We start from the raw sequence: 144,179 nt of genomic DNA, 5'->3' as shown, positions 1-144,179 counted from the left end.
GAATCACACAAAACATAGTGACCAATACGAACATTGTGGGAATAGCACGACATATAGTGACCAAAATGAACATTGTGGGAATCACATGACACATAGAGACTAAAACGAACATTTTGGGAATCGCATGACACACATAGTAACCGATACGAACATCGTAGGAATCACATGACATATAATTACCAATACAAACATTGTGGGAATCACTTGACACATAGTGACCAATACGAACATTGTGGGAATCACACGACACATAATGACCAATACAAACATTGTGGGAATCACATGACACATAATGATCAATACGAACATTGTAGGAATCACATGACACATAGTGACCAAAACGAACATTGTAGGAATCAAATGACACATAGTGACCAAAACAAACATTGTGGGAATCACCTGACACATAGTGACCAATACGAACATTGTGGGAATAGCACGACATATAGTGACCAAAATGAACATTGTGGGAATCACATGACACGTAGAGACTAAAACGAACACCTTGGGAATCGCATGATACATAGTGACCAATATGAACATCGTAGGAATCACATAACACATAATGACAAATACGAACATTGTAGGAATCACATGACACATAGTGACCAATACGAACATTGTGGGAATCACACGACACATAGTGATCAATACAATTATTGTGGGAATCACATGACACATAGTGACCAATACGAATATTGTAGGAATCACATGACACATAGTGACTAAAACGAACATTGTGGGAATCACATGACACATAGTGGCCAAAACGAACATTGTTGGAATCACATGACACATAGTGACGATAACAAACACTTTGGAATCAAGGGTATTTATAACTACCTATTAACAATTATATAAGCAATTATATATAAGTTTCAAAAATATCAAAATTATCAAGAACAAATAAATTAATTGTAGAAACAAACGTAACAAACCAGACGTGTTTCTTGCTATTAAATAAAAACTGCCATAGAGACATTCAGAATATTATAGACTATTGAGAAAAAAGTGACGACATCGCTTTGATAGACATTTTTAGACTGCACCAGGAAGTTCAAATATAACCATAAAACAACGGAATGGCATGTGTTATGTACAGGTTAGAGGGTTGTTGGTATTTAATCGAACCCTAACAAGTGGTTATAAGTAGATCAATAAAAAGGTTACTGATCTATGTAAATAATAACACTGATATCAAAGATGCACTTTTCAGTTATGATATGACAATATATTATAATAGATTGTATCGCGTTCAGTTTGTGAGTGGTCTGCTTTTGAAGAAATACTGGTGGAATTGTCTAAATGATTGCTTGACATCCAGCAGCAAATATTTCATGCATATTCAGAAAGAGAAAAGAAATATAGTTAGGTTCTATTCAAGTTCTATTTAGCCCAGAGAGTGCGAAAGTTTTCTAAAACGGGTTTCGTTTAAAGATAGAAAAAGATATGATAAAATTACTAATCCCTTGTATCATGTATATTCATCTCGTACCCTTTCTGTTCAAATTTAAGAAATGGAACAAAGAAAGATCTGACATAAGAAAGGGGAAAACAGAATTGGCTTTAATAGTCGGTGCCTTTTATAGCCGATTATACCGTATGGGGTTTTCTCATTGTTGAAGGCCGTACGGTTGCCTATAATTGCTTACATCCAATCCATTTTAACTTTGGTGGATAGTTGTCTCATTGGCAATCATACCACATCCACCACGTTCAGGGAGAGAAAAAAAAAAAATACAAACAAACAAATAACAGACATTATTTTTCTATCGAATATGCGACGAAAAGCATCACAATTTAAGAAAAGTATGCTATTAATTTCACCATTTGCCATGGTAAACCCAATTTTTAGTATTCAATTTCTTAAACATGCAAAGTTTTTAAATGTATATCAAAATCTCCAGCTGTTCTACCAACCACTGTTTCATTTTTTCATCAATCACATTCGATAATATCATTTATTTACAGAAAAATCTAAATTGTACAAATCTTTTGTATTTACAACGCGTTTAAAATACTATTAGGAATGAATTTCCAATGGTGTTTTTAAATGTGATTTACTTTGTCAATTTATTGATTACAGAGTACTGATAAAAATTTTGCATTCAATTTCCATGGATCCATTTTTGAATTTTTAACATTTTTTCGTTGTAATTTTCATCTACATGAAAGGGTGCAATAAAATTGACAATTTTATTCAAGAAGCTTGTTGACATTTTGAACAACGTCAATATATAATCACGATTTGTTTGTTATATTATGGGGAAGTAGCATGCTTTAATTCTATAATAATTCATTACAGGATATTGTAATGTTTGATGTTTGTCTTGTTTTAGATCTATATCTTGCATTTTTTATTTTACTTCAATAATTTTATGAGTTTATTGAACTGGTTTATCAATATAATGCGCTTTCTTCGCTGTTTAATTACAGACTATGAAAAAAAATTTGGAGATTAGCATTTCTAATTCTAATATCCCAAGATTTAACTCCGAACGGCAGTTCAGAATAGCTGACTACAATGTACTTATAATTGAACTGTTTGTCTTGCTAACGGTGCCTCGGTGGTGGCGTGGTTTCGTGCTTGTCTCCAGTGCGGAAGATCTCTGGTTCGATACCCAGCCGGGTCAAACTAAAGACTTGAAATGAAAATAGCACCTTATTAATTTTGTGCGTCTGGATCGCTTTTCTGGTTTTACCTTTATCAGGAACGATCAAACTCAAACATTTGAAAGCCCCGGATGTATAAGACCTAAACACGTGAAGAGCATTTGACCTTCTCCGCAAAGCATGTGACATAAAGAAGTTAGAACAAAGACTGGTCGGTTTGGAGTCAGATATGCATGTTAATTTCTCCACTGAACGTTATACTGTACACCATTCAATCATCTATTTCGAGTTTTTACCAGAATATTTGATGTGACTAATTGTGACTGGAAATTTACTGATTTGAATAAAACTTGCCGGTTTAACAATATCTATGTGAATTTATACTTCTTTGCATATAAATATAACAACAATCTTACACAACAAAAAGGGCAAACAAAAAAGAAAGAAAAAAAAAACAACCCAGCAGATATATACAGGTCAGCATATCGTTTTGCACAATTGATAAGTTAAAACATACATTAACATGTGTTGCTTAACAGTTATAAACACGTACGTTCCTACGCTCTGTCGATACTTATATTTTGCATTGCGCAGGATCACACTTTTCTCAGACAGATTATGGCGTGTTTACACTAAAATATGTTGGGTGTTTACTGATTGATATTTGGGAAATATGATTCATCTTTTATTTGAAATTGGTTGCATCTTGCTTTTGGTAACTGCGAGGACTTCTACATCGGGACTGTGTATACTGTCTTTTTGTCCTATTGTTAATAGATTTTTTGCTTCGTGGTGATTTGGTTAGGAGATTCATTTCAACTTTTTTACATGTTTATCTTATGCTGTGCTGTTACACCACTGTAGAATGTTAAAGGTGGGTTGAGCGTTTGTGTGAACCTTTCTCAAGTCCTAAGCTTGTAGTTCAGTGGTTATCATTGGTGGCTGTTTTTCATATTTGTTTTTCTTTTGTTGTTTTATCTTTAAGTATGCTTTTGGTTGTTTTAATTTAATTTATTTACATTTGTCATGTCTGGGACTCTAATATCTTGTCGGAGGCCGTATTGTGAGCAATAGATACGTACATTCACGTCGGTTGTCCGCTAGTGGATAGTTTTCTCATTGGTAATCATACCACATCCTTATTTGAATAAATATTTGAAAATCACCAAAAGTCTATACAAATTTTGATTGAATTTAGTAAAGACTTTCAAAAATCTACGGATGTATCAATACAAAATTCTCTAAATGACAAAAAATTAATAGACCTTATTGCTATTTTTGGAATCTGCGACACTTGATCCTAGAATTTGCGACACTTGAACTTTTGACGTCATACAACAATCACTTTTCCTTTATGGCGTCAGACATTTTCTCTTGTGACGTCAAAATTTTACGGGAACCTCTGTGATGTTCAGTAATGGCGGACAAATAGCGATAAGGTGTATACGATTTGTAACAAGCAATTGAACATGCGTCAAGGTTTAACTATTTTTTTTAAATATCAGCCTCCCCCTTATAATAGGGGCCTCGGTAGCCAAGTGGTCTAAGTAGTTCATCTGCAGTATAACTTGCCGGGCAACACTGAGGTTGTGAGTTTGAACCCTGCACGTAGCAGCGCGTTCGAGTCCGATTTATAGTAAACCCACATATGTCTATGATGTTTGTATATTCTGTAGAAAAGTGTCTCTTTTTTCAAGATTTCATACATCTGCAATTGATAGCACACGAGACACGTTCAAAGTACTAAGTTAAACTATACAATGTCAAATGAAAGTGGAAATTGATTTCATTTAGTCCTGTTACCCTGTAAACAGATTGTTATACCTCGCTTGTTGCAAATAACAAAAGTTAATGCAGTATTGCCAAAGCATCTTCACTGTATTATAAACAAGTCTTTATTAGTCTTTGGTTGATAAAACGTAAACTTATAAAAACTAAAAAGTTGAACTTAACATTTTTGTGTTTTCTTTACATGTTTTAATTGATTAATGTTTTTTTTCCAAATACGCATTCAAAAAACTATTATCTATATAACAAATCAGAGAAAATTGTATGAAAAATTCTGACCAATTTCACCATAATAAACCAACCAAGACTAAAAGCTACAGATAATTGCTAAAATACATAAAATTGAGAATGGAAATGGGGAATATGTCAAAGAGACAACAACACGGCCACCAATGGGTCTTCAACGCAGCGAGAAAATCCCGCACCCGGAGGTGGTCTTCAGCTGGTCCCTAAATAAAATTGTGTACTAGTTCAGTGAAAATGGACGTCACACTAAACTCCAAAACATATAAATGAACTAAAACTAAAAAACATACAAGACTAACAAAGGCCAGAGGCTCCTGACTTGGGACAGGCGCAAAAATGCGCCGGGGTTAAACATGTTTTGTGAGATCTCAACCCTCCAATGTATGTCTTAGTAATGTAATACCAAAGTGTGAAACTATTGCACTGATTGTGAATATCAAGAAGGTTTGATCTTGCTGTTTACTGATTGTCGGTGAACAAAACTGTATATTGAGCAAGCCGAAGCAGGTAGGATTGAAAAACAAATATGTCAATCTCTCTATAACACACCACAAACTAGTAGGTGGTTGTCGTTTGTTGCTGTGTATCATATTTGTTTTTCGTTCATTGTTTTGTACATAAATCAGACCGTTACTTTCTCGTTTGAATTGTTTCACATTTGTCATTTCGGTGCCTTATATAGGTTACTATGTGGCATGGGTGGTACGGTGACCTATAGTAGTTAATTTCTATGTCATTTGGTCTCTGGTGGAGAGTTGTCTCATTGGCAATCATACTACATCTTCTTATTTTTATAGGTAAAAATAAAATACTTTGAATTGCGAAGCCAAACAGAAGAACTAATTAAAAGTAATTATTTTACATAGCTGTTGTTACACATGTAAATAAAGATGAGTTAATTACTATATAGAGATATAAGAAGATGTGGTATGAGTGCCAATGAGACAATTCTCCATCCAAGTCACAATTTGTTGTAAAAGTAAACCATTTTAGGTCAAAGTACGGCCTTCAACACGGAGCCTTGGCTCACACCGAACAGCAAGCTATAAAGGCCCCCAAAAATGACTATGGTAATTTATTAAAATCAAAATAGAAGATTGTGTTTAAAATTTTTTTTTGTCGCCTTATTTCTTCGACTTTTGTTGAACCCTAAGGCTTATTATTTCCCTCTTTTAAAGTTGCCACATGCACGTATGCATATGCTAAATCATTCTCTCAAACGTGCTTAATCATGGATTATATAATACATGTCTATATTCGAAAATATAATTTATTATTTCTTTGTAAAACAATGACTTACGAGAATATTTAATCCTTTTGAAAACGTTTTAAGACTTATATAATTCAAGCGCATGAAGTGAATCAATAGAAAGACCTTGAACTAAATATATGCACTAACATTAGTCTTTAACAAGATGACATACATCAAAACTACAAGTAGATGGACGTTGTAATATCATATTTAGACTACGAATTTCTATGATAGGAAACAAGAGGGGAGATGAAAGGTCATAGCAGACTATACATTTACATTTAACTATTAAAAGCATTAATTCTTGATCCGGTCGCTTTCTTATTCGTTTAGTGGCAGTAACGTACAGTTCCATCCTGCAAATGAAAACTGTCTTTACGTGGCTTTAGTATTTCCCCTTTAGGCATCTTTAGTTTATACTTCTTTTCTTATGTTAATCCCTCTTTTGGCTGCCCAATATACGGCGGAGTATTCTTTAAACAGGGATACAGTTGATAAGATAACATCAACTTTACTGCTCCGAGTTTCAAATATTCGCCAAGAGTTGTAATACTGATTTCTTGTATAAAAACTTCATATGATATAGCATGTAGCTGACCTTTATTTATCTAAATTGCAACATTTAAGGCAATCCACATGTTATTAATATTGAGAATATATAACTTACACCATGGCATTCATTTTTTTTTAGTTTAAGCGTTCTTGATGAAGATTACCCCAGAAATGGACTTCAGACATACCAAATTTATAAAGTGTTCTTTTCATTTTAAATTTATGAGTTTACTTGCTTTTGTCCAAACTATTTGTTTACCGTGTTTAGTGTTCATAACTTTACATTTCCAGCCTTTTTATGTATCTTACGTGTAGTCATCATTACACATTTACCTGCTTGAGTGGGGGTATAGCGATCAATGAATTTGTCAAGGTTCGTCTTTAATCTGTAGTTAATCTTAAGCCAGTCAATTAGTTGATTTCAGTCAACTCAAAAAGAATAGGTTAAAAAAAAAAATAGGAAAAGGGTCATGTTTGCATGTTTTCAAGACACATATCTTCCAGAAACCGAAGGACGTGGGGTATAAGTACTTATAGGTCACCGTACGACTTCCAATGATGAGCAAAACCCAAACTGTGTAGTAAGCTATAAAAAAAAAACAACTCGGAAAGACATTGAGCGAAAAGCAAATATGACAGAAAGCAACCAACGAGAACAACTGAGTTACACACATTACACTGAATTATCTGGTGAATCGTCAGTATTCAAAATAGATATAAGAAGATGTGGTATGAGTGCCAATGAGACAACTCTCCATCCAAGTCAAAATTTATAAAAGTAAACCAATATAGGTCAAAGTACGGTCTTCAACACGGAGCCTTGGCTCACACCAAACAGCAAGCTATAACGGATCCAATAAAATTAGTAGTGTAAAACCATTCAAACGGGAAAACCAACAGTCTAATCTATATAAAAAACGAGAAACGAGAAACACTTATGAACTGCATCAACAAACGACAACTACTGAACATCAGATTCCTAATTTAGGACAGGTGCAAACAATTGCAGCGGGTTTAAACGTTTTAATGGTACCAAACCTTCACCCTTATCTGAAACAATAGTGTAACATCACAACATAGAAAGACACACTATAAAATATCAATTGAAATGGCTTAACTCAATCAAAAGACATATTAACACTAGTGAACATACACTGAACAAATAAATTTGATCTATGATACAATGCAAATACAAAATAAATAAACTTAGGGAAGAATAATTAAAGTAACATGTGATACCGCTGTGAAATATTAAACAATTTAAGAAACACAATATGCTTGAACAAAAATATCAGCCATTTGCAATTACTTTAAACACAGGTAAATGTAAATAATAATTTTGTTGTTAGGTATACGTGTGCAGTTCAAATGGAGAAAGGAAATATTTTACAAAATAAATAATTTTGATGTTCATAGTACGAAGAAGTGAAAATTTATGGTAATACCAAACACTTATCTACACACAGAAGAAGAAGTATAGTTTTAACAACAAAATTATTTTCATTTACCTGTGTATAATATGACGCAGGTTTCTTCAAAAGTGATGATTTTCTATAAATTGTTTGAAATTTCACAGTGATATCATACTTTAACTTTGTTTAAACCTGTTTATTTACTTTTGACTTTAATTATTTATCCCTTGTAATTTTTTATTAACTGTGTATTTGCATTCAGGTGTCACAGGTCAAATTTATTCGTTCATTGTGTGTTAATTTATGTTTTTTGATTGAGTTAAGCCTTCCAATTGATATTTTATAGTGTGTTTTTCTATGTTGTGATGTTATACTATTGTTTCAGAAAAGGGAGAAGGTTTGGTACCATTAAAACGTTTAATCCCGCTGCAAATGTTTGCACCTGTCCTAAGTCAGGAATCTGATTACAGTAGTTGTCGTCTGTTTATGTAGTTCATACGTGTTTCTCGTTTCTCGTTTTTATATAAATTAGACCGTTGGTTTTTCCGTTTGAATGGTTTTACACTAAAAAAAATTTGGGGCCTTTTATAGCTTGCTGTTCGGTGTGAGCCAATGCTCCGTGTTGAAGGCCGTACCTTGACTTATAATGGTTTACTTTTATAAATTGTAACTTGGATGGAGAGTTGTCTCATTGGCATTCATACCACATCTTCCTATATCTACTTATCAAAGCTGGTATATAGACCAGATATAAACCTGAATAAGTAAACATTAAATAACAAAAAAGCATTACAATTAGTATCAAAAGGTCAAATAAACAAGAAAGTACGATTTGAGAGTACTCGCATTTACTGACAGCTAGTTAAAAGCCAAAAACAATTAATAATAGAAAATCATGCATCAAAGACTAAAATCAACTAAAACACATCCCAGGGATTTAGTATTTAACGTCATGGACAGTCAAAGAAGACATGACTTGTGCAATGCCAAAAATAAATGTATTGACAGGCAGTAGGATAGTTAGGAGTTAACCTCTTTATAGGTCAAAATGAACGTGGGTGTGTCTTTATACATACAAATTTATACAAAAGCATTTATTGATTATATATGCATAATATGCAACTCGTAGTGTATTATATGTTTCAAAGAAATCGGAATAGTTGTCTGAACTGTAATCTTACCGATGGATCGTATTCCCGATTGTGACATTTTTAAATATTGTGAATTAGCATGGCTGGTGATCCATGCATAGCCGAAGACACTTATCCTGTCGACGTACCCGGACTCGCTCCTTTTGGAGTTCATGCGATTCACCCAGTTTCTGTTTGCTACCCAGATTTGCCTCCCCTTATCAATTAACGAGATTTGAACATCGGTAAACTACTGTCTAAATTTATCATTTGATATTGTACACTTTTTTATAATGATTTTTTCCCAGCCAAATAGTTTTACATTTATTTTATTTGATAATGATACTAGTATGTCAAATTTGAATGATATAAGTAGGTTAATAATAGGATGAGTTCGAGACGACAGTAGTTTACTGATGTTCTGAACCTGTAAATTCATTTTGTAATATACCAACCAACACAAAAACCAGAATGAATTCCATCCCCTCTAAGCAGAGCGAGACTTGGTGCGTTGACAGGATACACACCAGCAGCAGCTATGCATGCACCATCCAAGTTTCGAATCAAGCAAGATTTAAAATCAAAGCTGCAAGAGATAATTGTGATGGAATAATTTATAGATCGATGTGTTGCTTCTTAATATACTAGTATATCGGTAAAAATCCTTTAGATACTATAAATTTCGATTTATAAATTATGCTCTTTATTCATTGAAAACCCGGAGAAAAACATAAGTAGAGGAAAGACAGACAAACTCATAGCATATAGAAACAAAGAAGAAAAGACGAACAACAATTTACAAATTATTAAACTGAAAACTAAATATTGGACTACACGAACTTGGAAATAGGGTCTATATATAAATTGTAATTAATTTATTATCTCAATCTGAATGGAAACCTATTGAAAACGTTTTCACACACACTATATCTTATACTTGCACCAGAATTACCTTCTTACAACGGTCTTAAATCACTCTCGGGCTATCTTACTGTCAATATACACAGCTTTAAATAAGTCAAATTATAGTACTCTTCCTAATATATGGACCGTTTCTCTTTATTGTCAAATCTTACTTATTAAGATAAATGCACACACATGTGCAAAACTGATTTTTATCACTATTTATTTAAACGAAGAAGACAAGTGTCTCTTTTACAATCCTTCAAAGAAGTATAGTGGATTATAGTAAGTCTAAAATAAATAAAATAATCATACACGACAATATGTTGTTTTCCAACAAACGAATAATTGAATTTTGACAAAAATGGGAGATGAAGGCTACAACAAAACTCGTTTTACCACAACAATGGGAGATGAAGGCTACAGCAAAACTAGTTTTATAGTCCAACAATGGGAGATGAAGCCTACAAAAAACTAGTTTTACCGCACAACAATGAGAGATGAAGGCTACAACAAAACTAGTTTTACCTCACAACAATTGGAGATGAAGGCTACAACAAAACTAGTTTTATAGTACAACAATGGGAGATGAAGGCTACAACAAAACTAGTTTTATAGTACAACAATGGGAGATGAAGGCTACAACAAAACTAGTTTTACCGCACAAAAAAAGGAGATGAAGGCTACAACAAAACTAGTTTTACCGCACAACAATGAGAGATGAAGGCTACAACAAAACTAGTTTTACCGCACAACAATGGGAGATGAAGGCTACAACAAAAACTAGTTTTACAGCACAACAATGGGAGATGAAGGCTACAACAAAACTAGTTTTACCGCACAACAAAAGGAGATGAAGGCTACAACAAAACTAGTTTTACCGCACAACAATGAGAGATGAAGGCTACAACAAAACTAGTTTTACCGCACAACAATGGGAGATTAAGGCTACAACAAAACTAGTTTTACAGCACAACAATGGGAGATGAAGGCTACAACAAAACTAGTTTTACCGTAACGGTACAACAATGGGAGATGAAAGCTACAACAAAACTAGTTTTACCGTAACGGTACAACAATGGGAGATGAAGGCTACAACAAAACTAGTTTTACCGCACAACAATGGAAGATGAAGGCTACAACAAAACTAGTTTTACCGTAAAGGTACAACAATGGGAGATGAAGGCTACAACAAAACTAGTTTTACCGCACAACAATGGGAGGTGAAGGCTACAACAAAACTAGTTTTACCGCACAATATGTTTGCGCGACTATCACCTAGCAAATGGACGTTAAACAAAAATCCACCATACTCCTTATCATCATCATTTTCCTTTTATTCACACTACCTTTAATTGATTTTTACGGTTAATAAAACAGTTGTTGGTCAAAAGGATATTGAAATAAGATCTTTTTTTGATTTATGGAAACACTCTGTTCTATTTTGAGAGTCTTCATACCGGCAGAACTCCGTTTGATAAAAAGTTCCCAAGGGCTATCAAAACTGTTAACATCATAACAAAATTTAAAATAAAAGTACGAACACAGAAACAGCTGTAACGGATGACAGATTAAGTAACATGAACCACACCCAAAACCGAATGTGAACTCTGGTACTCAGCGTAAAAAATATGATAAATTACATTATGGTTACTTTACAAATATATCTTCAAAATAATTTAAATCTTGAACAGTTGCAGATTAAACGGGTTCTTAAAAGTGACATAAAAGGCAATACAAAAATTCATTTCCTTAGTACCGACCGTACAAGACCCTCATGGGAAGCAGGGGCGGACCCAGCCGTTTTTAAAAGGGGGGTTCCCAACCCAGGATAAAGGGGGTGTTCCAACAATGTGTCCCCATTCAAATGCATTGATCGTCAAAAAAAAGGGGGGGATCCCCCCCCCCCCCTGGATCCGCCACTGGGAAGTCAAGGTCTTTAAAACCCCCCTCGTCTTCATTTCCTTCCGACACCTTTCTATAATCCAACAGCGACGTTTTGTAAGAGACTGTGTGTTTATTTAGACCATTCCGTAAACGCCTTAACTCAAAGTATAGGTGTATACAGAAAGCTACTTATCACTGTGATGTACCAGCCACTAGAAAATCTTATAAATTAGTGGTTAAATTCTGTCTCTGCATATATATCCATACTATTATACATGTCATTGACCCAGTGCTAACATTTTACGGGAACTTGTTTGACTTGAAGTAATAGCAAACACATACACGTGTAAACATGTCTATCAGTCGTTGGTCTACAGGATATTGAACTAAGATGCCTTTTTACTTCAGGAACACTCTGTTCTATTTTTTTAGAGTCTTAACAGTACTCCGTTTGATAAAAGGGAAAGTTCCAAAAGGGGTATCAAAAACAGGAATATGTAACTGTTACATCACGCCATTAGATATATGTGTTACCCATTTAATCAGTTTCATCATGGAAGTGCGCACAACAATGCTATGGGGAGCGTTGTACACAGTTTTTTGTGCGTAATTATTTGGTTTTTGTTTGTTGTCTGGATGCTGAGTTAATTGCTGTTCCCTTTTATACTGTGATCCTTTTTAATCTGACCATGGACAGGAAAAATGATTAAAAGTTATTCCTCGAAGCCACTTGTGGCATGTGTAGTATACATCTATGTTACCCTTAAAAATATTAAATAAAGGTAAAATTATGTTGATACTATTGTATCTCTACGCTGCTTTTTATGCTGACTTTGAACTGACAAGTAACATCTACTTATTACCAAGAGATAGAATAAGTTAGAGATACAGACCACAACTTCCAATGACTTGCTAGTTATTTTGTGTCATGGTTTCACTTTTGGATAGTCCTAGTTTCGCCATTTCTAGATTAATTGATTGATTGTTTGTGTTTTATGCCAGTTTCAACACTACTGGCCATATCGTGGCGGTCCGTTTTTATTGGCGAAGGAAACAAAAGAGAAACACATACCTTCCATTCAATTGGTTTCCCTCCGAAAATTTCAATTTATTTGTAGATAAGATAAACTTAAGTGAAAGACAGTGAATCTATCCTCATTCATATATCTGCTCCAGTGTTTTAATCGTCTCATAGCTGAAAAAACTTTCATTTAATACGGAACCAACTGATATAACTCGGAGAATACGAAATATTTCGTGAAAATAGAAAGATGTATGGGTATGTAAAAAAATAGTTGTAATCAGCTTATGCTTTTTAGAGCCATCATCTGTCAATTCAGCACAAACTACGCTCAGAAAGTAGAACAATCTTCAACCTATACTATGTAATACACGTGGTACATGTACATATCCTCTCTCTAGCTCTATGTCCCTCTTTTATTTTGGTAAAAAAATCAAGTGAGGCACTTGAAGGCACGCCGCTGGTGTTATATCTATTTCAACCTTTTGTCGTCACAACGTTAGATGAATGTTGGTTTTTAACACAAATCTTGTAGATATCAGTCCAAACACTTAATACTTTATTTAACAAAAATTAAACATATTTATAAATTAAAAAGTTTACTTGCTACTAAATTAAGACTAAATTTTGTATAAATAATAATTTAAATATTATCTGAATTATTTAATCTGTATGTCAATATTTAATTGTAACATTGGGATTATATAAAGTGTTACAAGGTATCAAGTGAAGTTAATTCACACCAAAGTTTGACTGAACAAAAGGGATATCAGATTTATCAAGATTTGGAAACATGTAAAGTGTTATACCGGCCTCCTGCATGTTATTATCTTTTTGTTTGGCATACCTATGTTAATTTGTTCATTTGGTACTACTTTTGTATGGCTTGCGGTATTTACATGTAAATAAAGACTGACCTTGATTTAGGATTATTTCTAATTTTTGCATATCCCCGTTATTTTTTCCGGAGGAAGCCTCATTTATGGGTCTAATAAATTCGTCACATCGAATTCTGCTGACTAAGGAAGAAGAAAAGGTCAAAGAGTAATGCTCTAGTAAAAGGTTACGAATCTGTAACTCTTTTCTCAAAATATTGTATGGAAAATATACATGTAGGTCGTCAGCCCATAAGTCGAACTGGCGATCAATTTTGGTTTTAAGATGACTTGTGAAAACGGCCACTGGTCTGGTTTTTCAATAATATTATTATAACGTTTTCGTTTATTCAAATTCAGGTAATTAAGTTATCATTTGATTAATTTGGGATTTTGTCTCTAACTTTTTTGAAATCATACTTTAATATAATTTTGTTGAGACGAAGACCAAAATGTATTTTATATTTCTTTTTAAATTTGAACTTCAAGCTAAGAGCAATTTGGCGAAATGTAAAAGTGACAATGACAAAAGAGAGGCGAAAGATAACAAAGGGACATTCAAACTCGTAAGTCGAAAATAAACAGACAACGCCATGGCTATAGAAAACTAAAGACTGAACAACACGAACCCCACCAAAAACTGGGGGTGATCTCAGGTGCTCCGGAAGGGTAAGCAGATCCTGCTCCATATCTGTCAACCGGCATTTCATATGATTGCCGTCAACTAAAAAATATATTACTCCACATGTGGCAATGATTTGCTAACCTGAATAATCATGTCTCAAATTAAGTGTTTAATCTACAGTTAGGTTTGAGTTATGTGTTATGGATTAGGGTAAGTGTTATAAGCGGGTAAGGTAAAATAGAAGCGGTAAGAAATATGTATAACATAGAATGAAGATAAGGGATGAGGATTATAATTTATTGATAAGAACAGAGTCTGACTGTACGTGTTAAGGGCTGAAATTTAGTTTTTCGTCCTCCATCTATGACAATTAATGAGAAATCTGAAATAATAAATTTAGGGGTAACGTGCTAGCATTATTGTTGTCCCATGTCAGTTTGCAAGAGGTCTGAAGAAAAAGTCTTACTTATAATACCGAAATTTTTGTTATCTCTTCATCAAGACCATTGATCATTTTTCTATGTTGTCACCTTGTTAATTTTTTTCGCTAATACTTTAAAATACATATTCGACGTAGTAAACATCAAAGTTGCAAAAGTTAGATGCATTCTTATTAACACGTGATCATAGTTATTACTATGATATTTGTTTGATGTTCATGTCTGTTTATAACCCGAATAATCCAGTCGTTACATCCGCTCACTACTATCACTCCATCGAGAACCGGTAGCTGAATTACTCGAGTAAGCTTGTTTGTGAAAAAAAAATCAAACAACATCGTTTCTGCTTTTCATTTAAAAAAACAATGCCGCTGTCACTGTAAAACAGCATCGAGACACCTACAGGAATATTTCAATGAGAAAGTGTACTAGGTGAAAAATTCACACCATAGTATGTCTATATAAAGAACCTATCTCAAGGTAAACACTACAAGTACTTAACGGATCCCCTAGCTATCATTATCGCCTAATGATACATTCTATATATACATATCATGTTTACCTTTGGCAGAAAGTGGACGTTTACGTCACTTATTATATACTTTTTCAACAGATGTTGGCAAGAGTTCTTGACCATAGCGTAGAATTATCAAAACTATTCATACTTAGTGCAATATACCTGTCAATTCTAGTGTTGAATTTCTGTCTTTTATGTCACTGACTTTAAATGATGGTATACGCTTGTGGTAAGGTATTAATCAGATTCAAGGACAACTTCTGCACTTCTGATACACGTATTAAATTGATCTTCATTGCTCTCTTTGGCGTTTTTACTATTTGATTTAGTTTTCTAGGGGGTTTCGATTTTCGATTTTTGATAATATTTGTTGTTTTTGTAATAAGGCAGTCGAAGTTGTCATTTTCATATAAAAGTATGTAGAAATAATGGGAAATCTTTGCTTTCGTGTTTATTATTTATTACTTTTTCAAAATATTGATAGTTGGCTTTTTGTTATTTGCAAACAATTAATATGTATTAGGACTGGAATATGTTGATCAGTGTGACATGAATATGAAACTTCTTTGTACAAGACTAAACACCGTTGACAACGGCATGTGCCAACTCACAAGGTAACAGTTCTAAGAAAGACATGTCACGCAACCCATACACATTCTGAGCCAATTATTCTGCTTTATTCGCCCGGTAAGCCCAATCACGTGCCCTGGTTAAAAGCGACTAAAACAACACGAGTGGAACCGGATAAATCAAAGATGGCAAATGAAGTATACATTTCTACTATTTGCTTTTCAAGCCTTCAAATATAAAAAAAAAATGACCTTTTGATAATCAATGTATGTACAATCTTTTTCACCAAAAACCTTATTAGCCATAAAAACTTTTCTCGGAGATAATTTCATTAATTTGATTATAAAATATGGCGTAGTATTCTATAATAGTCATAGTGCACCATTGCGGTATCACATTACAATACAGTTTGATTGAAAATATTATAATCTGCATCTGTCAATATCGACATTTTACCTTACAATGCGCTTTCCTCCATACCTTTTTGAACGGCTGAAATCATGCCGGTCTGTTAAGACCGACGAGGGCAGTTTATGCCTATATGCACTGGCGACTGATTTCTTAACAGATGAAGCGATTATGCCTATACCGGAAGTACCAACCGGGCTAATTTGGGTTTAGTCGCCTTTGCAAATGAAGTCCTACTTAAGTCAACTAGATATTACTCTACCTTCTTAGGTAATGCCGCGTGTTTAGCGGCGAAGCAGCAAATACTTATTTCAAGGTCTTTGCTTTGACCCGGCCAGAGAAACAGTTCCTGACCCACAATCGATGGGAGCAAGAACACATTTTTAATTATTCGTTATCACTAACTCGAATTGTTCAGTCGTCATATTCCGCTGATCCACGATGTCTGCGTTGTCCTCGCAAGTAGAGGACATAGTTAACGAGGAGGGACTGAATTATTCGGAAAAAACGTTATCACACGCATGTAAGAAATAAAAGATTGAAATAACTACCTCCCCATTCCCCTACAAAAAAACATCCATACAAATACCCCCCCCCCCCCCCCCCCCCAAAAAAAAAAATACATTTGGAATATACAATTATAACACAATCTCAAAATAATCAGTAATAAACATAATAACTTATGTAAGCAACAACATAATCTAGAAGCAATATAAAAGAATGGTTGAAACGAGATGGTGAATTTAGAATATTGTCACCTCGCATTAATTAAGTACCACTGATTGTCTGTATAAATTATCATGCACTAGACAGTACAACAAAAAACATACTATTACTCTAAACAGGGGTATAACATTTTACTTTATCTTGACTGGATTATCGCGACATAATAATTAAAATGAAATTAAGGCAAAGAAAAGCATATACATGAATAAACTATGTAAAGAGCGACAACTCCAAGTGATCTTAATGAACTAGTTTTCAGTAATTGAACACTCTTCGATCGGTACTTTTTTGTCTTTAGTCTATTTGTTGGTTGTTTTTTGTGCTTTGTGTTGATCTAATGAGTCAAGTCATTTTCAAGTGGTATGAATTGCTAAACTTTGTTCTTATGTTTGCTTTTACACCACCGTCCCAGGTCTAGTGTCAAGCTATCCAGCAATTCTCATCCTGCAATTCTCTTTATAAAAATCTATCCTGCAATTCGTCATCCTGCAATTGCGTTTGGAAAACTACTTGAGCGACAATTTTATTTTTCTTTAAAATCATAGTTTTTGACTTTTTTGTTCGAAAACAAGATTAATACAGAAAATTTAAGATTTTTATATCCCATTAACAAAATTCTAAATTTAGTTTGCAAATTTCTAACTCATATTTACGGTTTTGTAATTAGCATTTACAATAATATCATGATGACGATTCAAACAAAGTATTATCTGTTAATAAGTCCAGGGTGTGATTCGTATAAACCCATGTTTAACCCACATTTGCGATTTTTGAAACTCGTATTAACGACTAAAAATATAGAATTTTGATGTAAAATAAATTTTTTCATGGTATACCTACAATACAACTTCTATTTGAAACTGGGTCACCCACTTGTTCAAAACCATTGCCCCGGCAGTTCTGTATGGCTAGGGATTATAAAAACTGCTCTAATAAATAGCTTTTGGGTAGAACTACAACGAGGGGCCAAAGAATTTCTGGGGTAAGCATTCCTAGAGGACGAAAATTGCGTCCGAAACATGGAAATAAAGCCAAATTCGATAAAATACGCATTGGGGGCAACCACTTTCCGACCCATTGTCTCGGTAGTTCATATAGCTAGGCATTATAGACACTGCCCTAAGGAATAGCTATTGGATAGTACTACAACGTGAGGGTAAAGAATTTCTGGGGTAAGCATTCTTAAAGGCCGAAAATTTCGTCCGTAACACGGAAAAAAGTCATATTTGATAAAATATGCACTGGGGTCACCCACTTGTTCAAAACCATTGCCCCCGGGCAGTTCTGTATGGCTAGGGATTATAGAAACTGCACTAATAAATAGCTTTTGGGTAGTACTACAACAAGGAATCAAAGAATTTCTGGGGTAAGCAGTCCTAGAGGACGAAAATTGCGTCCGAAACATGGAAATAAAGCCAAATTCGATAAAATACGCATTGGGGGCACCCACTTTCCGACCCATTGTCTCGGTAGTTCTTTATGGCTAGGCATTATAGACGCTGCCCTAAGGAATAGCTATTGGATAGTACTACAACGTGAGGGTAAAGAAATTCAACAGACGTATAACAGTCTATAAAGTAAAGTGTTAATACGCCATCGGAAGATAAAAAAAGTACAAAGTAATGGGGATTTAATGGTGACATATCGAATACAGCGATGCAAAGTCAATCTTTATAAAGTTACAGGAGGTATCAAAAGTCTATAGCTTTATAAGGTGACCAGAGGTAACCAAAGCCAATATCTGTGTAAGGTGACCACAGATAACCATAACCACTATCTGTGTAAGGTGACCGGAAATAACGAAATTCAATATATGTAAAGGTTGACCAGAGGTAACCATCATCATTAATATCTAAGTAGGGTGACCAGAGGTAACCATCATCATTAATATCTTAGGAGGGTGACCAGAGGTAACCTAAGCAAAAATATATGTAAGGTGACCAGAGGTAACCAAAGTCAATATATTTATAAGGTTACAAGAGGTAACCAAAGTCAATATACTTATAAGGTTACAAGACGTATCAAAAGTCCAAAGCTTTATAAGGTGACCAGAAGTAATCAAAGCCAATATCTGTATAAGGTGACCAGAAGTAACCAAAGCCAATATCTGTATAAGGTGACAGAGGTAACCAGAGTCAATATCTGTATAAGGTGACCAGAGGCAACCAAAGCCAATATATGTATAGGATGACCAGAGTTAACCATGGTTATTTATATCTTAGTAGGGTGTCCAGAGGTAACCAAAGCCAATATCTGTGTAGGGTGTCCAGAGGTAACCAAAGCCAATATCTGTGTAAGGTGACCAGAGGAAACCAAAGTCAATATCTTTATTAGGTTACAAGTGATATCTAAAGTCCATAGTTTATAAGGTGACCAGAGGTAACCAAAGCCAATATCTGTGTAAGGTGACCAGAGGTAACCAAAGCCAATATCTGTGTGAGGTGACCAGAGGTAACCAAAGTAAAATATCTTGATAAGGCTTGATAAGGTGGCCAGAGGTAACCAAAGCCAATATCTGTTTAAAATGAACAGAGGTTATCATCATCATTAATATTTAAGTAGGGTGACCAGAGGTAACCAAAGCTAATATATGTGTAAGGTGACCAGAGTTCACCTAAGTCAATATATTTATAAGGTAACGAGAGGTATCAAAAGTCTATAGCTTTATAAGGTGACCAGCCAGGGATAACCAAAGTCAATGTCTCTATAAAGTGACCAGAGGTTACCAAATCCTATATCTGTATTTCTGACCAGCGGTAACCATCATTATTAATATCTTAGTAGGGTGACCAGAGGTTGCCAAAGTCAATATCTGTGAAAGGTGACCAGAGGTCACCAAAGTCAATATATTTATAAGGTTACAAAAGGTAGCAAATGTCTATAGCTTTATATCTGACCAGAGGTAACAAAGCCTATATCTAAGTGAGGTGACCAGAGGTAACCAAAGTAAAATATCTTTATAAGGTGGCCAGAGGTAACGAAAGCCAATATCTGTATAGGGTGACCAGAGGTAAACATCATCATTAATATCTAAGTAGTGTGACCAGAGGTAACCAAAGCCAATATCTGTGTAAGGTGACCGGAAGTAACCAAATTCAATATCTGTATAGGGTGACCAGAGGTAACCATCATCATTAATATCTAACGGGGGGGGGGGGGGGGGGGGTGACCAGAGGTAACCATCACCATTAATATCTTAGGAGGGTGACCAGAGGTGACCAAAGCAAAAATCTGTGTAAGGTGACCAGAGGTAACTAAAGTCAATATCTGTGTAAGGTGACCACAGATAACCATAACCACTATCTGTGTAAGGTGACCGGAAATAACGAAATTCAATATATGTAAAGGTTGACCAGAGGTAACCATCATCATTAATATCTAAGTAGGGTGACCAGAGGTAACCACCATCATTAATATCTTAGGAGGGTGACCAGAGGTAACCTAAGCAAAAATATATGTAAGGTGACCAGAGGTAACCAAAGTCAATATATTTATAAGGTTACAAGAGGTAACCAAAGTCAATATATTTATAAGGTTACAAGACGTATCAAAAGTCCAAAGCTTTATAAGGTGACCAGAAGTAATCAAAGCCAATATCTGTATAAGGTGACCAGAAGTAACCAAAGCCAATATCTGTATAAGGTGACAGAGGTAACCAGAGTCAATATCTGTATTAGGTGACCAGAGGCAACCAAAGCCAATATATGTATAGGATGACCAGAGTTAACCATGGTTATTTATATCTTAGTAGGGTGTCCAGAGGTAACCAAAGCCAATATCTGTGTAGGGTGTCCAGAGGTAACCAAAGCCAATATCTGTGTAAGGTGACCAGAGGAAACCAAAGTCAATATCTTTATTAGGTTACAAGTGATATCTAAAGTCCATAGTTTATAAGGTGACCAGAGGTAACCAAAGCCAATATCTGTGTAAGGTGACCAGAGGTAACCAAAGCCAATATCTGTGTGAGGTGACCAGAGGTAACCAAAGTAAAATATCTTGATAAGGCTTGATAAGGTGGCCAGAGGTAACCAAAGCCAATATCTGTTTAAAATGAACAGAGGTTATCATCATCATTAATATTTAAGTAGGGTGACCAGAGGTAACCAAAGCTAATATATGTGTAAGGTGACCAGAGTTCACCTAAGTCAATATATTTATAAGGTAACGAGAGGTATCAAAAGTCTATAGCTTTATAAGGTGACCAGCCAGGGATAACCAAAGTCAATGTCTCTATAAAGTGACCAGAGGTTACCAAATCCTATATCTGTATTTCTGACCAGCGGTAACCATCATTATTAATATCTTAGTAGGGTGACCAGAGGTTGCCAAAGTCAATATCTGTGAAAGGTGACCAGAGGTCACCAAAGTCAATATATTTATAAGGTTACAAAAGGTAGCAAATGTCTATAGCTTTATATCTGACCAGAGGTAACAAAGCCTATATCTATGTGAGGTGACCAGAGGTAACCAAAGTAAAATATCTTTATAAGGTGGCCAGAGGTAACGAAAGCCAATATCTGTATAGGGTGACCAGAGGTAAACATCATCATTAATATCTAAGTAGTGTGACCAGAGGTAACCAAAGCCAATATCTGTGTAAGGTGACCGGAAGTAACCAAATTCAATATCTGTATAGGGTGACCAGAGGTAACCATCATCATTAATATCTAACGGGGGGGGGGGGGGGGGGGGGGGGGTGACCAGAGGTAACCATCACCATTAATATCTTAGGAGGGTGACCAGAGGTGACCAAAGCAAAAATCTGTGTAAGGTGACCAGAGGTAACTAAAGTCAATATATTTATAAGGTTACAAGAGGTATCAAAAGTGTATAGCTTTATACGGTGACCAGAGGTAACCAAAGCCAATATCTGTATAGGGTGATCAGAGGTAACCATCATCATTGATATATAAGTAGGGTGACCATAGGTAACCAAAGCCAATAGCTGTGTAAGGTGATCAAAAGTAACCAAAGTCAATCTTTATAAAGTTACAGTAGGAATTAAAAGTCTATAGCTTTATAAGGTGACCAGAGATAACCAAAGCAAATATCTGTGTAAGGTGACCAGAGGTAACCAAAACCACTATCTGTGTAAGATGACCGGAAGTAACCAATTTCAATATCTGTATAGGGTGACCAGAGGTAACCATCATCATTATTATCTAAGTATGGTGACCAGAGATTACCATCATCATTAATACCTTAGGAGGGTGACCAAAGGTAATATATTTATAAGGTTACAAGAGGTATCAAAAGTGTATAGCTTTATAAGGTGACCAGAGGTAACCAAAACCAACATCTGTATAAGGTGATCAGAGGTAACCAGAGTCAATATCTTTATAAGGTGATCAGAGGTAACCAAAGCCAATATCTGTGTGAGGTGACCAGAAGTAACTAAAGTAAAATATCTTTATACGGTGGCCAGAGGTAACGAAATGAAATATCTGTATAGGGTGACCAGAGATCAATATCATCATTAATATCTAAGTAGGGTGACCAGAGGTAATATCTGTGTAAGGTGACCAGAGGTAACCAAAGTCAATGTATGTGTAAGTTGACTAGAGGTAACCAAACTCAACATCTTTTAAGGGTTACTACAAGATGTATGACAAGTATATAGCTTTATCTCTAATCCCTAGCCATTAAGAACTACAGAAACAATGGGTCGAAAAGTGGGTACCCAAATGTTTATTTTATAAAATTTGGCTTTTTTTCCCTGTTTCAAACGAAATTTTGGGGCTTTAAGATAGCTTACCCTAAAAATTCTCTACTATCCCGATGTAGTACTATATAATTCCTACATGTAGCCATGAAGAACTACCCAGACAATTCGTTGGAAAGTGGATGACCCTAGAGCGTATTTTATCGACTTTGGCTTTATTTCCGTGTTTCGAACGATATTTTGGCCCTTTATAAAAGCTTACCACAGAAATTCTTTACCCTCCCGATTTAGTAATATCCAATAGCTATTCCTTAGGGCACGTCTATAATGCATGGCCATAAAGAACTACCGAGACATTGGGTCGGAAAGTGGGTGCTCCCAATACGTATTTTATCGACTTTGGCTTTATTTCCATGTTTCGTACGAAATTTTCGGCCTTTAAGAAAGCTTATACCAGAAATTCTTTACCTTCCCGTTGTAGTACTATATAGAAGCTAATTATTGAAGCAGAGTCTACAATTCCTAGCCATAAAGAACTACAGAATTAATGGGTCGGAAAGTGCGTACCCCAATGCGTATTTTATAGAATTTGGCTTTCTCCGTATTTCGAACGAAATTTTCGGCCTTTAAGAATGCTTACCCCAGAAATTCTCTACTATCCCAATGTAGTACTGTATAATAGCTGTTCATTGAAGCAGAGTCTCTAATCCCTAGCCATAAATAACTACCCAGACAATTGGTTGGAAAGTGGGTGACCCTAGAGCGTATTTTATCGAATTTGGCTTTATTTCCGTGTTTCGAACGAAATTTTGGGCCTTTAAGAAAGCTTATACCAGAAATTCTTTACCTTACCGTTGTAGTAATGTCCAATAGCTATTTATTAGAGCAGAGTCTATAATCCTTAGCCATAAAGAACTACAGAATTAATGGGTCGGAAAGTGGGTACCCCAATGCGTATTTCATCGAATTTGGCTTTTTTCCATGTTTCGAACGAAATTTTCGGCCTTTAAGAATGCTTACTCCAGAAATTCTCTACCATCCCAATGTAGTACTATATAATAGCTATTCATTTAAGCAGAGTCTATAATCCCTAGCCATTAAAAAATACCCAGAAAATTGGTTGGAAAGTGGGTGACCCTAGAGCGTATTTTATCGAATTTGGCTTTATTTTCATGTTTCGGACGACATTTTCGGCCTTTAAGAATGCTTACCTTTGAAATTCTTTACCCTCCTGTTGTAGTAATATCCATTAGCTATTTATTAGAGCAAAGTTTATAATTCCTAGCCATAAAGAACTACCCAGACAATTGGTTGGAAAGTGGGGGACCCTAGAGCGTATTTCATCGAATTTGGCTTTATTTCCGTGTTTCGAACGAAATTTTGGGCCTTTAAGAAAGCTTACCCCAGAAACTCTTTACCTTACCGTTGTAGTAATATCCAATAGCTATTTATTAGAGCAGAGTCTTTAATCCTTAGCCATAAAGAACTACAGAATTAATGGGTCGGAAAGTGGGTACCCCAATGCGTATTTTATAGAATTAGACTTTTTTCCGTGTTTTGAACGAAATTTTGACCCTTTAAGAATGCTTACCCCAGAAATTCTCTATTATCCCAATGTAGTACTATATAATAACTATTCATTGAAGCAGATTCTATAATCCCTAGCCATTAAGAACTACCAAGACATTTGGTTGGAAAGTGGGTGACCCTACAGCGTATTTTATCGAATTTGGCTTATTTCCATGTTTCGGACGACATTTTCGGCCTTTAAGAATGCTTACCCCAGAAATTCTTTACCCTCCCGTTCCAGTAATATCCAATAGCTATTCATTAGAGCAGAGTCTCTAATCCCTAGCTATAAAGAACTACCAAAACAATGGGTCGGAAAGTGGGTACCAAAATGCGTATTATATCGAATTTGGCTTTATTTCCATATTTTGGACACAGTTTTCGGCCTTTAAGAATGCTTACCCCAGAAATTCTTGACCTTCCTGATGTAGTACTATATAATAGCTAATCATTGAAGAAAAGTCTATAATCCCTAGCCATAAAGATCTACAGAAACAATGGGTCGGAATGTGGGTACCCTAATGCGAATTTTATAAAATTTGGCTTTTTTCCTTGTTTCGAACGAAATTTTGGGCCTTCAAAATAGCTTACCCTTGAAATTATCTACTATCCCGATGAAGTACTATAAAATATCTATTCATTGAAGCAGAGTTTCTAATCCCTAGCCATAAAGAACTACCCAGACAATTTGTTGGAAAGTGGGTGACCACTGAGCGTAATTGGCTTTATTTCCGTATTTCGAACAATATTTTGACTCTTAAAAAAGCTTACACCAGAAATTCTTTACTTACCCGATGTATAACTAAATAATAGCTATTCATTGAAGCAGAGTCTTTAATCCCTAGCCATTAAAAATTACTAAGATAATTGGTTGGAATGTGGGTGACACTATCGAATTTGGCTTTATTTCCGTGTTTCGAACGAAATTTTGGGCCCTTAAGAAAGCTTTCCCCCAAAAATTCTTTACCTTCCCGTTGAAGTACTATCCAATAGCTAATTATTGAAGCAGAGTCTATAATCCCTAGCCATAAAGAACTACAGAATTAATGGGTCGGAAAGTGCGTACCCAAATGCGTATTTTATAGAATTTGGCTTTTTTCCGTGGTTCGAACGAAATTTTGGACCTTTAAGAATGCTTACCCCAGAAATTATCTACTATCCCGATGACGTACTATAAAATATCTATTCATTGAAGCACAGTCTCTGATCCCTAGCCATAAAGAACTACCCAGACAATTTGTTGGAAAGTGGGTGACCATTGAGCGTATTTTATTGAATTTGGCTTTATTTCCATATATCGAACGATATTTTGACCCTTTAAAAAAGCTTACCCCAGAAATTCTTTACTCACCCGATGTATAACTATATAAAAGCTATTCATTGAAGCAGAGTCTATAATCCCTAGCCATTAAGAACTACCCAGGTAATTGGTTGGAAAGTGGGTGACCCTAGAGCGTATTTTATCGAATTTGGCTTATTTCCATGTTTCAGACGACATTTTCGGCCTTTAAGAATGCTTACCCTAGAAATTCATTACCCTCCCGTTGTAGTAGTATCCAATAGCTATTCCTAAGGGCACGTCTATAATGCCTAGCCATAAAGAACTACCGAGACAATGGGTCGGAAAGTGGGTGCTCCCAATACGTATTTTATCGACTTTGGCTTGATTTCCATGTTTCGTACGAAATTTTCGGCCTTTATGAAAGCTTATACCAGAAATTCTTTACCTTCCCGTTGTAGTACTATATAGTAGCTAATTATTGAAGCAGAGTCTATAATTCCTAGCCATAAAGAACTACAGAATTAATGGGTCGGAAAGTGCGTACCTCAATGCGTATTTTATAGAATTTGGCTTTTTCCGTGTTTCGAACGAAATTTTCGGCCTTTAAGAATGCTTACCCCAGAAATTCTCTACTATCCCAATGTAGTACTGTATAATAGCTGTTCATTGAAGCAGAGTCTATAATCCCTAGCCATTAAAAAATACCCAGACATTTGGTTGGAAAGTGGGTGACCCTACAGCGTATTTTATCGAATTTGGCTTATTTCCATGTTTCGGACGACATTTTCGGCCTTTAAGAATGCTTACCCCAGAAATTCTTTACCCTCCCGTTGTAGTGATATCAAATAGCTATTCATTAGAGCAGAGTTTATAATCCCTAGCCATAAAAAACTACCAAAACAATTGGTCGGAAAGTGGGTACCCAAATGCGTATTATATTGGATTTGGCTTTATTTCCATATTTTGGACGAAATTTTCGGCTTTTAAGAATGCTTACCCCAGAAATTCTTTACCCTCCCGATGAAGTACTATATAATACCTGATCATTGAGGCAGAGTCTATAATCCCTAGCCATAAAGATCTACAGAAACAATGGGTCGGAATGTGGGTACCCGAATGCGAATTTTATAAAATTTGGCTTTTTTCCGTGTTTCGAACGATATTTTGGGCCTTTAAAATAGCTTACCCTAGAAATTCTCTACTATCCCGATGTAGTACTATAAAATAGCTATTCATTAAAGCAGAGTCTCAAATCCCTAACCATAAAGAACTACCCAGACAATTTGTTGGAAAGTGGGTGACCATTGAGCGTACTAGTATTTTATCGAATTTGGCTTTATTCCGTGTTTCGAACGATATGTTGGCCCTTTTAAAAAGCTTACACCAGAAATTCTTTACTCTCCCGATGTAGTACTATATAATAGCTATTCACTGAAGCAGAGTCTATAATCCCTAGCCATTCAGAACTACCCAGATAATTGGTTGGAAAGTGGGTGACACTAGAGCGTATTTTATCAAATTTGGCTTTATTTCCGTGTTTCGAACGAAATTTTGGGCCTTTAAGAATGCTTATCCCCGAAATTCTTTACTATCCCAATGTAAAACAATATAATAGCTATTCATTAAAGCAGAGTCCATAATCCCTAGCCATTAAGAACTACCCAGACAATTGGTTGGAAAGTGGGTGACGCTAGAGCGTATTTTATCGAATTTGGCTTTATTTCCATGTTTCGGACGAAATTTACGGCCTTTAGGAATGCTTACCCCAGAAATTCTCTACTATCCTAATGTAGAACAAAGCAATAGCTATTCATTGAAGAGTGTCATTAATCCCTAGCCATTAAGAACTAACCAGACAATTGGTAGTAAAGTGGGTGACCCTAGAGCGTATTTTATCGAATTTGGCTTTATTTCCGTGTTTCGAACGCAATTTTGAGCCTTTAAGAATGCTTACCTCAGAAATTCTTTACCTTCCCGTTGTAGTAATATCCAATAGCTATTTATTAGAGCAGAGTTTATAATCCCTAGCCATAAAGAACTACAGAATTAATGGGTCGGATAGTGGGTACCCGAATGCGTATTTTATAGAATTTAGCTTTATTTCCATATTTTGGACGAAATTTTGGCCTTTAAGAATGCTTACCCCAGAAATTCTTTACCCTCCAGATGTAGTACTATATTATAGCTATTCTTTGAAGCAGATTCTATAATCCCTAGCCATAAAGAACTACCGAAACAATGGGTCGGAAAGTGGGTACCCCAATGTGTATTTTTTAGGATTTGGCTTTTATTCCGTGTTTCGAACGAAATTTTGGGCCTTTAAGATAGCTTACCCAAGAAATTATTAAATATGCACATGATGCATAAAAACGAACCATATCCGGGACTTCACAGATATATAACTCTTTGTGAATCGTCATGATTTTTCTAATTGTAAATTCTAGTTATAGATCGTAAAGATGAGTTAGAAATTTGTAAACTAAAGTTTGAAATTTTTGAATGGGATATAAAAAACTTGATATTTATCCTTTTTTTCAAACAAAACAAGTCAAAAACCGTGATTTTGAAAAAAAAAGAAAATTGTCACTCAAGTTGTTTTCCGAACGCAATTGCAGGATGACGAATTGCAGGATAGCTTTATCGCAAGAGAATTGCAGGATGAGAATTGCTGGATAGCTTGACACTAGTCCCAGGGAATGGCTAGATTTGAGCGCTCGCTTACATGTTCTTTATGTGCCTGTTTCAAGCCAGGAACCCGTAATTCGTTGGTTGTCATTGATTGCCATCTATTATGTATGTTTTTCGTTTATTGCTTTATATTCTTAACATAAATGAGACCTCTGGTTATTTCGTATGAATTGTTTCACATTTTGTCATATCTGGGCGCTTTATAGTTGACTATATGGTAAGTGTTTTGCTCATTGTTGAAAACCGTACAGTGAACAATAGATGTTTGCAGCTATATATACGTCATTTGGTCCCTAGTGGAAAGTTTGTCTCATTTACTATCCTACAATATCTTATTATTTTTATATTAACATATAAACACAGGCGCTGGGGTATGGACCCACTTTTAAATATTTTTCGGTGTTTAATTTGTTTAAAAGTATATATTTCTTGACATTATTGCTTATTTTCATTTTTTTAATATGTTCTTTCTCTTTTCCATACAATTGTACAATAACTGTAGTTGGTTTTTGATGTTCCCTATTCTCTTCAAAATACTTTTCATTAAAGGTGAAACAAAATCTGGGGGTGATTCTTTAAAGCATAGTTAAAAGTTTCAACTTAAATATTTATTTCTTGTCCTACTGTCTTTTAGTTTTGTATTTTCAAGGTACATCGCGTATGAAAATAGTATTGAAATTGTACGTTTGACCACTCGTTCATACGTTCATACGATGAAGTCGAATGGTTTGTATCGTCTTAAATTTGATTTATCAAGCCAGGAAAAACGTACATGGGTAGTCAAGGTCGTTAACCCCCCCCCCCCCCTTTTTTTCGTTCGTTCGTACGTACAACAGAAACTAAGTGTATATTGTCAAAAGGGCGAATGTAAAACTAGTTCAACCTCACCACATTTTGTGCAAGAACCAAAATCATATATTCTTAACAATGTGTCGTACAACTAAACTTGCTGATATGTAATGAATTAACTTTCAACGTTTTTTTTTAAAATTATGTACATGTATAAATGATATTGGATTTATTAATGTCTGAAATCTTATGAATTCATGAAATTTTAATGAACATAATCATTTTTCAAAAATTATAACCCACCATATCCATCCATATATGGATTATAAATATAAACTAGAGGCTCTCAAGAGCCTGTGTCGCTCACCTGACTCTACTTTGGTTTTAGAAATCATGTAATGAAAGATAAAAATCATAACAGTAATGATTGAGGCCAAATATTGATTAATATTGGTCCCGTTATTTAATAAAATATCCTGGTGGCCATCTTGAACAGTAAATCGGCAACAAAGTAGCAACACTTGGTCAGCACTTCATAAGGAACATTCATGCCATGTTTGGTTTCATTCAATTCAGTGGTACTCTAAAAGAAGACATTTGTATGTATTTCCCATAGGGTCCTATGTTAAACTAAGTTCCCCAATGGCGGCCATCTTGGATGATGGATCGGCTACAAAGTAACAACACATGGTCAGCACCTCATAAGGAACATTCATGCCATGTTTGGTTTTATTCCATTCAGTGGTTCTCTAAAAGAAGTCATTTGTATGCATTTCCCATAGGGTCCTATGTTAAACTAAGTCCCCCGCTGGCGGCCATCTTGGATGATGGATCGGCTACAAAGTACCAACACTTGGTGAGCACCTCATAAGGAACATTCATGCCATGTTTGGTTTGATTCCATTCAGTGGTTCTCTAAAAGAAGTCATTTGTATGCATTTCCCATAGGGTCCTATGTTAAACTAAGTCCCCCGCTGGCGGCCATCTTGGATGATGGATCGGCTACAAAGTAACAACACTTGGTGAGCACCTCATAAGGAACATTCATGCCATGTTTGGTTTCATTCCATTCAGTGGTTCTCTAAAAGAAGTCATTTGTATGCATTTCCCATAGGGTCCTATGTTAAACTAAGTCCCCCGCTGGCGGCCATCTTGGATGATGGATCGGCTACAAAGTAACAACACTTGGTCAGCACCTCATAAGGAACATTCATGCCATGTTTGGTTTCATTCCATTCAGTGGTTCTCTAGAAGAAGTTCAAAATGTAAAAAGTTAACGCCGACGACGGACGACGCCGGACGACGACGGACGACGGACGCCAAGTGATGAGAAAAGCTCACTTGGCCCTTCGGGCCAGGTGAGCTAAAAAGGTATTAACAATAAAAAATCAAAAGTACTTTGGCCAAAAAAATAAATCAATATAAATATTATAGCGTATCTACTGCCTTAGGTTAGGGGAGGGTTGAGCGCCTACAAACATGTTTAAACCCGCCCCATTCTTTATGTGCCTGTCTGACGTCAGTAGCTATAGTTGTTACTGGTTCATGTCTGTCATATTTGTTTTTCGTTAATTGTTTTATTTTAAATAAGGCTGTTAGTTTTCTCAATTGAATTGTTTCACATTTTTCATGTCGGGACACTAGTTGTCTCATAGGCAATCATACCACATCTTCTTATTTTTATATTGACACCACAGCAATAGTTAAGACAACTATATTCGTCATCTTGTCTCGAAAGAAAAGTGAAAACAAAATAAGACACACTATGTATAAGTTAAAAAAAATATGTGCAACTTCATATGCACTAGTTTAGAAAGTTTAATTGCAAGATTGCGTGCACCTTATTAAGCTGGCATACTTTCAATTCAAACTAATTATCATGAAAATAACATGCAATAATTTTTCTTACACTTGTTTATGTGCACGCATTGAACATACATGTACACTGACAACCAAAGTGATCTAAAGGACAAAACAGGTATGAAGACGTATCAAATTTATAAACAAAATTTTAAATGATACAACGGAAATTTACCCTTGCTGTTAGTATTAAGATGATCTTGACTTTTTAACTTTATAATTTTCCGTTTGTTATTAAAGTTAGGAAATTATCTTGTTGACAGAATTATAATATTCATATGAGTACTTTTTAGATTTTTTTTCTTTTTCAGATCAAAACACATTTTTAATTAAAAATGTTTTTCTGTAATCTTTGCATTTTCCTGTTTGTATGTGATACTGTATTCAGCTTTACTCAGTTACCCTGTCTGACAAATGAGTCACGAGATTTCAGTTACGCCAAACAAGTTCTAAAAGAGCTGGACACCTACACGAAGAGTCAAATTCAGCAGTCCAGAAGTATACTTTATAATCTAAAATACAATGCTGGAAAGAAAATAAAAAAGGCAGAAAAACAGAATAGATAGTAAGTACAATGAAGAAAATATACTTAATAACTGTTTACATTGTGTATTTTTAAATCAGTTCTCATTTCATATATTAACGAAAGAAGAACTGATCTAATACAATGATACAATGAACGTATAAGCAGTATCTTCTCATCATTTTGAAGGTAAATAATCTTATGTTATTGAGATAAGTGTATTTGTTCCCTCTAAAAGTTAAAACTAGCTTAATATGTGAACTTAATAAGTTTGTTAAAACCTATAAAACTGTCAGGCCCTGAAGATAGCCAGCGCTTTAGATTTGATATGAATTAAATGAAACAGGAAAATATGCCTGTCACAAATTTTCAAATTCTAAGGTTGCATTTTCTCAAGCAATCTTGTCGTGATACTGTTTCTACTGATATGTTTCGGCCCATCTTGACTTCATGCTACATAGTTTCATCTACTAGAGTTTTTCTACAAAAATGAGAATTGCATATACACATTGTTTCAGCTCATGAACAAATTTACTGTGAGAAACCGCAATGATTAAGAAAAAAGAAATACAACAAAGATGACTTGGAATACCGGATTTTTTTATCAACATATTTTTGATGCTTGGAGTATTGGTATTTCAAAAAAACAGTCGGAATTTAAATGAGTACTAATTATCAATCCCTAAAGGCTGAATTGTTTTTGTACTTATATGAAGCAGAATTCAAACAATACTGTCTCAAAACAAAAACGAAGACATCTTGCAAAGTTCTTTTATCTTTATTTCAGATATATTGATGATGTTCTGTCACTCAATAACCGACACTTCAGCGAATGTTTACATTTGATATATTCCAGTGAACTTGAAATTAAGAATACTACCGAAACTAGAATGTCTGCTTCATAACTACCGCCTATGTCATGCGTTTTGTCAAATAAAATAAATGTCTGTATTATAATATTGTCATTTTAGAGAAACGCTGGAAAAAGTATAATGGTCATTGCTATTATTTTACTACAAGCAGCCACAGGGCAACTTGGTTTAAAGCAGAGGTAAAATATACTAAAATATTTCTTTTAAAATTTCATGTGAAATGACATTATTTGATTCATTGTTCAACCTAAAAGATTGCCTGTTTTTGAATCAATATGTTTAACGTAATTTATAATGTTGTACAATTGAAATAATTATTCACAGAAAAGAAATCAAAAGAAACTGCAGGGTTTTAGATACTTTTGAATCAGAAATAAACAAAAACACTTTGTTTTGTAGAGCTATTGCAGGAAAATCGGAGGATACTTAGTGAAACTTGACACAACGTCAGAAAACAAATGGGTATATGCACATAGATCCCACAGTACGTATTCTCGTATTGATTTAAAACATGTATCCTTAATTATAACAACTTAATGATAAATAAAAAGAGGAGTATTAAAAATATGTGAAAATATTAATTTTCCTGATTCTAGATACATTTGCAAATATTCGATAGTCTAATATCTATTTACATATTTCCAGATAATGCCTTTTGGATCGGTTTAACGGATCTCTACGAAGGACATTTCCGATGGATTTTCGACCAATCAAAAACCACTTTCACAAACTGGGTAAGTGGGTATGGATCAAAGGGAACCAGCAGCAATTGTGTATCTTACAACAGTGGCAATAAACCAGAGTGGTATGACAACAGCTGTTACAACAGTCGCCCGTTCATATGCGAGACTAACTATTGTAAGTACTTTTGTTAAAAGTCAAGACTTTTAAGAAATATTTCATTATTTTATTTTGTTTATTTTTATACATTTGCTTGCTTAACATTGGAAAATTCAGTAGTAATACAGAAATATTAAATGCATGGTAATCATGAGGGATATATTTTGCTATGACTGAAAACAAATGCACTTTAAAGTACAATGTTACTATTTATATTGAATTTCATTACCAATGCAATCCGACGAAACTGCTGTGGTTTGGTTCCAAAGTGTTTACATATATAAGCTGGGTTATCTTTGTACTCCGTGTATTTTCATTCCATATATTTGTTTGTTTTTCATTATTGTGTCCTTTACTCATTTTTCTTTAAATGCTTATTTGAACTTTTTAAACGATCTTTTGATCATTGAATGAGAACTGTATGATGGTTTACACTATAAATGCTTCAATCTCCTTTTGTCGTTTTTACACGGCTTACTTTTTTTTTTCTATATTAAGAACAATCTTATTTACATATTCTTTTTTATTTGCAGGTGGGTAGACAGATGGTTGAAAAGAAGAGATTATACGATTTTATTATAATGTCAATAAATCTGCATCAACTCACACGTTTCAATATTTGTTGCCTCTTGCAATTATATACTATTATTCGAGTTCATAGATGTTGCCAAACTTCTGACTAAGCACCAATATTATAGGGTAGAAAAAAAACCTCTGGATTTACTTTCAAACATGTAAGCATTTGTTACTTCAACTTGAATATAATTGATTTATTAAAATATCTACATAATTTTTCTATTACTGTCCTATGTAATTCAACGAGTGATACAACCACTTTATTGTTTGTCTTTATAATTAATATTAGGATGTTAATGTACCCAATACCTCAACAACAGACCCTTCCCATAAAAAAAAACAACAACAACAAAAATACTTGTACTTATGTTAACAATCTCGATCTTAAATACAATTTATTAAAAGTCCTTTTTTGTGCATGTCTAACTTACCAACAGTCCCTATACTGGTATGAATCTACAAAAAAGAAAAACACATGCGGAACATATTTGTAATTTTTCCCTGTTGACTTCCTTTCCTCGTATGGTCGAAAGACACGATGGAGACAAAATCTTAAAAAAAAAGGTTAATGAAATAGAAAAAAGAGATGAACAAAAAATCTTTTGTTGTTATAAACATTGGGTCAATAAATTAGTTTTTTGAGGGAGGTTAATAAGTTATTACTGGGGATATTATTATAGACCTTTACAATGCTAGGTCAAAGACGATGACATAAACATTGTTATTGGATACCTATGCCGTTAACTTGTTTTGGCGAGAAAACAAAGAAATATTATACTAAAATTCATCTGTCTTTCAATTCTTATAGAACTAAAGGAATGGAACGATTTATAACTAAAAAAAACACTTATGGGAAAAAATGAAAAAATATTAACGTTCTACTTGTTTCTACGCTAAAACACAATTTAAAAGTTCGAATAAATTAAGACAGCTACATTGAACAAAACTCAAATAACATAGCAAGGACCCGGATGAACATAGTGTGAATCAATTCCGACGGCCTGATTTATGCTTCGAAAAAAAAAAGAAAAACAAAACAAAACAATAATGACAGGAAGCTACCAACAAAAAGCACTGGGTTATATGCATATATTGAGAAATGTGTAGCGTTCACAAGTTTGTGATCGATCAAGCGTCCCCTAACCTGGGACAGTGGGGTAAAAATAAAACATTAAAATCAATGTAAACTCAGTTGGAAAGGATTTGACTCATCTCAAGTGAACAATCAACAAAATGTAAAATAACAAAAATACGGAACTCCAAGGAAAATTTATGTCGGAAAGTCCCTAAGCAAATGGCAAAATCAAAAGCCCAAACACATCAAACGAATGGAAAACAATTTTCATATTCCTGACTTAGTACAGGCATTTCCTCATGTAGAAAATGGTGGATAAAACCTTGTTGAACAAGTGTCCACGGGAGAAAAAAAAAGGAAAATTAAAATCTTAAAGTACTCGCCGTTATTTTTCTTAACATCACAGACTGGTCGATGAAATGTGTTTCCGGTTCAACTAATATCAATAATTTAACCCTTGTCAAGAAGAAGTGTAAAACGAAAGCTTCTGTTATAATACAACATGTACCGGTATTCCAATCTCATAAATCGTATTAGAAGACAAATCAAGGGAATACACAAAAACTGAAAGTTGTATGAACTTCCAAAGGAGCGATACCTGATGGACAGGGAAAACATCTTCTGCTATGTATGCATCACCCACCATGCGAATCCACAATAAGTAAAAGTGTCACAATCGGCAAATTACAGATTTCACTAATATTATGGTATCTAATTAAAAGATTTTAGACTGCCAAAGCATGCAGCTTGTGATTTAAGACGCATAAAATTGAGAATGGAAATGGGAAATGTGTCAAAGAGACAACAACCCGACCAAACGGCAGAAAACAGCCGACGGCCACCAATGGGTCTTCAACACAGCGAGAAAATACCGCACCCGGAGGTGGGCTTCAGCTGGCCCCTAAACAAAATGTGTACTAGTTCAATAAAAATAGACGTCACACTAAACTCCAAAACATATAAATAAACTAAAATTAAAAACATACAAGACTAACAAAGGCCAGAGGCTCCTCACTTGAGACAGGCGCAAAAATGCGGCGGAGTTAAGCATGTTTTGTGAGATCTCAACCCTTCCCTATACCTCTATCCAATGTAGAATAAACAAACACACAGTAATACGCACAGTAAAACTCAGTTTAAAAGAAGTCCGAGTCCGATGTCAGAATAGGTAACTTAAGAAACTAAGCAAAATAACAATGATACATAAATAAACAAGGGACTACTAGCAGTTACTGACATGCCACCTCGGTTAAACTGATTGAAAGATTATGTCGTCATCATATGAACATCAAGCACAATCCCTCCCGTTAGGGTTTTAGTTTCATACCATCATAAAATATATGAGAAGAACATAACCCGTATCATGCCAACATCTGGTTTTAGAATAAATGTGTTTATTTCCGATGCAAAGACCCTATGAGTGAATCAATATTAATACCAAAATATGCCATCTTTAATGATCTGACAACAGTATCATAACTATATCTCTTCTGAATAAGTCTGTTTAAAGGTTTGGTTAGCTTTTGAGGTGAATGTCGACATTTTTGTTGTGCATTGTATAGAATATTACCATAAAAAATTGGATATGAAATACCTAAACGTATAAGGTGTCTGCATGTTGATTTATATTTACGAATGATGTCCTTGTACCGATGAAAAAATTTAGTAAATGTTTTGACTAGATTGTGATATCGAAACCCCTGGTGTAATAGTTTTTCAGTAATACAGAGATTTCTTTCGTTGAAATCAAATACGTTGTTACATACACGAGCGAATCGAACTAGTTGAGATATATAAACACCATAAGATGGTTACAAGGGCATGTCACCATCTTATGCTTACATATTTAATTGGTCAACCAATAAGTGGTGGTGACCGTAAAACATTATGAGACCTATATAAAAAATTCTTCAAACTTGCCCTGGGCTTGGAACTATAACTGACAAAAAAAGTTTCAGGTATCACTGGTTTGTCCCTAGCTTTCACTTTGTCATTTTTCTTCAAAATCCAGTCACTTCTAGTTCCTTTCACTAGCAAATCGACTCTTTTTGTAATAATATGCAACTTCTATTTCTGTTTTGCAGCTTTTATTGTTTGAACGACCTGACCCCCAGCAGAGCTATAGAAACACTGTACACGGAGACTTTTTATGAAAAGAGTTACTCTCACATTCAGTGAGTTCATATCCACTTCATGTTAACGGACACCTTGTCACCAAAAAAGCAGTGGTTTTTAAAGGAATATAATTCATATGAAAAGTGTGCAGAAAACAATATTTATGAAAAGCTAATTGCGGCCCGAATTGCTGAATTGTAATAAAATGATAATGAATTTACTGGCTGCAAGAGTAACTGTAATCATGAAATGTTTCGATTTACAAACTTCTTGTCAGTTTGCCTTGAATCGTTAAAGCGCAAACTTAGTCTTAACGTCAAATAAACTATCACCCATATATCGGGATGGGTAATGAATTGTGTCACGTGTCTTATCAATCATTTTGTCTACATGAATACCACATTAATCTAATGAGCAAGAAAAATAAACTGAAAATTTGAATTACAAAATTATATGGGTATTAGAAAAATTATAAACTAGACAGAATCCATTATTTAGCTTTACAGTTCATTCCCAACATAAAAAGCTTTTTTTTTTAGATTCATATATTTTGTTCTTTATTTTATTGATTTCATATAACACATGTAAGTTTGTCTGATTTCCTTTTCTTATTTTATTTTTCTACGTCGTTGAATTGAAAAAGTTTTAATTTGTTTTTCGTATTTTTGTTATATACAAGTTTATTTTTTTCTCGTTTTGTTTTGCTTCTTGTAGTTATATGTAACACAGAAATTATCAAAACGTTTACTTGGATACATCTTAAGAACGAAGAAGCGCTAGTGTTATGGTCAATGAACAGTAAATGGGCTATATTACAGATTTTGGTAAAATTTTGCATACAACTTTGATTCGTTAAACTGTAAATGAAATTAAAATAGATAACGCATTTAACTCTTTTATTTTCTTTTAAAATAGGGGATCATTTGTATGGAAAGCACAGAAAATCGGCGAAAAACGTTGTTGAATTTGTCTTAAAATCGTCAAATCTGCAATTTCAAATCCATAATTTTTTCATAAAAAACTATATGTTGTTGATCCATAAATTTATATAAACCAGTATGGACATTTGTTTGTCTCTTATCTTTTTAATTATGCAACCATCTTAAAAAAGTAAAAAGTACTAGAGAGGCGAAAAATACCAAAGGGACATTCAATCTCATGAGTCGATAATAAACTGACAACGCCATAGCAAAAAAAAAATTAAAAAACAAACAACAGTTTACAAAACACAACAAAGAAAACTGAAGACTGAACAAAACGAACCCCATCAAAAACTGGGGATGATTACAGGTGCTCTGGAAGGGCAAGCAAATTCGTCTCCACATGTGACACTCGTTGTGATCCTCATATAAGTACAAACCAGTTGATACGTCTAATTCAGTAGGTCACATGCAGGGAAAAGAGGACGGAATTGTGGTTATGACAATTAGAACTTATCCGTCATCATCTGTGAAACAGATAATCCATAAAAGTCAACCAACTCTTGATGGAGGCTGTAAAAATTACGAAGTAATAACTTTTCTATTTCTACTTTTTGATTCAAAACGTCGTGCAAGTAAGATACAAAAAAAAAAGTAACAAAAGAAACGGGCTAGTAGTAAAAGATTTCTCTTTACAGGTAGAACTCATAAAATTAAACTGTATTTACTTTACCGTAGCATTGTTGATTGTCTTCGCCATTGTTTTACCATTATACGGTATGTATACAAACATAGCCAGATGAAAGCTAGATGTCATGCAATTACCAGTTACAAAGTGACACACCAAGAAAAACTAGTTTTAAAAGGTTACATCATTTTATCATTTCGAAGTTTAGTAGTTTTATCAAACAACAGGATAATACAAACTCTTTTCCGATGAAATTACTGAACAATTTAGGTAGCACGGTAGTATTTGCATTCCAGAATTTAGGTTGCTCTTTTGTGTACCCTACTTAGGTCAATGTATCTGAACAGTGTGATTGGACAAAAATACAGTATCAACTGAACATACTTTCCCAAACTGAGGGATGAATCAGGTGTAGAAAAATATGAAATAATTTTACATACAGATGAAAATGAATTTTTGAGGTTTTTTTTAATTTTGTTTTCACTGCACGATAAAAGACCTAAAAGCACTAATGGTTTTAGGTTTTTAAAGATAGCAAAAAAAGTAAACTGTCATGGTACATATTCAAATCCATTTCTGAATAGAAAAATGAAATTACTTCAGTTAACTGTGAATGTAGAATTTTTGGCAGTGTTAGAAAATGGTGGAAATTCTAAAAAGGTTATCATTATCCCTTATGAGCCAGGAAATACTACCGTGCCACCTTTAAATGTTTTATTTTTGACAAAATAAATTGCACTGCTACTGTCGAGGTTGACGGTTGACTATCAGTCTCCGATAGTATAATCAGCTCAGTAGTCAGTAATTCGATACTGACTTGATTGATAACAAATCTTTCTTAAATTGCCCGTTGATAAAGTTTGAAATAATTAAGAAACTAAGTTTTAACTCCCTCAGGCAAAGTTGGCCTTAAATTGATGTGGCTATTTTGTAGGTATTTTTTGTAATAAAAGTCTTCAACTGTTTCGGTACTAATTTTTCCTCGTCTTTCAAATATTTGGCTTTGATCATGAACATCCCTGATGAAGGTTAATTCAGAAAAGCGCTTCGAACGCATGAAATTATCCAACGTGTTGTTTTCATTAATTGAAGCATCGAAACTACCCATAAGACTCACACGTTTCAATGTCATGTAAATACTCTATATGTCGACATCCTCTTTTTATAAAAATTGTTCTCTCTGTCTTGATATTCAAGCTGTGGCAACGTCATTATCTGGCTAAGAAAAACGATCTTTTATTTTTACTTATTTCTTTATTAATCTTGAACGAGTCTACAAAGTATAACATCTCACAATCAAAAATAGGAGTAGTTGTATATTCAACAAGGTAATAAAAATAACAAGTTAACAAACCCACATTTGATATATATATGTCAGTGGTCAAATCTCCAGCCTAGATGTTACATACTAACGAGTGCAGACATTTCTGATGAACTGTTTACAACACAGTGTACTTTAATTACAAAAATAAAGGGATAAATTGCAACAAGAAAATGATATTTATGGATCAGTCATTGTCGTTTTCCCCTCTGGATTTTTTTTTCAAATTCAGTAATCCGATTAGCTGTGTATTTTTTATTTTTCCATTATTCAAATCGATAATATAAAAATTGATTTTTCTGCTGGCGTGAAACTGTTATTTGATGTGATATGTCACTTTTGATAGATGAAATTGGTTATACTTGTAGGTTTATCACAGTGGCCTGATGCATTCTATAAAGTTCCTTCGTTTAAATGGATAGTAGATTACCTAACGTTTATCAATATGTTGAAAAACAAAGAAAGAGTTAAGATTAAAAAAGAACAGAATCCTAATGAAAATACTTTTGCGTGGAAATAAAAATCATTGTGATCAATTCCTCGAAGCTTTAAACGCATTCGATGAATATAAAGACCTCGCAATACTAATACAAAACACAGAAGTTACCTCTAAAGATAAAGAACTCTTTCAAAATTGCACAGAAAGAAGTAATTAAAACATTTCTTCTTTGGCTGTATGTTTTTATTCTATCTATTGTTTGAGACTGTATATTCCTCTCTTGATGTCTAAAATGCCTGTACATAGTCAGGAACATGACAGTTGTTAGCCATTCGTTTGATGTGTTTGACCATTTGATTAGGGACTTTTCGTTTTGAATTTTCCTCTGTTTTTTGTTCAGTATTTTAGTGAATTTACTTTTTAGTGCATTTTTGTTTACATTCATTTAATTTTATTTATGAAAAACAATCAATCCTGATGTACAAAAATTTATTAAAATGCAATCTATTTGGTGGGTTATTATCGTATATTCAGATGACAGTCATTTATAGGAATATGACAGGAATACGATAACGTAGATCGAGAGGATAATCTGCTTTCACCAAAATATTATTTCGCATGTACATGCAATATGATGTCGAAGTGTAATATCGTCTTTTTATTTTTATTAACACAAAATGAAACATATGATATAAACAAAGATCAAACTTGAAATAAATGATGATATAATTGAATGCTTTTGGACATCGATGAGAGATGATTTCGATCGATTGGACGTCGGTTTGGTATAACATGATTGGTGTCATATTGGACGTCGACTAGATGAATGAAATATTGGACACAGATTTGAGAAAGAGACAACACATATGACTTTGTTTTGAGGAACGGACGTGGATCTAAGTATAACATATAAAGCATAAGTAAAAAGATCAAGATACAAAGTTTAGCTTACAATTGAATTATTTGTCTTTAATAAAATAAAGCAGGCGTACGAACGAGTGAGCTCTTTAAACACACGCATAGCTCATTTTGATAAGGGACTGACATTGCTGAAATTAAGACCATTCGTTGTGCCGAAATGTCTGTCAAAACAAGTCCATTTCATCTTGTTCGTATATTTTTATCTTTTATTATAATTTTATCATAACAAATTAAAACATCTAACTTTGTTTGTGTGTTTGCTGTTTTTGCTTTGTGTAGACTTTTCGATATGTACTAAAGGCTCTGTATTTAAGCATTCATAAATACATGTTTGTTCATCAACTTAATAAATATAAATCTATATTCATAAAATTGATCGGATATCTTCTTTCTTTGTTTGATGTAATGCCTTTATATTTTGATTTTATATTTTCTTTCTTTGACCAATGTAATGCCTAAATATTCATAAATGTGATTTGATATCTTCTTTCTTTGTTTGATGTAATGCCTGTATATTTTTAAAACTGATCTGATATCTTCTATCTTTGTTCGATATACGGTCTACAGAAATTGTGTTGATGCTTGGTTAATTCGTGTAAAAGGATTACTTAAAAATCGAGTGGTCTTTCGTTTACGTAAATGACATATCACGTATCGGTGACCAGTGGGTAGAAACTAAAACTAGAGGCTCTCAAGAGCCTGTATCGCTCACCTGTATTTACTGATGCTTTGGAAATCATGTAAAATAAGGTTAAAATCATAATTAATAGTATTAGATATTACATATTATAATCATATCTAAGATAATAACAAAAAACTGCAAAATTTCTGTAACATTACTAACTCAGGGGCAGCAACCCAACAACGGGTTGTCGGATTCGTCTGAAAATTTCAGGGCAGATACATCTAAATCTGATGAACATTTATGCCACCTGTCAGATTTGCTCTAAATGCTTTAGTTTCAGAGATATAAACCAAAAACTGCATTTTCCCCCCCATGTTCTATTTTTAACCATGTCGGACATGATAGTTGGAAGGCGGGGTCATCGGACAAATTTTTTAAACAAGATACCCTAATAATGATTATAGCCAAGTATGGTTAAATTTGTCTCAGTAGTTTCAGAGAAGAAGATTTTTGTAAAAGATTACAAAAATTTACGAAAAATTGTTAAAAATTGACTATAAAGGGCAATTACTCCTAAAGGGGTCGACTGACAATTTTGATCGTGACGACTTATTTGTAGATCTTACTTTGCTGAACATTATTGCTGTTTACAGTTTATCTCTATCTATAATAATATTCAAGATAACCAAAAACTGCAAAATTTCCTTAAAATTACCAATTCAGGGGCAGCAACCCAACAACAGAATGTCAGATTTGTCTGAAAATTTCAGGGGAGATAGATCTCGACCTGATAATCAATTTTACCCTATGTCAGATTTACTCTTAATGCTTTGGTTTCAGAGATATAAGCCAAAATCTACATTTTACCCCTATGTTCTATTTTTAGCCATGGCGGCCATCTTAGTTGGTTGGCGGGGTCATCGGACACATTTTTTAAACTAGATACCCTAATGATGATTGTGGCCAAGTTTGGTTAAATTTGGCCCAGTGGTTTCAGAGGAGAAGATTTTTGTAAAAAGCTAACGACGACTGACGACGACGACGACGACGGACGACGGACGACGGACGCCAAGTGATGAGAAAAGCTCACTTGGCCCATCGGGCCAGGTGAGCTAAAAATAAAAACATTCATAAATAACTTCGTTTATAATGCTTGCAGATTGTGAACTGTTTTTGGTATGTTGGTTTATAGCTGACTGATAGAATGTACGTTTTGTTTGAGAGAACATTGAATGATTTTTACTTTTTAGGAAACACAAGGTTATTTAAAAAAACGTTATTTAAATGAGCAAGTTTATCAGAATACCAATGGGGACTGAATGAGCACCACTTATTGCAGACCTATTTATGTATTGTTATGACTAAAATCAGCAAAGGCCCATCGAAACAACATCTGATACAAACTTTTAGTGACACCTTCAGACATTTGTATGATATATTGGCTCTCAATAATGACGACTTCAGTATGTACACTTATGAGATTTATCCTGCTGAACGGACTTTAAATTAAGCTAATACTAACAAAAATAATGCCCTTTTCTGGTTATTGATATCTATATCTTTAACGGGAAACTGAATACCAAAATAAATGATCAAAGAAGTGATTTTTCATTTCTTCTTGTTAATTGTCCATTTTTAGATGGTGAGGTGTCCTTGTCACTATCTTGTGTTGTTAATATACGGATGGATTTAAGAAACGCAACACATACTTTGTTTATGTTTTCATCAAATCATGACTTATATTCATTTCATGGCTTATCATGCTTCCCGTACTCCTTTTTGAATATAAAAATCAATACCTTAATTTCCTCAGACAATCAAATATCGCGGAATTTCGACGTCGCATGAATTTCTTGACACGAACTTAGAAGCGCATACATGATTTTTATCTACGTTTAACATTTCCTGAATCCATTGCCAAGTTCTAATCAGTAAAAAAATATTGATTTTCCTTTTCGTCACGACTGAGAAATGAAAATTAAAATTAAGTCATTTAAAATTTACAGACGGAATTTAGTGCACGTTCTTTTGAGAACAATTTAGCGCTATAAAATTACTTTTAAATCCCTGAAACTTCAGAGCAGGTAGTCATAACTCGTAAGTGACCACCTATTGACCCAGTCAACCTGTAGTTTAATGTTACGTCATTTCAATCAAATTAGGCAACATCATTAGCAATGTTTCTAGTATGCTGAAATGCCATATAACCCACGTTAATTATGTTTATCAAGGTTTAAGTGTTCACCACATTACTGCAAAAACAGACTGGATTGGGTGGAAATGGGCAAAATCAAAAGGAGGAAAACTTTGACTCAAAACATTACCAACAGTATAATATTGGTTAACCTTTCTGTCAGTCAATTAGCAATATTTAACAGCTGTCTTTACCTTTTACGATTGACACGACCAGCAAAATAAGAGAAAAAAATCCGGATTTCTTTGCATTTGACACGATTTAAATGTTAAGCGTAACGTTATCAGTTCAAGTTTCGAATTTCAAACTTACCTTAGACGATGAAGAAATGAATCAAATTATTATTTAATTTAGTATTTCATGCGTAATGTGTATCTCAAAATGAAAAACTAAAAAAACTAATCAAATGTTGCGTTTTTTAAAGTCCGTAATTGATATTCCTGAAATGGTACAGGCATTTCATTGTGTAGAAGATGGTAGATTAAACCTGGTGTTAAAGCAAGCTACATGTAAACCTCTCACTTGTATGACAGTTGCATTAAATTCTATCTCATTCACCACCACGTGTTAGCAAAACAAAGATGCATAATAGGTAAAAACAACAACAATTAGGGTACAACAGTCGACATTGTAATATAATCTTTATCATTATAAAAGCAAGTAAATGTTTCAACAAAGAAACACAAAATGGTATATAGGCAAAGTGCATCAGCAAAATTGAATCCAAAATAAGGAGATGTGGTATGATTGTCAATGAGACAACTATTCACCAATGTTGAGATGAAGTGAATGTAAGCAACCATATGGCCTTCAATAATGAGAAAAAAAAATCATATTGTATAGTCGGCTATAAAAGGCCCAGACACATTTGTTTTCATGCTTTTGATAGTTGATCTTATTGAACTTTTCGTCAATTTCAATTACAATCTAAAAAAAAAATCTGGGAGAAATGAATTAAAAAGAATGTTAACAAATTGAGTTTGACACTAGCGTATGTTTGGTGTTTAACAGACGCAATCATGAATTGACCGTTAATACATGTAAACTATGCAAAAGTTTCAAAGTCAATAGACCATGACTGAGGGGGAGGGACCAAATATTCTCCATGGAAATGAGATGTGCTTATGCTTATACAATTGCATACCAACTAACATTGGCCTACCACTTATGGTTCCCCTTGAACTGTCCTAATCACAAACTAATACATGTAAACTAAGCAAAAGTTTCAAAGACCATGACTGTGTGGGCGGAACCAAATATTCTCCATGGAAATGAGATATGCCAATGATTATACAACTGCATACCAAATATCATTGACTTACCCCTAGAGGTTCCCCTTGAACTGACCTAATCACAAACTAATACATGTAAACTAAGCAAAAAGTTTCAAAGACCATGACTGTGGGGGCGGAACCAAATATTCTCCATGGAAATGAGATATGCCAATGATTATACAACTGCATACCAAATATCATTGACTTACCACTAGTGGTTCCCACAAACTGACCTAATCACAAACTAATACAGGTAAACTTAGCAAAAGTTTCAAAGTCAATAGACCATGACTGAGGAGCCAGGGCCAAATAATCTCCATGGAAATGAGATTTGCCAGTGCTAATACAACTGCATATCAAATATTATTCACCAACCACTAGTGGTTCACCTTAAACTAGACCTAACCACAAACTAATACATTGTTGACTCCGCCGCCGCCAAAAACAGCATACTTATGTCTCGCTTTTTGACTCCGTCAAGGCGAGACAAAAACTACCAATCCTGATGTACAAAATTTTTTAATACATTCCAATGGCGGTTCATGATTTCCATTAAAATAAAGAAATAATTACACTCTTAATCAGCCCAAACAAAGCTTTTATTCAGTATCTTTACTGTTTTATTATTTTTATTTTCATCATCTAGACATTAAAATGCATAATTGGTAGATAGGGTACTTATTTCAAATGATAATATTTCATCTCTGTTTAGTGATACAGAAACTCTCTTAGCATGACATTATTCTGCACTTATGTAATTTATTTGGCAAAAAAATAAAAGAACCAATAAAGAAGTAATACATTATAAAATATAATGCGTAAAACGTAATTTATATATTTTTAATGAGTTATTGCTACCAAGTGTCTTTGAAGAGGTCCACGTTTATCGCATGTAATCACTGTTGAGCTCATTTTACATAATAATTTCAATTATATACATATCTGTCCGATCCATGCATATAATTAATTTACTGATTGATCGCTGACCGTTGTCACAGTAACTCTCACATAGCTTATTTGACGTATCTGACGGATTCTATGAGTAATCGTTCACTGATCATTAATAGATCAGTCAAACATCCGTAACAGATCATTCACCGGTGAGTCAATTTCCCTTCAAACAGTAAAGCCTAAGGTTGCAATTACTGTAAAAAAAGTACCATAACTCCTGAAGGCAAACGTAAAAATTCTCATTTTCCATCTATGCCTAAATTTTGTAATCAGTAACGATAAATCAAAATGTTAAAAGTTTGTTTGTTGTATGGTTCAATATTCATTGCACAGAAACAACATAACGAGTTAATTTCAAATCAGTCCTAGACCATTACTTCTGAACAGCAAAAAATGACATCATGGAATGCCATGAACAATAAATGACTCAAGAATCAACAGTATTATGCCTTGAAAATCAAACTTAAGACAAATCAGTAATGCAACGAACAATACAACCACTCAAGTATTTACCTGTGACTATACCGAACAATCAAGTGTCTTTATGATCTACATAAGACAAATGACTCATATTTCCAGATTACTTAACAATCAAATGTATTGAAGCGTACGGAAGATTAAAATGACTTAATAGTATACATCAAATACAATTAAGAATAATAAAAACAAGTTCATTAACAAGTCATTATAAGACTGTAGTGATACCTGAAATACTTCATAAATCTACATGTCATAACAGACAAATCAAAATCAAGTATCCACACTAGATTGAACTGAACAATCACATTCTCTTGAAACAGTATCAGTTTGCTTGGATCAACAGAATGATGAATCAATCTATTGTATGATTCCATGAACATGTCAATTGACTCAGGAATGTACAAATATGAAGGAGAGAAAAAAAGCACACAAAAATCTACAAAAGTTTATATCGAACTATAACATATCTCAAAAATCTATATCGGACTCATTATCATAAAATGAAACTGCAGTATATCCATTCATTGCACATTTCACTTGAATAATGTCTGAAAGGTTGATAGATAATATAAATATCTCTATCCGATCCTTCTGTTTTTCTCTCCATCTTGTCTGTCAGGACTGATTTAGGACAGATTCATTTCTGGAGAATTAAACAAATTACTTTTTAAAAACTTGTTCTTCCTCTATTCAAACATGTGTTTCTCATTTTTCTTTTCAATCACTTTCACTGTTGTTGTAGATCTACTGGTCGTGTTTTAATCTGTTGATTATTTCTAAGTAATTCTTCTGTAGACGTATTTTATAATCTGGAACATCTTGTAAGTCTAAAATAATGTACAAATGTATATTATACATCAGTTCTTCAGTGACAATTTCTGTTGTCTTCCATTCACTACTATCAATAATAGTTTCCAGGATAAACCAATAAATTGATAAAACCATCAATATTTAAGGGTTACATTTCTGATAAAAAGAGCCAATTGTTGCTTTCAGTCATGTTTTTATTTTGATAGTATCTGTCTGATTATGTATACTGTATGTAGTTTCTTTTAATCAATAATATTTTTAAAACCATATACAAGTGTCCTGTAAAATGGTTCAATGGAGATTGTAGGGCAATATGCCATCAAAGAAATCATTTGGTGGTTTCAATCCTAAATATTTTTTTTCATATCTAATATTCCTGATTATTTTTGTGGTTTTTAAAGTTTCAAATCAATAAAAAAATTTCATCAACCATTAATCTTTCAAAATTATTCCCGCAATTATAAAACTAGAGGCTCTAAAGAGCCTGTGTCGCTCACCTTGGTCTATGTGCATATTAAACAAAGGACACAGATGGATTCATGACAAAATTGTGTTTTGGTGATGGTGATGTGTTTGTAGATCTTACTTTACTGAACATTCTTGCTGCTTACAATTATCTCTATCTATAATGAACTTGGCCCAGTAGTTACAGTGGAAAATATTTTGTAAAATTTACATATTTATGAATATTGTAAAAAATTGACTATAAAGGGCAATAACTTCTTTAGGGGTCAATTGATAATTTTGGTCATGTTTGACTTATTTGTAGATCTTACTTTGCTGTTCATTATTGCTGTTTACAGTTTATCTCTATCTATAATAATATTCAAGATAATAACCAAAAGCTGCAAAATTTTCTTAAATTACCAATTCAGGGGCAGCAACCCCAGGCCTCTACAATAACTTTTTTTTCAACTTGCCCAATAGGACAAGTACATACCAAAACTAACTTGTCCGAATGGAATTATAACTTGTCCAAAAAAACCTTAATATTAACCTTTTTTTGCATTTTAGGTTGATTCAATGAACAAAATGAATTAAAACAATAGAACAGAATTTGATTTATATCTCTTGATATCCTTTTTCAAAAATATGAATCCAGAAAAACTGAATCTAGTCAAGTCTAGTCACAGGACTTCGGTTCTATTTTTCATCAATGCCAAAGTCTCATCAGACTCTGCACATCAGGCACAGTCTGTTAGGCCTGTCAGTCTACACTCATTTGGTTTGTATCCTGGTCTTTTGAGTTGATAAAATATTGATTATTATGATTAATGCCTTACTACAATCAGTTTTGTTTTTAATATATTAAGATGTTTATTCAAACACAATCAAATATTGTTTTGTCTAAATATGATCAAATATGATTTTATGAATTTTATGATCAAAAAATTTATCATATATTTATTATAAAGCAACAAAATAAGTAGGAAAACGAGGTACTGGTTTGTCTTAGTCCCGAAATGTCTCCAACGGTGCCGAACTGTCTATTAAACATGGAGCTGATTCGTTTCCGTGACGGTGCCTAACTGTCTTGTTACCTTATCTACAAAGCCACATTCGGTAAGACGGGTTTCCGAGAATAGTATGCATTTTATCTGTTATAAAGTATCTGACAAAGAACCAGTTTTAAATTATCGATCGCAAGTAAACATGTCAAACAAATATCTTCTTTTCTTGTTTTTTTTTATATTACTTTGATCATCAAAGTTGGATTTAATTTATTTTCAACAGAATGATTTTTACTTGTCCCATCAGACAAACTTGATATGACTTTTACTTGTCCGACTCTTTTTTCCTCTGGTACCGGACAATCGGACAAGCGTTATTGTCGAGCCTTGAACCCAACAATGTGTTGCCTGATTGGTCTGAAAATTTCAGGGCAGATAGATCTTGACCTAATGAACAATTTTATTCACATCAGATTTGCTCTAAATGCTTTGGTTTCAGAGATATGGCAGATTCCATATAAGAAAGTGAAACAACTCCCATAAGCACGTTAGGCAAAAATCATAAGCAATGAACTTCTGTTTTTGAATACATGCTTTACTAATAAAGATAAAGACAATTTGACCAAAAAACAAATTATGAGCATCATCCTTTTTAAATAAACGAAGCCTTAAATATTATGTTTCTGACATAAGATTTGACAGACTTTATTGTTTCTGACATAAGATTTGACAGACTTTATTTTTTCTGACATAAGATTTGACAGACTTTATTATTTCTGACATAAGATTTGACAGACTTTATTGTTTCTGACATAAGATTTGACAGACTTTATTTTTTCTGACATAAGATTTGACAGACTTTATTATTTCTGACATAAGATTTGACAGACTTTATTTTTTCTGACATAAGATTTGACAGACTTTATTATTTCTGACATAAGATTTGACAGACAAATTGAGTTTCTGACATTAGATTTTTACAGACTTGATTCTGACATAAGATTTTTCATACATAAGATATTTTGACAGACAATATATATTTGTTTTTTTTGACTGACATTGGAAATCAAATTCTAGTTGAAAGTCATTTTTTAAACTCCTGGAAAATACTGCAGCCTAACATCTAACAAGATTTCACTACAGGTCAAAGAACTTTAACTGTTAGCACATTCAAATGTTTCAGACATAAGAAAACAAGTTTGACAGATCTTATGTAGGAAACATATAAGTTAAAACTATTGCTTGAATAAAGTTAAATGAAAGAATCAACATGTGTTTTTTCTTATGCACAGCATGACTTACAGTTTTAACTGGCATATATTGGAACCTACAATGATTTTGAAAGTTTTTACAGCGATGTTCGTGACATAAGATTTATTGACAGACACTGAGCTATAAAGCAAGATATTTGAAAGTGAAAAAAAATATATATCACAGATGTTTTTGACTAAAAAAAGTAACAAATTTGGGAACAGGGATGTTTGAATAACCAGACTACACTAGTAAATACCAGTATACAAGTGTCAACATAAAGCATTGCAACACATAAACATTGTGTAAAAAAATGGGAGTTAATTCTGTCAAAATTTTTGCATTTTTTCAACTTGTTTTAATCATTTCTACTTTAAACGGAAACAATCATATCCAAAAATTATTTTTATAATTTCTTCTAACATCATTATTCCTCAAAACATTCACAGATTATCTTTAAAATAACAGTAATTATTATTTTTATTTATTTATTCATTTTGACAGACATTTCAATTTTTCATATGGAATCTGCCTTATGAGCCAAAAACTGCATTTTACCCTATGTACTATTTTTAAGCCATGTCGGCCATCTTGGTTCGTGGGCGGGGTCATCGGACACATTTTTTAAACTAGATACCCTAATGATGATTGTGGACAAGTTTGGTTAAATTTGTCTTAGTAGTTTCAGAGGAGAAGATTTTTGTAAAAGATTACAAAAATTTACGAAAAATGGTTAAAAATTGACTATAAAGGGCAATAACTCCTTAAGGGGTCAACTGACCATTTTGATCATGTTGACTTATTTGTAGATCTTACTTTGCTGTACATTATTGCTGTTTACAGTTTATCTCTATCTATAATAATATTCAAGATAATAACCAAAAACAACAAAATTTCCTTAAAATTACCTATTCAGGGGCAGCAACCTAACAACGGGTTATCCGATTCATCTGAAAATTTCAGGGCAGATAGATCTTGACCTGATTAACAATTTTACCCCATGTCAGATTTCCTGTAAATGCTTTGGTTTTAGAGTTATAAGCCAAAATCTACATTTTTACCCTATGTTCTATTTTTAGTCATGGTGGCCATCTTGGTTGGTTGGCATGATGGCCGGACACAATTTTTAAACTAGATACCCTAATAATGATTGTGGCCAAGTTTGGTCAAATTTGGCCCAGTAGTTTCAGAGGAGAAGATTTTTGTAAAAGTTTACGGATGACTGACGCAGGACGCCGGATGCCAAGTGATGAGAAAAGCTCACTTGGCCCTTTGAGCCAGGTGAGCTAAAAATATTGGTGGTAGTTAAAAGAGTTGTAATAAACTGTTATCACAGAGATATGTCTCGCCTTTTTGTAATTTTGATAATGCAAATGTTGAAATTAAAATAGCAATACTTTAACATGTAAGTTATGCAAATATTCAAAGTCAATGAACCATGACTGAAGGTACATGGCTAAACAATCTCCATGAAATGAGATGTGCCAATGCTAATACAACTGCATACCAAATACCATTGACTTATTATTAGTCATTCCCTTTAAACAAACATAAACACAAACATTAACTTGTAAACTATGTAAAAGATTCAAAGTCAATGAACCATGATCAGGGGTGGGGCTATATAATCTCCATGGAAATGATACTTGCAAATGCCAATACATTTGCATACCAAATATCATTGACTTAACATTAGCAGTTCATCTTAAACTGATCTAATCACAAACTAATACATGTAAACTAAGCAAAAGTTTCAAAGTCAATAGACCATGACTGAGGGGGCGGGGCCAAATATTCTCCATGGAAATGAGATGTGCTAATGCTTATACAACTGAACACCAATTAACATTGGCCTACCACTAATGGTTCCTCTTGAACTGACCTAATCACAAACTAATACATGTTAACTTAGCAAAATTTTCGAAGTCTATAGACCATGACTAAGGGGGCAGAGCCAAATAATCTCCATGGAAATGAGATGTGCCAATGCTAATACAACTGCATACCAAATATCATTGACCTACCACTAGTGGTTCACCATGAACTAGACCTAATCACAAACTAATACATTGTTGACGCCGCCGTCGCCGACGCCAGGAAACAGCATACCTATGTCTCGCTTTTTGACTCCGTCAAGGCGAGACAAAAACTAATTTATGTGTGCCCTCGTTTTATCCATTGCCTTGACCCATCTAGAGATTTTTCATGATGTTGGCTACAAATCGGTCAATCGACCAATCATTCCTACTGCCTTATAATGCGAAATTATAGATAGTAAATTTTTTCTTTGTGAATAACACTTGTTGCTAGAAAATAAATCAACAGTTGAGACCATACAAATGAAAAGGGTAGAATAAGTATCATTCTTGATGCAGTAGCTGTTAATATTAATTAGTGAACGGGGTTCCCTTATAATGTTGTACATTTATTGTCCATACAATTGGGGATGAGTGGTAAATTACACTTTTTAACAGTCTGAAATATGCTTCAGAAAAGGCATTGTACCATGAACAAATAGTGTACATATAAAAAAAGTCAAGTTGATTTAATTTTAAGAAATGAAAAATACCAAATACTGTAGAATATGAGTAATTGCAAGCCATGATGAAATATAATTTCAGGATGTAACTATATTGCCCCCGCTTTTAGCATTGACATGAGCGTAACAAACCAAAAGCTGTAGGTACCTTAACTATATTTCTCTCTTCATAATTTGTTCAATTACCCTTTGATAAAACTGGCTTATATTTTTAAGATCAAGGACAGGAGGAGCTACTTTAAAGTATTATGAAATAACGTCACGTTTTAATGTAAATCAAGTGTAAAAATCTCAATAAAATACATGCATGCAGCGTTATTCATACAAAGAAATAACTATCTCAACAATGTCTACTTGTTAAACATAGGCTTACGAATTTCTTAATAGTATTTGATATTCTTAAAAAAAAGCATAGTATAGACAAATTGTGGATTAAAATAAAGAAGGGCAATTTATTTTTGGATAGACTTCATCAGCTGGAATAACAGCTCTCTCCATCGGGAGTCGATTGATATGTTTGTTGACAGAATAAATAGGAATTACAAAATATGCTATCCTGCCGATAAAGTGCTAACAATAGGAGTGACACACAGGTTGACAAACGCAGTGATGGACTTTCAAATCATGATATGCTCCGCAAGTTGTTGCGTATTGTACAATAGTGTATTATTGCTACATTTAATTTTGATAAAGGGATCGAATGCACACCAGGGATCTCCATGATCTGTTTTATGATGACAAATACAGATCTTACCTGTTTTAGTGGGTGATGACACTGAGCTTGATGAATCAGACTTCAATTTTTCTCCGAGATCTTCATATCCACTATTTTGCTTTAAAACATCAATACACACAGATTTATTAGGCTCTCCCCTTTTAATCATCATACTGAGCAGTTTTTTTTCCGGATCATCATTTTGTTCAATGCTGCGTCTGTCATCCACTGATATCACTAACTGTCTCATCATTTGATCTAAAATGTCGCTAAAGTCTAATTTGGTATCTGAAAGCGTATAAAATAACACTCTGAAAATGAATAATATATACAATAGACAATATAAAATAAGGAGATGTGGTCATCAGTGTCAACAAGACATCTTTTCATCGACCAAAGCACAAATAAGTAAACAATTACAGGTCATTGTATGGCCTTAAATAATGAGCAACACAGAAAGCTGTAAAAGGCCCTAATATCAGAAGATGTGAAATTATTCAAAAGAGGAAAATACAAAGGCCTGATTATTACTATTCTATTGATCAAAAATAAAAGAAAACCACTGGAATATGACATCATATGAATTATCATTGTACTAGTTAGTCATATTCGTGAATTATCTGTTTACAAGGCTTTGGACAGCTAGAAGAACTTTATAAGATTTACTACCGCAGGAATATATTGATTAAGTGTATTGATAAATCCTTGCGTAGCTTTGAGTCCTCAATGCTTTTAAACTTTGTACCTTATTTAGCATTTTAATTTTTATTGATTCAAGCATGCCCAATAAGTCTTTCGTAGACAAAACGCCCATTTGGCCTACAAAATTATAAGCCTGGTATCTTTGATGAGTAATTTACAGGTTTTCTTGACTTGAGAAAGACACATAAAGAATGTGACATGTTTAAAGACGGTTGTGTGACCTCAACCCTGCATTAAAACGAGACATGGTAGTAACAACACAGCAAAAGTACAAACTGTAAAGTTCTATTGTAAAGAGCTCAACTTGTCACAAGAACAACAACTAACAATAAGGAATAAAATGCTCTGCTGGGGCGCAGCTTGATACGACCGCAGAGGTCGAACCCTGAACAGTTGAGGCAAGTATGGACACAACATTCAAGCTTGATACAGCACTGAATTTGGATTGTAAAAATATTTGACACAGCATAGGTTTCTGACACAGAATGAATGTAAGAACTTAAAAATGTTTACCCCCTCATGATTCATCACCCCTAAAATCAATCCCAGCCTTCCCTTTGTGGTATGGTACCTTGCAGTACAATTTCAGAGAGATCCATACACTTGAACACAAGTTATTGTCTGGAACATAGAAAAATGCTTGTTTTTTGGACCCTTTTTGGCCCCAAATTCCTAAACGTTTTGGACAATTACCCCCAAACTCAATTCCAGCTTTCCCTTTGTGATATGGAACCTTGTAGTACAATTTCATAAAGATCCATACACTTACACACAAGTTATTGTCATGAAACTAGAAAAATGCTTGTTTTTGCCCCTTTTTGGCCCTTAATTCCTAAAATTTGGAGGCAATTACCTCCAAAATCAATCCCAGCCTTCCCTTTGTGGTATGGTACCTTGCAGTACAATTTCAGAGAGATCCATACACTTGAACACAAGTTATTGTCTAGAAACTAGAAAAATGCTTATTTTTGGCCCCTTCATAATTGTGCTGATATTTGGTATGCAGTTGTATTAGCATTGGCACATCTCATTTCCATTGAATGTACTGTGCCTTCCAAATACCGTTTCGATTCCTTACATCACTGAAGAGACATTAATTGTCGAAATCCGAATATTGTGTACACATTTTTGCACCTCATGTTTGCGGTATACCATCTTTTCCTCAAGTTTATTGTTTTCTGTTTAGTATTAAATTAATTATAAGATCCATTTTATTACATCTTGTGATCCGTTTATTTGGCAATCGCCAATGGCAGTCAGCAGGGTTTAAGAACATCAGTTGTTCGACCTGCTAGTCAAATGCGTTTTGTTAAAATATACTTTTTCACTTTTTTGGTCTTTTGGAAAATGTTGTTTGTGCTGTATTTAGACCCCTCTACCAAGAAATTTGTTTTGCATGCACACGTATAAAAATTGCGGTTTTTATCCAACACAATCATAGATTTGAATGTTGTTTTCAATTTTGATTTTCTTTTTATATATATATATATATAAGTACGTCTGAACCAGTGAAAACTATACAACAGATTTTATCTATCAGATCACCAGTGATGGTGATACAAGGCTGAAAACACATTCTGTATATATAATTCGTCTAAATAACAGCCCAACAATGTTAGATCTGTAAATTTGCGGAGGTAAATTTTTTGTTCTTCCCTGGCTGGGATTTGAACTCATGCTACTGAGATATCGTGGCACCAAATCGCCTTGCACTATGTCTGACACGCTATACCAGTCCACCACCTAGGCTCTTCCTAGGCTTTATATATATATAAACTGCATTTAAACTCCAATGAATAAAATCGTACTTAATAGCCTAAATGTAACATCTTTAGCACCAAGTTATGTAGGTTTGACATGTTTGAGTGGCTCGATCAAAACGTGTATAGATGAGATATTTTCGCACGGTTTATCATTATTCTTAAATTAAAATACAATGTGTTATTTGAAAACAAACACTTTTATTTTAGTTGTTCGTCATTCCCTTTTTACGTTTAAATGTACCATAGACAAACAGTTAAAAAAAAAAAAACTTTTACTTTTCTTAGTTTTATAATTACTTGACAAAATCATATCCTAAATCTTAATAAAACAGTAGATAAGAACCAAGGGTTAAAAAAGATTTCATTTTTTTTATAAGTGATCAGTTAACGTTATGTAGTAATTAATAAATTTAATATTTTTTTTAATGTAAATTGCAAAACCATCAAAAAAAATTGCACTATCATTGAGCGATTTAAATGGAAATTTTCCATGATAGCATTATACAAGATCTTGTCTTCGTGTACTATGTACATGGAATAATTTATGGAGTTGATTGATTGTTGTTTGCTTTACGTCCAGTGGCAAATATTTCATGCATGTTCATAACGAGAACATAACAATTTTAAAAACAGGCAGGTCTTGCAATAAGAGGTCAACAGTTTGGTTGGACGTGAAACTTGGAATACCACTGAAATTTGAGGGTATATTGAATTAGGACAGAAACTTGCAACAACTGGCCACATCCGGCTACACCCACACCCCTAAATAGTTGATAAAAGAGCTTCTTATTTGCAGAGAGCGCAGATCCATGAAATCTATTCTGAAGTCGGCCATCCATATTTACGTGTAGTTTCCAATGTCAATTAACGCATCTAATTCAGGTTAGATACTTTTAGCTCGCTTTAGTAACTGTGAAAATTCTGTGAAACTGTATCAATTCTACATTAGTTTTTATATGATATTACTACCGCTCTCCTGGTTTGTTTCGAGGAAATGTGTTCGCCTCAAGAGCTAAAGGTCTTTGGTTTGAATCCCGACCGGTCAAACAAAGACGTTAACATTGGTATTTGCTGTTTCAACACTTAAACTTGTGGCATTTAGTAGTAAGAGCACAGACTTGTCGGCTCGGAGTCAGAAATGTTTCTGGGTAGGGTGACTGTTCTTACTACAAACTAATATCTTGTGAACTTACGCGTTAAAACACCGACTAAGCGTGTCTGTCTAGTACAAGCAGGGTTAATACTCATATTATACATTTTGTATTTACATGTTATCGTCCTGAATATTCATTTAATTTGCCACTGGACTTCATTCATTATCATCATTTATTTTATTGTTAAACTATACAATAAAGTGTTGTTTTTTTTCTACTGGTTTATATTACACCTCCATTAATTTCCACCGATCGAAATTAAAAAAGGGAAGGAGATATTTTTTAACCAAACCTTTGTGCCTTTTGGGATATCTTTAACGGTAATTAATACTTAATCAAGTGTGCCTGTTGGGTTACCTTTGACGGTAGATATTATTAGATTAACTTCGTATTTTTTTAGTCATGGGACTGTTTGAGCTTATTATTCTGTATACAAATCTTTCTATAACAAAACACTATATTGACTCTTAATATTTGAATGTGTCTGTGCAGTTGGGTTGCTGTCGCATTAATTTTTTACCTTTATCTATGAAGGATTGACTTGGGTATAGGAATATTGACATCTTTGAACCTTTCCTGTCCGACTGTATACCCTTGCTAAAGGGGTGCATCTGATTTGGTCATCAGATGTATAAATACGCAGCTTCGTTCGGACAAAAAAAGAAATGTTGTATATCTGATGCCTAGTGTAGTGAGAGTTTCACGTTATATATACACTACAGGACCATTTAAAAAACACTTTTAGGGGGAAATACGATCTATGCACAAGTTAATTGATTGAAATCTGTAAACTACAACAAAGGTCAGCTAAATTTTCCAATAATTCGAATGGCTGAATTTAACACATTTTTTTACTTTTGCTAGGACAATCGTAGATGAAAAAGATTTTAAATAACAGAACCGATCAGTAAGACAATATCTAAACAAATAAATAAAAAGGTCAAAATAAGTTTAATCCTTATATAAACTGGTGTCGACATTTTTTTTATCCATTTTTGCTTTCATTACAACCATTATACCAGATATAAAAAAAAACCAGCAAATTTTGTCTTCTAGACGACACTGCCGTAGTAGTACGCTTCAATGTATGAGTTATTGCCACTCGATGAAGATTTTATTTCTGTTCTACTCCCTTGCTCCTAGTTTGCCTGGATAGGATACAATATAACCCCTAATGTGGACTACGATATTTAAAGGGGCACTAGCTGTCAAATTCATGTTCACCGATTTGACTCAAATTCTCACATTTGATTTATAACAAAGCAAAACATTTATCCAAATTATAAAAAGTCTAAAACAAACAATTTACAGGGCATGGGCCCGAGAATATGTAGCTTCGTTTCCTTGTATTTTAGTCTAGACGCCATCTAATTAACTATCGAGTTGACCTCCGAAGACCTCCCATGGTGATAAAAACATAAATATAGATATAAACATGATAAATAGATATAGCGAACTCATGCAATTGGATTCTCCTAGGTCTGTTTAACTTCCTCTTATAGATTAAAAATATGTTAATCATCGTTTTTACCTGTATAAGAATGATATTTCTGGATCGAACCCAGTCGATTAAATGATTTATCTTTGTTTCACTTTCAATGTTGACATTATTTTCCTTTAAATAACTATACACGCACAATGCATGCTTTATCCATCTCTAGCTAAGGGTTACATTGAAGTTCACATGAATACGGATTCAATGAGGTCAAATTATTCACTTGCAAGTGAAAAATTTATCATCAATGTTGTTTTGCTTATTTTGACAAATCTGAACCATATTGGCTGCTAAAAGCGAATAATTATTTCACTATTTCACTTTCATTAATGATTGAACAAAAAAAAAATCATATTTTAAATTTTTTATATATCTCGTAGCTAGTGCATGCCCCTTTAACGTTAAAAAACAATTAAATGCAAAGAGGAAAATGACAAAAGAAATGCTAAAATTAACGCTTTAAAAATCAAATATGAATAAAAATCGAATATTTTAAAATTGGAAAACTGCTTGAGATAATTGTCAATTGAATATTAATGATTATACATCACTAAATGGTGCTGATTAATAAATTCCTCCCTTAATGTCCAGTGGCAAATATGTCATACATATTCACGACGAGATGCAAAGTGGATCAACCTGATGTAAATGATAACAATTTTAGAGCAACACATTATTAAGACAGAGCGTTGGCTAGAGGTTAAATGTGTGCCGTAATAGAATAAAGTTGAACCATGATCAAAATTGTAAGTTAAGCTATTACCCCTCCTTTTTTTCTCCAATGTAGACGAATGCCAAAAATTTAAAACCAATAACGGCCACTATAACTAAATGAGATATGGACTTATTTTGTAATTAAATTCCTATTGCAGCCAACATTTCCCGGTTTCGGACAGGTTTGTTTTTCCACTCAAAAACCATTTGATTATTTACCGGAGATTGAAATCAACCAAAAGCACTTTGATTCTCTGAAATTGTAAATTATGGTATTTCGCTGACTGATTTTCCCGGATCCTATTTTGGACCCCCTGATTCTAAGAGGATGTGTCTGATTAGTGATGCCCGATTACCTTTTAGTAAATTGAACCCCAACTTAAAGACCTACACCATGTTAATAAGTTCGAGGTACAACACATAAACAAAAGAGATCCTTGAAATGGATCGTCCCAGGTATCTTAGATAATTATTTTGCTTTGAATAACCGTGGAAAATGCACGAACAGGTTTGTAATACTAAATTAAATATCTGCTTTGGCAATTGCTAAACTTTTAAATTCTTGTTGAAATATATTCAATAAGATTTATTAAATAAATAACATCAAAATAAAGAGGAATACAAATGACAAAGTACATGATAGATTAAGCCCATGTTTTTGAAGTTGAGTAGGAAAAACTTAAGCTGTACCTAATCTTATATAACTTAGAAAAAAAGTAAAATCACAAAAATACTGAACTCCGAGGAAAATTCAAAACGGAAAGTCCCTAATCAAATGGCAAAATCAAAAGCTCAAACACATCAAACGAATGGACAACAACTGTCATATTCCTGACTTGGTACAGGCATTTTCTTATGTAGAAAATGGTGGGTTTAACCTGGTTTTATAGATAGCTAAACCTCTCACTTGTATGATATATAGGTGATTATAAAGTTTAATCATAAAAGACTGCTTATGTATTTAGCCAATGAGAAAAGAGAATATTTTTGTTCATATAAAAAATAAATTTCTTTATTATTCAAATGAAACGTCCCAAAAATAGGTAATACTTTGATCCCGAGTACTTATGTTTTCATTTGATACTAGAATTACCCAAATATTTTACTTATTGACAAAGTTACAGCTATGTGTAGGAACTATTTTGTCAAAAATATGTACTTCTTTCCTGTATGTTCTTCCTGAATGGGCCGAATTAGTGGTTCTATACCTTAAAGGAAATACATCCAATAGGGAGTCACTAGACGAGTTTGGTTATGTCGATTTATTTGTATATCCAGACTTTCGGATCATTCTTGATATTTAAATTGTTTTTTTTATCTACCATTGTGTTGAAGTTAATAGGCAAACACACTATAAATGGGTAAACATTTGCATAGCCACCTGGTGAGGTTATAAAGGAATAAATGTGGATAGTGTCATAACATTTGGTTGAGGCAAACTTAAGTTAGAGAACGGAAACTAAATATTTTGCAATTTTTCCATTTATAAAGGGCATAACTTTAGAACAATTAAAGTGACGCCACCAAAATTCAAACTTGATCTGTGATTTGTGGTAATAAGCATTGTGTATAAGTTTCATAACATTTGGTTGAGGCAAACTTAAGTAAGAGAACGGAAACTAAAAATTTTGCAATTTTTCCATTTATAAACTGGCATAACACTAGAACGGTTAAAGTGATGCCTCCAAAATTCATACTTGATCTGTGTTTTGTGGTAATAAGCATTGTGTATATGTTTCATAACATTTGGTTGAGGCAAACTCAAGTTAGAGAATGGAAACCAATTTTGGGACGTACGTACGAACATACGTACGTACGTACGTACAGACGGACAAGGGTAAAACGTGTTTTCTAAGCTATACTTGATAATACATTAACTTAAGCAAGTCACTTGTTCCTAAAACTATTGTTTAACACACTTTTTTTCAGAACATTTTGGCATATCTTTGTCAATAATATATAGATACATGTATATGGAAATCTTTCCACAAAGACAATAAATAGCTTCATAAAAGGAAATATTCAATTATTTTAAACAGTGGTCTAACCATTTTGTTAATTGAATGTTAAATAAAATTACTATATATATAGCTAGCGCATGTGCAGAAAAAGCCACTCAACCTATAGCTTTAATTGATTGCTTATTCTGCAGAAATGAAGAGGATATGCTCGTTTCATCCAAAAAGCACACAAACCTGTGCTTTATTTTTTCAGGAGCCTGTAAATCAGTGGTTGTCATTTTTTTTTCGTTTATTGTTTGATACATAAATTAAGTCATTAATAATTTCGTTTAAACGGCTTACATTTGTAATTTTGGGGCCTTTTGTAGCTTACTATGCCCTATAGGTTTTTCTCATTGTTGAACTGCTATGTCATTTTATCTCTGGTAGCCCCTACAGAAAAAAAAGGTTGAGGGCCAGTTGAGAGCCATGTGGCGGACAGTTGAGGGCTAGCTGTTTTAAGCAAAATAGTTGAGAACTAGGTTTTGTGCTATTTAGCTCAACTCATACTGGGCCAAGCACTGTATGTTGGATAGATGTCGCTCAACTGGCCCTCAACTGAAGCTGGCCATTAAGTTGAGGAAATGTTGAGCAATTGATCTTTGGCTTTCATATAGTTGAGGAAAAGTTGAGCATTCAGACTTTGATTTTTTTGTAGTTGAGGAAAAGTTGAGCAATTGGTCTTTGGTTTTCATGTAGTTGAGCAAAAATTGAGCATTCAGACTTTGAATTTTTTGTAGTTGAGGAAAAGTTGAGCAATTGATCTTTGATTTTTTTGTAGTTGAGGAAAAGTTGAGCAAAGGATCCTTGATTTTTATGGAGTTGAAGTATAGTTGAGCAAAAGATCTTTTTTTTTTTTGTAGTTGAGAGAGAACCCTTACAGAATGAAAAGTTTGCTGCAATATTGTAACATTATTTCGGCAATATTGCAGCAAACAAATTTGTTTGCAAGAAAGTTGCAGGATGTTGCAGCTACCTGCAACATTCTCGCAATGTTACTGCAACATTATTTGTTTGCGAGAAAATTTGCTGCAATGGCAATGTTGCAAGAAAGTGTTTGTTTTCTTGAAAGTTGCAGGAACCTTTTCTTATATTGTCTAAGGAATAACTGTTTGCAACAACTTTGCAAGAAACTTTGGTTATATCTTATAGTTAAATTCATGTTACTCAGAACTATTTGGATACTTGGATTATTTAAAAAAAAGATCTTCAAATAACAATTAATGGTTATAAACAATTTCCTAAACTGTACTACAAAACATTTATGATATCTTGTAAGAAAGAATTTTTTTTTCAAGAATGCTTAAGGTTTTCATTTCAACAAGTTCAAACTAAATAATTGTGACATTTTAATTTTTCCCTATGATTTTTTATCCCTTTTTATGACCTTTTTCTGTGAACAATATTTTTATTTTTTCCATCTAATGAATTTAGCCTATGTTGCAGGTTGCCTTTTGTTTAATTTCTAGTACCAGTATTTAATTATACAGTAAAACCTGTATAAACCGGCCGGCTACGGGACTATGAAAAAGGGCCGGTTTGGACAGTGGGCCGGTTTATTCAGGTTTCTGTTTTGACCGGAAGTTAATGACTTGTGACGTCTGATATATTACATGTAAAAGTTCTGTCTGATTGTAAGCTATAAACTCATTAATACAAAACGCAATAACGTAATAACTTCGCATGATCGTTGTTTTGAATCTTCTTATTCATTGTCTATATAAATTTAAGAAACTGGTTGTTCCTCGAATTAAAAAAAATAATATTTTAACCATTTTTTACATATCCTAGTATGTCAAATAGACCTCGGTAGCATCAATATTCGACATGTCTATTTCACTTTCGCTTTGTCTTCATTGTTTTCATTTGCATCATAATCCTCGCGTTGTTTGAATTGTGACACGAGAGTTTCGTTTTACTTCCATCGTTCATTTCCGACGTTGGTATAGCCGATTATTACATTTATAGCATTGAATTACATTGATTTCCCAGTCAAACAAAAACCAATAATTTCACATGTGAAATAAATGTGGTTATTTCACTCTCTGACGTCATACAACAATAGGCGTTGTCAAGACGTTGATAACGTCGGATCAAAACAAATTGTGAATGCGTAGAAAAAAGATATAGTTCCTTACATTTTCTACATTAATTTCATTAAAAAAAGCCATTTGTCAATGTAATAAAAAGAATAACTAATCAAAGAATTCAAATATCGCAAAAATATTCAACTCGTGACCTTTCGCGCATTCGTGAATTAATGTGTTGTTCGGTCACTCGTTGAATATTTTTCTCTATTTGAATTCTTCGATTAGTTATTCTATAATTAAAAAGCCAGAATTTTATAAAAAGAAATTTCGTCACAATCAAAACATTGTTGTACAGTGTACAATACTGATTGATTGTTGTCATCCGGGTGTTCTTCATTATCAGGGTCATTGGTTTAGGGGTTCACAACAGGTTACCTAGGATGTAATTTTCTAACTCCGCGATTTGAAAAAAAAAAGATCTACGTTACAACGTAAGTTCTATCCTAGATATATTCGGCGTGTCTTTTAGTTTAATTTACACTTTTATAGTGTTTTATTAATACAGCTCACTACTGTACCATTGCAAGTTCACGGTTTAACACCTGGCTAATTGATTATCCTGAAAAGCCATCTTGTATAAACAAATATGTTTTGATTGCATATCGATCAATACTGTTATCATTTAAAATTAATTAGACAAACCGGTTTTGACAGGTAATAATTGATGTAAGTAAGAGTATTGGGACTGCATCATTAGACCGGAATTCGGAATACACAGGGTCCGGTTTCCAAAGGGTATTTTAACAAAGACTTTGAAGGGGAAAAAATGGGACTTTAATTTTCGGCCGGAATGGACAGGAAACCGGTTTATTCAGGGTTTCCGGTTTACTCAGGTTTGACTGTATGTATACACAAACAATTTGCATGCCCTCTTTCTCATCTCAGTTAGAAATATGAGCTGGTGATATAAATGTTATGTGCCATCTGTTGTCCATTCATATCGGTAGTGCAAGTAGACAGGAAGTATTTTTATGTGTTATAAATTTTGAGGCCAAATTAAGGGAAGCACATGTTTTTATACATTTTTCTGTAATTACTATTATAACTCATAACATAAAGATAAAAACAAACAATATTTTTTTATTATAATATATATCAAATATTCAAGATTTAGGTAATTAACAGTTATTAGTAGGGGCACATTTCAAAGGGATCACACTGTCACAATACTCTAAACAACCTCAAACAAATTTAAAATTTGAACTAGGCATCAGCATGCACATGGCAAGCAAAGATGTCTTCTAGCTATCATGAACAAAATATGAATTTTACAATGGATGTAGATCAAAAAGTTACAAATAACTGTATTGACATTGAATAGTGCAGATGTATTCTTCTGATGACATGACTCTTGGATTTATGAAGGTTTATGTTTACACATATTTTGGATAATATCTTTTGGTAAGTACATTGGATTAGAATTTCCACCATTTTGAATAAGTGCATATGCTCTTTTAGTTTAAAATATTGATATTTAAAGTGTCTCCTTAACTTTTTAGAGTGAAGAAAAAATTTAGACAATTATATTTATGCATTAATTTATATATTATCAAAATATGTAAGACAGGAGACATATTTTTTTTATTATTAAGACAATTTGTTTTTAGAAAGTATTACTTATGAAATAAGAATCTTCTAATATAATGAATTTGGTATAAAACTAGAGATCTGGGGTATGACTGCCAATAAGACATCTATCTACAAATGACAGATAAATATGTATATCTTCTTTATGGTTGAACAACACTTTCTGTTTTGAGTATTTTTGCAATGTGCACTTTGAATACCCCCCTTTGTACTGACTTTAGCCATTTTGGTTTATCAAGGGGGGTGTGGGTAGAAATTTTTAAGGAAAGGAAATTTTTTTAGGGTACACTTAATACAGTTAATAGGGTAATAGAAATTTTATGAAGGTTTTTAACTATAATATAAAACAATTTTGCTTAGACATAGCTAGAGCAATTTTACTAGCCTCTGGTTTAAACTATAGAGTGATCAATCATGAAGACAGCTTTTAGAAAATTTGTTTACAATACCTTGCTTTATCGAGGCACTCTGACAGTCAACAGATTAAAATAGTGGGGAAGAACAATTTCATAACTTTTTTTTCTCAAATAGTGAAGCAAAGTATCAGACACATTCTTATCTTGTATTTATCCACATTTGTTTAGTTTAATTGATTTGTATAATTGGTTGAAGTAGGCAATACAGAACAGATAGGTTTAATTTCTTTTTACTTTCAGACTTTGGTCTTATCCATTTCAAGATGTTGTCCACATACAGACGTCACACATGCAATTAATGAAAAAATGTACAGCGGAAGGAAGATATTACAAAAGAAAGAAAAGGATTTTTCAACATTAAACATTGTTTCAATATATATCTTACTTCTTCTTGCATAAAAAGTAATATGGCTGCAGGATTAACTAGATTTTATTTACTAGATAACTTTTAAAAAGCAAGGATAAAGCTGTCATGTAGTCTGTTGTGAGTTTAGATCTTTCAGCAGTATTTTGGCTTTATAAAATACACAATTTAAATGACCTGATCCTCAACTGTTGGCCAGGTAGCCCTCAACTCTAATTGCTCAACTGTTGAACACCTAGCTCTCAACTATGATATTTTTTTAAACCTTGCTCAACTAATTTGCATAAAGTTGAGCAATTGATATTTGAGGGCTACCTAATTTGCATGGCAAAAATCCAGGTAGCCCTCAACTGGCCCTCATCTATTTGCTCAACTGACGGCCAGCTAGCCCTCAACTGGCCCTCAACTGTTTGCTCAACTGGCGGCCAGTTGAGCAATGAAGTTGGCCATCCTATCAGTTGTTCTGTATGGGAGATAGTTGTCTCATTGGTAATCACACCACATATCTTAATTTTTTTATTCAGAATTCTCTCTAAAATGATATTTTTATTCTAAATAATGAAATAGTTGTGTTGTTCATAACGAAATAGGAAACAAAAATACATATCAGCTTAAATCATTGTAAATGTAACACTTACCTGCTAAACTAGGGTCAATCTGCTTTTGTTTCTGTAGAATAAAAGAAGGATAAATTCTAGAGTTTTAGACAAGAGTGCACATGCTATAATGTCTTGCCTGCTTTACAGACTATTAATTTTATATTGATAGTTCTAAATATAACGTTTTACTACAAGTAGCACATTAACTTTACATGATCAAAGAAAATAAGGTCAAAGTCAGGTAAACTAAGACGGAATTACATTTACACCTTAAAATCCTTCCATGCACCAGATATAGTTGACATATTGCTTATAGCATACAAGAAACAGACCAAACCATGAAAACTTTATATTGAACAATGAACCATGAAAATGAGGTCAAGGTCAGATGAACCCTGTCAGACAGATATGTACACCTAATATAGTTGACATATTGCTTATAGTATACAAGAAACAGACCAAACCATGAAAACTTTATATTGAACAACGGACCATGAAAATGAGGTCAAGGTCAGATGAACCCTGTTAGACAGATATGCACACCTAAAAATCATTCCATACACCAAATACAGTTGACATATTGCTTATAGTATCTAATAAACAAGCTTAACCATGAAAACTTTGGATTGACCAATGAACATGATGAACCATGAAAATGCAGTCAAGGTCATATGATACCTGCCAGACAGACATATACACATTACAATCATTCCATACACCAGATATAGTTGACCTATTGTTTGTAATGTAAGAAAAACAGACCAAAACACAAAAACTCAACATTGATCAATGAACTTTAATCAAAGTGCTGTATAGCACCTGTGGAAATTTTGCAACGGTAGATGTGTATTATTTCAAATTATTAATAGGTTAATTGTAGACGTGTATTATTTCAAATAGGTTGTAGATGTGTATTACTTCAAATAGGTTGTAGATGTGTATTATTTCAAATAGGTTGTAGATGTGTATTATTTTAAATATGTATTTAATCACAGCTTTGGTGTTTTTCCCTAAACCATTGTCTCATCAGCAATTATCAAAAATCACTTTTTTCATATGTTTGTTTTGTAAAATTTTGATAATTTCTATTACAACCTTAAACTGTAGATTTAAAATAATCAAATATACAGAAAGCTCTGTTAATTTCTTTCTGTGCCCATTCAATGTAAAGGGCCTGTATTTTTTATTGATTAAGGTCCTTCATATTTGTTTGTAGTAAATTGTATTATTACTAATTAAGCAGTTAGTTTTCTTGTTTGAATTGTTAAATATTGAACAAATTCGAACTACGACTAGTAGATTGTGTGGTTAAAGTTTGTTTTTTTACATAATACAACAAATAATTAGGTCTTTCCACTTTTCGGTGGAAAGACCTATTGTATTTGTTCTGATTATTAGGTCTTTCCACTTTTCTGTGGAAAGACCTATTGTTTTTTTTCTGATTATTATTATTATTTTCTTCCGCCAAATTTTATTCTCGCGTAACATTTTTGTTTTGCAATATGTCGCTAAGATATTTCTTATATAGTATCATACAGTTTATGCGCTTTTTATTTTCACCCATTCTAAGCCGAACAAATTTCTTTGTAAGAGTTATCTCCCTAAACACTGTTTTCCTTGTGACTACATCTACTCCGTAACGGCAAAAGAAAGCGACAAATTTATTTTATAAAATTGCTCGTTATATCCTTCGCATGATTTGTCCTATTTTGACCGAAGCGATATGAACACTCCATATGACAGTTATTTCCCCTTATGCATGTGATATAAGTAATATGCATTTCTAACTGGTAAACCATAATGGAAAGAGACCTAGGTGCTTTTGATTTGAGGTCCTTGGTCCAAAAAAATGAAAATTAGGTCAAGGTCAGAGGTCAAGGTCATATTTTAAATTTTGATTTTGGCTTATTTTCAATTCTTTTCAAAAACCGTATAAGATATCGACAACATATTTTTTACTAAATTGTAAGTTGCGACATGTCGTAACACATAAATTTTGGTTGAAAGTGTACACTAACATTAAATTGGAGTTTTCTCCCCTCTTATATTAAAAATTAGGCATATAGTGATATAACTCATTAAACATATATAATTAAGACCTATAGTCTTTGATTTGAAGCCCTTGGTTTATGACCTTGAAATTGAGCTGAAGGTCATAGGTAAATTTGACGTTCTAGATATTGACCTTTGCTTTTACCTCATATGTATACATGATAAAGCCATGGGACTTTTTGCATTACGTTGCAAGCCACTTGACCATGGAACAGCCAACCGGAAGTGACCATGTGTAAACCGGAAAAAGCTATTTTTTTGTACTTATTTAATGTGATAGTATATTAAACGATATATTTTTGAAATCAGGATCAAGTAAACTATAAAAAAAAACCCGGAAATGACATTTTTCAAACCGGAAGTAACAATTTATCTCCCTTATTTAGAATTTTTTTTTATAGAAACCATATATTTTTGGAATCAGTGTACAATAAGCTATCATTTGACGCTGGATATGATATTTTAAACAGAATTTTGATAGTTCTATATCAAAAAAGACTTTATGGGTGGAAAGACCTTCAATTGTTCTCTGAATATTTTTTATTAATTTTTTTTTTTTTTTTTCTTCTTCCGCCACTTTTATTTCTTGCGTATAAATTTTGTTTCGCAAGATGTCGCTTAGATGTTTGGTATATGATATCGAACAGTTTATGCGCCTTTGAAATTCACCCTGGGTAACCGAATACTTTTCTTTGTAGGAGTTATCTCCCCCAACACTGTTTTCTTTGTGACTGCATCTCCTCCGTAACCGTATAAGAAAGCGACAAATTTATTTTATAAAATTGCTCGCTATATCCTCCGTATGATTTGTCCAATTTTGACCGAAGCCATACGAACACTCCATATGAGAGTTATTTCCCCTTATGCATTTGATATAAGTGATATGCATTTCTATCTTGTAAACCATAAGTGATAGAGACCTAGGATCTTTTGATTTGAGGTCCTTGGTCAAAAAAAAAGAAAATAAGGTCAAGGTCAGAGGTCAAGGTCATATTTTAAATTTTGATTTTGGCTTATTTTCAATTCTTTTCAAAAACCTTATAAGATATCGACAACATATTTTTACTAAATTGTAAGTTGCGACATGTCGTAACACATGAATTTTGGTTGAAAGGGTACACTAACATTAAATTGGAGTTTTCTCCCCTCTTATATTAAGAATTAGTCATATAGTGATATAACTCATTAACCATATATAATTAAGACCTATGGTCTTTTAATTTGAAGCCCTTGGTTTATGACCTTGAAATTGAGCTCAAGGTCATAGGTAAATTTGACGTTCTAGTTATTGACCTTTGCTTTTACCTCATATGTATACATGATAAAGCCATGGGACTTTTTGCATTACGTTGCAAGCCACTTGACCATGGAAAAGCCAACCGGAAGTGACCATGTGTAAACCGGAAGTAGCTATTTTTTTGTACTTATTTAATGTAAAGTATATTAAACCATATATTTTTGGAATCAGTATCAAGTAAACTATAAAAAAAACCTGGAAGTGACATTTTTCAAACCGGAAGTAACAATTTATCTCCCTTATTTAGAAAAAAAATGTATAGAAACCATATATTTTTGGAATCAGTGTACAATAAGCTATCATTTGACGCTGGATATGATATTTTAAACCGAATTTTAATAGTTCTTTATCAAAATAGATCTTTATGGGTGGAAAGACCTTCAATTGTTCTCTGAACAATTGGTTTTTAATTATTATTTTTTTTCTTCTTCTTCTGCCACTTTTATTTCTTGCTTATAAATTTTGTTTCGCAAGATGTCGCTTAGATGTTTGGTATATGATATCAAACAGTTTATGCGCCTTTGAAATTCATCCTGCATAACCTAATACTTTTCTTTGTAGGAGTTATCTTCCTGAACACTGTTTTCCTTGTGACTGCATCTCCTCCGTAACCGTATAAGAAAGCGACAAATTTATTTTATAAAATTGCTCGTTATACCCTTTGCATGATTTGTCCAATTTTGACCGAAGCCATACGAACACTCCATATGAGAGTTATTTCCCCTTATGCATTTGATATAAGTGATATGCATTTCTATCTTGTAAACCATAAGTGATAGAGACCTAGGATCTTTTGATTTGAGGTCCTTGATAAAAAAAAAGAAAATAAGGTCAAGGTCAGAGGTCAAGGTCATATTTTAAATTTTGATTTTGGCTTATTTTCAATTCTTTTCAAAAAATGTATAAGATATCGACAACATATTTTTACTAAATTGTAAGTTGCGACATGTCGTAACACAAAAAATTTTGGTTGAAAGGGTACACTAACATTAAATTGGAGTTTTCTCCCCTCTTATATTAAAGATTAGGCTTATAGTGATATAACTCATTAACCATATATAATTAAGACCCATGGTCTTTTGATTTGAAGCCCTTGGTTTATGACCTTGAAAATGAGCTCAAGGTCATAGGTAAATTTGACGTTCTAGATATTGACCTTTGCTTTTACCTCATATGTATACATATTAAAGCCATGGGATTTTTTGCATTACCTTGCAAGCCACTTGACCATGGAAAAGCCAACCGGAAGTGACCATGTGTAAACCGGAAGTAGTTTTTTTTTTGTACTTATTTAATGTAAAAGTATATTAAACCATATATTATTGGAATCAGTTTCAAGTAAACTATAAAAAAAACCCGGAAGTGACATTTTTCAAACCGGAAGTAACAATTTATCTCCCTTATTTAGAAAAAAAATGTATAGAAACCATATATTTTTGGAATCAGTTTACAATAAGCTATCATTTGACGCTGGATATGATATTTAAAACCGAATTTTAATAGTTCTATATCAAAATAGATCTTTATGGGTGGAAAGACCTTCAACTGTTCTCTGAACAATTTGTTTTTAATTGTAACATGATACTGTTACGAAGTCTCCCATAATTAGTCATTCCATGGTCGCCTGACATTGGGCAAAGTCCAACTGGTACAAATTGGTTTGGTCTAGTAAAGTGATATGCATAAGTGATGCATAGGGATTAACCCTGTATGTCATTCAAATCTTCTTGAAATCATGAACAGGAATATATATGGTTTAGGGGTGGGGTTCTCGACCGTTTACAAGTTCTCAAAAAAAAGAGGGGGGGGGGGGGGGGTGTTGATTCTCAGGGGACTTTTTATTTCATTTGATTTGTTTTATTGTCCCGTACAAGAATATATATGGTTTTGGGGTGGGGATCTCGACCGTTTACAAGTTCTCAAACAGGATGGGGTGGGGGTGACCCCCAGGGACTCCCCTATATTTTATTTGATTTGTTTTATTGTCCTGTACAAGAATATATATGGTTTTGGGTTGGGGATCTCGACCATTTACAAGTTTTCAAAAAGAAGGGGTGGGGTGAACCCCGTTAACTTCCCCTATATTTCATTTGATTTGTTTTATTGTCCCATACAAGAATATATATGGTTTCAAGGTGGGGATCTCGACCGTTTACAAGTTCTCAAACAGGAGGGGGTGGGGTGACCCAGAGGGACTCCCACTATATTTCATTTGATTTGTTTTATCATCCCATACATGAATATATATGGTTTAGGTGTGGGCATCCCGACTGTTTACAAAATAGAGGCCCATTCTCAAATTGAAAGGGGGAAGGAGAGGGGTGACCCCAGGGACTCAACCTATATTTTATTTGATTTGTTTTATTGTCCTGTGATCATTACTGAAGACCGTGTGTGTCTGTCACTGTTCTCAAGTTATAGTCATTTGAAAATTAAAAAAAAATAAAATCCCATAGGGTTCTTTAGTAAATCCCTCCCTTCTGTAGGCCCCTCAAAATACCCATAAATAGACCCCAAGAAGAAAAAATAATAAGAAATGAGCAAAAACAATAAGTCTCCAAACTTTGTTTGGGAGACTTAATAACAAATAGTATATACGAATTTTGTTATAGTCCCATTTCGTAATAGGCCAAGTTTGTTATAGTCCGAGTCTGTTATGGGCCGAGATGAGATACCAGGTTACTTTCGATACACTCAGGCTTTTACGTCTTTAATAAACATTTGTAATAATCGTAGTAAAAATAGCGTAGAAAAATGTTCATTCATGAAATATTTCAAACACAGTATTTATTTTCTCTTCAACGGGAGGACGGGAGGAAACCCCTGAAAATGGGATTATTGTACTCCTGTCAGGAGGTACACATATATGGATCTCACGCATGTCTGGGGAATACCAATAAAAGCATAACGTAGAAATAACCCGAATAATTCAGTCCCTCCCCGTGATCGATTCTCCCACTCGCGAGGGCCTGAATTCTTTATGAAATAAAAACGTGTCACCAATCCAGGATTTTGATTGGTGCTCTCTGTGAGCCACCATATAGCAGTGGAATATAACGACTGAAAAATTCGGGTTCAACGTAAAAACTGCAGTCTCGTGTAGATGTGTATTGATTTTAATTTCCGCGCAGCGCAGATCCGCGAAGTAGTGTTTCTGATAGTCATTTTCAAAATGAAGTTAAATTCATTTGAATTATCGATGAACAAACAGTACATTTTAATTCAAGCTGTAAGCTAATCAAAATAGAAGTAACTCAAAATTTCAAAAGCATCTTCCTAGAATTAGTATTCAAGCACTAGTACTACATTATCTAGGAGTAGAACACTTGCGATAGTCTGTCCAACTTCCGGTTTGAGGTTGATGCCTTAGGAAAGTATATTGCTATAGCAAGCTATAGCAAACTTTCCAAAAATGAGGTCAAAGTAAAATAAAACCTGCCAGACTGACATGTACATGGTAAAATACTTTCATACACCAAATAAAGATGACCAATTGCTTGTAGTTTTAGAAAAACAGACCAAAACACAAAAACTTAACATTGAGCAATGATCCTCGAAAATGAGGTCAAGGTAAAATAAAAAATGCCAGACTGACATATTCATTGTAAAATATTTCCATACACCAAATATAGGTGACCTATCATCCTATTGCATACAGAATTGTAAAAACAAACCAAATTACAAAAACTGCTTCGCTGAGCTCAGCTGGATACGACCGCAGAGGTCCAACCCTGAACAGTTGGGGCAAAAATGGACACAATATTCAAGCTTGATACAGGTCTGAATTTGGATTGTAATTAAATATTTGACATATTATAGGTTTCAGACACAGATTAAATGTAGTCACATAACTTGAAATTGGTTGTATGATTTGAATTTATATTCAATTGAAGATTTCTTGCTGTTGTGCAATACACTGTGCTGTTGCGCAATACTTAGTAAATCTGTTGTCAGACGATATACAAAGAATTAGCAAAATAAATTGTGACCCCAATCTTTTTCTTAAATTTTGAGGATAACATTTTTTTCTTTACTCCCTCCAAAAAAAATAATATTTGAAGAGAATTTTCTTTTGAGGAAAAAAATTGCCCCCCCCCAAAAAAAAAATTACCCCCTCCCCCTTCCAAAAAAATTAATTTTGAAGAAATTATCTTTTTGTAAAATGTGGTACAAATTAAGAGACATCCATACACTTAAACACAAGTTATTGTCTGAAAAATAGAAAAATGCATGTTTTAGACCCTTTTTGGCCCCTAAATCCTGAACGGTTTAAGCAATTACCACCAAAATGAATCCCAACCTTCTACTTGTGGTATTGAACCTTGTGGTATTGAACCTTGTGGTACAATTTCAGAACAATCAAAATACTTATACACAAGTTATTGTCCTGAAACTAGAAAAATGCTTGTTTTGGCCCCTAATTCCTAAACGGTTGGGACCATCACCCCCAAAAACAATCCCAACCTTTCGTTTGTGGTATTAAACCTTTTGGTTAAATTTCATAGAGATCCATACACTTAAACTAAAGTAATTGTCCGGAAACCAAATGACTTTGGATGACGAATACGTGATACCAATATACGACCGCAAAATTTGTTTGAGGTCGTATAAAAAACTTAACTTTTACCACTGAACCATGACAATAAAATCAAGGTCAGATGACTCCTGCCAGTTGAGCATGTACACCTTACACTCCTACCATACACCAAATATAGTAGAACTATTACTTATAGTATCTGAGATATGGACTTGACCACGGAAATTTAACCTTGTTCACTGATCCATGAAATGAGGTTGAGGTCAAGTGAATACTGTCTGACAGTCATTAGGACCTGACAAAGTATGCACAGACGAATGAACAAACGGAAGGACGAACGAATGGACACAGACCGAAAAACATAATACCCTTAGGTTGGGCATACAAATTGTTGTCACTATTATGTCAAATGTCCACTATTAAAATTTGGAATCACTTACTTCAAATTTTAAATCACTATCATTAAAACTCCAAGCATTGAAAAAATACTAAATGTAACAATGTTCTCCGTGTTCTCCTGTGTAAATTAATAACTTTTTATCATGTTCACATGAATGACAGAAATGAAAGTGCCTTGTTGTTTCCAAGGAGCCTTTACCATTCACCTGGAATTTTTTTCACAACATTGATAGAAAGCACCAATAACATAAGTGTTAAATTGAAAATCTACAGGTCAAAAATTGGTTGCTAATTAATTTGCTGGACATTGTATTTCAAGATGATACACACAAATAAATCAAATTGCTTGTCCTTAAATGGAAAAATATTGCTTTTGTTTTGCAGTGTGAACTTTAAATTAACAATTTATCTGTATTTAATCTGTTAATCAGTCAAGGGTGTTACTTGAATAAGTTATTAGAGAAAAATAACATACATGTGTTATTACGGATACTTTCTCTTAATCTGTATACGTAGTAACATATGTTTGTTATCAGTTAAATGTACCATAAAACATTTTATTTTCAATGGGCACATTCTTGAAACTTGCGCAGTAACTTAATACATAACCTTGAAAACTAATTTTCCAATTCAATTAATACATTTTTGATCAACCATGGTAAATCAATGAGACAAGGCTTTTAAGTGATAACTTAGCTGTAATAACAAGGCTTAGTTATTACAGGCATTTAACTTATTACATGAGACACTTGGGAATGACTAGGAAGCTTGCGCAGAACCTCGTTACATGTTCTTATCATTATTTATTACAATAAATTAAAATACATTGTGATATACATGTATGTAGGAGAAAAGGCTTCGAAGAGATGTAAAGAAGCTGTAATAACACCCTTTAGTTATTACAGGCATATTTTTTCTGTAATAACATGGGTGTGTTATGCATGATTGGCAAACTATGGGCTGTTATATCTTTCTAAAGTTTAATATACATAAAGACAATTATAATATCAATAGAACTAGTACACAATTTAACAAAATAAAGGATGTATAATGCCCCTTTGAAACATGTCACATACATATGTATGGCACGCCTGAACCACTTTTATAGATAATCCTAGATTATCTCAGATAAACTAGGATTATCTCAGATAAACTAGGATTATCTCAGATAAACTAGGATTATCTCAGATGAACTAGGATTATCTCACTATTTTACATTAAGCTCAGATAAACCGGGATTATCTCGATTTTTTTCAGATAATCCCGGTTTATCTCAGAATTTTAAGATAAACCTGGATTTTCTCAGCTTAATGCATATTTGAGATAATTCATTATATTCCTCACAAAATTAGATAAATAATTAACTGGACAAAATCCGGGATTATCTGAAAATTCTGAGATAATCCGGGATTATCTGAGAATTTTGAGAAAATTGATTAACTGAAAAAAAATAGCCAATAGAAAGCCACGACACATTGGAGGAAAATTTCATGGTCATAAGGGATAAGATATAGATACAATGGTGCATCTATACAGATAGAGAAGAATGAAAGATTACGCTCTTACGGGAAACGTTTTAGAAGTTTTAAATTTCCAAATTTGATAAAAATAACAATTGATTTATTCAGGATGTACATGTATGACAAGTGTATCGATAATAATGAAGATCAGAGGGATCTAGAATTTAGAAGTTTGTCTTGAGAGGTATTTTTAAGAGAATTTGAATGTTATATCCGTATTTGTCTTTATGAAGATAGTGAAATATATATCATAAATCTGGCATCCGCACAATTAACTAGGACAAATAACTAAAATGTTGAAATAAGTTAAGCAAAGTTGAAATACACCATTTCGAAGTTCTAATGAATTTCCTTTTAGAAAGTTATAATCATTAAAAAAAAATATCACGCGCCGTTTTTCTTTCCTTGATTTTCCCTATTAAAAGAGTAAAATATGGTGCAGGAATTTATCATCCATTTATTGCAAAGTGTTACATTTTAGTACTTACTTGGTAAGTTGTATAAAGTGTTTGTTGTCAATTAGATAATCTAATCATGATAATGACAAATGCTCAATACCTGAAATATTTATTACCTTACAACTCTATTATATTGTTAATCAGTTTGTTTTTTAACGACACGTGGCCAATGCATAATTAACCTTTAAACAAACGCTGTTAAAACGGGGACGCCACACTTTGCAATGAATTAGATCTATATTTGTTAACGTTTTCAAATTAAATAAACTGAATGGTTTCTTAAAATTCTCAAATGGCTTTAATATTATTACAAACAAAACGAAACGTTTATTTAACATTTTTTGCAACTTTTATCTTTATGTTTGTTCTAAGAAAACCTTTCTTGCTTGGTTAACTAGTATGTGTTGATTACCTTCACTAATAACTAAAGATCACGACCTAATTAAGTATTTGTATAGACCTAATCAACATGATAATTGGTATCGAATATGATCATCGGTCATGCATGACATATTCCAAATAACGGCGCGTGTTAATAAACACTTCAATAACTTCTGAAAATATTCAATTAATTTTATTCAAACAAAAATATTAAGATAAAAAAATAAATAATTTATAGGACGCATACCCTCAACGCCCACTAAAATATCTATTACATGTCCTGAGTGCACTCAGGAGGCCCTGAGCGGTTTTAAAACGTACCGCCAAATTATTACTTAAAATAATTTTTTTTGACTGTTAAATGAAATACATTTCAATTCATGGAGTGTCAGTGAGTTATAATATATTTTACAAATGAGGGCCCCACTTTGGTAGTCCAACTTGAACACATTGAGCGATCGTATATATGCAATCAGGAACAGATGTATCCACGAAATTATATTAACATTTTATGAACTTGCCTGCTTAAATAAATCATGTTTTAGTTATAACATACACTTTTAATGTACTATTATTTATAAATCAATGTTTAAAATTCACATATATGTGCTAAGATTAAAACTTCATGTAATATTTTAATACTTTATTCTTGTAAAATTTTTCATTAATAAATACTGTTTAAACTAAGATTAAAATTTCATGTGTCATACGGTCATTCCAAGTGTCATTCGGTCATTCGTGTTACGTATCTCCAGTACTTCTCTATGGATAAGAGCTAAAACTACCAAAAACAAGTTCACTAGAATTAATCGAAAACTTCCAGAAAAAGCTACTAATAAGCTTATACTCTCATTACCAACTTATGTAGCAGATGTTACTATCAACATCCTAAACGGAATACTACCAGTAGAAGCCCAACTACATATCCGAGTACTTGGACTATTGAACAACATCTGTAATCAGCCCGAAAAAAAGCATAGATAAATTGCTAGCTGACGACAACTTAAACTGAAAAATAGCCAAAGTTCTAGTTGTGTGTCGCTATAAAACATATGCCCAAGAAGTACGATCTACAAAATGGTACATGGACAACACCGTCAAAAAAATATTATGGACCTCCAACATCAAGAAAACAGTACAGAGCTACTTGTCTAAGAGTAACTTCAGTAAATAGCAACATTGTATTCTAGCTTCGGAGGCCGTACGGTGACCTATAGTTGTTAGTTTAAACATATTTTATTGTTCAAAAATGACAAATGGATTAGACACAAGTTTTTCAACTTAGTAACGTCTTCTCCTATTGTTGTCAATTTCTGTGTCATTTGGTCTCTTGTGGAGAGTTGTCTCATTGGCAATCATACCACATCTTCTTTTTAATTTCTAAAACGACGAGTGTAAAAAAAAAGCAAATATGCAAACATACAGCCTGATTTATATTTACAACAAAAACAAAATTAAATACAGGAACAAAGACTCAATGACATGTAATATGTCATGACGGAGGAAGGCACATGCATATTTGGAAGGGGCTAAAAAAAGGTCTAGTGCCAAACCATACCTTAAACTGAAACTGTACACATGGGATAAGACCAAAGTCGGAACTTAAAGTAAAAATTTGTTGAAAAAGGTCCAGGGTACCGTTTCACAAAGCCTTCGTAAGTCCACGTGTCATCGTACGTTCATCGTAAATAAATCGTAGGTTTTACAGCCGTTTCACAAAGCCATCGTAAGTTAAGATGAGCGTAAATAATACGTAAATCCTGGCGTAACTTACTACAGCTATACCCAGTCGTATCTCGATCGTAGTTTTTCCGCGAATATGAATTAAACCATATCTAAGATGGCTTTATTCTCGATCAAGATGCCGCAAATGTTAGAAGACGAAGAAGAATCTTCAATATTAGAACCACACTTTCTTCGTTTGATCATTTTGAAAATGAAATGGATATTATATCCAGATACAGACTGGATAGACACAGTATCAATGAAATAACATTTGCAATAGAACCAGATATAAAACATGATACAAATAGGTCCCATGCACTTACTCCTGAAACGCAGGTTTTGTTAGCTTTGCGCTACTCACTGGTTCTCCGGTAAAGCGCCCATTTTATGACGCTGATTTGTAGGGGGGGGGGTAGGACCTTTATCGGGACTCCGGGATCGGCTGTTTTTAAAATCGGGATTTCGGGATTGATCCTTTCGGGATCCGGGAATTCTTTTTCCGAATTTCGGGATGTCGGGATTTAATTTTTTTTAAATTCGGGACCTCGGGATTCCATGACACCTCCTACCCGCCCCCCACCCCACCCCCCCTCCCCCATTTGTCCCACCGTAACAAAGCAAAACTAACGACATCGAGTTATATACCCGTAGCTTGTTATACTTATATCTGAGATTTTTATATTTCTTTATTATCTATATTTTTAATTTTTATAAAGATTAGTACATATTGCACAACGATAGTGATCAAACCGGCCGTCATTATATAATGTTTTCTTCGTAAACCTGTAATTCCCGTTAACGGATAGAAGACCAAGCAAGACTAAATATTTAGCACAACATAGAGTGTGATATGAGTTAAATTTGATTATAAGGTTACCATAAATAATTTTGTTTATAAGGTTACCATAAATAGTTTTGTTAAATCGTCATTTATTCCAAATCATATCAGTCTTGAAAACTAAACAAAGTTGAAAACTGCAGAGATTTGTTAAGCATGTAATCTCCGTGGAATGGTATATATCCTAAACAAACACCTATTTTGAAAATAAATTCTACATCCAACAGATCGATATCGGTGTCAACATTCAATTTTAATACAGATCTTCAGATTCGCGTATTATGTTTTATAAATGACGAAATCATCGAAATGTAATCTCCGTTCACGTTTTTTGTGCTTTCTTTCACGTCCGCACTTCTATCGAGTATGGCATGCCAAAAAAACATTTTAGATAATAATTACGGATGGCGAATATATAAATTACAGATCAATAACTTACATTGTAATTCAGACGACATAAGAAGACACCATGTGACAATTTTAATTAGTCAATTGTTTTAGTGTAACAGAGTTGCTTTTTTTCTTAGATCTATAAAAAAACACAAAAAAAAACGAACTGGATGTTTTTATATCAACATTAATGCAAGTAAATAATTTTAACCCGTTTTCAATATTAAAGATCTGAAACTTTTATTATTAATATAAATTTGATACAGAATTTATACGATTAAACAATTATGCAAGTAGTCATAAAATTGCTCTCATATTGCACAGGGAGAGAAGCTTTTAAATACTTTCTTTCATTAAAAATGAAATTATGACGTCGGCTGAGAGGGCATGGTATATATTGTCAGTTACATTTATTAACAACACCTTGTACAAATATTCTTTTCGAAAATAAAAACAGTTAAATAAAACAAACAAAACTATCCGTCACAATGATATATGAGGGTCTGGATTAGGGGGGGGGGGGGGGGGGGGGGGAGGGGAGGGGGGGGGTTTACATTTCTGTATTCTGTAATTCTTTTGGCCATTTTTCTCTATTCAGTAAGAAATATGCTTATTCTGTAAATTCTTGTGTTCAGACCGTGAATATGAAAATTTCCTGTTGTATCATGATTTTGACATGATAAGATCGTTTTGTCTGTATCAACGACATATAAATATTTGAATCTACATTTTAAATTGATACAAAAAATCAAAATTCTCTGATCTATAGATTTTCATAAATGGAGTCTAAAATATATCCATAATAAATGCACTGTATCAAATGCATATATGAGAACAACTGCTACGCGTTGCATACTATGTATAGAGACATGCATCATAAATCTAAGTTAAAAGACAAATTAAAAAAAAAAGGAATTCTAAAAGCTTTCTTTGACAAATTTTATACTAACTTCATTTTAACAAGTTTAAATTACATTTTCTAAAATAGAGCTAAGAACTGTTTGTAATGTTGTAAATTTAATTCGTTTGAAATTTTTATTCAAATACGCTGTTGAAGATTACTAAGTGCCAATAGAATACAATAATTTTGTATTTTATATATTAGTGTCTTCGATAATGAAAAATTCGTCATCGAACAGTCTCATTATCATGTCGGTATTCGAAATGACTCGTTTCATTGTTATTACAAAAAATATGTCATAATAACATGACAGAGTTTTTTTTTGCTTCAGAATGTTCTAGATAAATATACAAAAAGCAAAGTTTAGACAATGTTATCTTATTGTTATTGAAATTTTATTTTCAGATTTTATCAAAATTTATATAGATATAAATTAACAGTATTTTAATCATAGGCTAAGCTAGTTGATTGTTTTTTGTATATATTTATGTAAATATTTCAGGTTTCACTTTAAATATATTATATAAAATACTGATTGAATTAAAATATATTTAATTCATTTAAGGATGTTCTCTCCTCTTCTATTTTAAAATTTGCCAGTAATTGGGAATCCTCTTGTTTTGTTTTATCCATGAACTACCATTTAAAAAAATTGCACACTAACTCTGACTTTTTTCCCTTAATTGTATCACATATAGTTTAAAAATGTCATGTTTGAAAATCTATGAAAATCCTTGTTTTTTTTTCATGGTTTTTGAAAGAAAAAAGGTGCCAATGTTAAAGTAGTAAAAGTCTAGAGAAATAATAATTCCCCACCAAATTTTCAGTGCCTTATATCTCGAAAACAAGCACACAGACCACTTATTTTTTTCTGCTTTTCCAGTTCCTTTATTTATATTCAATCAATTTGTAATATAGTCATTTAAAAAGCTTATTATTTTTAAACAGAGTAGCAAATATCCTTAAAGTAAAGAGATAAGAAACACAAAAATTACTTTGTTTATTGTTTAATCTAATTGTCCTGTATTTTTATTGTTAAAAGACAAATATGTTTTGAATGTTGAATTGTCACTTTACTGTTTGTCATCTTGAAGGATAAAATTAAATTTCTTTTTGTTGAGACTTTGGGTTTTCCCTGTGTTATTGTTATAGTATTTATAAGTTCAAAAATGGTTAGTGAGAGTAGTTGTATAATAGGTTCTTGTTTTGGGGTAAAGAAATATATAGGTAATATATGCAAAGAAATTCTTTGGCGGTTCAAAAGGTGGGGTTCAGTTATGTTATATAATTTTTGGGTTTTATTTCACAGAAAGTGCTCGCAGTAATTAAGACAGTCAGTTCACATAATAATGTATGATTATAAAAACAAATATGACTTCAGTCCATTTAAATAATGTATTGGACATTTTGTATTTTGTTTTGTTTGAATATTGTTGTTATAATATATATCATTTTATAGTTTATAATGTTATTAACATGATTAAAATTGCTAGCTAGAAAAGAGAAATGTTACTGCGAGCAACTAAACCTATACCTAGAGTTTTGTTTTATTTATTATACGGAGGATTAACAAATGCAGAAAAAAAACTGTTTATAATAGATTTACATATTATTATCTACACTTACACTTCCAAAGAAAATAATCTGCATTTAATTTATTAAGGGGAATAACTCTAACTAAACAATGGGAAAACTAGTTTGACCTAGTGTTTAGTACATTCAAGACAGATTTTAGCATGTCGAGAATATATCAAGAAAAATTAAGACACAATTCAAAATGTTCAGAATGTGTCGAGACATAATGAGGAAAAAAAAGAATGTCGAGAATCTGTCGAGACATAATGAGAAAAAAAAAGAATGTCGAGAATCTGTCGAGAAATTTTAAGACAGTATTTAAATGTCGAGAATTTGTCGAAAATTTTTTAGACAGTATTCAGAATGTCGAGAATATGTCGAGTAAATTTCATACTTATTTAATATAAGTCAGAATTTGTCAAGAAAAATTAAGACATAATTCATTCTTTTTGAGAATGTCGAGTAAAAGTTCATGCAAATCGAGACAAAAACTGGTCTTTTCAGACTTTTGGACTTTTGTAGTGTACCCTCATTAGCCTGGAAGTGGCTAGTCACATATAGTTAACAGCGTTTTTCTCACAATGATTTTCTACCTCCATAAGCCTGGAAATGTCGTGGCGGGTCACATATAATCAATCCTTCTGACTTCATAAATTTTGTTAGAGAGTCGGCTGAATTAAGACGTTATATGATGAAAATTAATTAATTTCCTTCCGTGAAAATGCATCGCATGTACAATAGAAATGAATCGCCCCTACAGTGAAAATTAAAGTCTAATATCATTATTCGACAGTAAACACGAATCGCATAACGAAAACAGCATAGTGGAATTTAATTCAATATCAACAAGCTGAATAACAAAACCTGTTTTAAGTTATACAACATTAATAATTATGTTAAAAGGTACATTTTTCTGCAAATAAAACTTAACTGCTGCTTTTAAATCTCTTGCACGCTCTGTTCGTGAACTATTCTTAATATTTATCTATTTGTGTACCAATTTTACACCTGGATGGCTGTAGGCGCGATGAAAACCCGTCCGCATCTCATACCTATATCATGAATTTATAAAAACGGTACACATTATATCTTATTTCTTATTCTATTCAAAAATCATGAATTTGTCGTCTGTTTATTTATCATTTTACATTAGAAATTCATAACGGATACAGTGAAAATGGTATTTCAGGATTCGCACATTATATACACTTGTTTTGTTTATTTTTATTGGACTTTCTTTTAATTCTTTTTCAACGACAACGCATGCAACTTCTTATTTCTTGTTTGAAAATTCTTCTCTTGCTCATAAATCTGCATGAAATATTTGCCACTGTACGTTCAGAAAACAGCAATCAATCAATCATATCTCCTCTAAAATTGCAGTACTATAATAACTTTAGACATTATCAAATAATTGTTAAAAAATTCGTTTAATTCTTTGATCAGATATAAACACGTCTCGCCACTCTCCTATTATTTCAAATTTCCAATACAAAGAAAAAAAGTATTAATGAATATCAAAGGAAGTAACCCATCAAAGATACAAGGCTTGTGTTTCGTCTACAAATGAAAAACATACGAACACACCCACTCACCTGATTCGCTCGTCCTCACAAATATAAAAATTCAAAATATAAAAACAATTATATACAAAATAAAGGATAAGGTCACCCCGGATGACGCACAAATGTCAAGGCAACGAACGAGAAACCGGAAAGGACATACTTGGATTCCAAACCGATACCGCTAAATGCCCAGCTGTATTCCTGGTAGTGGAAAGCCGAAAATCCTACAATAAAGCATCTCGGAAAGAAACTAAAGATCCATTAGGGGAACAACAGCTAAAACCATCAGACATCAAATAGATTGGTCTGATAGTTTCCCACATGGAAACTACTAATGGATTCCATCTGACCACATGTCTCAAACAAACCTGAAAATATCTGCAGAAACTTTCCTCAACAAAAAAATATAATCCAAAACATAAAATATAAGATGTAAGGATAACAATATTTATCCATGAAACCAATTTGGCAAAACAATTTCAATGATGTTGAAGAATTCTCTCTGCAAACATTTTCACGTCCGCTCTCATCGGCATGCTCGACTCATCGATCTGTGAAAGAAGAGTGTGCCATATTCCGATGTAAATAAACTACGATTCACACCTCCTGTTTACAGCTAGAGTTCCGTTTTACGATACACTTACGATGATACACAGTGCGTAACTTGCGATCAACTTAGTAGTCCTTTACGATGCCTTTGTGAAACACACGTAACGGGAACGTAGAACCACACGTAAACGGATCGTAAAATGATACGGTGATCGTAAGTTAAGAAGGCTTTGTGAAACGGTGACCAGATCAACACAATACAGACAAAAAAAAAATATACCAATAAATAGGACACAAAAGAACGATCTGATAGTACTAGCATTTTATAACCTAGTTCAACATGTTCAAAGTCAGTAAACTTTGATAGATCATACAGAGTGGTGATAGATATGCAGAGTGGTGGCAGATGTACAGAATGGTGATATATAAACGAAGTGGTGATAGATTTACAGAACGGTGATAGATATACAGAGTGGTAGTAGATATACAGAGTGTTGATAGATATAAAGAGGGGTGGTAGATATACAGAGTGGTGATAGATATACAGAGTGGTGATAGATATACATAGTGGAGATAGATGTGCAGAAAGGTGGTAGATATACAGAGTGGTGATAGATATACAGAGTGGTGATATCTATACAAAGTGGTGATAGATATACACAATGGTGATATATAAACGAAGTGGTGATAGATATAAAGAATGGTGATAGATATACAGAGTGGTGATATATATACAGGGTGGTGGTAGATATACAGGATGGGGATAGATATACAGAGTTGTGATATATATACACAGTGGTGATAGATATACAGAGTGGAGATATATATACAGAGTAGTGATGGATATGCAGAGTGGTGATAGATATACGGAGTGGTGATAGAAATACAGAGTGGGGGTAGATATACAGAGTGGTGGTAGATATACAGAGTGGTGATAGATATACAAAATGGTGATAGATATATAAATTGGTGATATATATGCAGAGTGGTGGTAGATATACAGAGTGGTGGTAGATATACAGAGTGTTGAAAGATATACAGAGTGGTGATATATATACAGAGTAGTGATAGATATACAGAGTGGTGATAGATATGCAGAGAAGTGGTAGATATACAGAGTGGTGATAGATATACAGAGTGGTGGTAGATATACAGAGTGGTGATAGATAAACAAAGTGGTGATAGATATATAAAGTTGTGATAGATATGCAGAGTGGTGGTAGATATACAGAAGGGTGATAGATATACAGAATAGTAATATATATACAGAGTGGTGATAGATATACAGAGTGGAGATATATAACGTGGTGAGAGATATGCAGAGTGGTGGTAGATATACAGAGTGGTGGTAGATATAAAGAGGGATGGTAGATATACAGAGTGGTGATAGATATACAAAATGGTGATAGATATACAGAGTGGAGATAGAAATGCAGAGTGGTGGTAGATATACAGAGTGGTGATCGATGTACAGAGTGGTGATAGATATACAAAGTGGTGATAGATATACAGAATGGTGATATATAAACGAAGTGGTGATAGATATACAAAATGGTGATAGATATACAGAGTGGTAGTAGATATACAGAGTGTTGATAGATATACAGAGTGGTGGTAGATATACAGAGTGGTGATAGATATACAAAGTGGTGATAGATATACAGAGTGAAGATAGATATGCAGAGTGTTGATAGATATACAGAGTGGTGATAGATATACAGAGTGGTGATAGATATGCAAAGTGTTGATAGATATACAGAGTGGTGATAGATATACAGAATGTTGGTAGATATACAGGGTGGGGACAGATATACAGAGTGGTGGTATATATACAAAGTGAGGATAGATATACAAAGTGGTGATAGATATACAGAGTGGTGATAGATATACAGAGTGGTGGTAGATTAACAGAGTGGCGATATATATACAGAGTATTGATAGATATACAAACGAGAGATAGATATAGTGGAAATAGATATATAGAGTGGTGATAGATATACAGAGTAGTGATAGATATACAGAGTGGTGATAGATATACAGAGTAGTAATAGTTATAATAGGAACTTGTTGAATGTCTTATAGTGATGGCAAATACATGTTGAATGTCATATATCTAAAGCAGGTACTTGTTGAATATCCTATTGGTAAAGTAGGTACTTGTTGAATGTTCTATATAGTAGTATATAACAGGTACGTGTTGAATTCCTATTGTTATACTAGGAGCTTGTTGAATGTCCTATACTTATAGCAGTTCCTTGGTGAATGTCCCAAAGCTATAGCAGGTACTTGTTGAATGTCCTATAGTCATAGATGGTACTCGATGAATGTCCTATTGATTTCCCTTGTGGGTTATGTTTACCAGAAGTAGAGGTATGCATGGTATCTAAAATTACCCATAGCACTAGACCAGTAAACGTTTTGAAGCATTAAGGTAGAAGGTGTCTGGTTTGTCACAACGACCACCTGAACTATTACCGGCTGTCGGCCATGATAATAGAGGTAAAGATAGAGTTAGGCATTGACCTCTAAAATGGACCAAATCATTTATACATTTAGAAATTATAAACCAAAGTCATGAAAGAATCCCACACAGTGATTTTTTTCTGAGACTTATTTTTCGACATTCCAATACACTATGACAGCATGTTTTTTTTTGTCTCGTAAACACCACAAAGGACCTACTTTGAGCACAAAAAAACACAATGTAGCAGAAAGGACCACAAAGGAGTTTATAAGAGCACAAAGGACCTTATAATCACTATTTTGTAAGGAAATAGTATTTTTTAAAATCTTTATTTCAGAAATGTCAATATATGCTTTGCTTTATCAAATTTTATTTTGGACAAAAACAAAGAATCTACAGAAATGTTCTTACTTTATGAATCTTAATTTGCTGTGAGGAACAAAAAGTGCACATGGTGCAATAAAAAAGAAAGAAAGTGCAATAAAGAAAAAGGTGCAATAAAAAAAGGACTGCACAGCTGTCTTTTGGGTATATGTTTCGTTGGGCTGTTTGATGAAACAGATAATATACCTGTCTAGATAACCTCGATATGTAATTGTAATAAAAGTATATCATCATTCCGTGAAATATATGGCCGTGAAGAATATATTTATGAAAAACTCTCTGAACTTTATACCTTCCAATAAAAAATTTGACAAAATGGTTTCTATTTCTCCCTTTTTTACATCAACAAACGATGAACGATGTCTTTGGTCGTCGCTTGTGTAAATGTTTATTAAATAAATATTATTGTATTTGATAAAGCTTATATGTTTTAAAGACTGTATTTATTTACACCGAAATTTTAAAAATGTCATGTTTTAAATACTATCATTCAATACACTAAATATAGTTGACCTATTGCTGATAAATTCTAAAAAACAGACTTATTGCATATAGTATTAGTAAAATTAAAAAAGAAAACATTATTTTGTGCATTCGTCGACTTTGAAAAAGCGTTTGACACGATTTGGCGAGACGCAATGCTTTTGTATGTATAATGTTATTGTAAATATGTATCAAGGTACTAAGTCATGTATGTATTTCATATAACAATTCCGTGTCTGATTTTTTCCAATGTAATAACGGGGTTAGACAAGGCGAAAATTTATCGCCTTTTCTTTTTTCTCTATTTTTGAATGATCTTGATTCATTTTTCCAAACCTGTAATATAGAGGGCCTAAAATCAGTCTCAACAGAGCTTGAAGAAAAACTTGACATATTTTTAAAACTTTTTATTATTCTGTATGCTGATGATACGGTGTTGATGGCCGAATCCGCAACTGAACTCCAAAAACTATTAGATTGTTTTCTAGATTACTAATACACAGATGTATGGAGGCTAAAATTAAATGTTGATAAAACAAAGGTCGTGGTTTTTTCAAGGAGACGACCATCATATAATTTTCAATTTTTCTTTAATGAAAAAAAACTGGATATCGTTGATGAATTTAACTATTTGGGCATAATTCTAACAAGAACAGGTAATTTTAATAAAACGAAGCAATTTAATGTAGAAAAGGCTACTAAGGCTTTTTACGAAGTGTAAAGACTAGGTCGTCTACATAATCTTTCTATATGTAGTCAGTTGGACTTATTTGATAAAATGGTGAAATCAATATTACTGTACGGTTGTGAATTATGGGGTATTGGAAATAATGAGATAATTGAAAGGGTACAACTAAAATTTTGTAAATTATTATTAGGTCTGAAAACATCAACACCCTCTTACATGATTTATGGGGAGCTTGGAAGATATCCTATAGACTTGGACATAAAAACTAGATTGATCTCATTTTGGAGGAAATTAAATTCTGGTAAAGAGACAAAACTATCCTATACTTTATATGAATTGTGTTATCACATGTCTATTAATGACAATGTGCATTTTTCATGGTTAAACAGAGTAAAGGCTATTTTAAATGAATGTGGTATCCCCAATGTGTGGGAAACGCAATCTTTTATGAATTGTAAATGGTTAGTTTCATTCATCAAGCTCAGACTTAAAGATCAGTTTGTACAAGTCTGGCATTCTTTGCTTGAAAACTCACCAAAAGCACTTAATTATAAACTTTTTAAAGATTTTTTTGGAAAAGAAGATTATTTTGAAATTCTTGGGAACAAACTGTCTATTGATTTTTGTAGATTTAGGACCACAAATCACAAGCTCCCTATTGAACAGGGAAGATGGAATAATATAGTTAGAAATAATAGATTGTGTCTTCTATGTAATAAAAATAACATTTGTGATGAATTTCATTACATATTAGAATGCAAATACTTTGAAGAAAACAGGAGACATTGTATGTCACATTATTATTTTAAAAATGCAATTACTGTTAAATACAAGCAGATTATGTCTTCAAAACACAAATCAGAACTGATTAAACTTTGTAAATTTATAAAGATTATCAACACAGGTATATGTGCTCCTGGCTAAAATGTACTTCATGTATTGTCTGAGCAATAGTTCTGTTTGTTCTGTCTTATTGTAAATATTGTACATAAATGTCTTCTCTATACCTATGTATATAGTTTATTGAGAATAAAGATAAAGTATGAGAAAAAAAGAGCAAAACTCAGAAACTTAATTTTGACAACTGAACCATGAAAATGAGGCCAAGGTTAGATGACACCTGCAAGCTAGACATGTACACCTTACAATCATTCCATACACCAAATATAGTAGACATATTGCATACAGTATAAGAAAAACAGACCAAAACACAAAAACTTATCTATAACCACTGAACCATGAAAATGAGGCCAAGGTCACATGACACCTACCAGTTGGACATGTACACCTTACAGTCCTTCCATATACCGAATATACTTGACCTATTGCTTATAGTATCTGAGATATAGACTTGACCACCAAAACTTAACTTTGTTCACTGATCCATGAAATAAGGTCGAGGTCAAGTGAAAACTGTCTGACGGACATGAGGACCTTGCAAGGTACGCAAATACAAAACATAGTTATCATGTTACTCATAATAAGAGAGAAATTATCATTACAAAAAATCTTAACTTTTTTTTCAAGTAGTCACTGAACCATAAAAATGAGGTAAAGGACAATGGACATGTGACAGACGGAAACTTCGTAACATGAGGCATCTATATACAAAGTTTGAAGCATCCAAGTCTTCCATCCTCTAAAATATTAAGCTTTTAAGAAGTTAGCTAACGCCCCCTATGTCGAGCTTTCTGCGACAAAAGTCGCAGGCTCGACAAAAATCCAACTGATTGTTTAAAAAGATAAGTCCTTCCTTAATTATAATCAAAGAGACAGTTTTTTTATCACTGGATTGTGCTTTTATGTCTTGTGTTAAAATATGCTAGTTTTCGAGTCAAAAGATATTATTAGAATAAAATATTAGAGAAAAAGATTGAACAGAAACCATAAGAATATAAATCTTTCAAAATTTCTTTTTCGTGCATGAATTAAAATATTGTTTTGAACAGTCTTAAACAAACTTTTATTACTTTTTTCCTGTTATGTGAACATTTATTGGGGGCAGTTGTTATATATTAGCACTATAACAGGTAAAGCTTTGACAATCTTGTCACCTGTAATTACATTTACCTGTAAGAATAAAACGTTTTGGTTCAAGATTTAGAAACAGAACGAAGAGGTTTTCTCCTGTTTCTTAGCCACGGGTGTCATTCGGTTTATCGAGAGAAATGATAGTGAAAGAATATCTTACGGTGGTCAAGTATTGCGAGACGATCGTGAAAGCTCTGGTACCGGATCGTGAATGTAATTAAATGTAAATTCTACTTCAGAATGTGTGAAAAAATCGCTGAATTTTCAAAATGCGGAACAAATCCGAACAAAAAAATATGTGTCTGTCAAAATGATTCAACTTCCTCAACATTACTGGGCAATAAGATAAAGAAAATATGCAGTACTTTATGGAAAAACACAAAAGGCACAATGCATGTCTATGGGATTAATTAAAAAAACACGTTTTTTGTACCTATAATGGTCATATTTCAATATATCATGATATATTTGAAATTTAATCTTTGTTGTGTCCGAAAGTACAGTAAAATAAAAGTATGCTCTTCCCTTAAAATCGTTCATTTGTTTATGAAAACCTTGAATTTTGTTGATTTTTTCATCAAACTTGATCGTGATAGATCAGGCAACGCATTATTTTGATCGTGAAAGATAATGCGTGGCCAGACTTAATAATCAGAAATTAATATTTCTTTTACCATTTGATATACCTGCAACTGGTTGAAGCCTGTAACTTTTTTGATAAGAACGAACATGAAAGCTATCATTTGTTTTTTAAATTCAACACTTTACCTCTAAAGTTAAAAAAATTTAACTTAAAACGTGTCTAAATCAGTGTGAAAAATTCAGCTCTGAGAATCGGACTAGCACAAATCAGGCAGACCGCCATTATTTAGCCAATAATATTGGTATGCAACGTTTAAACCAAAAAGTTAACCATCAACCAAAAACTTATAGCAAAAACAGCATCTTTCATGAAATATTTGAGATTGAACGATAACCAACATTTTGTTTGTTATATGTATCTTTGTATACAACGTAGCAGATGTGGATTGATTTCCAATGAGATAACTATATATTACAGAATAAAGAATACCAGAGCGCAAATGCTGAAATGTCTCGTCTGCTTTACTTATGATAGTATATTTGTTGAACTTCTGTAATATTAAGGATTTTACTAGAAGTGTCACATACTCTTAAAATTGTCAATGATTCATAAAAAAAGGTCAAGGTCAGATGAACCATGACATACAGATCTCTACAAAAATCCCGTACACCAAATATAGGTGTTCCGATTTTTACAGTACCTTAGAAACTGACAAATGTAAAAGTTATGTTTGGCCAATTAATTCGGAACATGAGGTCGAAAGTATATGAACCCTGACCGACAGTCAGACACAGACATCTTACTATCATTCAATATATCAAATACAATTGACGTCATATATGAAACATGCAGACAGACATGTACACCATACACCATATACCGTGGCCCTATAGCATACAGGTATGTAAGCTTTATAAATATAATGGGCATAAAAATGAGAATTCAAAGTTATAAATACAAAATAAAACATCTTAATCAGTCAGGGGACTTATTGAAATAAGTGATTTTTAAATCACTTATTTAAGTAGAAAATTCGAAGTTTTGTCACAAATTGTGATTTTGTAGTTTTACCAAAATTTTAAACACAGGTTTAGATAATATCTTTTCATTAGTAAAATTGAAAAAAATGAACTTTTTGCTTCTTTTAAGTAGCAAGGTTTATGCCTTTGATGCAATCATTTAGCTGCAAATTCTATTTTAGTTGAAAAATGCTATAAAAATGGCTTTACATGATGAACTGATACTTTCTTAACAGATTTTTCCCAGCAGTGGGAGTATTTTTCCTGTAAAATTCAAGGTTTCATCTTATAGATTATGTAATAAAATTCTACTGTTCGCGATCAAAATTTCACTGTTCGAGGGTGTTGAAATTAGTGGGGGTTATTAAAATAATGATACTTAAAGAAGTGATTTTTTGGAAGGAAATTGAGGTATGATACTTAAACAAGTGATTTTTATGTCATTATCCTAGATTTAGTACAAGGTCATCACCTGACATGACCCGGTCATCCTATCAACACAGATGTTGGTTCTGATAATTTTAGCAACATAATTAGTCCCTGGATCATTAGTATTCTATATTTAAAGCTACAATAAAATTTAATCACTTGGTCTAGTGATTAATTTGTAATACTTAAATAGGTGATTATTAAAGAAAGACAACTCTTACTTCCAACCTTTATGGTCATAATGTTACTTGAATCAGTGATTTGGAATATCACTCATTTAAGTAAGTCCCCTGACTGTTAATGTATAAAAAAACAAAACTTATGTAGGACGGACAAATGGACTGGTATTGATACAATTTACCAAGTCTGTGTGGTATTATAAGATATTATATCCAATGGCATTGCACGATTATAGCCCTATTCACCAGCAAAAGAGACCCGGGTCAGTCATGCCAATCTAGTTTTTTTTAATACCAATAACAAATATTAATTATCATATAATTGAAGAATAATATGAACGTCTTCGTAGCATTAGATCTTTCACGATCCTTTTCACGATCTTCAAAAACAGGTACGTGATCTTTCACGATCCGAAATATCAATTTTGTGTGAATATTTCTTTGTTTACCAAGTTTCAGATAATGTTTATACAAAATAACTATGAGATCCATTTGATGCATTCAAATAGAATGCCCTTTTTCGAAGAAAAATAGTTTATTTTATTGGAATTTGTGAAAAAATCATATTTGTTTACATTTTTGATGTCACTGAAATGTCGAGGAGCAATATGCCTTTTGTTGTTTTGTAAAAACTATGTACTTTTAGAACTGGATTTTCTCACATACTGATCATAATGTTCAACCATTTTGACAGACAGTTTTATTTTGTTGTAAATTTGTCCGTGTAATTATTTAAATTAGATTATTTAATGTCTTTTCATATCTCTTCTCGATTAAATTTCTTTCACGATCGTCTCGCAATACTTGACCTCCGTTAGATATTCTTTCACGATAATTTCTCTCGATAAACCGAATGACACCCGTGTTAGCGAGTACACACACATTTTGTATTCAGACAATGTACATTTATTGTTTATATCCTACAATTAATAACCGGCGCTTTAAGGTTCGTGGCATATAAACTCTTATGTATTTAATTATTTTGAAAACAAAATGAAAATTATGTCTAATGAATAACCATGATGAAATAATTGTTTTTTCCATAATTGAATCGTGCATTATGTGTATTGGATTACTTAGTTGCCTTCTGTCTAGTGCTATCTATTTTGTTTACTAACAAATGACGAAATAATGCAATAGTTAAAATTAAATATTTTACAAAACTTTGTCACGATTAAAAAATTAAAACCGACTGAATGAATTAAAATATGAGAATTCAATGATTATCGATGTCGAAATTAGCCGTCGGTAATAAACAGTCAGTTTGTGTAAAAGAAATAGCTACCAAATTTGTTTATTATGTATGTACAAAGTATATGCCGGTATATTGTATATAATCAGCCCTTCTGTATATTACTTGTTTTTATAATTGATTCAACAAATTTCCTTGTCCAGGTGTCAATAACGGTGATGTTTACACCACGAGTAGTGATAAATGACACAATAACACAGCGATCGATCAATAATATAAGTAAAAATTGCGTGCCGTATGCTGAATGTCGCCCCTCCTCTGAAAAAGGACGCTAATTTTTATATAAAATCTCGCAAAATTATGACCCATATTTTGGCACATCCCCGTTCAACCAATAATAGGAAGTGAATTCGTCACCATCATGGTTTCAAAGAGAAAGTAAAACGTTAAACGCCGGATTGTCGTCCAATTAAAACACTCGTTACATTGTTCTTTTGTATATTTAGAATCCGAGATAAACCTAGATTTTCTCGAGAAATGAGATAATTCATTATCTGAAATTGAGAAAATTAATTATCTGGAGATAAATTAGGATTATCTGAAAATCGATCAGAAAAACCTAGATTTTCTTAATATTTTGAGATAAACCGGGATTTTCTCCAGATAATGAATTTTCTGTATTTTCTGAGATAAACTAGGATTTTCTCGAATTGAATTAAGCTGAGATAATCTTAGTTTATCTGAGATAAACCGGGATTATCTGAGATAATCCTAGTTTATCTGAGATAATCTAAGATTAATTGATAAAAGTGGTTCAGGCGTGCCATACATATGTTATCACAATTTTTGATTTTTTAGCCCTCAATAACAAATGTATGTTATTTTTCTCTAATAAATTATTTAAGTTAGACCCTTGACTGTTAATAATGAATCTCATTTCTAAAGGCAGAATTTTGAATTATTCTTCTTTGTTCATAATTGTTCATTTGTACTATTTTAAGAACAGATATATTCATACACCTTTCACTGCTTTGTATTTTTTAATAAAACGGTTTAATGTATTTTTAAACACATACACATCATCTTGTAAATTAAAAATTCGTAAGGGTTCCGCGGAACCTAGTGTCTCGCCTACTTTTTCTGTTAATCACAGGCTCAACAAAAATGAGGAAGTAAATCAATAAAAATATTCCTCTTGATACTATCTTTTGATTGTAAGAAGCTTCTGTCCAAGATTGGTAAAAATCCAGGATAGTTTATGAATCTAATAAATGTTTAAAAACTTTAACTGCAGACTGAATGTAATGTTAACTGGAAGAAAACAAAATTTCCTTCTAGATACTAGCATTTGATCATAAACAAGCTTCTGTCCAAGTTTGGTACAAATCCAAAATAGTATAAGAACGTTATTAAAATTTTAAAAACTTAAACCACAGAGTGAATGTGTTGTTTCCTGGTAGAAAATCTAAGTCCATTGAAAAGTAAAATATGGAAAAAATGGATTTATTTTTTTACAAAATTTCCTTCTAGATACTAGCTTTTGACCATAAACAAGCTTCTGTCCAAGTTTGGTACAAATCCAAAATAGTATAAGAAAGTTATTAAAATTTTAAAAACTTTAACCACAGAGTGAATGTGTTGTTTCCTGGCAGAAAATCTAAGTCCATTTAAAAGTAAAATAAGGAAAAAATGGATTTATTTTTTTACAAAATTTACTTCTGGATACTATCTTATGATTATAAACAAGCTTCTGTCCAAGTTTGGTACAAACTCAGGATAGTTTAAGAAAGTTATTAAAATTTTAAAAACTTTAACCACAGAATGAATGTAATATTTCCCGGCAGAAAAACTAAGTCCATTTATAAGTAAAATACGGAAAAACAGGCATTTTATTTTTACAAAATTTACTTTTGGATACTATCTTATGATCATAAACAAGCTTCTGTCTAAGTTTGGTAGAAATCCAGGATAGTTTAAGAAAGTTATTGAAATTTCAAAAACTTTAACCACAGAGTGAATATTTGTGGACGCCGCCGACGACAACGACGCCTCCGGAATGTAGGATCGCTTTGTCTCGCTTTTTCGACTAAAGTCGAAGGCTCGACAAAAATCAGAGTAAATTTTAGATAAAATATGCATGACAAGGGACGGATTGAATCTAACAATCATTCTCCTCACAGCACAATATTATTTGAACTATCAAAGGTCATAATGAAGGAAGAGAAAAGATGGACAGTGACACGAGAACACGTTTTGAATAAGACCGAGATTACAATGAAGATTGCAGATTGTAGATCTTGTGTTGCTAACAAGTGGAGAAGATCTTTTAAAAATAAGTAAAAAACTGTTGTTTAATGCTATAACTCCTTTAACATGTTTAAGGTCATCCAATTGTTATGGAGTCTTTTTACCGGTTGTTTTTTATCTATTATAGTTTTTTTTAAAGATAATAAATAAAAACACTAAAATTAATCCAAAGTTGTCAAGTTAAGTTTATAGGTTAAATAAAGGTAACAGTAGTATACTGCTGTTCAATAGTCATAAATTGATTGAGAGAAAACAAATCAGGGTTACAAATTAAAACTGAGGGAAACACATCAATTATAAGAGGAAAACAACGGAACAACAGAACACTGAAGTGCAACAAAAACAAACGACACCGCAACATACATAGAAACGAACTATTAGATAAACACATGAAACTAGCAAAAAAAAGGAAATGATCATTTAAGGGCAATCACTCTTTGAGGAGTCATCTGGTAATTTTGATGCAAACAAGGAGATAGATCTTGATATTCTAGTCCAATAGTGGAAGATCTTAGAAAGGATTTACGAATATGACTGATCCCAAGTTATGGCAATAAATCATACAGCCCAATTTACCAGGTAAGCTAAAAATGGGGCGATCAATGGCATAACAAAGTGAATATATATATATGTGATTATATAATTACGAGAAAGAATCATTGAATTTAAAATTTCCTTTGCTAATGGAACTCTATGGATACATTTTTCACAAATGTTTGTCACGGAATAGAAGTTCCTTCATAATATAAGTTCCAAATGGAAACAATATTCTGGAATATTATTTCCACTGGAATAAATATTACAGTAAATGTTCCTAACGGAATAAATGGTATAGAATATTTGTTCCAACAGGAACAAATATTATGACATTGTTTATAACAAAATTCCAGTGGAACTTCTGTTAGGCGGAACAAATATACGTTGACAACTTCCTCTGTAGAAACTTACAATCAAATGTGTCTATTAAAAGTATTTAAATATTTCACTTACCCATGGTGTTTTATTGTGTTGATCTGACCATTCGTCAATGAACATGTGTTTAATTTGACATGTATCACATTGATATTCTGTTATAGGCTTTTTCCTGAATTGTTTTGATCCTGTCACACACTTTGGCTTTGTAAGGCCACATTCCCAGGTTTTCTCAAATTTTACATTTGACATCTTGAATCTTGAATGCATGATTGTGTTTAATTCCTCTGTCACAAAGTCGGCAATGTCTTTGCATAAACCTCTTGTTATTTCTGTCCCAAATTCCCAAACCTGAATCTGAATAAAATTTTGACGTGCCATTACAAGTAATTTTCTTAATTTCGTTGTTTCATGTAACTCAAAGACAGCAGTGCCTTTGAAAAGAACAATTTGTCTTTCCTCCTTTTCATGGTCAACCACTTCTGCAACTGTATACTTCCTGTTCAGTGAAGCAATCAAATGATTGATAAGATGTGGTGGTAGGAACCTAAATTTAAAACACAACCAAGTTGATCTTGTATTGATATCTTTCGTTACATTAAGCATTTCATAAATGTCATCTTCTGGTTCTGTTTTAATCATACAAGGTACATAAATGTTATCAGCACCTTCTGATCTCTTTGGACGTATAATGATATCAAATTTCTCCATTACATTCAGGATATGGTCTTTATGTTCATACAAAATTGTTGTCTGGTTTTTAAATATATCTTCTAAAACCTCATTATTTAATTTGCCAGTTTGGAAAAATTTGTCCCACCATTCTTGATTTTTAGTACTAGCTTGGAATTTCTTTGCTGTTACTATACATTTAAAAGCATCAGACAACCATTGTGTATCTAAAATAATATATCCTGGAAGATCTGCAAAATAAACTAAAGCTCTGAGTGCGTGGTGAAATTCCAGGAATAATAACAGTTCTCGCTCACTTAAAGCCTTTGGTGTGTTTGAAGAAATGTCCCTAATTTCCTGATAAGAAATAATTGGCAACTTTTTCTTCTCTTCTTGAAGCCTCTGTTCAAGCTGAATAAATTTTAAAGGATACTTATTGTTCCATGTATTTAACTTTCTTGCTAAGGTTAAGATGTCTTCCCGTATCTGCTTGAATACACTGTGATCATCATCTTTATTAGAAATAAGATATTCACACTTGTCCCTTAAATGTCGACGTTCATCCTTTGACAACTGTTTCGTAAACTTCAAAAGGTTTCGTCTGCATGCTTCCTCTAGCTACAAAATGAAGTATCTGTTTTGTTTAATTAGTCTACAAATAAAACTATCAAACAAATAAATGCACTGAGCGTATAGAAATTATTCAATTATGAAGCTAAATAAATAATTATACTAATATTAGCAATTGCAAAACAGCTTTACTTTGGCAATTCATTGACCTGTTTCAATAAGGTAACATTTGTTTGTTAAGTCAACTAACCACACAAGAACAAAGATAATATGCCATATTGTCTGGAAGTATTTGTTGTGTTTTATGATCTTTATACGTAACTGCAAGACAGCCTTGAATAGCATAACATGGGGTCATCAATATGATACACCATTTTATTCAGCTCATCTAAGTGTTCACCAATTTTCGTAATTTCATGAAATTTTACAAACATCATTTACTTAATAGATATTTCTTTCATGTCGATGCTTTATGCGTATGTCAACATTGGTAGGCAATATATTTGTCGATATCTTTGCACTGAGCATTACGAAAAAACATTATTTCTATTTCCTTATTTTAACACGAAAAAGGTGCTTCTTCTGTTTTTTGTTTTGTTTTAAGTAAACGTCTTTGCTGTAGGTATCACATGATTACGTACCAACTGTCCATTTCCGAAAAAAACAGATTAACGAATAAAATGAATGATATGATACATCTTAATTTATTGCAAATTTTCAGCCATACCTAAGTACCAAAACGGATTAATAATTAACATTTTTGATGGATACATAATGTGCTACGGCATGGATTTTAAAATGATCACATAATCCGACCCCAACATTTTCAGGTCTATGATATTTCATGAAGCATGACCAAGTTTGTTCAATCTCCCATTAAACCATGTACACCACTTACTACTGATGATGTATTAAATATTATTTTCAATTTGCATACAATATTTCAGTTCATGCATTTAATCTTGACCTATATTTTTTTTCAAAACATTATGTGAAGCGATAATTATTTATCTATTATTTGCAACATGAGAATAAGCAATTGCAAAATAAAAATCTGTGCAATGTTATTGAAACTGATTTTTTTTTCCAATTGAAGTTGATTTTTTTACAACAATCGAATACAATGTGCTTTTGAATGTTTATGGTTTTATACATAAAGTTGAAAGTCACAAAATGAAATAAAGAAATGAGCCCTGTTCCTTTGCATTTTGTGTTTTTTTTTTTTTGCTGTGCATGTACCGATTTTGTGTCATGGATGGATTCCCAATATCCTTTGTTTTTTTATTAAATATAGCTTATTTGTAATTTACACAAAAAGTTAAAGCAAACCGATAAACGCGTAAAAATTATAAGTGCAAAATTTGTACAAAACGCCGGCTAAATACTGACTAACGGACACAAATTAAACACGTTTCATTAGGTATACAATAGACATTTTCATTATGATCGTGTAAATGTAAACGTAAATATAGTAAACGCGAAAATTGAGGTAAACAAACAAAAAGGTTTTCAATAGTTGTGCATGATAAATGAGAATTCACATTCCTACTTCATGGTTCGAAATTAAAACTCTGTGTTTGCAATGATCAAAACTTAATGCCTGGATAGGAAAAAAAACTTTTTGTCCTTTCAGCATACACTGAATATAAAATGGACATCCTTTAATCTAAAATTGAAATTAACGTTGATAGGCCTCACCAACCAAAATTTATTCCTTCTTTTTTTAATAAAAACAATATTGATCCTCTCACTTCCGTTAAATATTTTTAGATAATAATAAATGTCAAATGATTTAAAATCCTTAGACAGAAGTTACTTTGTGTATAAATCAATGCACGTTTCCAAGAGATACATGAAATTAACCAAAAACAGGCGAAAAGGTTTAGGACAGCCCAGTCTACAATTAAAAGAAGGTTAATACAGATTCAGTATTTGCATTGTGCATTTGAAATCAGACTTAATAACATGAACAATATTTGTGTTGTTATATGTTCAATTGTAACATCAGAGAAATGGGACAGTGGGACATAAGACAAAGACACTTCACTGTTTTTTTAATATGGCAAATGTGCCTTTTTCATTTGTTGTGCTTGTGTGTCATGAAAATATGAAATGTCTTTTGGTTATTTGTGTTGTTGAGATGTTGTCTTAGTGACCAATACCCAACATATTTAATTTAATTTATATTCTACAGTTACCAAACCTTAGTTATATTTCATAAAATGTTACGTTATGTCATCAACGGAAATCATTATAATTTGTGAGGTGTGATTTTTGTTCAGCCATAACAAAAACATAAGAGTTTGCAGATAGACAACCTGATTCATATTTTATTAGCATGCTATTTCAACAGGTTATATAAGCATGCAACTTGAATATCATTTGTAAACTGATCATAAAAGTCTTCCATATGACTGCATGATTCAAATTGTGTTCCACGCATAAACTTTAGTTCAGAGGAAGAAAATGATTTTTTTATAAAGAGGAAGGGCTCTTTTCTTTAAATTATGTTACGACTAAATTTTAAATGGTTATACTCTTAAATGTTAATAACGTTCGAGCATGTTTCCTTGAAAGATTTGTGAAATGAGCCTCAAAGCACGGAGGCTTGGACAAATATTTTTTGTCTTGATTATTTGATCATTTAAAATCTGAATATTTCTTATCCTCCAAACTAAATCTTTAAGTTTTGCATATATATACAAAATATTCAAAACATAAACTATCATGTAAAAAAATGTATTTGATGAAAGAACAAATTAATATAAACATGATAAAGGAGACCATCAAGCTCAAACGTAGAAACCTACAGCGCCATAACAAAAACATAATTCGTTATTGTTTGCTTAACATCCAGTCTAAATATATCATGTAAGTTAAAAATAACCAGAATATAAGAGTCTAAATAAAGTCCTATAAAAATATACATGAACAGTAGATGTGTGTCTGAATCCTTAAAAAATAATCCATACTTTTCCTGTTTCAAAGGCCACAGCATCTTTCCAAGTGCCAACAATAACTACTGGTGGATTAATATCTGTTGACGATATCGTGTTGTCATCAGAATTATTTTTGTCGTCTTCCAGTCTACTGTAGCAATGTATTGAATCCATCCATAATTTGAATAAATCTGAAAATTGATTGTAGAGTGATTTCATATGTGCATTTATTCAAGTGTTATTAATGTTGACCGTTTTCATATATTTACAGCTCTTCTATAAAAGCATGCAAAGCAAACCTTTGATCAACTTGCTTGCTAGGTTTGCTTGGCAAACAATAGGTAGGCGGAGTTTCAGTCTGTTTTGTATATACTGGAATTTGATTAGACAATAAAAATTGACATACAATGAAGTTAATGTTTATTGTCCAATCAAATTCCTGTATATAGTAAACAGACCGAAACAGACTACATACCTTTTGTTTACAAACATCCAAACAAACATAGCAAGCAAGTTGATCAAAGGTTTGCTTTGCATGCTTTTATAGAAGAGCTGTAAGGTGTACCATGAAACAACTTTACTGATATGTAAATTGGAATCAATATACAAGGATGATGAAACCCTTCATGAAGTGTCCACCATTCGAATAGCACTTAAATCTCGGTTTATGTTTTATTTTCCTACTCTGTAATAAGGATTTAATGAAATTAGGGATATTCACAAGATTATGTGATAAAGTACTGTTTATATATTCAGGAAGCTGGATTTTTCTTCTTAGGATTTGTGACACCATTAAAGTAATGAATATAAGACTAAGTATAAGGATTTTTTAAATTATTAAAAAAAAAAATTTGTAAGGGTTCCACGGAACCCAGTGTCTCGCCTACTTTTGCTGTTAATCGCAGGCTCAACAAAATGAGGAAAAAAATTAATAAAAATATTCCTCTCTATACTATCTTTTGATTGTAAGTAGCTTCTGTCCAAGTTTGGTAAAAATCCAGGATAGTTTATGAATCTAATAAATGTTTTAAAAACTTAAACTGCAGACTGTGTGTAATGTTAACTGGAAGAAAAACTAAGTCCATTTATAAGTAAAATACGGAAAAAATGGAACAAAGTTTTAACAAAATTTTCTTCTAGATACTAGCTTTTTATCATAAACAAGCTTCTGTCCAAGTTTAGTAACAATCCAGGATAGTTTAAGAAAGTTGTTAAAATTTTAAAAACTTTAACCATAGAGTGAATGTAATGTTAACTGGAAGAAAAACTAAGTCCATTTATAAGTAAAATACGGAAAAAATGGAATTTTTTTTTCAAATTTACTTTTGAATATTATCTTATGATCATAAACAAGCTTCTGTCCACATTTGGTAGAAATCCAGGATAGTTTAAGAAAGTTATTAAAATTTCAAAAACTTTAACCACAGAGTGAATATTTGTGGACGACGCCGGCGACAACGGAATGTAGGATCGCTATGTCTCGCTTTTTCGACAAAAGTCAAAGGCTCGACAAAAATTCAAAATTGTAAAAATTTAGGAAAACAAGAAATTCAAAACCTTTAGCTTTTGCTTTTTAAGACTTTTGTATACATAATTGGTGTGTGGTATGATTTCTAATGAGAAAACAATCAACTTTAAACAAGAAACTGCCAGATTAACCGCAAATCTGATTTTCCTGCATGAAAATGGTTTTTGCATATCTGGACCTCCAAAGAGGATCAAGTATAAAAAATAAATGAACTGCTGTAGGGTTCAGAAATGGAAAGGCCAAAATCAATCTAAACATCACTTTCAATACTTAAGTCTACAACTCAAAAATGGTAAAAGGTAAAATCGTGGAAATCGATCTTGACCTTCGTTTTGTCACAGGAAACAATATATATAAATTTGAAAATTTTTGTCAAAGCCTTTTTAAGTAAATGCACGGACACTTTGGTAGCTGTCCGGCCGCCACCATACATCACCAAAAATAATAACCTAACTTTTTCTTCGGAAATCAGGTTAATAAGAATATAAGGAGGTACACAACAGTTTTGTTACACAAACAATAAAACTGAATTCTCACTAACAACAAGAATGATTGTAACAGGATGCTGTTACGAAGTCTCCCAAACGAAGCTCCCATAATTCGTCATTCCTATGGTCGCCTGACATTGAACAAAGTCCAGTACAAATTGGTTTGGTCCAGTAAAGTGATATGCATTAGTGACACCTAGGCACTGACCCTGCATGTCATTCAAATCTATGCGAAATGATGAATAGGAATATATATGGTTTAGGGGTGGGGATCTCGACCATTTACAAGGTATTAGAACATTTGGATTGGGGTGACCCCTGGGGACTGACCCTGTATATATCATTCAAATCTTTGTGACATGACAATCAGGAATATATATGGTTCAGGGGTGGGGATCTCGACCATTTACAAGATATTAGAACATTTGGGGTTGGGAGAACCCCTGGGGACTGACCCTATATATTATTCAAATCTTTGGAACATGATGAACAGGAATATATATGGTTAAGGGGTGGGGATCTCAACCATTTACAAGATATTATAACATTCGGGGTGGGGGAAACCCCTGAAGACCTTTCCTATATATCATTCAAATCTTCATGACATGACAAACAAGTATATATATATGGTTTAGGGGTGGGGATCTCAACCATTAACAAGATATTTGAACATATTCAAATGAATGGGGGTGGGGATGACCCCTTGGGTCTTACCATGTTTATCATTTAAATCATCTTGGCATGACAAACCAGCATATGTATGGTTTAGGGGTGGGGATCTTGACCACTTACTTACAAGATATTAGAACTTTCTCAAATGGCAGGGGGTCGGGACGGACCCCTGGGGGCTAACCCTGTTTATCATTCAAATTATCTCGGCATGACAAACCAGAATATATATGGTTATGGGGTTGGGATATTGACCACTTCCCAGATATTAGAACTTTCTCAAATGGTAGGGGGTGGGGATGACACATAGGGACAAACACTGTATTTCATTTGATGTGCTTTATCATGACAAACCAAAATATATATGGTTTAGGGGTGGGGATCTTGAACACTTTCAAGATATTTGAACATATTCAAATGAATGGGATGGGGATGAACATTTGGGTCTTACCATGTTTATCATTTAAATCAATCTTGGCATGACAAACCAGAATATATATGGTTATGGGGTTGGGATATTGACCACTTCCAAAATATTAGAACTTTCTCAAATGGTAGGGGGTGGGGATGACCCCTAGGGACAAGCATTGTATTTCATTTGATGTGCTTTATCATGACAACCCAAAATATATATGGTTTAGGGGTGGGGATCTTGACCACTTCCAAGATATTAAAACTTTCTCTAATGGCAGTGGGTGAGGGTAAAACCCCTGGGGACTAAGCTTTTATTTCATTTAATGTGCTTTATCATTTAGACCATTTCAAATTATAAATATTGTGTCTATCACTAACTAAAAAAACTAAAATCCCATAGGGTTCTATAGTAAACCCCTCCTTCCTTTGTGCCCCTCAAAGAACCCCTATATAAACCCCATTGAACAAACAAAACCCTGATTGCACCACTAGACATGTTAGTCTAACATATTGTGAAACCCTAAGTTAATCTGACCAGTGGTTTTGGAGAACGGGTGCGGACAAGTTCGGCGGAAAAAGAAGAAGAAGAAGAAGAAGAAGAAGAAGAAGAAGAAGAAGAACTGAGCAAAAACAATAAGTCTTCCCAATCTTTGTTTAGGAGACTTAATAACTTAAAACAATAATCTGAAAGTACAAATCTGTTGTGAAAAGTAAAAAGTGAAATAACAGAAATACAGAACACCAAGAAAAATTGGAATGTCCCTTATCAAACGGCAAAATCAAAAACTCAAACACATCAAACTAATGAAACAACTGAAAAGTAAAATATTCATCTTTTAAAAAAAATACAAATCAATTATTTTACTGCAGATATTAAAGTCACATAACTTATTTTTAATTCTAATTTGATAACCTCAACATCGTCAACCAGTATCATCTCAGTATAATTACTTTTAGTACAATGAGAACATGTAAACTCAATTTACGACAGTCAAACCCACATCTAAAGTAAGCCCTGCTTCAATTACAATATGGAAGTCCCTTTTCCAAAGCAAAATAAACATATTAGTCCTTTTTAGTTATTATTTCGGTGTAAAATTTCATGAAATGATGTTTTCGTCTATGAAAAATTAACAAGATGACATCATATGTATGCATCAGGTGTCAAAAGTGAACATTGGGCGCTCTCAGGCTGACGCCTCAGAATGTTATAAAATTAGATAAAAAGAACATTTGAGGTGTCAAATGTGTCTTTTTTTTTATATTATTATTGAATTATATAATATTATTAATATTTTTATATGGGGATGTACATTTTCAGGCTTCTTGTACGCCTCAGAATGAAATACAATTAGATAAAAAAAAAAAACATTTGAGGTGGAAAATGTGATTTTTTAAAATTTATTACTGAATAATATAATACTATTAATATTTTTATAAGGGGATAACACAGAACAGCCAAAACAGTATTGTGTGTAAAGGGCTTTCATGGTCGACACAATCACCATATTTGTTCTATTAGAATCGAAATAATTAATTGCAGCCGAAGATGTGTTTTCATTTAACCAAGGGTTGCTCATTGATGTTCATATTTTTCGACTCATTTTTGCTCGAGGTAAAATAATTGAATGTAAATACCTCACTCATAATTAATGAAAACAAAACATGGCTGCCATGAATTATTTCTTAAACAAGACAAAGTGGTTCAACTAAAGTAGATTGTCACCAATGATGTAGATCTGACCTCTGAAAACTAATCCACATTCATGCCATTTACTTTAGTGTATCATTCAACTGGATAACATTTTGAATGAAATTACATGAGAAAGCAAACAAATAACCATGAAAAACATACATTTCCTGGTCATTTCTTTTGTTTGATCTGATAATTTGGACCAATGGAAGAATATTCAAAAGTTGAAACCACATGTTATATTCATATAAATATGATAACTGTGTTTATTATTATTCATGCTAAATTGCAATTTTTGTTAATTACAAAGTGACACATCGTGCTCTGGGTAACAATATTGCAAATAAATGCTACCCTCTGCAAAACAATAAAAAAAATGATAATACTATTAAAGGCAAAATTTTTATCTTAAATCAATGCAAAAAAGAAAACATTTTGAAAATTTTAATTTAAGGGACAATCCTACCAGAAAATAATTAAATATAACATAGCTGAGAGGGTGATAGAGCAGATTGATACCTCTGAGAAAAAATTGTTAAACTAGGTGTCAAGGTATAATTCTGCTATATTGCCCATCAGTTATGTGTTATTGTGGTATGAGGAACAGAAAATAACGGGCCTCTCTCTGTATGTTCGTAATAGTTCGTAACCCTTCATTTCTTGTATGATTGTTTAGAAACTTTAAATTAAAGGTTCATATTAGCAATTTCCGGGGTTAAGTTTGAAAATCAGAGGTGATCAATTATTTCTACAGAAGGTATCATCCCTTAAAAATGCTAACTATATAAAAAATCTCATTGTAAGACATCTAAAGTCTTCATTTCTTGTCACACAATGATGACATTTTATATCAAAGGTTTACATCGGTAATTTCTTGGACAAGTGCAAAAGTCAGTGCCCATATACTATTTTTACAGGAATTATGTTCCTCTGAAATGTTATTGTTATTGAATATTGCATTGTGAACACTCTCACACCTACAGTTCTTGACGGATTTTTGTAAAAGGAGAAGGTTTGGCCCCAAAATATAGCAGTTTTACAAAATAGTTAAATTGTAAACTTTAAGCTATTTATTGACAAGAAGAATACTTCTGTTACATAAATATGTGCTGTTTTTGACAATACAATGCACATGTATCGGGTACTACCATCATCAAGTCATGCTAAATTACTGAAATCTTTACATTTTTAGCATTTGAGTTAAATTTTAGACGGTTTCCGTCTTAAATGAAAATGGCCGCATTTGTTTTCATTCTTAATATTTAACAGTAAGTTGTATTTGATGATAATACATAACATATATAAAGGTTGAGAGTGAACATGCATGCGGCCACTTTCATTTTTGACAAAAAAACATCTGAAAAGTGACGTAAATTGGCATATTTGATAGATTTTTCATATCTAAGCTTGAATTTGAGCGTCTTTAATGACTAAATCAGTTCAAATCTTTCACATTAACTAATTGAATCGACACTTATGTGTTTAAAAAGTGTCCAAAATCTTTCATCGGATGAACCTGAAATTTGAGGCCCAAAATCGGCTCTTTCCAGACCTACTCCTTTATATAACATGTTAATGTCAGCAAGGTTTTGTAAGAGTTCAATAATAATCAATGCAAATCAACTTTTTCAACCCATTGGAAATCTAAATTGTTAAGATATTTACATTGTTAAAAATATTAAGCCATTTCTCGTAGGGTATTGATGAATAGTTTAAAAGATATCCAAAACATTTTTGTTTTGAAGTTATTGCCTTTGTTCAGATATAATTATTGATATGATAGTTCGCTTAACATGTTTCACTTACCAACGGAATAAAAATAAATTGATATAGTTGTAGTTCATGTTAAGAAAGTTTATTATCCAGTTTTGTAGAAATGTACCTTATTTACATTTTAGAGATTTTTAGAATCGTTTTATAGTAGGACAAAGTAATAATGACAATACACATTATAAATGCTTTTCAGTCGCAATGTATTTATTACCTATTAACCTTTTGTAAATTTTTTAAGCCTTAACACTATAAGTTATATCTTTAAACATGTAATAAATCTAAGAAAGAACAAAAAAAAATACCAAATATCACTTTATTACTTATTGATGATTGGTTGATTAATTGTTGGTGTTTAACGCTACTTTCAGCACTATAGGCTATATCGTGGAGGAAGCAGGAGTCCAACGCACCTGCCTCGTGTGTGGTTGGAACTCACAACCTCAACTGTGACAGGCTAGTGATACAATAGATTAATAACTCAGATAACTCGGCCACCGATGCCCGTATTACATATTGATCTATATGAAATATTACCTTGTGCTTCTTTGTTGTTGGCCTCATTGAGGTTTGTTACAACAAGATAAATTGCATCTGCAGACAGAAAGGTTTGATGTGTGTGGTAAAATTCTTCATCTCCTCCAAAATCCCATAGCAATAATGTGGCATACTCTTCTTTGTCGTGTAAATCAACTTTAGTGGTAAGCATTTTTTCAAAATCCCTTTTTGCCTGTTCAGTGGATTGGTTTGACTGATGGGGAGTTGCTGGAGGTTCTGCTGCTTCTGGAGATTTAATTATTTTCGGCTGCTGGGATACTGTCTGTGATTCCTTTGATTCATCCAAACTTGTTGCGTGTGTGCTGTCCCTCATTGCTACGTTTGGTTCTACTGGTTCTCCAACTTTGTCATTGTCCTGTAGTTTTTCCTCTAATTGTTTTCGTAGTCTAGCATAGGCTTCAGTGTCTTCATTGCTTCCTATCATTAGAAAATTAAAATATAAGTTTATTTCTGAGTAAGCCTATCATTAGAAAATTAAAATATAAGTTTATTTCTGAGTAAGCCTATCATAAGAAAAAATTAAAATATAAGTTTATTTCTGAGTAAGCCTATCATTAGAAAATTAAAATACAAGTTTATTTCTGAGTAAGCCTATCATTAGAAAATTAAAATATAAGTTTATTTCTGAGTAAGCCTATCATTAGAAAATTAAAATATAAGTTTATTTCTGAGTAAGCCTATCATTAGAAAATTAAAATATAAGTTTATTTCTGAGTAAGAAGAAATAAGAAAAAGTTTAGGACATAGGAATAACACCGTGTATCAATGGTACAGCGGATATCGGTACTAACCAAGCGGGGGGTGATCGATTTTTACCTGGAAAAGCTATTTACTATACATTCACTTAACTATGCACTGTACAGAAGGATTTATGTGGTCAGCTATACACCGTACACAATGCTTCTTTTCGGAATAAAATATAAAAAAATAACATATGTATGAAAGATTTCAATGCCAATTATTGAAACAGCTATACTTATTACGCACACACAGTGGCTTCTATCAGAAAAAGAGTTGCAATGAATATAGAATGATATCGGATGAGAGGAGCGCCAACTTCTTTGACAAGTATTTGCACATGTTTTTAGTAAGCATTCTTGTTTTGGGAAAATAATGAGACTTCTCTAATCATCAACCTACGACCAAATCATTTCTTAAAACAACAATTATGTTTAGATTGAAGTACACATTGAGATTATGTAAACAAAACAAAGATTTTCTTACCGTGTCAGGTCAAAATCGATCACGCCCGCTTGGTTAGTACCTATACAGCCCTCAAAGTAGGTTTAAAGACCAGGTTGCCTTTTGGCCACCAGATATAAAATTTCAGTGGCCAATTCAGAAGTTTAGTTGCCAGGAAATAATTTCATGTCGCCTAAGAAATTTGTTATGAAAGTCTAGTCAGTAAAGCTAATGAAGACTAGTAAAATAAATTGCTTCGCTGAGCGCAGCTGGATACGACCGCAGATGTCCAACCCTGAAAAGTTGGGGCCAAAATGGACACAATATTAACGATTGATACAGGTCAGAATTTGGATTGTAACTAAATTTTTGACACATAATACGTTTCTGACACAGAATAACTGTAGTCAAAGAACTTCAAATTGAGTTTCTTATCGACAACATATTTGTTGAATTTGGAGTTAGACTTTTTCAACAAATTGTCGGCATTCCTATGGGAACGAACTGTGCGCCTCTCCTTGCCGACCCCTTCTTATTTTCATATGAATCGCAGTTCCTTCAGACACTTGTCAAAAACAAGAAGATCAAAGAAGCCAGATTATTTAAATTCACTTTCAGATATATTGCTGATGTTCTTTCAATTAACAATCCGAACTTTTCTGATTGGGTTCCATTAATATATCTTCCAGAACTAGAAATTAAAGAAACACGCCCGCTTGGTTAGTACCTATACAGCCTTCAAAGTAGGTTTAAAGACCAGGTTGCCTTTTGGCCACCAGATATAAAATTTCAGAGGCCAATTCAGAATTTTAGTTGCCAGGAAATAATTTCATGTCGCCTAAGAAATTTGTTATGAAAGTCTAGTCAGTAAAGCTTATGAAGACTAGTAAAATAAATTGCTTCGCTGAGCGCAGCTGGATACGACCGCAGATGTCCAACCCTGAAAAGTTGGGGCCAAAATGGACACAATATTAACGCTTGATACAGGTCAGAATTTGGATTGTAACTAAATTTTTGACACATAATACGTTTCTGACACAGAATAACTGTAGTCAAAGAACTTCAAATTGAGTTTCTTATCGACAACATATTTGTTGAATTTGGAGGTAGACTTTTTCAACAAATTGTTGGCATTCCTATGGGAACGAACTGTGCCCCTCTCCTTGCCGACCTCTTCTTATTTTCATATGAATCGCAGTTCCTTCAGACACTTGTCAAAAACAAGAAGATCAAAGAAGCCAGATTATTTAAATTCACTTTCAGATATATTGATGATGTTCTTTCCATTAACAATCCGAACTTTTCTGATTGGGTTCCATTAATATATCCCCCAGAACAAGAAATTAAAGCAACAACAGACACGGCTTCCTCCGCCTCATTTTTAGACTTATATCTTGAATTTGACATACACAGTCATCTCAGTACCAGAATCTATGACAAACGAGACGATTTTAATTTTAAAATTACAAATTTACCCCATTTAGTAGCAATATACCAACTTCAGCTGCATATGGGATATACATTTCCCAACTTATTCGATATTCAAGAGCTTGCAGCTCCTACTCAGACTTTGTAAAACGTCACTAGTGTCTGAGCAGAAAGTTGATGAACCAGGGGTATGTCAAAGAACGTCTCGTCCTTTTTCTAAAAAAGTTCATCGGAAGGTACCAAGACCTTGTTGATAAATATTCTCTATCAACTTCAGAAATATTACATGATGGGGTTGAAGTATAGATTCTGCGTACTGACGTTGTTTATCATCTTAACAACGTGTTATATTGTTCTTTCATTTGTCTTTTTTCTATTATTAATATTACTTTTACTGTTTGGTTTGTTTTCTGTGATATCCATTTGACGTGGCTAGGTACTTATACATCCCGTCAATGTGTTTGTATTATCTTTCATTTTTGCTGGTGTGTTTTGTATATGCGATTTTTTGTGTTTCTTTGGTTCTTATAACGTGACTCTGTACTTTAAAAGATCCCGTCATTATGTTATTGTTCTATTATATGTCTATTATAAATTTGAAAATACTTTGAACGACAAAAGACAAATTTATTTTACTCGAGTAGTGGTATTAACCATATGTGGATTCTTAAAAATTCTAAAGAACTTCTGGACAATTTTAAATCTCGATCTATTTCTGAAATTAATTCTAACATAACTTTTGATTTTTTAACCCTGTATACCAAACATTCCCCATGTGAAATTATGAAATTGTTTTGAATAAACATTGAACGACAAAATGTTTGATTTTGCCATGTGATTAGGGACTTTCCGATTGAAATTTCCTCGGAGTTCAGTATTTTTGTGATTTTACTTTTTATTGGTTATATGATTTGAAATTATGTTCAATTTTTGCTTTTGTGCAATACAGTATGCTGTTGAATATTAACCCCCAAAAAAAAAATATTTGAAGAAATTTTCTTTTAATTTCTGAAATTTGAACCCCCCCTCCAATTTTTTTCACCTCCCCCTTTCCCTTATTCCCCAAATAAATGTGGATAGTGTCCACATGTGGACACAGATGATGCCCCCCCACCCTTGCATATCATATAGTTAAAAAGGGACATAACTGAAGAACGGTAAAAGTGACGCTACCCAAATTTGAAATTGATCTGAGTTTTGTGGTAATAAGCATTGTGTATAAGTCTCATAACATTTGGTTGAGGCTAACTTAAGTAGCGAACAGAAACTAATAAAATGCTCCGATGAGAGCAGCTTGATACGACCGCAGAGGTCGAACCCTGAACAGTTGGGGCAAGTATGGACACAACATTCAAGCTTGATACAGCACTGAATTTGGATTGTGATTAAATATTTGACACAGCATAGGTTTCTGACACAGAATGAATGTGGTCTAAGAATTTAAAAATTTTTAATTTACCTATTCAAACCATATCATTATTATTTGCTTTTATATATAAATCAGAAATAACCAATTTAAAATGGACAATTTTAAAGAAAAAAAAAGGAAAAAAAAATCCCTCCCCCAAATTTTTAGAACCCCCTTATGATTCATCAACCCCAAACTCAATCCCAGCCTTCTCTTTGTGGTATGGTACCTTGCGGTACAATTTCAGAGAGATCCATACACTTGAACACAAGTTATTGTCTGGAAACTAGAAAAAATGCTTGTTTTTAGGCCCCTTTTTGGCCCCAAATTCCTAAACTTTTAGGGCAATTACCCCCAAACTCAAACCCGGCTTTCCCTTTGTGATATGGAACCTTGTAGTACAATTTCATAAAGATCCATACACTTACACACAAGTTATTGTCCTTAAACTAGAAAAATGCTTGTTTTTTGCCCCTTTTTTGGCCCCTAATTCCTTAAATTTTAAGGCAATTACCCCAAAATCAATCCCAGCATTCCCTTTGTGATATGGAACATTGTGGTACAATGTCAGAGAGATCCATACACTAACACACAAGTTATGTCTGGAAGTTACAAAAATGCTTATTTTTGGCCCCTAATTCCTTAACTGTTGGTACCATAACCCCCAAAATCAATCCCAACCTTCCTTTTGTGGTATTGAACCTTATGGTAAAATTTCATAGAGATCCATTCACTTAAACTTAAGTTAGAGTGCGAAAACCAATGTGTCTTCGGACGACGACAACGACAACGCCATACCAATATACGACCGCAAAATTTTTTTGCGGTCGTATAAAAATTCAGCATTTTTTCTATTTGTAAACACGCATTACTCTAAACAATTGTGTATAAGTTTTATAATAATTGGTTGAGACAAAATAAAGTTAGAGAATGGAAATGAAAAATTCAGCAATTTTTATGTTTATAAAGGGACATAACTCAAGAATGGTAATAGTGTCGCCACCAAATTATGTTCTTAATCTGTATTATGTAGTAATAAGCATTGTGTATAAGTTTCATAACATTTGGTTGAGGCAAACTAAAGTTAGAAAACGGAAACAAAAAATGTGTACTTGATCTTAGTTTTGTGGTAATGAATATTGTGTATAGGTTTCATAATGTTTGGTTGGGGAAAACTTAAGTTACAGAATGGAAACTAAAAATTTTGCAATCTATAATGGTAAAAGTGACACTACCCAAATTCAACTTGATCTGTGTTTTATCAGTGGAAGTCAAAATTAAACATTGCATTGTATAAAGCATTGACTGTAGTTGATTCAACTATAATCATGGACAAAGGAAGATAACTCCAATTTTATAAAAATTACTTGATATTTAGAAGAAAATAAAAATTTTGCAATTTTTCGATTTATAAAGGGGCATAAATCTAGAACAGTTGATGTGACAACACCAAAATTCAAACCTGATCTGTGTTTTGTGGTAATAAGCATTGTGTATAAGTTTCATAACATTTGGTTGAAGCAAACTCAAGTAAGAGAAAGGAAACTAAAAATTTTGCAATTTTTCCATTTATAAAGGGGCATAACTCTAGAAGTTAAAGTGTCGCCACCAAAATTCAAACTTGATCTGTGTTTTGTGGTAATAAAGATTGTGTATAAGTTTCATAACATTTGGTTGAGGCAAACTCAAGTTAGAGAACGGAAACCAATTTTGGGACGTACGGACGTACGTACAGACGGACAAGGGTAAAACTTAATGCCCCTACCGCTACGGCGGGGGCATAAAAAAAAATCTTTCCCTCAAGATATGGTCAGTATCTCAATTCAAATTTCTAAGAGTTTGCAACCATAATTACCCATTTAAATACATCATAAAAGTTTTAAAATATAAAATGGCATACATAGTCATGGCTAAAATTAATATTAATCAATAGTTACTGCTAAAAATAAATTGACAGCTAATAACCTCAAGACAATCATCATTTCTTAATACATAATTTTCAAGCAGTGTAAGGGAGCTAATCAAACAGTGTTCTTTTAATTGATTTGGATTACCTCCCTTACACTGCTTTTAAATTGTCTCAATTGTCCTTTGACCAGAAAAACCCTTGTTTTTCCCCTTTTTTTGCCCCTAATTACTAATTGGTTTGAGCCATAACCCCCTAAAGTCAATCCCAACTATCCCTTCGTAGTATGGAAACTTGTGGTATAATTTCAGAGAGATTCATACACTTTAACACAAGTTATTGACTGGAAACTACAAAAATGCTTATTTGGGCCCCTTTTTGGCCCCTAATTCCTAAACAGTTGGGACCATAACCCCCAAAATCAATCCCAACCTCCCTTTAGTGGTTATAAACCTTGTGTTAAAATTTTATTGATTTCTATTTACTTATACTAAAGTTATTATCCGGAAACCATCTGTCCTCGGATGATGCTGACGATGACGACGCCGGTTGACGATGATGACGACAACGTGATACCAATATACGACCAAACATTTTTTAATTGTTGCGGTCGTATAAAAAGCATATCAATAAATTTTCTATTAAATAGAATAGTAGATCAAACAGCAGAACTCTTTTAGCCAGCTGTTTTAGAATTTTCTTATAAATTATCCAGTACCACTTGAAGTTGTTGTTGCGATTTAGAACATTAGAAGATGTACTTGGCTCTTCAGAAGCCAGAGTTTCCATAGAGGAACTCCCCCCCCCCCCCCCCTTCTTTTTTGTTTCTTAGCTGGTGAAACATCGTTGTTTTGGGTAGTTTTGTAAAAACCGGACAGCAACATCTGTTTGGCTGCCATAATGTATTGGCCCCGAAAACACTTCATCAGATGCTTGAATTCCCAGTTAAGTTAAGGGCTTTATAGATCCCGTTAACATTAAATATGCTTGAAATCATATTCAAGATTTAGCATACATTCAAATACTCGTATGACTGTAAATAAAACTTAATAAAATACGACCAGAGGCAGGTTGATTATCCGGAATTTTACGGTCGGCACGTCCAAATAGTACCAGTCGCCAAATGGCAACCAACAATGAAATTAAGGTCGCCTGGAGGCTTTATAGGTCGCCCAGGCGACTGTTTTAATAGCCTAAATTGAGGGCTGCTATATCCGCTGATACTGATGATACATGGTGAATAAGGTAGATAATTCAAATGAGGAGTCTTCTGATAATTTTTAATAGATCTTGCCTTGCTGATAATTTTTGCTATTTAACGTTTGTTTCTATCGATTATAGTTTTCAAGATAAAATGCAATAAAACCAAGCTAAGAGCCTGTGTTGTCATAGGAGTCAATTTGCATCATTTAACATTACAGGCTAGATGTATGGATGGATGAATGGCTGTTTAATTTCCAGAGTCAAATAAAGTGCATATCCAGGACTAGAACATGTTCAGTATTTGTCGTTGGTTGATGGGGTTCATAAGTGTTTCTCGTTTCTTATATAGATTAAACCGTTGGTTTTACACTAGTCATTTTTGGGGCCCTTTATAGCTTGCTGTTCAGTGTGAGCCAAGGCTCTGTGTTGAAGATCGTACTTTGACCTATAGGGGTTTACTTTTACAAATTGTGACTTAGATGGTGAGTTGTCTCATTGGCACTCATACCACATCTTCTTATATCTATCAAAACACAAACAAGGATAAAAATGTTCATTTAAAGGCACTAACTCATATAAAGGGTTGACCAACGATTTCAAAAATTCAACTTATTTGCATTTTTTTCTCTCTAAAAATCGTTTTATCTATTATAGTATCAATCTAACAAGCAAAAATGTAAAAATGGTAAAAAAGGTCATTATTAATGAGCAATAACTACTATAAGTAGTCAGCTTTCGCAATTTATTTTTTTAGTAGATCTTGTGTAACTCACTGAGCATTTTTATTTTTAAAGTTTCTATCTATCTATTATAGTGTTCAGGATAGTAGGCAAACACATCAAAAAAGGTAACAAGAGTGCACACGCTGAAATGTCTCGCCTTCTTTACTAACCATTGATTTTATGTTGATAGTCCTAAATACAAAGCTTTACTACAAGTAACACATAAACTTAACATGATCCAAGAAAATGAGGTCAAGGTCAGATAAACCAAACGAGAAATACATGTACACCTGACAATCATTCAATAAACCAAACATAGTTGACCTATTGTTTATTGTTTCTAAGAAACAGTCTTAAACAAGAAAACTTAACATTGACCAATGAACCATGAAAATGAGATCAAGGTCAGATGAACAATGCCAGACAGACATGTACACCTTACAATCAATTTAGGCATTAAATATAGTTGACCTATTGCTTATAGTATCTAAGAAACAAACTTAACCATGAAAACTTAACATTGACCAATGAACCATGAAAATGAGGTCAAGGTCAGATGATACCTGCCAGACAGACATATACACCTTACAATCCTTCCATACATCAAATATAGTAGATCTATTGCTTATAGTTGAAGAAAAACAGACCAAAACACAAAAAACTTAACACTGAGCAATGAACTGTGAAAATGAGATCAAGGTCAAATAAAACCTGTGAGACTGACCTGTACATCATAAAATATTTCCATACACCATTTATAGTTGACCTATTGCATATAGTATTAGAAAAAAAAGACCAAAACTCAAAAACTTAACTGATCACTGAACCATGAAAATGAGGTCAAGGTCAGATGACACCTACCAGTTGAACATGTACACCTTACAATCATTCCATATACCAAATATAGTAGACCTACTGCTTATAGTATCTGATATATGGACTTGACCACGAAAACTTAACCTTGTTCACTGATCCATGAAATGAGGTCGAGGTCAAATGAAAATTGTCTGACGGGCATGAGGATCTTGCAAGCTATGCACATACTAAATATAGTTATCCTATTACTCATAATAAGAAAGAAATTAACATTGCAAAAAATGTTGACTTTTTTTTCAAGCAGTCACTGAACCATGAAAATGAGGTCAGGGACAATAGACATATGACAGACAGAAACTTCGTAACATAAGGCATCTATATACAAAGTATGAAGCATCCAGGTCTTCTAGCTTCAAAAATATAAAGCTTTTAAGAAGTTAGCTAACGCCGCCGCCGGATCACTATTTCTATGTCGAGCTTTCTGCTACAAAAGTCGCAGGAGCGACAAAAACTATCAATTTAATAGAGACAAAAGATTCCAAAGGGATATTCAAACCTATAAGTTGAAAAACAAGGCAATTCCATGAAAAAAAAACTGAAGAATGGGCAACACGAACCCTACCGAAAACTGGAGGCGATCTGAAGTGCTCAAGAAGGATAAGCAGAGCCCACTGTACATATGCATTCATCGTGTTTCTCATATAAGTACAGACCCAGTGATATGTCTAATTTGGTAGTTACATTTGATGAAAAGATTCGGGATTGTGGTTACGCCAATTGAAACATATCCGTCGTCATTTGTAAAACAGTCAACCAATTTGTGGTGTCGTCCATAAGCTTAAGTCAAGATATGAAGCCGACTTTACTTTATCTGTTGTATGCTTTATACCAGGTTGGCATAATCTGGCAAAGTCGCAAGACATTTTAAGTTTTGTTTTGAGCGTCACTGATGAGTCTTTTTAGGAAGAAATGTGCTTCAGGCATACAACTTTTTAAATCTGGTATCTATGATCAGTTTAATTATAGTCACCAAACTTTGATTTAAATAATAGGACATCATCTATTTAGTGGAACATTAAATTAAAGGATAATGGTAGCATCTTTTCATTTTTCCTAAGAATCTCCTGTATGAAGTCGGCAAGTAGAGAGCACAATTGGTTCCAATGGGAATGCTAATGATTGTTGAAAAACGTCCTCCAAATGTAACGTATAAGATATCTTTCAAGAAATCATGCATCTTAAAAATGACAGTTTCAGAGAATAATTTGTTTGAATCTTAGGATGTTTTTACAAAGTAAGATTTATTAACACCCCCCTAAAAGATAGCCATTTAAGGGCACTAACTCATAAAAGGAGTCCTCTGACAATTTTTATCAAAAAAGACAGTATGTAGATCTTAATATCATGAAAGACAATACTTGCATTTTATTTCAATTTTTATATTGGATTGCCAGGTTGGTTAGTAGGGATCACAAGACATATTTTATAAACTAGTATATATATTTATATATATATATATAGCATGTACAGTAAATAGACCAAGAATGATTGAGGCCAAGTTTGATTCCAATTGACCGAGTAGTTTTAGTGAAGAAGATTTTTGTAAATGTTAACAGATGATGATGGATACCAAGTAATGAGATTAACACCCTTTGTCATATGGGTTAGGTGAGATAAAAATAAATAGGGGTCTAGTTTAAAACTCTGAAATTGGCCATTTAAGAGAAATCACTCTATTACTGGGTCATTTTATAATTTTGTAAAAAATGAAAAGTGGGTAAATTTTTACAAAAAACTGACAAGTAATATGCTATGTGGTCAGATGAGCTAACAAGAGTGCATACACTAAAATATCTAGCCTGCTTAATTGATAAGATTGAATTTGAAGTTGAATGCCTCAAAGATGGAATGTCTTAATATATAATGTATAAAATAAACTTAGCACAATAATAAATATTTAAAAGATCCATCAAATAAGGTCAAGGTTGGTAAAACCTATTCAGATGGACATGTACACCTTACAATTGTTCTATACATCCAATATAATTGGCTCATCACTTAAAGTATCTAATAACAGACCTTATCACGATAAAACTCAATACTGACCAAAGAACCATGAAAAGCTCAGATGAACCCTGCCCCCAAGAAAGATTTACCCACATCTGGGTCAATTTCCCTAATGCTTCTAGAACTATAAAAAATAGAGCTAAACTAGATGTGTCGGAACGACATGAATGGCCCCGTCTCAAAAAGCTGAAAAATCTGCAATTTCAACAACACATGTGGACACAAACATGCATGGATAGTATCCAGCTCTCAAGACCAATACTAGTTTGATGAACATGGTTGCCTCACATACCAAAAAATCAGCCCAATATTTGAAGGGGTATAGAAAAAAAATCCGTATAACTGTGATTTTCAACTATTTATCAAAATCCAAAGCCCATTATTTCAGCAAAAATTTGCAGAGTGGAACAAAACTAAAACTTGATCTGTAACTCATCATGGTTAACTCACAAACCAAAAATCAGCCCAATATCTGAAGGCGTTTAGAAAAAAAGTCTGTATTACTGTGATTTTCAACAATTTATCAAAGTCCAAAGCGCGTAATTTCTGCAAAAATTAGCAGGGCAGAACGAAACTTAAACTTGATCTGTAACTCACCAAGGTTAACTCACATACCAAAAACCAGCCCAATATCTGAAGGCGTTTAGAAAAAAAGTCCGTATAACTGTGATTTTCAACAATTTATCAAAGTCCAAAGTCCGTAATTTCGGCAAAAATTAGCAGAGCGGAACCAAACTTAAACTTGATCTGTAACTCATCATGGTTAACTCACATACCGAAATCAGCCCAATATCTGAAGGCATTTAGAAAAAAAATGTGTATAATGGTTTGTTGCGGAATGACGGAATGGAAAAATGACAGAATGACGGAATGACGGAATGACAGAATGACGGAATGATGGAATGGCGGACAAGGGTAAAACTATATGGCCCGACAACTTTGTTGCGGGGCCATAAAAAATCGATGCAATGATATTTGACATGATGTTATTTTAGTAGTTGACTGAGCTTAAACATTTTAGTCTTGTTTTCTGAGGCGGGGCAGTAAACACTGAGCCTGATATTTATAAGGGTTTACAAGGTTTGCTCTTCTCCATATTTAAAGTCACTGTTTGTCAATATATCTCTGATCCTAACTTGCAATTAAAGATAGGCAAGGGATACCAAAGGGACATCCAAACTCATAAGTGGAAAAATACTCTGACAACACCATGGCTAAAAAGACACAAAACACAATGTAGAAAACTAAAGACTGAGAAACACAAACCCTATCAAAAATTGGGGGTGATATCAGGTGCTCCGGAAGGGTAAGCAGATCCTGCTCCGCATGTGGCACCCACCATGTTGCTGATGCTAGGACAAACCAGGTGATAAATCTAACTCAGTAGGTCACATTCAGGGAAAAAGGGACAGAATTGTAGTAATGATAATTGGAACATATCCGTTGTTAACTGTGAAACAGATATTTTATAAAGTCCGTACAATTTATGAAGGAATGATTTGAACTTCACAACTTGGAACTCTTGCAATAAGTTGGAAATTCAAAACTGTTTATTCTTGAGAATAGAATAATATTTGTTTTTTTAAGTGCCAACATCATACCATCTAATTTATTCCATATGCCATCATCAGACTTTGCTTTGCATTTTGTTTTGTGAATTTCGATTCCATTTGTACTGGTAACATCTGTAATGTCTTCACCAAACAATCTTCTAATCAAGGATGTCTTTCCTGCACCTTTTTTTCCAACTACTACTAAACGTATGTCTCTCTTTTTCTCATAGCCTGACTCAAGTAATTTGAGGTACAAATCAATAGATCTTTTGTCAGCCATTGATTTTATTTCAGTTGGAACCATATCATCTAAAAAGATATTTTTTCATAAACTAGTTTTTCTCATAAACATGATAAAGAAGAACATTATAACTTTACTCTATTTTATTAAGTATACACATGTAAATATTCTTTTTTTTTTGCCTGTTTTCACTGTATGTTAATATTTAATATTCAATTACATTACATATGTATGTTTTATAAGAATCCGTAGTTTTGATCGAAAGACAACAGTCATGAGACATTCCGAAATTATATTTTAGTTACCAATAAAATTTATTCTTCATGACTGCATGTGCTTCCTATGAGAACATCAGAACAAAACGTAGGAAAAATAATGAAAAGCTTGATATGGCTTGCTATTTCCTGATTGTAGCAGAAACATCTAATCATTAGAACTAAATCCTTCTTTTTTGTCCTTTTACAGGGTTGTAAAAGCATTGATGGTTTGCACATTTGTGTTATATTCTACAAAAGTGCTTCATTTCTCCGATTCTATATTTTGACAGACAAATTCACTTGCCACAGTATCAACGATTATATATATAGACATATCAATTAATTTGCCACCGTCATGACCGTATAACCATTCTATATTTTGACAGATAAATTCACTTGCCACTGTATCAACGATTATATATATAGACAGACACATTCACTTGCAACCGTATCAACGATTATATATATTGACAGACAAATTCACTTGCCACTGTATCAACGATTATATATATTGACAGACAAATTCACTTGCAACTGTATCAACGATTATATATATTGACAGACAAATTCACTCGCCTGCAGTCAGTCTTCACTTGATGAGTGAGATAAAAATCTACGCTCCTCACAGACTGTGAATAAACAACTGGTCTACCTCTATGTAATGTCTAAAGGACTAACATTTAATCAAAAACACAAAGCAGAACAACCATGGGTTTAATAGAGGCATGTTAACTTTTCAAAATGTTACAAAGAAAGTTGTTCTTTTTGGTCAGTAGGACCTAGCTGTTATCAAAATCTTTTCTTATTCAGAAGCAAATAAATATTTGTATTTCAAATGACAAATAAGTTCTGATTCATTTATAATAATTACGGTTTGTTAATTTTAAAATGTAATCAGGTATTAGCTTGGATGGAGAGTTGTCTCATTGGCACTCATACCACATCTTCTTAGATCTAATTAGCGAAATAAATTGGTCATTTAAAATTTCTAGGTCTTAGGCCAAATAAAATAAACATATATATTTCCATCCCCGCCCGCCCTTTTAAAATCATTTCCCCCCAATTTTGTTTATTTAAAAAAATTACGATTTCAAGTTTTTCATGTCCATTATACAGATAACCTTGCTAAAACATTAGTTTTATTCAAAACTTCCTGTTGCAAAATTCGGTTTTCATATTTTTTAGTTATTTAACCAAAATAATTCAGTCAATATATTCTACTGTTTTCCTTTATTACAATAACAAAATGTCTTTTGGTGATAGTTTACTTCTGTTTAAAGCATACAACATTTGGTGAGCAATAAATTTAATTCAAGGGAAATAATTTACATCCTTGATTAATATAAGGCCTCTAAGTTTAGTCTTCACAATATCAAAATGATATTTGTAGATTTCAATTAGCTGTTTCAAGTCTGTTTTGGTTTCCCTAAAGTCATTACCACTGTATCAAATTGGGTTTCAAGAAATCGGAGAGAGACGATAAACAAATTTAACATGATAGAATGCTCTTTCATTTAAAGCATTTCTATTGGTTTAACGCTTATAAAATAGTCTCCCTCTTATGCTCGGGATAAAATTCCTATAACAACCAAGGCCATGTGAAAATTTTCAACAAATCTATGGCTTGCATGAATTATTTCTTAAATAAAACATGATTATATACCGGTTCCAGGGGTCCCAAGAAATCGTATTTTTATCACTTCCAGATACCAAAGGAATGATTGATACCTGTTCCTGTAGCTCAGGTACCCAAAACATTGTATGTAATCGAGAATGTAAAAAATATTAAATTCCGTGGTTCTTCTGCGTAAAATGGAAGTACATTATAAATCGTTCTAAATGGAAGTCTTGTCTATGACTTAAAAGTCTGTCCAATGACGGAAACAATATCCAGACGCCTTTATTTTCGTTTTCCTCCCAAAATAACCCAAACAGAATAATCACAAGCGAGGATGACAAATGCGACTATGCATGGTACCTATAGGACACAGAGGCATGATGATTAATTTATTGTGGAAGGAAGAAGCGACACACAAAATGAGGTCTTCTCATTTAATAGTATAGATGATAACAGCCAACAACTGCTAAAAAGGGAGGGGGATGCAAAGTGATGTCTGAAGCTAACAGGGTCTTTAGTCCAGGTGAGCTAATAAACTGCTTCGCTGAGCGAAGCTGGATACGCCCGCAGAGGTCCAACCCTGAACAGTTGGGGCAAAAATGGACACAATATTCAAGCTTGATACAGGTCTGAATTTGGATTGTTTTCAAGCTTGATACAGGTCTGAATTTGGATTGTTAATAAATATTTGACATATTATAGGTTTCTGAATAAATGTAGTCAAAGATTTTGAAATTGGTTATATGAATTGAATTTATATTCAATTAAAGATTTCTTGCTGTTGTGCAATACTTAGTAAATCTGTTGTCAGACTATAAACAAACAATAACTTCTCAATGTTATATCAGAAATTTATAAAAAACTAAAGGGAGGTTATCTTAATAGATATAAATCAGTCATCAAAGTTTAATGAAAACTGCTTTAAGCACTTTAAGGATATTGTCCAAAAACTTGAAAATCAACCCTTTTTTTATGAATAAAATCTTATAACTCCCCTACTGAAAATGAGTACGGGATTCCACTGGATTTCCAGTGAAATTACACTGGTATTCAGTGGAAAAAAATATTCCGATGGAATCCCATTAGAATTTCATCCAAAACATCTGAAATATTTTTCACACTGTAATTCCAATGGAAAATCAGTGAAATTTCCAATGAAACTTCCAAAGATTTTCCAATTAATTTCCAGTGGAATATTATTGTTTATATTTCAGTGGAGTTTTGATTTAATGCAAATATTCCAGTGGAATTTTGGACTTAGAAATTTAAAGGAATATATACTTCTAATTTAAATTTTTCAAATAATTAAGTGCATGATTATTATATAAAGGATTTAATTTGTAACATATAATTTGCTGGCCTGATAAGAAATTAAATATTATAATCATGATGATATATGGGATGTAATGAATATTTCATAAACCTACATATATACATGTATATGAAACATTTGTTCAAAAAATGTTACATGGTTAAATGTAATATGAAATCACTTGCCTAGTAACAAATGAAAATAATCATTTGGTCTGAAAGACCCCCCCCGCCCCCCCAATATAAAATAAGTAAAATGGTAGCTCCTCAGATGTAGGGTGAATAAAATGCATCACCATATAGCCTATGAGTATGACACATTGAAAGGATACATTTTAACTATTAAGAAATAAAATTAAATGTGCAATAATCAGATAATATAAATAAAGAAATGAATATTTTATATCAAATTGGGTTGAGAATAAGATTCTGTTTGATTTAACGAACAAAAACAATTAAGATTCTTTTTGAAAAATGTGCATGGCTCTTAAAAGGGCCGTTTTAAACAGATCTATTGCAGAAATTATCTTCAGACTGTACGAATTGTTAGGATAACTCCGTTTTTTTCTTCAAGTGACCGTACTGGCAACTGCCCTGCACTACAGTCTACATGTATACAATAATATTATATAATTATTTCTCCTTTGACTTCATCATGTTCATTAACTGATACTGGTCTACTGTTCTTTTGAGAAAAGTAAAGTGAAAGGCTTTCATTTTCCACATTGTTCTATAAACTGTTTCGGTATCTTAACTTTGTCGGTGTGATGAATTTTTCATCATTTTCATGTCCTGAACTCGGCACTGGAACTCGGGTCATATAAGTTAATCTATAGAAACATTTCACATATAATCCGCTCCAATCAATTGTACGCTAAATGTCAGTGTTTTGGCATAATTTGAGCAGAAAATTCGTGAAACTGTAGTCTATAATGTTGTTTTTCAACACACGTTTACATTCATGGAGGCTGCCATTTTTTTCTACCAGACTATATATATAACCGCTGATTTGATTGGATAACTCTATTTCCAGGATTTCCGATCGGCCAATCAGATAGTCGTTATCATTAATACACGGAATGTGTTCAAATTTGAAACTAAAAATATTGTACGAGTATGTATCCTGTCCAGCATTGACCAGCTGTGGTTACATTAATCATGTTAATAATAATTAATACTCAACAACCTTCGATAAATAAAGAAATAGACATTAAAGGCAGAACATTTAGGTATGACATTAGCTGTTGAACCAAGAATTTACGATGAGACAATGTGCTGATGTAGGGCAGACGTACAGCAGATACAGGTAATTTTTAAGAGATTTTACATTTGATTTTTACATCATGAATATTTTTAATTAAAATTAAAAAAAAAGATATACACCCCCTTTAGTTTCATTCATGGGCTCTGTTAGTTCACACTTTGAGGATGACCATTTGGTGTTCTGAAAAGGGGGAGGTGGGAATGTAATAATAATTTTATTATTCAATATTGAATTACATTGTGTGCCTTCACAATCAAGGAAAGATGTTTACAGTTTACTACACAATGTCAGGCACATTCAACTTAATTTTGTCATGTTCTGATTTGGATGGACATGCAACACAAAAAATCCCTAAAGGTTAATATTGTGTTTTAGAGTCTTTATACTTAATTGAAAGAAGCTTCTTAATTATATATGTACATTGTATGATAAATATCAGTTATATATGATGCATACAGGTCATGACCAGAATTAAAAATTATTAATAAAATGTTTTTACATTTTTTTTTTAGGTTGTCCATATATTAAAAGGGATTGATCATGGTGAAGGTACAAAGCTGCAAAAATGATGACTGTGCATCGATCAATATCCACTCAATAATATGAAAACACGATGAAAACAAACGAACCAGCAGCAGAAAAGAAATTTGAGTATAAGATTATTGAAAGGTACTTATTGAATTATTTTTTCATCCTTCCCACACTTGAAATAAAAATACATTAATCATGTTAATCATTCACATCTATAAGCTGTAAACACATCTCAAAAACATTGATCTGATCATCATGCACAATGGTTAATCATGGCTATTATGTGAACAAAATGAGGTGTCTGGTATGCTTCAACCAGATAGTAAACCAACAACAAACACAACACAAAGGGAAAGATAATATGAGCTAGGCTAAATAAAAATATATGCGTGGTTCCAATTACCTTACCTACCTTTTTTTTTAGTCTTAACAATAGCCTACCCTAAAGATTTTTTTGTCATTTTTCAGTAAGTACTGTTTAAGTCAGAATGTTGCTCCCATAGACATGATAGACTCAATGTAAAAAAAAACCATAAAATAAAAAAAATTCTTACCTACCTACCCTAATTTTTTTTAAATGTAACTGGAACCACACATACTATTTTATTTGGCTTTGAGAGACACCTGATCCATGAACAATAAAAGTCTATTTTGATAAAAAGAGATGTGTGTTATAAGTCTAAGAGACAGCAACCCAACAACTATAGCCAAAGATATCTGGAGAACACATAGTCTTCAACAATAGACATACATGTGCCTAAATTGCTCTTAGTGTATAAATGTTGTGAATAAATTACACACAAACACAAATAAAATATGCCAGTAACATATATTTTTGAATAATTGCAGACTGGAGCATGGTATTGTAATGTTATTTTAATTCAAAATTCTATGCATGTTATGATGTATGATTTTTTTTCTTTCAGATTAATCAATGAAGACTTAATGGAACAGGATTGGAATGCAGAAACTTTGGACTTAATTCATGAATAATATCAATGGATGATGAAGAAAACTGACCAAACTGACAAAGTATTTCGTATGCATGTAAACTGGACATTTTTGTTTGTTTAATGCACAATAAACAAATTTGTAAAATTGAAAATTAAAACCATTTGTGAAAGATTTCAAGAGGACCAAAAGTTACCATGGACTTATGAATGATTTAACCAGAAAAATGATTTACATGTACAATTAAGTAAATACATCTTTGACTAAAAAATGATAATTTATCAACGTTAATATTTTAAAGAGGTTGATCTTTTCGTTTAAAAGGTCTTAAATGTGGATGATGTATAAACTGTTGTAATTTCTTTAATTGTTGACTTGCATTAAAATGGTTATTGTCTTATTCAAGTTTTCTTATTAATTCATTCAAAAATAAGCAGTGCATGCAAAATGATATCTAACATTTCAGTGGAATTGTCAATTTCCATTGAAATATCACTGGTTTTCTTTGGTTGATTGTTACAATTTCCAATGGAATTACCACTGGTATCCCAGTAGAAAACAATAAATGTCCAGTGGGAAAACAATGGTACTCCAACGAAGTTTTCACTGGTATTCCAATGGAATTTCCACTGTATTCCACTCGAGTATTCACCGGAATCCCACTGGATATTCCACTGATATCCCAATGGAAAACAATGAATGTCCAATGAAAATCCCGACCAAATTTCCCAGTGGTAATACAGTGGTATTCCAATGGAACTCTGATGGAACTCCACTGGTATTTTCAGTGAAATCCCACTTTACATTTTCAGTAGGGTCGGAAACGTAAAATCTTAAATTTATAAAAATCAAAACGGAGCTTACAACAATAGATATAAATAATTTACCAAAGTTTCATAAAAAATGCTGAAAGAGTTATTGTCTAAAAACTGGAAAATCCCCCGTTTTGTAATGAATAAAACCCCATAAATCAAAAACGTATGGTCTAAAATTTATAAAAATCAAAAGGGAGCTCATGTCGATAGAAATAAACAATTCACCAAAGTTTCTTGCAAGTTGGGAAAATTGTTTTCGAGTTATTGTCCACAAACTGGAAAATCCCCCCTTTTTTAATGAATAAAACCCCAAAACTCAGAAACGGTAAATTCGAAATTTATAAAAAACGAAAGGGAGCTCACATCAATAGATATAAACAATTCACCAAAAGTTTCATGCATATTGGTTAAAGCATTTTTGAGTTAATGTCCGACATGTTGACGACGGACAGACGGTCAACGGTATACCATAATACGTCCCGTAAACGGGCGTATAAAAATGGGAAACAAATTACAGAAACTTTACATTTGGAGGATAAACTTGACAAACTTTCAACAACTGAACTAGAAAAGAAAAAGTTTAAAAATTAAATAATGCTGTGAGTGTCCTTACCTACTGACACATTCATTAGATGTACAAATTTTAGACTTCTCAAGCGTCTGGTGAAAATTAATCAAGGCAATCGCTTTATACACAATTAATTCATTGTTTCAGGGGTTAAAAAATCCAATGGCCCGACGCCCGGGGCTACAGCATTTACGCTTCGGGCAATCAAAACTTGTAACCCAATATACCCAACAGACTAGTAACAAAAAATTCTTGGCGTTTCCAAAATAGAAAGTGGAAAATCCCCTCATTACTATTCTATCTTAGCCAATCAGATTCAATTACATCATCCGGGATTTCAAGAATTTGAACTGATTTTGTACATGTTTTAAAATAGAACAAATAACTCTGGGTGGACCGGTATCATGTATTGATCGCAATTCACATACTTTCAATATCGATTTCTCAGTACAGGGGGTATTGTACATTGCTTATGCCGAGATTTTCAATTACTGGTGACAGTTTTGGGCCAGTGGGGGTATATGATGCATTGATCAATATTGACCTGTCATGTCGGACAGCTGTTAAGCACTAAACCATGCAACAAAATATTTGAAATATTTTAGTACGGACACCCCAGGAACTAATGGTCAGTTTCAAAACAAAAAACGGTAGATGAAGGGGCTGAAAATTCATCCCAAAAAATGACAAATACAACCGGGAAAAGCTGAAAAGAACATTTATAGTGTCATGGACAAAAAGATTCCCAGGGCAAGGTCGGCTGTTGCTGATGATAAACCAGAGACAATGTTTTGTGAATATTGCTGTTATTTTCCCTATCACGCTAATAAAAAGTCTGCTTTGTATGTGGGAACAAATATATGATTTGAACCACTGGTTTCACATGACAAGACCAATGAACATGTTTTCTGTAGTTTATCATGGTGATCAGAGATAATCTTGGGTAAACACTCGTGCAAAAAGAATGTCATAAATCAATACAGTGGTCAGTGACTGGAAATTTAATTACACCTGTATTATCGCATTAACTCTTCAATCCATTTAAATCCCCGAGATCCTGTAAAATATTTAACAACCCATAGTACAACGGATAGAAATGAACAAGTTTAAAGAACTCGTTGTATTATGCAGCGAACTCTGAATTTGTTAGACATACTCGGGCTAGCAGGTCAGTTTTGATGGGCTAGCAGTTCTTCCAACAGGGCTTGTAAAATCCTGCTACCAATAAGTCCTGGGCTAGTGAGCTGTAACAAAATTTTTTAACCCCTGTGTTTGCAATATTCTAATTTTTTGTCTTTTTGACATATTATTCAGTGTTCTTGTTAATGGCGCGTACACAAGACTTAACATTACCGTTTGTCTGGGACAAATAAAAGTAAGAATTGGACAAGTAGAACCAACATTTTAGTTGTCCAATGGGATAAGTGAATAATCATCAAATTAGAACATTCTCCCTTTAGCAATGAGATGTTCTTTGTATCTGTCATATTTTCTTCAAAAGCAAAGAAATACATTTTACCCCTATGTTCCATTTTAGCCATAGTGGCTATGTTTCTTGAAGTACAAGAAAATAAAATACAAAATTTATACTAGATACTCTGAAACTCATTCAGCCCAAGTTTGGCTAAAATTGATTCAGCAGTTTCAAAGGAGAAGATTTTTTAAAGTAAGCAAACTAGATGAACAAATTGTGAAAAATTGTCTTTAAAGGGCAATAACTCCTTAAGGACACATTTGACAATTTTGGTTATATTAACTTATTTGTAGATCTTACTTGCTGAACATTTTTGCTGTTCACAGTTTATCTTTATCATTAACATTATTCAAAATTATAACCAAAAACTGCAAAATTCCTTAAAATTACCAATTTAGTGGCAGCAACCCAACAATGGACTGTTAGATTCATCTGAAAATTTCATGGCTGATAGAACTTCACCTAATAAACACTTTTACCCCTGTCAGATTTGTTCTAACTCCTTTGGTTTTTTAGATATAAGCCAAAAACTGCATTTTACCCCTATGTATTATTTTTAGCCATGGTGGCTATGTTTTTTGATGAAACAGAAAATTAAACACAAACTTTATTCTAGATACCCTAAGGATCATTCAGCTTAAGTTAGGTTGGAATTGGTTCAATGGTTTCAGAGGTGAAGATTTTTTATACGACCGCAAAAATTAAAAATTTTTGGTCGTATATTGGTATCACGTTGTCGTCGTCGTCCGGCGGCGTTGTCGTCAGCGTCATCCGAAGAAAGATGGTTTCAGGATAATAACTTTAGTATAAGTAAATAGAAATCAATAAAATTTTAACACAAGGTTTATAACCACTAAAGGAAGGTTGGGATTGATTTTGAGGGTTATGGTCCCAACTGTTTAGGAATTAGGGGCCAAAAAGGGGCCCAAATAAGCATTTTTGTAGTTTCCAGACAATAACTTGTGTTAAAGTGTATGAATCTCTCTGAAATTATACCACAAGTTTCCATACTACAAAGTTAGGATTGACTTTGGGGGGTTATGGCTCAAACCAATTAGTAATTAGGGGCAAAAAAAGGGGAAAGACAAGGGTTTTTCTGGTTAAAGGACAATTGAGACAATTTAAAAGCAGTGTAAGGGAGGTAATCCAAATCAATTAAAAGAACACTGTTTGATTACCTCCCTTGCACTGCTTGTAAATTATGTATTAAGAAATGATGATTGTCTTTAGGTGATTAGCTGTCAATTTATTTTTAGCAGTTACTATTAATTAATATTAATTTTAGCCATGACTATATATGTCATTTTATATTTTAAAACTTTTATGATGTATTTAAATGGGTTAATTATGGTTGCAAACTCCATTAGAAATTTGAATTGAGATATAAATATACTGACCATATCTTGAGGGAAAGATTTTTTTGGGGGGAATAAGGGAAAGGGGGGAGGTGAAAAAAATTGGAAGGGGGGGGGGGGGCAATTTTTCTCATTTCAGATTTCACAAATTAAAAGAAAATTTCTTCAAATATTTTTTGCAGGTTAATATTCAACAGCAAAGTGTATTGCACAAAAGCAAAAAAAGGGGTAAAATTTTTTTTTTTTTTTTGGGGGGGGGGGGGGGTCAATTAGCAATAGCATATTGTATTGCACAAAAGCAAAAAATTGAATATAAATTCAAATCATAAAACCAATTTGAAGTTCTTTGACTACAGTTATTCTGTGTCAGAAACCTATTATGTGTCAAAAATTTAGTTACAATCCAAATTCAGACCTGTATCAAGCATGAATATTGTGTCCATTTTGGCCCCAACTTTTCAGGGTTGGACATCTGCGGTCGTATCCAGCTGCGCTCAGCCAAGCAATTTATTAAAGTTAGAAAACATGATAAACAAATTGTGTAAAATTGTCCATAAAGGGCATTACTCTTTAAGAGATCAATTGACAATTTTGGTCATATAAACTTTTTTGTAGATCTTACTTTGCTGAACATATTTGCTGTTTACAGTTTATCTTTATCATTCAAGATAATACCCAAAAACTGCAAAATTTCCTTAAAATTACCAATTTAGTGGCAGCAACCCAACAATGGGTTATCAGATTCATTTGAAAATTTCAGGGCTGATAGAACTTCACCTAATGAACACTTTCACTCTGTCAGATTTGTTCTAACTCCTTTGGTATTTTAGATATAGACCAAAAACTGCATTTTACCCCTATGTTCTATTTATAGCCATGGAGGCTATGTTTTTTGACGAAAAAGAAAAAAAAACACAAACTTTATTCTAGATACCCTAAGGATCATTCAGCTAAAGTTTGGTTGGAATTGGTTCAGTGGTTTCAGAGGAGAAGATTTTTAAAGTTAGAAAACATGATAAACAAATTGTGTAAAATTGTCCTTAAAGGGCAATAACTCATTAAGGGGTCAATTGACAATTTTGGTCATATAAACTTATTTGTATATCTTACTTTGCTGAACATATTTGCTGTTTACAGTTTATCTTTATCATTAACACTATTCAAGATAATACCCAACAACTGCAAAATTTCCTTAAAATTACGAATTTAGTGGCAGCAACCCAACAATGGGTTATTAGATTCATCTGAAAATTTCAGAGCTGATAGAACTTTACCTTATAAACACTTTAACCCCAGTCAGATTTGCTCTTACTGCTTTGGTTTTTGAGATATAAGCCAAAAACTGCATTTTACCCCTATGTTCTATTTTTAGCCATGGTGGCAATGTTTTTTGACGAAACAGAAAATAAAACACAAACTTTATTCTAGATACCCTAAGAATCATTTAGCTTAGGTTTGGTTGGAATTGGTTCGGTAGTTTCAGAGGAGAAGATGTCTGAAATAGTTTACACCAGACGGACGACGACGACGGACGTCAAGTGATGGCTAAAGCTCACAGTTTCGAAGGAACGGTGAGCTAAAAACCGCTGGACAAAAGCCCCCCAAAACAATCCCAACCGTCCTTTAGTGATATGGAACGTTGGGCTTAAATTTCATAGAGATCCATAATCAAGTTATTGTCTGCGAACCAAAATGTCTTCAGACGCAGACGCAGACAACATCATAATATAATACTACTGCAAATAAATTTGCGGTCGTACAAAAAAATCGCAATACTATATGCACGCAATAATTTTGAATTTACGATACGTAGTTGGCCACAAAAGATCCTGACATGAACTCTGCCAGACAGACATGTACACCAAACACTTTTAAAATACCAAATATTTATTTCAAAAACTATTAATGAAAATTACCTTCCATCCCTTGTCCAACAGTCACACCTGAAGATTCCTCTGACATGGCAGACTAAAAAATAAGGAATATGCACTGTGAATATACCTTTACTCATATCACTTGTAGAACTATTAAGTTTCTGAAATATAAACCCCCCAAAAATAATATATAATACAAATATTTCACATTATATAAAATATATCAAACAAATTTTCATATTTTTCAGGAAAATGTGTGGTCCAGAATAATAGAGAGAAATAGTTTAAAGTATACAGGATGTTTTTACATTTGTAAAATCCCCTTGCAGGTATTTTTTGTCCCCAAAAAATTATACAATACAACAAGAATATTTATGTTTAATGAAAACCTGTTTTGCTGATCATTTTGGCTTGACTAAGTTTTATAGTTTTAACAATAAAAAGCGTAAACGAAAAATAAACAAGATGCTCAAACGAACTTGTAGCGCTGGCCTTGCCAACACTAAATTTGATTGATTACTTAATTCAATGATTGCTTAATTGTTGGTGTTTAACACTACTATTTGGCTAAATTGTGGCAGTCAGTTTTCATTGGTGCATTTTACCCTAATGTTCTATTTTTAGCTATGGCAGCCATGTTTTGTTTTTAAGGCTATAATTCCTTAAGAAGTCATCCAGTTTTTTAGGTTGTATTTGCAATTTTATAGATCTTGCATTTCTGATTATTTTTGCTGCTTACATTTTATACTTCTCTATTATAGTTTTCAAGGTACGTGTAATGGGAAATTTAAGCATTAAAAATAGTAAAAAATTGTCATTTAAGGTCAATAACTCCTATCATGCCTATGGTTATATTGATATCTTGAAGATCATGTATTGCTGATCCCTTTTGCTTTAGACAGTTTTTTACCTATCTCATAAAGTTTTCGAGATAAGAGACAGAAAAAAAAGAAAACAAGCATTTTGAGAGTATTGTATGGCAATACACAGTCCCCTACAGGTTGAAATTTTATTGTACTGGAACATAATGCTAACTTGATCCATAACTTGTAAACTATAAATAACAAATATCAAATCAATATCTTCAAGTGTTATCCAAAAAAAATCTGAAAAATTAATTATTTGCGTGAAGTCGAAGGACCAAAACTCTGCACAAACTCATCAGTCCAGAACACAATCCGAACTTGATCTGTACCCTGTCATGGTATATACCAAATAACAAACCAATATCTTCAAGCAAGACAAACAAGAGGCTCTAAAGAGCCTGTGTCGCTCACCTTGGTCTATGTGCATATTAAACAAAGGACACAGATGGATTCATGACAAAATTGTGTTTTGGTGATGAAGTGTTTGTAGATCTTACTTTACTGAACATTCTTGATGCTAACAATTATCTCTATCTATAATGAACTTGGCCCAGTAGTTTCAGTGGAAATTATTTTGTAAAAATTTACAAAATTTATGAAAATTGTTAAAAATTGATTATAAAGGGCAATAACTCCTTAAGGGGTCAATTGAACATTTTGGTCATGTTGACTTATATGTAGGTCTTACTTTGCTGTACATTATTGCTGTTTACAGTTTATCTCTATCTATAATAATATTCATGATAATAACCAAAAGCTGAAAAAATTTCTAAAAATTACCAATTCAGGGGCAGCAACCCAACAACGGGTTGCCTGAATGGTCTGAAAATTTAAGGGCACATAGATCTTGACCTAATGAACAATTTTGTTTTCGAAAGATTTGCTCAAAATGCTTTGGGTTTAGATATATGAGCCAAAAACTGCATTTTACCCTATGTACTATTATTAGCCATGTCGGCCATCTTGGTTCGCGGGCCAGGTCATCAGACACAATTTTTAAACTACATACCCTAATGATGATTGTTTACAACTTTGGTTTAATTCATCTTAGTATTTTCAGAGAAGATTTTTGTAAAAGATAAAAATTTACGAAAAATTGACTATAAAAGGGCAATAACTCCTTAAGGGGTCAACTGACCATTTTGGTCATGTTGACTTATTTGTAGAACTTACTTTGCTGAACATTATTGCTGTTTACAGTTTATCTCTATCTATAATAATATTCAAGATCATAACCAAATACTGCAAAATTTCCTTAAAATTACTAATTCAGGGGCAGCAACCTAACAACGGGTTGTCCGATTCATTTGAAAATTTCAGGGCAGATAGACCTTGACCTGATAAACATTTTTACCCCCATGTCAGATTTGCTCTCAATGCTTTGGTTTCAGAGATATAAGCCAAAATCTACATTTTACCCCTATGTTCTATTTTTAGCCATGGCGGCCATCTTGGTTGGTTGGCCGGGTCACCGGACACATTTTTTAAACTAGATACCCTAATGATGATTGTGGCCAAGTTTGGTTAAATTTAACCCAGTAGTTTCAGAGGAGAAGATTTTTGTAAAAGTTTACGGACGACGGACGCCAAGTGATGAGAAAAGCTCACTTGGCCCAAAGGACCAGGTGAGCTTAAAAACTAGAGGCTCTAAAGAGCCTGTGTCGTTCACCTTGGTCTTGATGTATATTCAACAAAGGACTCCCTCCAATATTGTCGACGAAAATATAATTCATGACAAAAATCTATGTTTTGTTTATCTTGTATTGCTGATCATTTAGTCTGTTTAGTTTTTCTCTATCTTCTTTAGTTTTTGCTCAAAACACAAAAGGGGGAAAAAAAAACTCATTTAAGGGGAATCACTCATATAAAGAGTGACAGTCTTCTAACTATATGACTTGTTGGTAGATCTTCATTTGCGGATCATTTTTGTGATTTTAAGTGTCTATTTATCTTTTATATTTTTTATCATATAAGACAAAACACAAAAAAACACCAAAAAATGGTGAAAATCGTCATTAAAGGACAGTATATCCAATAAGAGTTGTCGGACAATTTCCTCTATATGGTCTTAACTGTAGATCTTGTCTTGCTGATCATTTTTGCTTAACTAATATCTATAATTTTTAAAGATAAAAGGCAAAAACTATAAAAATAGGGTAAAAATCATCATCAAAGGGTAATAACTCTAATAAGGAGTCGACAGACGATTTCAACCTATGTAAAACTTATTTGTAGAACTTGTCTTGCTGATCATTTTTGCAATTTAAAATTTCTGTATATTTATTATAGTTTTCAAGATAAATAGGCAAAAATATAATAAACTGTTATCACAGAGATATGTCTCGCCTTTTTGTAATTTTGATAATGCAAATGTTGAATTTAAAATAGCAATACTTTAACATGTAAGTTATGCAAATATTCAAAGTCAATGAACCATGACTGAAGGTTCATGGCTAAACAATCTCCATGGAATGAGTTGTGCCAATGCTAATACAACTGCATGCCAAATACCATTGATTTATTATAAGTCGTTCCCTTGAAACAAACCTAAACACAAACACTTGTAAACTAGTAAAAGTTTCAAAGTCAATGAACCATGATCAGGGGTGGGGCTATATAATCTCCATGGAAACGTTACTTGCAAATGCCAATAAATTTGCATACCAAATATCAATGACTTAACATTAGCAGTTCATCTTAAACTGATCTAATCACAAACTAATACATGTAAACTAAGCAAAAGTTTCAAAGTAAATAGACCATGACTGAGGGAGTGGCGCCAAATATTCTCCATGGAAATGAGATGTTCTAATGCTTATACAACTGAACACCAATTAACATTGGCCTACCACTAATGGTTCCCTTTGAACTGACCTAATCACAAACTAATACATGTTAACTTAGCAAAATTTTCAAAGTCTATAGACCATGACTAAGGGGACGGAGCCAAATAATCTCCATGGAAATGAGATATGCCAATGCTTATACAACTGCATACCAAATATCATTGACCTACCACTAGTGGTTCCCCATAAATTGACCTAATCACAAACTAATACATGTAAACTATGAAAAGTTTCAAAGTCTATAGACCTTAACTGAGGGGGAGGGGCCATATAATCTCCATGGTAATGAGATGTGCCAATGCTAATACAACTGCATACCAAATATCATTGACCTACCACTAGCAGTTCACCATGAACTAGACCTTATCACAAACTAATACATTGTTGACGCCGCCGCCGGAAACAGCATACCTATGTCTCGCTTTTTGACTCCGTCAAGGCGAGAAAAAAACTAGATATGTTGGAACGACACAAATGGCCCCGTCTCAAAAAGTTTTAAAATCTGCAATTTCAACAACACATGTGGACACAAACATGCATGGATAGTTATACAGCGACTCTTTTCAAAAAAAATCTTACGATTAAAATGTGTCGTAAGTTATACTGAAATGTGTATGACTTACAAGTAATTTTACTCAAGATTTTTTGTGAAAAGAGCCGCAGCTCTCAAGACCAATACTAGTTTGATGAAAAATTTCCTTGATTAATGAGTAGTTAAATTTCAAACTATCGGCAAACAGGAAGTGGATGTACTGAAGATGTATTGAAACAACATGAAAATCAGACCGAAACATAAACTTGATCTGTAACTCATCATGGTTAACTCACATACCAAAAATCAGCCCAATATCTGAAGGCGTTTAGAAAAAACCCCGTATAACTGTGATTTTCAACAATTTATCAAAGTCCATTATTTTGGCAAAAATTAGCAGAGCGGAACGAAACTTAAACTTGATCTGTAACACATCATGGTTAACTAACATACCAAAAATCAGCCCAATATCTGAAGGCTTTTAGAAAAAAAGTCCGTATAATGGTTTGTTGCGGAATGACGGACAAGGGTAAAACTATATATATGGTGCGACAACTTTGTAAAAAGTAAAAGTAAAGTGTGGTTAAATTTGGCCAAGTAGTTTCAGAGGAGATTTTTGTAAAATTTAACAGATGATGATGGACGATGTATCTGTAATTTGCCATGGTAAAACTATATACCAAATATCAAATCAAAATCTTGAAGCATGACGAAAAAATGTGAAAAACTGATAACCTGTGTGAATTTAAAAAGTCAAAGGACTTAAACTCACAACCTGTGTGTCAAAAGGCTAGTGATACAGAAGTTAGCTAGGTAAAAGAATATTTGCTGAAGTAGGACAAAGTTTTTTGTATGCCAAGCTTAAAAAACAATACATTTATCTCCCTTTTTATGCCTTCTAATACAAAATTAACAAATCATTCAATTATCGACTTACTGAAATTCAAAAACTTGCTCTCTTTTGTTTACTCTTAAATGAAATAGAAGACATCTGCACATTTAGTTGATTATTGAAGAAAACTGACGTCTAAACTTAGTTAAAGGCCGGTAAAGCGTGGAATTTACCGCCTCAAATATATGATGTTGTCCAATAAAAATCGTGATAATAAATAAATTGCATTAGAATTTTGATTTATTTGTACTAGACAATAAAAAATATTTAATTTTTTTAAGATTTCTCTCCTGAAGTATCTTGGTTTTGCGACATTTGATTTCTGAGTTTTATATTTCTTTATATTTTGTAACTTATTTTCTAATTGATTCAATGTAAGCATGTGTAATTCAACACTATATGTACCTGTAAGTATTCCATCACTTCTTTATACTGTTTTTCTGCTGCTAGATCGTATGGAGTCTGACCCTGAAATACAGACAAATCTTTATATTGCTTTCATCTGTTAACCACAAAGAAGACTTTTGTTACACATATCTTACAATTAGTAAGACCAGTAGCAGCTGAGTGGTGTTTTATTTCATCTTTACAGATGCTAACCATATTATTTTGTTCATTAAATATAACTCTTAAGACAACATTTAGATTATTTTTCACAATTTTCTGAACACTTGAAAAAGGCTTTTAACTCTTTTTGTTAAAGCATATGAATAAATGCTCCGTCAGTCCCAATTTGGTCTTCTTAATTTTCTTTGCAGTTTGAAGAATGATTAATGCATCCTTATGTCTACATAAGGGGTGTGGGATTTTGGGAGTCTTCATCTTTAACTATCTTTTTATATTTTTTGGACACATTATTGACAGTTCTTTATATTCTTATATTATTCTCTAATCTTTATATTTTTGCATCCAATTATTTTCTATTCATAAATTTTTTGCCCATTTTTCTCCATTCTAAATGTGTTTTTTTTCCATTCATGATTTTCTAATCTGTATACCTAAACCACACCCTCCTATATCAGTAAACACCATCCACACCCTCCAATATTTGTATATCCCTCCTGACCCTCCTATATCTGTATAGCCACACCACACCCTCCTATATCTGTATATACCCTTTCCACACATCCTATATCAGTATACCCTTCCACACCCTCCTATATCTGTTTACCCCATCCACACCCTCCTATATATGTATACCCCATCCACACCCTCCTATATCTGTAAACTTATCCACACCGGCCTTTTTCGGCTCAACTGTAATATACGGTAGAAGTAGTTCTTTACCCAATTACATATTCATACAGCAGCAAGGATATGTATGAGACATGTATCAAATATAATGTTTGCCTGTTAATGTAGTCTCTAATCACAGACACATTGACACATAGACAGATCGACATATAGACACATAGACAAATAGACATATAGACATATAGACATATAGACACATCGACACTTAGACACATTGGTGCTATATTTCTATACGACACAGCCTTCGGCTCTAGATTTATCTTTGACACAGCCTACGGCGCTAGATTGCCGTTTGACACAGACTACGGCGCTAAATTGCCGTTTTAAACAGGTATCTGCGTTATATTGCCTTTTGATCCTAACCCTTATCTCAACCCTAATCCTAAATTCTAATTCTAAACATACCCTAACCATAATCATAACCCTAAACCCAAACACTAACCCTAAATGTGACCTTAAATCCTAACCCTAGCCTATGATACTAGATTACTATTGGACAAAGTGTACGGCTTTTGATTTCTACTTTAAACAGCCTTCTCCAGTAGATTCCTATTTTACACAGCCTTACAGCGGTTAATTTCATTATTACACTTACCATGGTGTCAGAGGACACTAGATGCTAACAAGGCGTTATATTGTTCTTTGCCAAAATCAAGATTGTTGATCATAAACTAGTGTTAATGTGTCGATGTGTCGATGATTCAATATGTCGATATGTCAATAAGACACAATATGCTTTATATTGTTCTTTGCCAAAACCTAGATTGCCGATTATAAACCAGTGTCAATGTGTCGATGTGTCAATATGTCGATGTGTCGATATTTCAATGTGTCGATGTGTCGATATTTAAATGTGTCAATGTGTCAATGTGTCCAGATTAGCAATTAAATGTAATGCCGATTCACTCATTAATTATTCGCTGATGAGAACTATTTCTTCCGTATTCTCAAGTTGATCCCCTTTTTCTGTATACCCTGTCCATACCCTCCTATATCTGTATACCCCGTCCACACCCTCCTATTTCTGTATACCACGTCAACACCCTCTTGTATCTGTATATTCAATCCACACCCTCCTATATCTGTATACCCCATCCAAACCCTTCTATATCTGTAAACCCTTCAGTACCCTCTTATATCTGTATACCCAATCCACACCCTCCTATATCTGTATACCTCCTCCACATCCTCCTATATCTATAAATCCATCCACACCCTCCTATATATTTAAACCACATCCACACCTTCCTATATCTATACCCTCCTATATCTGTATACCCTATCCACACCCTCTTATATCTAAATACCACATCCACACCCTCCAATATCTGTATACCTCATTTATACCCTCCTCTATCTGTATACCCCATCCAGACTCTCCTATATCTTTATCCTCCATCTGCACCCTCTTAAATCTGTATACCCCATCCACACCTTCCTATATATATTAAAACCCCATCTACACCCTCCTATATCTAAATACCCCACCCACACCCTCCTATATCTGTATACCCCAATCACACCCTCTTATCACTTTATACTCCATTCACACCCTCCTTTATGTGTATACCTCATCCACACCCTCCTATATCTGTATACTCCATCCACACCCTCCTATTTCTGTATAACCCATCCACACCCTCCTATTTCTGTATACCTTTCCACTTCCTCTTTTATCTGTATATCCAATCCACACCCTCCTATATCAGTATACTCCATCCACACCCTCTTATAACTGTATACTCCATCCACACCCTCCTATATCTGTATATCATATTCACAAACTCCTATATCGGTATACCCCATCCAGAACCCTCCTATATCTGTATAACCCATACACACCCTCCTATATCTGTTTACCCCATCCACACCCTTCTATATCTGTATACCCTATCCAAATCCCTCTATATATGTATACTCCATCTACACACTCCTATATCTGTATACCCAATCCACACCCTCTTATATCTGTGTACCCCATCCACACCCACCTATATCTGTATACCCCATCAACACCCTCCTATATCTGTATACCAAATCCACACCCTTCTATATCTGTAAACCCCATCCACACCCTCCAATATCTGTAAACCTATCCACACCAGCCTTTATCTGTATACCCCATCCATACCCTCCTATATCTGTATACCCCATCCACACCCTCCTATATCTGTATACCCCATCCATACCCTCCTATATCTGTATACCCCATCCACACCCTCCTATATCTGTATACCCCATCCATACCCTCCTATATCTGTATACCCCATCCACACCGTCCTATGTCTGTATACCACATCCACACCCACCTATATCTGTATACCCCGTCCTCACCCTCCTATATCTGTATACCTAATCCATACCATTCTATATCTGTAAACCCCATCATTACCCTCTTATATCTGTTTATCCCATCCACACCCTCTTATATCTAAATACCACATCCACACCCTCCTATATCTGTATACCCCATCCAGACACTCCTATATCTGTATCCTCCATCTGCAACCTCTTAAATCTGTATACCCCATCCACACCTTCCTCTATATTTTTATCCAATCTAAACCCTCCTATATCTAAATACCCCACCCACAACCTCCTATACCTGTATACCCCATCCACACCCTCCTTTATGTGTATACCTCATCCACACCCTCCTATATCTGTATACCCCTCCACTTCCTCCTATATCAGTATATTCAATCCACACCACCATATAACTGTATACTCCATCCACACCCTCCTATATCTATATATCATATTCACAACCTCATATAACGATATGCCTCATCCACACCCTCATATATCTGTATAACCCATATACACCCTCCTATATCTGTTTACCCCATCCACACCCTCCTATATCTGTATACCCTATCCAAATCCCTCTATATATGTATACTCCATCCACACACTTCTATATCTGTATACCCAATCCACACCCTTCTATATCTGCATACCCCATCCACACCCTCCAATATCTGTAAACCTATCCACACCAGCCTTTATCTGTATACCGCGTCCATACCCTCCTATATCTGTATACCCCATCCACACCCTCCTATGTCTGTATACCACATCCACACCCTCCTATATCTGTATACCCCATCCTCACCCTCCTATATCTGTATACCTAATCCACACCATTCTATATCTGTAAACCCCATCATTACCCTCCTATATCTGTATACCCCATCCACACCCTCCTATATCTAAATACCACATCCACACCCTCCTATATCTGTAAACCCCATCTATACCCTCCTATATCTAAACCCCATCCAGACTCTCCTATATCTGTATCCTCCATCTGCACCCTTTTAAATCTGTATACCCCATCCACACCTTCCTATATATTTATACCCCATCTACACCCTCCTATATCTAAATACCCCACCCACACCCTCCTATATCTGAATACCCCATCCACACCAGCTTATGACTATATACTCCATCCACACCCTCCTTTATGTGTATACCTCATCCACACCCTCCTATATCTGTATACCCCATCCACACCCTCCTTTATCTGTATATCCCAACCACATCATCCTATATATGTTAACCCAATCCACACCCTTATATCTGTATACTCCATCCACACCCTCCTTTATCTGTATAACCCATCCACACCCTCCTATTTCTGTATACCCCTCCACTTCCTCCTGTATCTGTATATCCAATCCACACCCTCCTATATCAGTATACTCCATCCACACCCTCTTATAACTGTATACTCCCTCCACACCCTTCTTTATCTGTATATCATATTCACAACCTCCTATATCGGTATACCCCATCCACACCTTCCTATATCTGTATATCCAATCCACACCCTCCTATATCAGTATACTCCATCCACACCCTCTTATAACTGTATACTCCATCCACACCCTCCTATATATGTATATCATATTCACAACCTCCTATATCAGTATACCCCATTCACACCCTCCTATATCTGTATCACCCATATACACCCTCCTATATCTGTTTACCCCATCCACACCCTCCTATATCTGTATACCCTATCCAAATCCCTCTATATATATGTATACTCCATCCACACACTCCTATATCTGTATACCTAATCCACACCCTCTTATATCTGTGTACCCCATCCACACCCACGTATATCTGTATACCCCATCAACACCCTCCTATATCTGTATACCAAATCCACACCCTTCTATATCTGTATACCCCATCCACACCCTCCAATATCTGTAAACCTATCCACACCAGCCTTTATCTGTATACCCCGTCCATACCCTCCTATATCTGTATACCCCATCCACACCCTCGTATGTCTGTATACCACATCCACACCCTCCTATATCTGTATACCCCGTCCTCACCCTCCTATAGCTGTATACCTAATCCACACCCTCCTATATCTAAATACCACATCCACACCCTCCTATATCTGTATACCCCATCTATACCCTCCTATATCTAAACCCTATTCAGACTCTCCTATATCTGTATCCTCCATCTGCACCCTCTTAAATCTGTATACCCCATCCACACCTTCCTATATATTTATACCCCATCTACACCCTCCTATATCTAAATACCCCACCCACACCCTCCTATATCTGTATACCCCATCCACACCCTCTTATGACTATATTCTCCATCCATACCCTCCTTTATGTGCATACCTCATCCACACCCTCCTATATCTGTATACCCCATCCACACCCTCCTTTATCTGTATATCCCACCCACATCATCCTATATCTGTAAACCCAATCCACACCCTTACATCTGTATACTTCATCCACACCCTCCTTTATCTGTATAA

General features: G+C 33.3%; 1 protein-coding gene and 2 long non-coding RNA genes across 3 annotated transcripts; 2 read left to right on the top strand and 1 right to left on the bottom strand.

Moving 5' to 3' along the window:
* Positions 1-32,280: 32,280 nt before the first annotated feature.
* LOC127731932 (uncharacterized) lies at positions 32,281-33,657 on the top strand. The gene is made up of 4 exons (XR_007995909.1): positions 32,281-32,389; positions 32,610-32,694; positions 32,856-33,068; positions 33,584-33,657. It is a non-coding gene; the product is annotated as an uncharacterized LOC127731932 (long non-coding RNA).
* Positions 33,658-45,701: 12,044 nt separating this feature from the next.
* Positions 45,702-139,533, bottom strand: LOC127731931 (probable serine/threonine-protein kinase qkgA). Its single transcript, XM_052240781.1, has 9 exons — positions 138,524-139,533; positions 133,025-133,076; positions 120,772-121,032; positions 108,418-108,855; positions 101,352-101,509; positions 97,216-98,427; positions 66,319-66,349; positions 53,435-53,683; positions 45,702-47,456 (listed from the first exon to the last, which is right to left on the bottom strand). Exons 1-9 carry the CDS (start codon positions 138,536-138,538, stop codon positions 47,374-47,376), a joined length of 2,499 nt encoding a protein of 832 aa, XP_052096741.1. The 5' UTR covers positions 138,539-139,533; the 3' UTR covers positions 45,702-47,373.
* LOC127731933 (uncharacterized) lies at positions 125,039-127,296 on the top strand. Its single transcript, XR_007995910.1, has 3 exons — positions 125,039-125,456; positions 125,927-126,083; positions 126,872-127,296. It is a non-coding gene; the product is annotated as an uncharacterized LOC127731933 (long non-coding RNA).
* Positions 139,534-144,179: the final 4,646 nt, after the last annotated feature.

This window comes from Mytilus californianus, unplaced genomic scaffold, assembly GCF_021869535.1.
Source record: "Mytilus californianus isolate M0D057914Y unplaced genomic scaffold, xbMytCali1.0.p SCAF_21, whole genome shotgun sequence".
In the NCBI taxonomy this organism is placed as follows: domain Eukaryota; kingdom Metazoa; phylum Mollusca; class Bivalvia; order Mytilida; family Mytilidae; genus Mytilus; species Mytilus californianus.
The sequence above is the reverse complement of the archived record's forward strand: the minus strand, read 5'-3'. Positions and strand labels throughout refer to the sequence as shown.

Coding starts and splice junctions, on each gene's coding strand:
- LOC127731931 (XM_052240781.1), bottom strand. Junction 53,684..66,318: donor GATTGACCCTAGTTTAGCAG/GTAAGTGTTACA, acceptor ATACGCTTTCAG/ATACCAAATTAGACTTTAGC. Junction 47,457..53,434: donor GTCATCACCCACTAAAACAG/GTAAGATCTGTA, acceptor ACATTATTTTAG/ACTTACAAGATGTTCCAGAT.